Source organism: Lathamus discolor, chromosome 2 (assembly GCF_037157495.1).
Source record: "Lathamus discolor isolate bLatDis1 chromosome 2, bLatDis1.hap1, whole genome shotgun sequence".
In the NCBI taxonomy this organism is placed as follows: Eukaryota; Metazoa; Chordata; class Aves; order Psittaciformes; family Psittacidae; genus Lathamus; species Lathamus discolor.
Window position 1 is genome coordinate 91,618,406 of NC_088885.1, and position 144,179 is coordinate 91,762,584.

Consider the following 144,179-nt stretch of genomic DNA (forward strand, 5'->3'; position numbering starts at 1 on the left):
AGCTCAGTGAAAAGCCTCTCCAAAGTCACCTGGTTAAGGCTCGGCTGACCCTCACCGGCTTTCAGGAGCGCAGCCGCCGGAAGGGCTCCCACCTGGCGACCTAAGGGAGGCCACCAAGCAAACCCCGGCTCAGCTCCCTCAGGCGGAGCGGCCCTAACACCCGCGCCGCGAGGCGCGCGGAGGCTGCTCAGAGAGACTCTACCGGCCGCATTCACTTTAAGGCCCACCTCCCCCGGCCTCGCTCCGCCTCGTTCTGGGCCTCTGCCGGAAGTGGGGGAATGAGGAGAAGAGGGGCGGAGCGGGGTGGGGCGGTACTCCGGCGGCTCGGCTGTCGCCATTTTGTTAGCGGTGGGCTGCCGGGGAGCGCGGAAGTAGCGGCCGGCGAGACGGGGCGGGAAGGGACGGGGCTCCTCCGGCTCCTCCCCTGCTGGGGTGTAGAGGCGGAGACTGAGTGCGGCCGACCCGGGCCGGTAGGGGCGGCGGCAGAAGTGAGGCTGAGTAGAGCGGAGCCGATTGCGGCCCGGCTATGTCGGCGTTCTCAGAAGCGGCGCTGGAGCGGAAGCTGTCGGAGCTGAGCAACTCGCAGCAGAGCGTGCAGACCCTGAGCCTGTGGCTCATCCACCACCGCAAGCACTCGGCGCTCATCGTCAGCGTGTGGGAGCGGGAGCTGCGCAAAGGTGAGCCTGCCACTGCCGCTGCCACCCTGCTGGGCCTCCCTCCGCCCTTGGTTGCCGGGTGCGGCCTTCCTCGGGGCAGCAGGTTTGGGGGCGGGGGGAGGCTACCCTCGAGCGTGCGGCTGCTGAGGCAGGGCTTCCCGGCCTGCCGAGCCGGGGAGGAGGGAGGGCCGGCACGCCCCGGTAGCTGGGGAGAACGGAGCCGCTGGGGCCGATGTTGAGCCCCGCATCTCAGTTTCTTCATGACTGGGGGATGGGAGGTGCTTCTCCTCCCTCTGATTTTTCTCCACTCCCCTGGCTTGTGTTTTCTCCCTCCCATTCCGCCTTCAGTGAGATGCCTCTGAGGAGGCCGCTTCTGGTGTTTTACTCCTTTTTTTTTTTTTTTTTTTTAACGGAAAGTGGGAAAAGGGAAGGAAAGAGGCAAGCACAGGTCTTAAGGCTTTTTGTTTTAGTAGTTACGGCTTTTCAAGATCACCATTCTTAGGCCTTGTATTTCGTCATCTGGAATGATGGTTAGCTGTAATACCGCTTGAGTTTCCTGACACGGTGGGATTTGTCCACTCGTGCCAGCGACTGTTCTTGTAGAGCAGCTGAGGATGGGAATATTCTGGGGAAAGACCAATTTAATATGTCCAAAGTGGTTTTTACTTCCTGTTTTTGCCAGATGGTTAATACAAACGTTAGCATAACAGAAATATGTGGGGGTTTTTTAGCTGTATTGAGTATCTGATGTTGAGTGTGCACATCTAGATTATTATTTGGGTTTCATTTTAATAGGAAAGAACTTGCAGCTATAGGTTCAGGGACTGAAAGGCAGAAATGGCATGTGAAAGTTTATTTGACCTGACTGGAAAATAATACAGTCTTAAGTTGTCTCATCTAAAAAAAAAAGAAGTCTCTTGCTAGAATTCTGCTTTGCTCTAGGAAGTGTTACAGTTTTACAGTAGTTTTCTTTGGAGCTTCATTAATATGTGGCTCTTTAACGGGGAAAGTAGAAGGTTTTCAAGTGGAGAGGAAAAATAGGACTAAGCTGTTACAGGACTTAAGAAAGAGGAACCACGCAGTTTCTCAGAACTAAGAGGAATAGCTGACTTGCAGAAATTACATGTAATGGAATACAAAGAGTGCCTGGCTGGATCACAATGATCTTTTGGTTAGGGGGCGTAACTTCACAGCAGATGAACTACCCTTAAATATCTTGCATATGAAGTAATAATAAACTGTACAATATAATGTGGAGATATGTTCCTATGAACTCTGTAGATTTTCACATGGCTCATTTTCACTATGTTTGTTGCAAGCATCTGAAACATTTTATGTTTCTGGGCCTTCTAAACAGCCAGCTTGAATGTTTGGTGTTTTGGATGATATCAGAAAGGTATCTTAAACTAATTGGAACAAAGCCAGAATTTTAGTTGCTCATCTTAATTAAAATGCACAATACCAGTTTATAATAATCTGTAATAAGATCAGTCCTTAACTTCAGTATTAGCATAATTTGCTTGTTGTGCTTTTTGACTAACTGGAAAAATGAAATGTTTGAAACTTAAACAGGGGTTTAATCAGGTTAGATATGAGGAAGAAGCTCTTTACTGTGAGGGTGGTGAAGCACTGGAACAGGTTGCCCAAATAAGTGGTGAATGCTCCATCCCTGGCAGTGTTTTAGGCCAAGTTGGACAGGGCCCTGGGTGACATGGTCTAGTGGAAGGTGTCCGTGCCTATGGCAATTGGGTTGGAACTAGATGGTCTTCCAACCCTAACCATTCTATGATTCTATGAAATATGGCTTACATGTTCTAAGGTGGCTTTGAGTGGTAAGGATAACAATCTTCTTAAGAACTCATGGAAATGCTTTGCTTTCTGCCAGCTTTCAATGTCTGGCTTCCACTTTTAAGCCTGTTTTGAGCTTTGGATGAGTATAGCTGCTATAATTGTTTTCCTCTTCAATTTATTGAAGTTGTTATCCAGCCTTTGCTTCTTCAGAGTAAGAATTTTCTGGTGACCTCTTTGGAAGCCAGCCTTCAAGGGTGTGTAGAAGCCATTGATACTCTGTGTCAGGTAGGAGCAACTTTGATGATTTCAGGGTCCTGCACCTTTCCTTCTGTGCTTTTAAGCCTTGTGCTTTTTCCCCATGTTCCTCTTCCACTTCATTTTGAAGCTGGCATAGTTAATATACACAGGATGTATTTTAATTTTCCATCTCTGATAAATAGTACCTGAACTTTATAAATGTTAGCTTACATTGGCCCAGTACTAACTTCTTGCTAATTGCAGCATATAATTGTAAGGTGGTCCCTATTCCCCAAAGGGAGTTGATTTGGTGTTCTAAGCAGTCAGCATGTGGAAAATGAGAAGGAAAACCAGTATGCTGTGGTGAAGTGAATTGCATAAAACATCACAAAGTAGAATGCTGACAATAAGGTCATAGAGTAAGTTTGAAGTTTCTGACTTGCCTATCAGCTGAATCATAGAAACATGATTTCCTTCCTACCTGAGAGAAAAATGATCTCTGTTTGGGGAATATGGACACAAAAATTATTGGTGCTGTCTGCTGCTATTGCTAGTCAGTAGTGTCCTAAAACTGAAAATGAACTTTGCCTTTCTAAATTTTATTTCCTTTCATTGTATTCATTTTTCATTGTCACCCGTGTCTCCAGACCTTCCTTCCAGCCTACTCCCTTTTGGGCTCATGGAATATTGTATAACCAAGTTGAACACAGTACAGTGTGATACTACATTTTCTCTGGCTAAATAAAAAGATCACTTGCATCAGATCAGCTTGCATGAACCTTTTCGAAGACATCTTTAGTTATTCATGAGAACAAGTACTAGGATCGTAGCTCTTTTGTTCCTACATATTTGGTTCTGATTCTTTAATTTTTAAAATAGTCATTGTCTTTGTATTATGTTAGAGGTGATAAGGCAGCTTTTCAAATGTGAGTATAACTTGGGCAACATAAAATTTGAGTCCCATCCTGTTTACTTGGATTAATTGATTGTGTTCAGGACCTATATTAGGGCACTTCTACAGATAATATGTCATAAACCTTCATCTACAGTTGAACTTTCACTGACTTTCTTGGTGAACTCTTGCACTTAGATGTAAACTTGGAGAATGGTCAGAACTTGCACATCTTTGTCATAACTTGGAGTGGTTATACTGGATTTGTCTCACTGAATTCCAGTGTTGCTAAGGTTGCATCAATAGAGTTGATGTAACTCTGATTACTGAAGGAGTATACATATATGCTTTTCCCTTAATACTACCATAACTTTTATATGTAGTTCCTAAAGTACTGGCATGTAGAATTCATAGGGTCACTCTTAGAAAGAATAAGAAATTGGAGGAAAGATAGTATAATGTATTCTAGAATTGACTGTATCGTGAAAGTACTGATAACTCTGAATTGTCTAGATGCACAAATATATAAGGAAAGGATGTCATCTTACACAGCCAATAGTTTGATGAAATTAGATCAGGAATTGCATATTATATGCTTCAAGAGACTGAGTATAGGGACATTCTGTTTGATGACTGACCTCGAATGTGCTAATGAAAAATGCCATGGGTGAAAGGTACCATAAGGGTGGGGCTGTGGCAGAGCTGGTGGTATTAAGTATTCCTAATTATGCATCTGTGCAAAACCACTCAGGTGTCACTCAAGATACTCCACATTTTAGTGTATACAGTGGTGGATTTTTTTTTCTCCACTATCTTTTATTATGATTGATAGAGAATAGATTGTCATTCATTGATCTTTTGTTCACTGAGTAAAATGATGAGAAAAGATTAATAGAATGCATTTAACTTAAATTACAACTGTAATGAAATAACAAAGATTTCTCCTGTTTTGACAGATAAACAGAGGTCTACAATGACAACAGAACAGCTCCTTTTCCAGTCTGCTGTTGGTTAGCTATGTGTTAAAATATTTCTGATGCTTTTTTTGCCAACAGTATCTTGTGCTGTGCTGCTGCTGAAAACCCAATAATTAGTTTGAAATAGACGAGTTCCCTGATGGAAAGCTGTTTTTGGCAGAGAGTGTGAGGATAGTATCTCCCCTGTAGTCTGCAGCCTGTATTAGCACTGGCTTATGCTAATCATGAGTTTGTGTTCTTTTAAATTTCATAGTTGGCTTACGGAATAAATAATTTGGTGGGGAAGGTATTCTTCATTTGTAGTAAATGGCTTATTAAAATGAGAATATCATGCAGTTTGGATATTTATTCTATAAAAGTATGGGGTTTTTTTCTTATGATATGTCACCTTCATGATTGCTTCAAAGTAACTTTTGTGAATTAAGTTCTGTGATAATGTTGCTCCATAACCTAACTATTTAACAGAGACTTTTGAATTAAAGTTAGGGAGAACTTGGCAAAAGCTTGAAAAGAGTGCACTGAGGAAAAAGATCCTGTTCCAGCTAGATTTCAGATGTATGAAATGTAGCACTTGAAGTTAAATAATACTTGCTAGTTGTAAGCTTACTCAGTATTTAAGTACTTAAGTAGTACTAATTAATTAACTGTAATGTGAATACATCAGTCATTCCCAAAATGCAACTAGTGGACCTGTTAAAACTTTAATTTTGTGTGTCTATAAAAGGGCTGACTTACAGGGTTAATTGTTTGGGGGTTTTTTATTTGTTTGTTGTTGGGTTTTTGTTTGTTTGTTGCTTTTTTTTAACTAAGTGGTGGTGTGACACATGCAATTTTGTTTTGTAAGCCTGCAGCCACTGAGAAAACCCTTAGGAGCCAGCCCCCTTGAAGAGGCTTTTCTGAGGTGGAGGCTGTTAAGACATATTGTTTTCTGTAAAACAGATGTTTTATTGCATACATCTCTTAACCGCTGGTTTCAGGATACCCTGCAGCTGTAGGGGTTTGTTGTTTGTGTGCTTTGAAATTTAAAATTTCAATTCCATAATTCAAAGCATCAACCTTTAAGGATGAATAGTAGTTGCTTATTCAGTAGGCTTCATGTGGTATTTGCTGTTCTGGGTTAAAGCGTGTTCTTTTTAAAAAGTAAAAAAAGTAAAATTGCTAAGTGTTTGAGTTTGGTAGTATGGGACTTTTTAATTTTAACTCCAGTAATTTTTCTGTACTACTTTTCCTGTCAACTAATTTCCTGTTAGCTTTTCCAGGTCCAGCCCTGTCACTTGTTAGGTATTTACAACCTAGTGATATTTTAATAGTTGTTGTGTTGTATCTTTAAACCTAATTTCAGATTCAAGTATCTGTTTCCTCAGAGCCTGACATGGCATCTCATAGATAAGTCACTCTTGGAAACTGATGCTGAACCTGCTCCTCTGTAATCACTTGACCTCTTTGTTTTGGCTGTCATCTGTCACTCCACCTGTGTCACACTGTGTCTTCACTGCAAAGCTTATCCAGGTTAGCAGAGCCATTGTACATTGTCTTTAAGACAGCTAAAGTTCTGTAACAGTTGTGTACATCTGGGCTGCCAAGGAGGGACGTATTTTTAGCACTTGGCCCTGCCAATTTAACTGTTGTTCCAGTTTATTATGGTTGAACTTTTTTTTTGTTTTCCAGGTGTTGAAGTTGTTCAATGGTATAAGAAGTGACTATTTTTAATTACTTATGGCTGTTTGTCTACCACTGCTGCTGCTGGGACGTAGCATTGTTGTTTATGTCCTCAGTCATTATAGCTGTTGGCATTGATGCAATATTTTTTTCTGAAGCTAGTGGCTGTTGTGGCAGTTGCTCAATGCTGCTGAAAATTGGAAGATAGAGGCTCTTAGTAGGCAAGTTGAGAAGACCTAGCAACATTAAAACCAGATTTGCAAGTTATACTGCATCTGAATTACTCTAATACTCAGTTAACTGGTTTGGAGCAGAGCCACAACCAAAAGTAGTGGAAATAAATTGCTCTGCAGATGTGAAGTGGATTTCAGGAAAAAAGTTCCTGATTTAAAACAATTATTTTCTCTACTATGTAGTGCAGTTTTTCTGTACTACATAGTAGAGAAGGAATCTTTCTTTATTGGTGGTTGTAGATTATTCTACGTATTGGTGGTATAGTGTCATTGGCCAGTGTGATACACCTGGGAGAATAAATAGATAGGTTTTCTTTTAAAAAGAAACATTAAAATAAACAAAACTATGGCTTACTGATTTCACTGGTTAGTAGGTGTTCTTGGGGAGGCCAGTAATATACTGAAGATGGAGGTGCTTGTGCTTCCTGCTTACCCACATGAATCTTCTCATCTATACAGAAAGGTTTGGAGATCAACCAACAGCAGGCAAAACTTCAGGGTTAAGTCAAGTTAGAGAAATGTATTTTTTGCATAATGATTTATCTGTTGCTCCTGACTATAGGTAATTTTATGAGCGATGTCAGAATCTCTCACATAAAATAGTCACATTTGGATTGTGTAATCCAGCCTGACTAGTTGACTCTAATACTAGTCTTGAAAGAATGCAGTGTGTATAAATCTATATTAATTTATTGCTGTACCACTTGTGTCCTCGAATCTTACCTGAACCTGCCTATGTTTCACTACTCTGCTTTTAAATACTTTGGTGTGGTATATTTTTTCTATCCTAAAACTGTTATTGCTGTGGATTTATATTCATCTGGCATTGTACCAGCCAGGCAAGGCAATGAAAGGAGTTGGTTTGTTTCAGTTGTTCAGGTAATTCAGGATATACCAACTACTGTGGGAAGCTTCTGCAGAGTAATTTTGGAAGGGTTTCCTTGGTTTGTGACCAACTTTCTCAAATGCCCATGGTAATTTGATGCTGATGGCCTTTTTCCCAGCAGTGGCTGTATGCTGTGTTACTTTTGTCTACTAGCCTCCAAACTCACTTGGACCCTCAAATATTGAACGCACATTCTGTAGGCAGTCTCATTCTTGTCTTTGAAAAGGAAACACAGCAGTTCTTAAACCTTGGTAAAAATCACCGGAGAATCAGGTGACAGTGCAGTGTTGAACACTTGGTTTAACTTTTGCATAACAGAAGGTTAATGTGTTTTAAGATGAAGTGCTTGTTGTACAACATGCCTTTTATGGATTATATTATGTTTGAATTGTCCTTTCTGGTGGTAGCCTCTCAAGTGACTTTACAGCTGTGTTACTACCTTCAACCATGTTACCAAAGATGCTGCACTCGATCAGCATGCATTAAAACTCAGATTTAGCTCTCAGTGTGAAAGGTCAGTGATCTTACACTCAAGTTTCAGTGCTGCTTGACTTAAGATGAGTTGGGTTGTGTAATAAAAAGCTTGAAAGCTTGTCAGGTGTTTACAGTTGCTGAGACTCATATTCTGCTGTATATATATAAACTAATGTAATTGAAAAGCAATTGAGTCAGATCTTTATTTGAATCCTTGTTAAAGAACTTCAGTAAAAAAAAGCTGTTTAGTGCTGATAACTGTTGTGGGATTTTAATCTACTGATGTTCACTTTCTCAAAACCTTTTGTTAAATGATAATTTCATTCATAGCAGAGCTAGCCTGTAGAAAGTGAAAGCCTGATGTAAGATTTTCAGATGCATCAATAGGCTATACACTTGTAGGTGTAGGATGCAGGTGAAATCCCTTATGCTTGTGTGTCTAAGACAGCAAATGCATCTCAGCTCTAGGGAAGAGGTATAGAAGAGCATGACACTGATGGGCATGTTTCTAGCAATCTTCATGGGAGCTCAATTTCCAATGCCAGGAGGTAGACCTGGAGAAGATTAATAGAATTATGATGGCTTTGATTACCAGAGTTAACCTGAGTGAAGATAACTTGCTTACTGCCTTCCGAGGTAAAATTCTAGAATTTCTTCACTAAAGTGGTGGCTCATCAGCATTATAGTTCACTGAGTTTTGTGGTTTCAAGCATACAATGTCAGGGCATTCATACTGGACTGGTGGAGAACTACGAATGCCTAGATTGGACTAACAGGTATGTATTTCTAAGTATAGCTTGCTGGAAACTAAGACTTGATAATGAGAATGCTAAGTCTGTCCACTGTAGATGCCTGATTACACTAGTTGCAGGTTAAATTTCATAGATGCTTGCAGAGTATTCATTGGTGTATTTAAATATGTCAGATACATTTTTGAGACAGACTTAGTTTCAGTTGCAAGGTGCCAGTCCTGGTTAGTCTCACTGTGGATACTTAATATGGTCTTTATGCCAACGAGCACCATTTACCTGTTAAAATATTTCAGAATCCAGTGCTTCAGGGAGATGCTTTGGTGGGTAAATGGTAAATAAAACTGAAACAAGCAGAAGAGTTATGGGAACACTGCACAAGAGTGTCTGAAAAGATGACTCAGTCCAACATGGATGCTTTCTTTGCAGTTTTGTACAGTCTGCAAAGGTACTGTTAGTGTACCAGAGATAGTGTGGGCTAGCTACTTCTAACACTATACTTTGGCAGTATGTGCCTTTGAGATCATTCTTTAACCTAAGATCTTCCATTTTTTCTTTCAGTTTCTTCTGACAGTAAGAGAGCTTTTGCTAATAGCCTTGCCATGTGTTGAAGACAGTTTTTTAAAAATAGTCTGTAGCTGTTCTTTGATCCATTTTGGTGTTCTGAGGTATATCAAAGCACAGGGTTGAAAAGCTGTTATAACTGCTACCGAAGAGAGACACTCTTAAAGAGATGATTTTCTTTTTTTTTTTTTTTTTCCCCAGGATCAGATCTGTCTGGTCTGGAATTTAATTTTGTATTTCAGACTTCCATAGTTAATTTACAGTCATAGTAGTGATAGAACACTTCATATTTTTTCAGCTAATGGTTGTCAACCTGAATTGTTAAGTGTTACATTGCACCTTAGACTCGTGTAAGGCAGAGTGGTAGTAGGCCAGTACGTAACTCCTGAAGATTTGTGAACTGAGCAGGAACACTTCTTGAGAGCAGATGACATGTTTAATTTTGGAATTCTGCAGAGCATTCTTAACAGCAAGAGGAATTAAGTTTTACTTCTCTGCTAACATAAGAGTAGAATTTTAGTTAAATTTCTAACCAAAGCCACAGATAGAGTAATAGTGTTTTGAGTGACTTCTGGGTTTTAGCATGCTTTTTCCAAACATGGTATATTGATCTGTTTAATGTAGTGAATAGACAGTCAAGGCTTTGTGAAAATCAACATCACCTGACTTCATGACACTGCATATATCTCCTGTCTTTACCATCAAGATGGTTACTTGTTGGAAACAAGGAAGTTGGCTTGTCACAAATGAGTTGCATCTTTGAGGATTAAAACATGATTCTTTCTCTGTGAAATGGATGGGCAAGGACCTATCCTGCATGCAGTTCAGAGGATATAGTGTAGGGAACGGTCTGCTTCATTCAATTTTGAGTCCTAATTCTGGGCTTACTTAAGAAATGGGGGTAGGGGTTAAGGTCAGCTTTAACAACTGTTAAACATTTTGGTACATTCATGAGACAAGATCTGTTTTCTAAGACTCTCTGACTAATTCAAAGCTTTCTGTGTTAGAGCTTTGATTTACCTGAAAGAGTAGGTAGGAGATGAGTTGGTTTGTGTCAGTTTTTAACATAGAAATTAAGTAGCATAAGTTTATAAAGGCTTCATTTTATTTTAGCCAGATATTGACTCAAATAGATTAATTTCCAAGGTGTTTGCATGTAGTGACTTCATTATTTGGAGCGGATCTGCCTTGTGTGCAGCACTTCAAAATTAATTTTTTTTTGTCACTTTTTAGTTTGCCTTGATTCTGAGAGGTGCATTTTCACTTGTAATAGTTGTTACCTCCTCACCCTCCCCTTAATCCAGAATTGTCTTAACTTGTTGGATATGTCTGTCCAAGAGGATGGAAAAATTCAGTACTCAAAGGACAAGGCCTTCAGGGAAATCTTTCTATAGTGCAGAATTTATTCTCAAAAGCATTTCCTTAGAATGGAAGCATACCAACGTTGATTTTTTTTTCTATTTTATTTTTTTTTTCTTCTGTATGAGGGTGGTGGTTCTGAATGTTTAAGAGGTTGCAGTGGAAATTAACGAAATCACATCATGTTGGGAACTGAGCACCTGTTTAAAGAACATGTAAAGGCTTTACCACAGTGCTGCTTTCCTCAGGAGGACAGAAAAACTTAAATCTGTCTTTTAAGTGAAATCTCTTTTTTTTTTTTTTAAGTCAGCATACGTACTGAAACTGTGTGGTTGGTAATGGAGCCTCAAATTTTTCTGGTGTTAACGCAAGATTAGAAGTGTAGCAATAAGAGTTGCAGCTCTGAGAAACCTGTAGACTAATGAAGATTAGAGGAAGTGGGGTGGAAAATGAAAATACATGAGTAGGAACGTTTAAAGTATGCAATAGATTTTTTCAAAAGCAACTTGTAAATTTGAAGCTTGTAATTTATTTAATGTTAATGGGAATGGGCTAGAATGCTTGAGATGCTTGGAAAAGAAATATACCCCAGAAGCCTGAAAGTTATTTTTTGAAGTGTTTTCTTCATATTACAGCTGCACACATGAGTGTGTTAATGATTAGAAGATAAGGGAGGGAAGTATCTGAATGGTGTGGAGAGATTGAGTAGGGACTGACTGTTCAGTTTACTCAAATATGAGAATGAGGGGTGGTTTTATGTAGGACTGAAATTAAAGCTGGAAGGAAGAGGTTCTTCATATAAGTGATTGTGGGTCTGAAGCTCCTTGTCAAAAGACTTCATTGATATAAGAAATGCAGGCTTAAAGGGAAGCTAATGTACTTGAAAGAAATCCATGAAGGCTACCAAAGATACAAATCACATAGGGCTCAGGGAAACATGTGAAAATAGTTGGGGACTGAAGAATGCTTCAGAGTGTCATGTTGTTTTCTGTTTATTTTTGGAGATGGTGCTAGAAGTAACTGATGTCATATTATGAAGGAAGAAGAATCTGAGCCAGAGTTACAGCAGAAGGGAGGGAAAAGCCAATGGATGACCAAAGTCTTCTCGCGTTTTTAAATACAGACCTAGAGTGAAATGTTGTAAGCAGTAATGAGAATAGGATTGATTTGGGTTTTTGTATTTAGCATAAATATGGATAAAGAGGTATTAATTTGAGTAAGTTTTCTAATTATTCTTGTTTATTACTCTCTTTATTAGCAAAACCAAGTAGGAAGCTGACGTTCCTGTACTTGGCCAATGATGTCATACAGAACAGCAAAAGGAAAGGACCAGAATTTACAAAAGATTTTGCTCCGGTAATAGTGGAGGCTTTTAAGCATGTTTCAAGGTACAGTATACTGTTATGTGCAATGTCCTTCATCATACTGTATTTGAGGGGTAATAGAGAAGGCCTCAGCACATCTCTCCTGGCCCAGCTAGTCTTTGTGTGCTATTTCTGTACTTGGAAGTCTTGTTAATTTAATTTATTCGATGTTCTTTTGATCTCAGTCTTAATGATACTGAATGAAGTTGCGTAGTAAATTCATCTGCACTCAGTCCCTTTTGCCTTAGAAAGCTGTTAGCTAGGTCTTAATTTAAGACTTGTTTTCAGTCTGTATTTTATGTGCTACAACATTTTGGTTTGTTTCATTACTGGTGTTGTATGATTTGTTTTTCCCCAGCAGCCATTCATCTTGTCGCATGATGATTCTAGACTCTAGATACAGAATTATTTTTACATGGTACACAGCTGTTGCTGCAGCACAAACCTATTTGCAGTGTTTGTGTAATGAGGCTACACACCTACAGATCCATGGGTCAAGCAAGCAAACAAAGAGAATTGGGTGCTGGGCCATTTTTTGTGCTTGCTAAGCCCTGTTGAACTGGTCTTTGCTTTATTTTCTTTAAAATGTGATTTTGCTATTTTCTGAGATTGACTTCTCATACTTGGATATTGCTAAGGCATGTCACAGTCCTTATGTGACATAATCCTACAGCAGTGCTGTACTTTCACCTAGTGCTGATTTTTTGCTTCTCTTGTAACAGTGAGTCTGACGAGAGTTGTAAGAAGCACCTTGGCCGAGTGCTCTCTATCTGGGAAGAAAGGTCTGTTTATGAAAATGATGTTTTAGAACAACTTAGGCAAGCTTTGTGTAAGTATTTTATGTGTGTATGAAAATTCAGTCTTGTCTTCAGAATATTATTTTCCTGACTGCTGTGCTTGTTTTCATTTAGATGGAGACAGAAAGGTGAGGAAGCGCACGTATGAACAGATAAAAATTGATGAAAATAACTGTTCACCTCGAAGTTCTCCCTCTGACCCTCCTCAGGTAAAAACATGTTTGTAAAATTCTGTCTGCATATGTTTTGATACAGAATTTTTCAGTTACTCTTGGTTTTTAATGGTCTCTGCTTTTTTTTTTTTTTTTAATGAGGTAATTGTTTCTAAGCAAGGGTAACTAGACCTGAAACTCCTTCACAGTACTTTGGGTTACAGGTGGAGCATGCTCTAACCCTAAGTCAGTTTGACACTAAACCAGAGTGTATTAACTAGATACCCAGCCTTGTCCACAGCAGGATTTCAGCATTAGTTTCTACAATGTTTCAAGTTCTCATTTGGTTTCCAGAGTGGTAACAAGTAACACATGTATTAGAATAAGAGTATTGTTGATTTAGCAGTAAAATATTTCTCAACGTTGCAATCAAGATGGTTGGGGAAAGTTCTTGTCTACCTTGCATTGTTATGGCTTTTATAGTTCTTGTGGGGTTTGGGTGTTTTGTTGGGTTTTTTGGTTGTTTTTTTTTTTTTCGTTTGTTTGGTTGTTTGTTTTTTTTTTTTTTTTAATGGTACTGCCCCATCTCAAAAGGCTTTTTATTATGGAAAGAATGGCTTCCCTCAAATAATCACTATTTAGTATGTTTCTCTGTAACAGACATCTGGGCTTCTATGAACATCAGCCCTACTTCCAAAAGAAGTGCACTGATCTAGTCTGATGCAAAACTACAAGAAAAATAATGTAGAAAATGTATAGTAAAATGAAAGGTACTGTAAAACTATCACTAATATCAAAAATAAAAGACTTAGAAGTAGTCTTCCATCAGTAATTTAAATGAAAAATCTATTTTAGGAAGGTGACCTTTAAAACTAGGAACACTGCAGTGTTCCGAGTAATAATGACTTGACTTTGTTTCCAGTCTGAGAAGGGATAAAATATTGCTATGCTGACATCATAAATGCTGCTGAAATTACCATCCAATTTATTCCATAAGCTTATTGTGAAATACTGTTTTGTACTAGGATCTGTTTATTTAAACTAGTTTTCGATCTTGCATGCTTCTTTCAGACCACAGATCTCATTAGAGCATTACAAGAACTAGAAAACGCTGCCTCTGGGGATGCAGCAGTTCATCAGAGAATAGCTTCTTTGCCTATAGAGGTCCAAGATGTGTCCCTGTTAGACAGAATAACAGGTGAGGGTTGGGGTCCCAGTAACTGAAATGTGGTTCTGAGAACTTAACAGTATATAATGAAATCATGCTTTACTTGTTTTTTTTCTGCTTGCTTTTTAGATAAGGAGTCTGGAGAACAACTTTCCAAAATGGTAGATGATGCATGTATGTTGCTGGCGGATTACAATGGCAGGTTGGCAGCTGAAATAGATGATAGAAAACAGCTAACTCGAATGTTGTCGGACTTTCTCCGATGTCAAAAAGAATTCCTTGCAGAGAAGGAACATAAGCTGGAAGTGCGTAATGTTTTGTTTTGGTCCATTCTTCTCTAAAGCTTGTTCTTGCAAATGTTTTTAGTTTGCCTAAACAACTTCTTTCTCCAAAAGTAAATATTTAATTGCCACTGTTAGGTCTTTGCTTCCAGCACATTATTAACAATGTTCTTGTGTTCCAAATCTTAAACCAACTCAACATTAGGTAATGTTGCAACTGTAATTGCTTCAGTGTTTGGTTTTTTTTCAGCCTATTCAGCTTCCATTATATGTACAGACTTAGTTTTAGTAGCGCAGATAGAAAGCAGGATATAGTACCTGTAGCAGTCTGTTTTAACGAGATGAAGTTCTAGGATGTTGAGGTAAACAGCAAGAAAGTTTTTAGGCTAATCAGTGTGGTACAAATGCAGGTTATTAATAAAGAACTGTGAGCCAAGGTGGAGTCACCCGGGGTACTAATAAAGAATTATGAACGAAGAAAGAGCAAATACCTTAAAATCAAGTTTCTAAATTTGTGTTAAGATAAGTAAAGTGGCTTTATGCTCATTAGCAGTAGTTCCTTTGGTTTTGGGAAGTTCAGGCTGATAAACATTCCAAAGTTTTGAAGTCTAAGATCAGGATGTCTTCATGGTACTGTCTGCAAGGCCAGCTCACTTAGTTTATATTTTATTATCTTTTTTTTTTTTGTTATGTTAAAGAAATTGCTATCTTCTGATGTAAATACAAAATACCTGTAGCCAGATGCATTTATTTTCTGAAGCAAGGACCCTGTTTTTACAGTCTTAGAAAATACCATAGCTCAGATTGTGCCTTGCTTCTTGGCTTTTTGTTTAAAATAGCACTGGGAAAGGGGCTATCACCTAATTCTTTGAGGCAGCTTGTTTCCTGAACTGTCTCTCCCTGGGTTTTGCTGTTGTAAGTTTAATTTCTTGTCAAATGAACTCGTTCTAGGAAAGCTTGTTTCATTTGTTAGACTTTCGTCTATTGACATTTTAGTATAAAGTGGTCTCTGGGTTGTATCAAGTCTTCATTTCTTTCTGAATTAATTTTGCTAATCTGTAACTACATTGCTGAGATCTTACCTATTTGTCAAATACCCAGGTATGGAAAGAAGCAAGTGGTTATATTCTTAGCAGAACCTAGAAATGTTACCTGCTGTTGATCTGGTTTAACAATATCAGAATTTGAATTCCCAGAGAATTCTTGCTAACTTTAAACTTACGATGGGAGCTTTAGACCTAAATTTGCAGATACTTTATCTTCTGAAGAAAAGAATTTACAGGTAAGGAACTTTGAATAACCAGTCTTTCTATGAGTATTTTTTTTTTTTTTATAATAAGTTTCTCTAACAGTTGTGTTTAAACAGAAGTGCATGATTCCCATCAGAATCAAGGTAATGTATGCATTAAGTCTTGACAGAAAATTTTGACAACAGATAAATATGAGCTATTATGTCTTCATCAATTACTAACTGTACTTCTTAATTAGGTGACTTAAGTCTGCTCTGGGTAAGTAGTGTCATCTTTAACTCTTAAATGGTTTTCTTTAACATCTGTCTAGCTTCTGTTGCAGGTGGTGGACACGGACCTATCTTCTAATGATGTCACCATCCATTAGTACACACATCCTGCTAAAAATAAATTTAAGAATCAAAATCTTGTATTGTCTGTTGTTTTTGAAAACGGAACAGAAGCAATTCTCTAACTACTCATACCAGACCTCTGCTATTTTCATCTATATGCTCACAAACATTACTGAATTCATGCCCAAGATGGATAAGTGTTTATCCAATGTCATACCCTTTTTTTTTTTTTCTTACAACTTTCACATGGTTGTTCCTAAAACTCAAGTCCTTTCAATTAGATCATTTAAAATTCCAAATGCAGAAGTTTGGCTGTCACTTATATAGAAGCTGCCATTACCAAAAGGAAATTGCTGTGGAAACAAGAAGTTTTCAGGCTGTCACTTTGTAACTTACACTAGCTATTGGATTTACATGAACGTCAGAAGTGAGAAGTGATGGATGTAGGAATTGTCCTTCATAAGCACAATAAAGAGCTTTCACTTTATTAATGTACATCTGTCTTACAGGGAAAATGTATTTTATAATTGCTCTTATGCCTGTTTAGAGCCCTCCTCAAATCTAGGATTGTCCTAAAGAGTATTTTCCCTTCACTTTAAAACTTAAAGTAGTATAAATATTTGAGGCTCACTGTACTCCAGCTCTATTTCAAAACTTGTATGGGATTTATAGGTAGATGTCATTCTGCCAGGGAAAATGTAAATTTATGCAGAAAGATTTTTGTAGGAACCCTCTTTTTCTCAAAACACTGAGAACTAATACCCTGTTTTCTACTGCTTTGGCTGACTCTTCCCCCTGTGCTTCCTTATTGTGTCACCCTCCCTCTTCCTGCCCCTAGTTTTTGAACAGAAGTGTTGGCTGATCTGTTGATCTTACTGAAGGCTGAAAATACCTGTCTTTTGTGCAGGCACAGAGGATTAGATACAAAAAATGAGTACCCAGGTGTGTTCATCTTCTTTTGATACTGTCTGTAGACATTCTAGAATTAACATAGCCTTAAAAATACAGGGATGACATGAATAACAGAGGTAACTGATTTACTGTTTTTTCCTATTGCTTTGCTTTTGGCTCTTCCACAATCTCATTGCTAACAGAGTAAACAGACGTACTGAATTTCAAATAAAAGCTTTGATAGTTTGAAATCTTAAATGACTTATTAATGAGTGTGGGCAGGGGATCATATGGCCTTTGGAAAAACAAGACTGCTTCTTCTCACCTTCATTTTGATGCTTTGGAAAAATGTAGCATCGCTACCCTTAGCGTATACTGGATGACCCAATTTCCTTGCATAGTGTTTCTATCAACTTACCATCTTAAATTGGTGAGCATCTTGTTAGTAAATCTTAATTTTTATGAAGGAAATGCTACTCTGGGAGGCTGCCTGTGTTTTAGCAGCTTGCATTTAATTAAGGCACTTTTATTGATGTTGCTATCTTGCATTCCTGATTTTCTACAGCTGTATAAACTATTCATATTTGTACACTCTCACATCTGGTTATAATTGTGCTTTCTTAGCATATTGAGAGAATATTATGTTCTGTGCACTTTTATTTCATAATTGAGCTTTATAGCTCAGTAGAGCTTGACTTCCTGAAGGGTTTAATTTTATCATGGGATTTTGTGGGTAAACAGCAAGCAGTTAGTCATCCTAGTCTGTAGCTCTGGAGTCAAAAGTTTCTACTTTTTATCCACCACCACCCCCCCCCCCCCCCACGTTCTGGGTTAATGGTTTTAAACACAGAAATGTTAAGCAAAGGATTTGGGGATGACAGTACTATGAGAGGCCTCTTTTGGATTTTGTTTCTTGGTGTGAGACTGGATAGATACTATTATCTGTTGTTTCCCCCCCACCGTGGCCTTCATATTGTCAGGGGTATAGTGCTTTTCTTGCTGGCTTTTTTTTTTTTCCTTTAGACCCCTTACACTTATCTTTGTATGCCAGCTTCTTTCTTTCAGTGCCAGATGAACCTAGGGTAATAGATGTAGTCATGCGTTGTACTTTTCAAGTCCACTTAAAATAATTGGGATTCATTTCTTTGTAATCTAGCAGCTGAGCAGCTAAAGTATTTTGCTCGTCTTTGGCTAAAGTTGAGGAAGGTGATTTGTAGCATGAATTCTATACTTTTTGCTATGGGGCAGAGTTTGCAGTACCATAGGTGATTTACAACTCCCTAAATACAGAAGCACCACAGTAACTCAAATTAATCTTGAGTTAGAACTGAGCTGTGCTTTATCTGCTGCTAAGAGTGTAGTTATTACAAAACTGGTAGCTGGGAAATATACCAGAAAGTGGGAAATACCGGCAAGTGGGAAATAAGGTTCTTGTGTACTCATAAGGACTGTTTTAAATATTTAAGATCTCCTGATACATGCTTGGCAGCAAAAGGCTCTCTGTAGGTAGTGATAATAAACAGGCCATGTTGTATAGTCTCTTGGTGTTATGAGCATGCACATAAATTTCTGCTCAGAGCTTCAGAAATCAAAGCTGGATTGACAGTTCTTCCAGTTCAGGGAGGATATGTCCTGTATTAAAAGAGGTGTTTGAACTGATACAAATATTTTGGGGCTGATGGAAACATAACTTTGCATCCCTTGATAATAAAGGAGGAGAGCCTTTGCCAGAATTATTTCCTTTCTTTCGTGAGCCAATTGCAAGTAGTTTTCACTTTTTTCAGAGAAGTGTATGTCACTGAACTATCAGGAGGGAAATGTATGCTAAGTTCCCTAATAGATAGGTTCTCTTCATTCTAATTCTCCCCATCCTACCCTGTATGAAATAGAGTATGGTTCAGAAAGAGGCCTCTATGCTTAGGTTTACGTCGATTGTGTCAAAGCCCTTGCTCCTCATAGGTTGGCTTTGAATGACTGAGATGCTTTGTGTAGTATGAATGTGTATTCATCTTAAAGTCAAGTTGCACTTGGGTATTTCTGTCTCTTTAGTGAAGCACACAAACACACGCACACAAAACCCCCAAACAAACCCCACAAAACATAATCCCCACCAAAAAAGCCCCAAGCCATCAAAATGTGGTTTTGGATTATCTGCCTGCAGATGATGGGGACAATTAAGCAATCACTGTAATACTTATCTCCTTAAGGTTGATTAGGTTAGAAGTTAAAGGATGTGAGAGGATGTTTAAAATGAAACACAGATTGCATCTTTTATCTGCAATAGAAGTAGGCTTGCTAGGCATGCTTACAGGTTCCTAACCTGTCTTTTAAATGTGCAGGTTGTAAATGTTGCTTCTGTGAACAGGTTTTTTTCCAGTGACAGGGATACAGTCATAAAGGTCAAGTTTTGCAGGAGTAATTTAGTGGATTGGAGCGAAGAACAGCAGCCCTTACCTCAAACACAGCAAAGTCAAATGGTCATTCCGTTTTGTTCCTTTGTGCTGCACCCATTTTATGGCAGTACTGTTTGTTTGCCCCATTCCTTTCAACAAGTTTATATGCTCTCTGTACTTGAGCAGTAAGTATCCATTTTTAATTGCGGTTTAACAACTGCAGCCTCAGCTGCCATGGGGACATAGTACAGTTTCTCAGTGCATGCCTGAAAGGGTATTACACTTCAGAACTCTGTTGTCATTCAGAGCAACTGAAACACTTGAAGACTTACCCTTTCTAAATTTAATTACCGGGCACTTGAGTAGAAATCCTGGCTTTTCTGACAGATAGGTCAAGTTTTACTTTGCTCATCCTTGTAAAATAAGGATAACCTTTTGCTTCAGTTCATCACATTTTAAAGTATCGCTTCTCACATTGAAGATGCTCTGGCTTTGAAACAGGGTAATAAAAATGTTATTTTGTATTTGTAAAACCTTTACTGATTGCAATTATTATTTTTGAAGGGTGGCTTTTTGTAATGTTCACACTGCAACTTACCCATTTCTTTCTATTTGTGAAGGGGATGGGAGGGAAGTACAAGATACTGGGTACTTTAATTACCCTTGAGGTATCTTTTTAATTCCATGTTACAAAAATACTGAGAGAAGATACTAGTCTTCTCTAGGTAGGACTTCCTGTTGTTTGTGAGACTTTTAGATAGAATATTCCTGGCTGTTGCCGGCCAAAAACTTCATACTGTTAACCAAAACAAATGGATCCGTTTGTGTCATCCTCAGAAGAGCAAGTTTTGCAGGTATGTAATGGATTCATTTTTTGTGCAAACATCTGAGATGATGGGAAATGGCAAACAATCATGAGTGCTTTTTCTAGAGGCTTTTAAGTTTTTGAAGGTCAGCTGTAGATTGGCAGCTGACTTTGCTTTCTGCAGCAGATGTTCCCTTTGATCAGATGTTTGTTGGACGGGGGGAAAAAAAAGCCCTACAACTATGTGTAAGAAATACCAAAACTGCAACACATTTTTATGTCAGTAGTAGCAATGCTTTTCAAGTTAAGGCTACACCTTTTCTACAAACTTTCATTTCCCATGGTAATATTGTTGCTGTTTATACTTCCTAAAATTTTGATGTTTTTGTCACTAGACCTATTAAATTTTAAGAACATAATTTTCTTTTAATCTGTATTGGAAATACCCAGTCAACAGAACTGTAAAGCCTGCTTGTATCCGTCCCACAACTAGAAACTTGCTTTTGGAATTGTTATTTGTCAAAGCTACTGTAAACTCTTAAATAGAAATGTAAGAACACACTGGAATGCCAGGTGGTAACTACACAAAGTGATCGTTGGACTTTCACACGCAATTTGAGAGTTACAAAAGAAACATAATCTAGTTTCAGAAAAGAATGTTGTGGGTGGACAAGAAAAAGGAAGGGAAGCTATTGCAAAGCTTTGCTCCACAATTTGAGGTGACTTGGACAGACAAAGTGATTAGAAATGTGTTGCTTTAGCTAATGTCTTCTGGTAGCAGGAAAATAAGCCAAGGTATATTAAAAGGTAATTATGTTCAACTAAAATGCTGTGATCCTTAGTGTTCTCTTTAAACTGTGTCCTAATTAAAGCCTATGTTGTTAGGCTAATAGCCAGAAGTTACACTTCGAAGATTTTTCTGCTGTCATTAGGATATAGAATCCTTATAATTTTTTTGGTCTACAGGCTTCTAGTTAAGAGGCATCACCATGCTCAAGTTACTCTTTACTATGACTTATACTGGTAGTTAAGATTTTTTTTCCTACATTTCTGGTCATAATTTGGCTGGTTGGGTGGAAGGGCTGATCGGAAGTGCTCCTAGGAATCTCTGACAGAAGAAAGAAGAGAAATGCCTAGAATATCAGCTTTTTCTCTCAGCTTTGCTGAAACAGCTGTATCTCGGTTACAGACTTTTGATGCCTCCACTTAGAATCGGCATAGTGTTAGATAGGAAAGTGACTTGTGTAAAATCTGGTATAGAATATGGTAGCAGTTACGTATTTGTTGACAGGGCTGATACCTTTTTGAAGAACTTGTACGCACAGCAGGGAAACCGTCTACAAGTGGAGAAAAACTAGGTTTTCATGAGACAGCATTTAAAGAAAATTTGCATCCAGTGCAGTTACGGGAGCTCTTGGACAGAGTGTTCCTATTTACCTCTGTTCTCACGTATACGTAGGAAAATAATTCATCAGCTTCTGTGATAGTCCGAGGTACAAATCTTTTCAGAGTCTGTTAGTGAAATAATAATGTACATTTTGTTACTAGTTGTATTTTAATGTCAGCATAGGGAAAGTAAAGTTTTTACTGGAAGAAATGTTACCTGGCACTGACTGAATTAGTAGATATAGGTGATATTTTTATGAAAAAGCCTGTTTGCATTTTATTTTTAAAGCGTTTTTAGGGTAAAATATTCTTGTTTTAGAATATTTCAGCATTTTGTGGTGCATAAGGACAGTGCACTTTCCATGCTGGTTTGGATTTTTTTTGACCTGGAGAGCTTGAAATACATGAATAGATTAATTTCATGTACTGCTAAGTGCCTCCATTATGGGTAAAAAAAATCACTAGAAATAGAACAATGCTGAAGAATTCATGTGAATCTCTCATGACTGAAAGGGTAGTTTTTAGTTTAGTAATTCTGTTGTCAAAACAAAATTCTCTGAGTTCATCCAAAACCAAATGAATGAGTTCATAGCTGAGCTTCTTTAATCAGGCACTAAATTATTTTGTTTCCGTAGTTTAAATTTATAGTGTTTTTATGTAGTGATAATACTAAACCAATCACAAGGTTTGTCATGACTATTTTACACATATGGTATACGCTTTTTTCAAATAGATACTGATGATCTGAAGGATGCATTTGGCTTTTCTGTTAATTATAAATTCTCTGTCTACAGTTCTTAATAAAGGTACAAGTAAATAGACAAAATGAGCCAACAGGTAGTTTTAACACATCATGGTAGTGATGTCTTTTTGTTTAACTGGTAGCTCTCCAATGTGCCCTTTTAAGTAAGCTTTGCTAATCGTGTAAGTAGCAGATTGTGGAAGTTAGTGGCTTTCATCTCTCTTCAACTAAGGCTAAATATAGAGTGCAGAAGTACTGTTAAGTAGGACTCTAAACTGAATTTTATAGATGCAAAATATCGCACACCAGTGTCTTAAGTATAGTAAACCTGGGGAATTTACTTCAAAAAATTAAGTTCAGACATTTTGTAACATCAGATACTTCTGGTTCTTAAAAGTAGTTCAAAGAAAAGTAGACTATTTCATGGAGCAGGAGGCCAAGAGACCCAGCTGAGAAAAGGTTAAGACTTTTAAGGAAAATAAGGCTTCTCTTAGCTGGGCTGTTGCTTAAAAAATCAGTTCTTAAAAACTGTCTATCCTTCTGTTAAAGCATGCAGGTGAAATAGAGTTTTGAATGTTTCCTTTCAGCTAGTAGCAGCTTTAGTTTAGTTAATACTGGCCTGGTTATGAAAATTAATCTCCAAGAATAATGATAGCCTTTTTCGCCGGAGAAGCCAAGCTGGAAGGCTTACCTCCATACTGAAATACATGTGTACACACACGCTGTGTGTGTACTCAGAATGTTAAGGGGGAATGGGAGGAAGAGAACTGCTGGGCTTTCACACCTTGCTGCAGCTACCAGGTAGAAGTCTTTATGCTTGTGTTGATTGGAGTTGGAAGCTGAGATTTGTGATCGTGTGTATATTTATACACACCCAAAGACTGTTACTTTTTTCTACAATATTATTTCAGAGTGGTGTATAGTACAGATGTTTGCAGGGGGAGAACAACTTGGAAGCTATGAATTAAAGCATGGTTAAGGACAATGTGAAAACACTAGATCTCATTATTGACTGTTGAAGCCATATGTGTTAGGGTGTTTTGGGAGGGTGTAATGGAACGGCAAGAGAGCAATTGAGAGAAGTATTTCAGCAGCACTGAAAAACAATGTATTCCACATCTGTTGTGCTTGCCGAGAATTAGCATATTAGCTGGGGAGAAATGGAAATTCTTTGTCACAGGAATGCTCACCATCACTCGATACAGGTGTAAAACGGTCCTTTCCACTTGCCTTTAATTCTAGACCAAAGGAATGGCCAGAGTACATTTACAGCTGCATTCGGTTGCAGTGTTTTTCAGTTCTTCCAGAAGTGAAGAATACTGGATTAGTCTACTTTGGAGTTGGTAAAGTGTTTCTGCTGCCAAAATCTGGAATACTTTGGACTAACGATGAAAATAAGGAGAAATAAAATGCAGGGAAACAACTCAGGATGATATATAAATCTTTTAAATAAACTAGTTGTCTTGGAATCTCATTCTGCTAATACAGTATGAAGATACATCTCTGAGATAAAAAGTGAATTAAGCTGATGAGAGAGGGCAGAACATTTTTCTAATGCTTTTTGGCTATTGCTGGCAGTGATCAGTGGAAGGGGGGGTAGTGAATTGCTGTTACTGAAAGCTTGTAGGTATTGTGCTATTCTGGTTTCTTGGGAGACTTGACTGTTGCAGTCGTGCTGTTAGTCTATCAGTTCTTATTTCATTTATCAGGGCAATGTTCTTAATAATTCGGTTCCTTAGATTTCCAATAAAATTAATTTTTTGACTAAGTGGATAAAAGAGAGGCCAAAGTGAATGTTTCAGTAGCTCTTTTCCCCTCAGCCTGCTTATCCAGTCAGGCTCTGTAGCGTGGAACCAGCCATAACCTCCACTGCTCTTTGACACAGTAATAGCTGGGCAATGTAGAAGACATCATGGGGTATTGGGATGGTGAGGGCAGAGGTGGAGGGGGCAGACTGAGTGGGAGATACTGCGGGGCCAGCGAATAAGACTAACTGGGATGGAGTCAAGATGTTTAGTCATTTCTTTGCAAGAATCAAAGCATCACTATTCACTGAACATCCTTTTACCACTGTGCTGCCTCGTCTTAAATAAAGGCTACTATGGAGGGTGTGAAATACTTGCATGTGATAATAGGATCGAAACAGTATTTCTCTGGAAGTATTAGTCAGAAAAGCCAATGCTTTGAGCTGTTCTCTCCAATATCACTAGCTGCTTTATTTTCTTGACTGATTCAGCATGAGAACTTGTTTGTTCTTCACAAGGGCACCTTTCTGTTTGATTTTCATCATCTGTGAAAGTACAGTGCTCCATCAAGAAAAAAGAAGAAAAATCTGCTGTTGTAATTTTTTCCAAATTGAAGAAGAGCTTCGGTATTTGAAGTGTGATGATACACATTTAAAAGGGGATATTTGGAACACCCTGTTGTCTAAGTGTCAAAAAAGGAATTTTAGTTACTTGTTCTTCCACTTTACCAATTTAAGAAAAAAAAACAACCCAAAACAACAGAACAAATGTTTTAGGACCATGAGAATGATATCTTTGAGGGGTATAGGCGGGAGAGGAATGTACTGTGACATTTGTGGCAGAAAATTTAGAGAACGTAAGACACAAATGTGTTTTACTTTTTTGTTAATGGACAAGATAAGGACTCTGAGGAAATAAATTGCTGTTAACAGTATTATTTGGCCACAGCCTTATCTCCCTGAATCAGGCTGGTTTCTCAGTGCAAGAGCCATCAGTTCTCTCTCCATAGCTGGTTTTCTTTGCTACAGTGCATACATCATTTGTTAGTGGGGGCGAGGGAGCTGAGAAGTAAGAAGAATGGCACATGCTTTATTAAATAATTGTAGAAGTTACAATAGACGTGCTCCGGAGGATTGGAGTATTGATTACTATTTTGTATGTTAGCACAAGTCCTGAAGTATTTGAAGCTATTCTGTGGGTCTTTTAAGAGTAGACCAGTGTTAACTAATAGAAATCGCTGTAAAATTAAGTCTTTGATCTTCCTGCAAGTTAAATATTTTGCTCTGTGTTTTGAGTCTTGTTGTTTGGGGGGTTTTGGCATTTTTTTTTCCTGGGGTTTTTTTTTCCTCCTCCCCACCCATCCAAACTAGATTTTTGTATGCTGCTTCATTTTGAGTTCCTGTAAATCAGATGTGGAGATTAAGTTTCACAGTCAGCACATGCAGTAGTTTTAAAGCTCTGCTGCATGCAGAGTTTTGGGGGGAGGAAATGTGTAGTGATTGTTAGTTACTACATTGCAAGAGAGAGTAAAATTTTGAAACACACAGAATTGAAAGTTGGAGACAAGCATTTGAGCTTTGAGTTCCACCATTCAAAAGATTTTTGTTTTGAGGTTACTTCTGAAAATAGCACGCTAACAACATGTTAAAAACAGCGATAAAACAATATGAAGAAGGCTGGAGAAGCAACATTTATATCTGATTGTGGTCCTAGTGGTCAAGTAGATGCTTGCTTTGCTCTGGTTGCTCAAATGCTAGGTTCTTATTACCCCTTTCCATTCTTAATTATGTATTTCTCTTGGTCCTTTGGTTCTCTTTAGTTAGTAGCACTCAGATAAGGTTCATTTTACTTCATCACAAATACTGCATTCATCAGACAGCAAAGGAGGTAGGAAGACAACATTGTGTGCAGAGTTGTGCCTGTGAAAAAGTTCTTGGTTTTTATGTGGAGTGCTGAGCTCCTTCCTTATAACTTCCTTAAAAACAAAGTTCAGCTGTCATGGTATCAGTAAATGTGAACCCTATGATTGTGGAGATGATAGAAGGCAGAGGACCGAGCAGACGGTGAAACTCCACTAAGTGTTACACTTGGCAATGTTTCAAATGCACAGGGTTTTAATGCAACTTACTTCTAGGTTGCTAGTAAATACCAGAATAGGAGGAGTGATTCTGCAAGGGCGGTAGATGGGAAATCAGGCATTTCCTGCATCATATCCCAATTTGTTATTTGTAATCTCACCCATCAGTTTATTTCTTCTTTTTTGCACTATCACTTGTTCTGCTTTCCCAAACTATGGTCATTAAGAAAACGCTGAGCACGTTGCATTTGTATAGAATATCCTCTTTTTTTCCCCTTCCTTCATCTTCTCTTTGTTATCTTACACATCCAGACTCGAAGTGAACCCTAATCTGGTGCTATTTTGGTGCCTAAGACTTCAGAATATCGCGGTGAAACCTGCTTAAGTTCTAGATGTGTTCTAGAAACATCATAAAATCTCCCATTTTAAGTTACCTGTTTTCTGATGGATACAATTGACATCCGTCATCCATAGCAACCTGTAGTCAAAAGGTGGTGGCTCATTTATAAGGTCAGCATATTTTGAGCAGACTATGCCATCATTGTACTGACTTTATGGTGGAGTATTTGACCTCCCAGATCCTGATAACATTTGGCATCCAGAAAAAAAACAGGGGTTTAGTTTAACTGGTATTTCATCAGTAGTTTCCAGCCATATCTTTTTCAGTCTTTCACTCATCTATGATTCCATAATAACTAACATAAGCAACATGTACTGTATGGGTACCAGTAAATCATGTTTTCCTCTTTCCCTGTTTTCTGACTTCTGCCCTAGGAAAACTTTTTTGGTTGTGGCTGAGTTTTTGTTGCTGCTGTTGTTTTTTAAACCAATGGTACATTAAACAACCTTTGGTTTCAAACGATTTTGATCTAGAAGCTGCACTGCTGTAATTAGTATTGCAGACACCGGCTGTTTAGCAAAACAATTTAGCATGCTGCCTTGAAAGCCAGGCATTTCTTGGGCTGCTGTCACAGGTCATGTAGTGAATTGAGTGCCATTTCCAATAGAAAAACACATAATTTGGCATGGGATGATACTAGATGCAGCCTCTGTAGAGAGAATTTGATTTTTTGTCTATGTGTGTACCTATTAATTTGCTCTTCTGGCAATAACACAATTACTGTGCTTAGCTTTGGAATTATCTGAAGGTGTAGGAGTGGAAAGTCCCTATTTACAATATTCTTATCTGTGGCACAAATCAGGTGTTCTTGCTCAGCAATGTTATCTCAAAGCCTTTTTATCCTGAGGTTATGGAATAAAGCACAAACAGTGAGGCAGACACACACCCTAGCAGAAAGTACAGTCACTATGTGCTGGTTTGGTTCTGGGGAACCTGTGTGAACTTTCTCAGACAACACGTTCCTCTCAAAAACTAATCATTCCTGGGTTTCTGCATTTCTTCTTGTGCAACAGTGCTGTCTTAGAACATAGCAGCAAGAAATTTAATGTGAGTAGACTATCTTACAGTAGTCTTTAAACCAGTACTCACTTAGGTTTCCTGGCCAGCTTCTTGCTTGTAACTTATATGGATTGTCAATACATTCTCCACCTGCAATGCCTGTAAGCCAAAGTCATCCTAATGGCATTGAAAATGTAATGGCCTATTTCTTCTGCAACCATCTTGTACCCATGTTCTCAGCATTTCTAGGAAGAAGCACCTTGAAAGTTCTGTTTTTACCTCCTGGCTGATTAGTTCCTTCGGCATTACTGTAAAGAAGAATCCAGGCCTGTTTTGTGGAACACTGAGATCTTCCTTTATTCCCAACCTACACTCTGGTAGAGCTGTTACACTTGGTGCTAATCCTTGAGTCAGAGGGGTGTTGCCTTATTACTGGGCTAATTTGTGTTACTAAAGTTGGACTCCAAAGGGTCATGCAACTGCTTTCAAGACAGGTAGTTGAAAATTCTTGTTTTGATGTATATGCAAAACATAAAATTATTATTAGCATTATTGTGGGGTTTTTTTTTTTTCAAATCTTATGGTTCAAGATAAAGAAGCTTGCTATCACTGTGCAGACTAGAAGCATCTCATGTATTCTATTCATGTCCTTGAGGCTATGCTGGATGTCAGTGGAAAATTAATGTTCTTTTAATGCAATGTGATCAGAAAAATTGTACACACAATAGCATCTGTAGGTTTTAACTTTATGTTTTGGTTAAACAGTAAGCAGTAACTTTTAGGCTTTTTTGAGGAAGAACTTTACTGTGAGGGTGACTGAGCATTGGGATAGGTTGCCCAGGGAGGTTGTAGAGTCTCCTACCCTGGGGATATTCAAGAGCCTTCTGGACACAACCCTGCGCAATGTGCTGTAGGTAACCCTGCTTGAGCAGGGAGGTTGGACTAGATGACCCTCAGTAGTCCCTTCCAGGCTCAACCACTCTGTAATTCTGAGGATAGTTCTGTATGTGGGCTGTCGAATAATCTTGATCACTTGAACTGCAGTTTTGGAGCTACCTGTAAGTATTCTTTGTCTGAATAGCTAGCATCCAGTTAGGTAATATCTAAAAGAGCAAGAGAGTTTACAGAAGCTACTCTTAAAAATACCAAAAGTAATAAAGACTGAGATGTGTCATCTAGGCTTTAGTTATCTTCGTTTAGAAAATGCTGAGCACAAACTGAGTGCAAACTGAGCTGAGAGGGTATTTGTAAAATGCTGAGCACAAACTGAATGTAAACAAAAAGATTTGCATCTTTTGATAAAGATTTAGCGTTTAAATGTGTGTTTGTTAATTTAAGAAATCATAATTCTATTATGTGATTTAAGATTTAGAGTAAATTTATTTCCTCTGTGTTTTGTGAGTTGGTGCCCAAGTTTAGTAGGAGAAAGTTGCTGGAAAATACTGGATTTCATTAAAGCTCCAATAAAAGCAAAGCTATCGGTGAAAAGTGTAAACACACATGAAAAAAACAGATAAACATAAACAGATGAACTATTATGAGGGATAGCAGGCAGGCTTTCTGTGCTGTAGTGGGAGAAGGGACACTGCAGTTCTGACAACTGAGAGGTCCCAAGCTGCACTAGAACCATTTCTGCAGGAAACATGTTCTACACAGCCTGCAAAATGTTTAATGGCAGAAAAGCTTTCTCTTATACTGCTGCATACAGACATATTTGTTAAAGCACATTGCCCACCTTTTCATGGAACATGTGTTTAACAATACTTTTCCTTCCAACATTTGAGTACCTAGCATGCTTTTATGCTGCATCACACAGCCTTTGCCATGTTGCACAATGAACTTTGTCCACCAAAGTTCAGTTGATCTGGAAGTGCAGTGAAGTATGTCCTCCACAGTTGCAGATTTCAACCTACGTTTGAATGATGGTGGGGAGGGGTTTTTGCTGGTTTTACTTAGCCCTATTTCCTTGACCCTTCTTGATAATGTAACTGCAAGCAAGTCCCTTTTCCTGAACAGTGGGAGAAGCATGGTTTTGTAGTTTGTTCTTTTTTTGCTGTGAAATGGGGGACGGTTGTGCTCTGCATCATCAGCAGTTATTTGCTCTCTCAGTGTGGGTTCCTCTTGCTATGTTCTAATATCAAGGACATGCTAGAGCTGACTGGGAGTCACTGAGGGAGTCATTTGGGCTGCTAAGCTCCTTCAGCTTGCGCTGCCTTGCTAGCTTGATTTAATTTCACTCGCAGGTGTTTTTTAGGGTGCCAGTAGAGAAATTGCTTTTTGCTTTACAAGATGAGCCCTTTAAAAAAAATGAAAATGAATGCATGGTGACTTATGGCCATTCTTTGAGATGGTTTCTTGCTTAGGTGCAAGTCTTTATATTTCATTGTAAGTCATGGTTAAGTCATAAACCATTTGCCATAACAGTACATTGGATTTAGTGCTGTTTCCCTCCTGCATGGGGGAAGTGTTGCTCTTTTGCATTATGGTTCACTGCAGAGTGAAAGCAAAGTGGCATACTGAGGCCTAATACTCGAGACCTGTACCTCATTGCAGGCTGGAAACATACACTCAGAGGGTGTTTATGTTGTGCATCATAAGCACTTAGTCTACCCTGCAGCTGATCATGTCCAGCAGACCAGAAATCTCAAAGCATGTCCCAGCAGGCTGATTTTGCTGTGCCAGCCAGTTCTTGCCTGAACTTCAGCTGCAGATTCAGACCTGCTGGTTTTGTATCTCTTGGTGAAAGTCCCAGTTGTCAGATCTAGGCATAGCTTGTTTTTGTTTTCAGACTTCATGTTTGTAAGAGATCTGGAGGGATGAGCTTGTGGACAGACCAGTCTTAACGGTTCACTGAACAAGTAGAAAGGAGATTTTAAAAGTTCCTAAATTGCCCAGCAAGCCATGTATATGCAATTTGTATTCAGTTCAGTTTGCCACAATGATAAGCTGGTTTGGGTAGCAAGAAAATTCTATGGGAATTTGAAGCAGCTAACTATCAAAATGAGACAGATGTAATTATTCTGCAATTTGGACATCAAATCTGATAAAACCCACATGCTTCCCTGCTTTACTGAGGTATTGTAAGGAAAACCAGAATTTTAAGAGAACTTAAACTCCTGTTTTAGCCTGTATAAATGGAAGTAGACCCTGAGTTTGTTCTCTAGAATGTCTGATACAAATTTCAAATAGTATTAAGTGTAGGAGAGTAGATATTATATGAATAAAAGAGAAATTTGGATTGTCTGTTGTACAAAAAACCCCCAGGGTAATGTACCTGGTGAAAGTTTACCTAAGTCACTTGCATACTGATACGCAGGAAGCATAGGGCAAAACACAGAATTTAAATGTAATTCCATTTTCTTCAACACTATGGAAACCCAAATAATTTAGAAAATACAGTAAAGGAACTGATAAAGAAAAGTAATTGTGTTTAGATACTTTATTATGCCTATTGAATAGCCAGAAATCTCAGTTGTTAGAATCTTTATCAGGAATATCTGAAATGCAGTACTGTGCATATACTTATTCTTCCCTGTATTCTCCTCCATTCCAGAATTACACATTTATTTAAAATTGGATGAAAATTGAAATAATTAAATTTTTTTGCCTTATTTATTGTGTAACACATCTACTGAGTTACTCATTATTTCACTTATAAATACCTTACTAATGAATTCCTCTAACAACCTTTAATTTACTATGTTCTCCTGATGATGTGATCTTCACTTCATCCATAATGGGGTAAAAATACAGACCTGCAAAACAGAAAACCCCACAGGTACTCTTAGAACTTACATATAAACCAGGATAATAATTTTAAAGACCTTTTTAATGAAGTGAAGATGGCTCGAAGGTATGAAAGTTGCTTTAAAAAGCTAAGACATTTTACATAGAAATGATTGCTAACCTCTGAAACGTTTTATTTTAGCAGCAGATCAGAAAGGGTGTGCATTTGCAGGGTTATTGCAAGCTGTAGGCTTTTGGAAGGAAAATTATTCATAAAGAAAACCAGGAAAAACACTCTAAATATCTTTCCTTGTTCTATATTCTGCTTTCTCTCTAGACTTTCTTCTCCAGTTGCTTGTAATTTCTGCCCTGACAATCTCCTTTACACTGTTTTTATTATACAACTAGTTATTTGAGCAGTTCAGTATTGCATAAACAATGTAAAAAATGAGAAAGTGCAAAATTTCTACCTGAAATAGGTTTGGTAAGGGACTTTTACATTGTGATTTTTTTAATGTAATAGCTTCGTGCTCTCTATTGTTATAACTTCCCCTATGCAAAACTTTCTCATCATGGTATTTTAGTACTGAAGCTTGAGGGTAAACATAAGTTGTTAAATGGTAGAATTGGTATCTATATGCATTGTTAGTAAATTAAGATTCTGCTCCTTTCTTGTTGGCTGTAGAAGGGTTGTGATTGCTTGCTTCATGCATGGTAGGGTTTTCATTGGAGGTATTCCCACAGGATACAAGGGGCAGTTTCAAGAAGCTGGTCAGAATATCTACTGCTGCGTAACTCTTCCTTTCCAACTTTACTTTTCTCACACTCCCATCCCCATCACTGAACAGTGCATTTGAAATATATATTTTATGCTCAGAAGAGGAGAGAAAATACAAAAATTACCATGCAGCATATCAACAGTTTCTCATTCTCATTAGTCACGTAAACCATAGTTTCAATTCTCAAGTGACAGTGAGCACTTTCAACTACTACTAAATCAAATCAGGCTTGTGAATACTTATCTCTGAGTTGTTTTAAATCCTCTGGTTTTGAATTCATGTCTCTAAAACGGATGTTTCAACCTACTTAATGAAATTGTGAGAACGAGTTGAGAATGAGTTGACAAGTGTAATATGAAACTGCCTAACTCATGCAGTTTATTAGAGTGTACACACATTGGATGATCCCCTGGCATTTCTTGGCTTATTTGGAGAACCATTCTCTAAAAATTTATTTCAAGAAGTAGCCGCATGCTCTTCAGGTAAGACTGTTCTGGAATTGTAAGGTGATTGTTCTTCACAGCTGTCTCTTCAGGTTGGATAGGAGTCACTTATGAACTGGGAAAATGAATAAATAAAAATTGAAAAAATAGTTTGAAGAGCTTGTTCAAAATGTCCAAGGCAGGTTTTGCACAGATAGACCTGCACTGATAGATGACTTGAATGAACAAGGTCAACAGCCTGGGCTCACCTGTAGCATAAATTTGAGGACCTCTATCTGTATTACTTTTATTTATTTCACTTGAAAAGTAGCTAATACCCAGTCTCAGGTCAATAAAATACTTCTGATTCAAACACTTCTCATTCATTTCCTTTCTTGCTTACAGGTTAACACTGAGTGGCTCTACAGTGCAGTTGCAAAAGCTGTATACATTAACCTGCTTTAAGTTCTCTATTGCTTGGGTTAGATTGCTACCTAGTACTTAGCCTTGCTACGACAAAACTAGTTCTCATGCTTCCACTCTATGTAGATCTGTCTTTGACAAAAGAAAAAGGTCTGAAACAGTTGTCTCTTGGCAAGCTCTAGATAAATCCTCTACCTAGTGACCTGCAGTGCTACTTTCATTCTCAGATTCACTTTTCATCTTCAAGAAGTCTTGGCTTTACTGAATATTCATACTTTCAGATATGTATTTGTCTGTGTTAAACGATAAATGTCAAAGTCCACTTTTTTGTGGTTCAGTACCCACAGCATTAGCTTTAGAGAGATGAGTTGCACATGTGGAATTTAAAGTTAGAACTGAGACTGTTGCAATGGCCTGCGGGCAAGGGTTGTGTGAAAGGAATGTGTGTCTGACATACACACTTATTACAGTTCCACTGTTAGGTACAGTAAATACTTGAGCCTGAAGACTTTACACAACTGTTCTTAAATGTGTTCCTCAAGTTGTTTTTTTTTTTTATAATAGACCATCAAAATTCTTCACTCATAGATTCCTTTAAAATTGAACCCTGATATCCTTTAATTTGTGTTTCCTTCAGATCATTTGTAAATAGGTGAAATTTTAAGCTATCATCTCTAAGCCTGCAGCTATTTAACTTTTTATTTTCTTATTTGCAGAACTGTTCTGCTTTATCCCTTGTGTGCCTGTACAGAGTATCAACTTAAGTATCTGAGTGCAGTTGCTTGGAATTGTTCTCAAGTGCCTGATTGCTTATCAGCAGAAGTTCTCCAAAACTTCATTCTGTCAGCCAAGATTTGAAACTTAAGAATTCAGTGTAATTTAAGTGTCTCTTGGAAGTGCGTAGCTTTGAGTTTATTATGATGGCTAAATTTTCAACCAGATAAAAATGCTGTATCAGATAATAAAACACAAGACCAAATTTAACCCCAAGCAGGCACCAGTTGTTTGAGCTAGTGCTCATATCTGCCATCTTTTAATCCTTTAAATAAGATCATCATCCTATAGAGATTCTCTAATTAAATCTATATATTTTAAGTAGTAATTTATTTTATAAATTAATATTAATCACTGCAGACCTTCTATGATTTAATGGAAGTAAATATAAACTAGGTAAGCCTAGTAATATTCCTAGTAATTAAGCTTAGAAGTCCCTGTTTTCTTTTCTTGAACTTTCCCAAACATTGACCAACTTTTTGCCAACACAGTCTTCAAGAATAAAGCTAAGGGAAAGTTTTGAATAATAAAACAATCTTTAAAAATTACTTAGAGATGATGTAATTCATGTTGTTTCTCAAAATATTCTGGAGTGGGGAAATCCTTTCTGTCAGGAGCATGCATTTTTGATATAGTAATGAAAACCAACCTGAATTTACTGAAATTGCAAGCCTTTGGAAACAGTCTTACTTTAAATATGCTCATCGGAGATGTCTTAAAACACTGCTATCTTCCATGAAGGGCTTCCCTGCTAGGGAGTTTTCCAGGTTGGGCTAAAGAAGACTTCTGCAATTGCGAATGTACGCAGTTCTCTAGTTCTCCCATGAGTCTAAGCAATCTGGAGGTGGAAGCCGATGAGTCTGAATGCAGAAGTTGAACAAGTTCCCATGGAACTTGGCACCAGAGGCTAAAGAAGATAAAGAAAGACTAGACATTACAGTAAAGAATGGAATAGATCAGCTGGCTGAGAAGAAAGGGAGTGACTGGCCAGAAAAGTGTAATGTCATGTAGGACAAAAATGGATGGAATTTGAATTCCTTTGGTCTCAGAGAATGGAAGCAAAAACTGGTATGAGGTGATAGAGGGATCTCATTGAGATCTGATAATACTACATAAGCAGAGAAGAGAGACAAATTGAGTGTAGAACTGGGGAGAATTTTGACATAGCCAGACCTAAAGACAAAGTGCAGACCAGGACTGGAGAGGGAGGAATTCAGTTATTGAGCCAGAAAGGAAGGAAATGGGAACAGGTAGGCAAAAAAACCCCACCCAAACTATTGTTTTGTATTGCATGTATGAACACAGATGTAACAGGAGTATGAGAGGCATTGAACAGCCTTGCTGGTTAAGGAGGTTTGTTCTAAGAAGAGTGTTCAAGGAATGGAGATAGAGGCCAGGAGTCACGATTGGTGTGAATGAGATTGGAGACCTAGGTGTAGGCTGGAATTAGCTGGACAAAGAAATTGCATTTTCAAGGAGTGGGAAGAATAGTTTGTGACCACTGTGAAGAGCTTCGGATAAGGAATGTCCTGGTAAAGTGCTTTGTTTGTATTTACTACTGCTGTATTCAGGAACAGGTGATTTGTAGATCTGCATCGTATTCCTGTCTGAACCAGAGCATAACAATTGCTGATGGACAAAATCACTTAATCAAGCTTTCCTATTGCTTTGCTGTATGTTTTCTGCCATGCAGTATTTTAATGCATGCCATAGCCTTAATGATCATACGAGGTTTCAAAGTCATATTGATGTTGTAAGCGGAACACATGAATTTCCAAGTTGTTTAAGCTATAGCTCTCCGATAATTGCAGAAACTCTGTATTAAGATCTGTTTCAGCCTATTTCAATTGAAAGAGAAGCTATTCTCTGTAGTGCACAGCCTATTTTGCTTGCCCACATTTTTATTATTCATGATGATGATAGTGTCTAATCAAAAATTATTTGGCTTTTTTGCCTGGTACTTACTTGATAGGGAATATTTTTAATCTAGGTGTGAGTACTTATTTTGTTAACATTGCTTTCACAAAATATCCATATTCTATACTGTCAAGTAATGGAAACTGTAGTAATCAGTGGGATTCTAATGAGAAAAATAAGTTCTTCTAATTAGCTCATAAACCTACTCTTATGACTGGAAGTACAAAAAATTACCGCTGGAAGGTAGTGTTATCTTAGTTTGCTGAAGAAATTGAAGAGGCTTTTTATGCTGTACATTAGATTGCCCATATATCCCAGGAGTAAGGTTCTCCACAGGTAGCAAGCAATGCAAATTATGCTTGGTGTAGCAAAAGAAAACATTGTACGTCTTGTCCTTTACTATTTGAAGTAAATAGCTTGGATCTTGCCTCATTTACACAGAGGTAATTTGAAGGATATCTTAAAATCAACATAACGAAAATGAAATTGAGATTCTCCATGAGGATTTCTGCGGTTTGAAGTGCCAACAAGGTGGTTAAATTGTTACTCAGTTGTATAGTATACAGTGTTTCTAATGGAGCAACAATATCAGAAATAACACCTAGATATCCCCATTCCATCTCCTCTGCTTTAATTGTCACCCTCTTGCCTTATATGCTAAGGAAAAAGGTTGTAGATACATGTTCATGCTAAAGGCTGTACATATAATGAATATTGCTGATAATGAGTACTTGATACTTGTATTACAACAGGCCAGGACTACTTAGGTAATGTCAGGACTATATTAGCAGCCTTGAAACATATAAGCAAACCGTTTCAGAAGTGACTAGTGATTTTAAATAGAATCAAAGCGAAAAGCATCCCCCTTGCAGATACCTCAAAACTGCCAAGTCACTGTGCTTGAAAGTCAGCTCTCTTGAATTTGCTCACCAGACATGAAAACTGGACATTTCCAGTGATTTCTAGAATGGTTTGGATAGTGTCATGGAAAATTAAGGTGCCCTGGATAAGGTAATAATATTTCTACTTGTGGGGGAGGATTGTCATGGACGTCTAACCCCCAGTTGCAGATATTCACATATGCTTTCAATTACCAAAAGTGTATTGAAATTGCATTCTGTAGCTTATCCTGCATTAATAGCATAATGAACTATAAAACATTATGTGTTGGTTTTTTATTATTTAATCTAGTTTTATTGCAAAATCCTTGAGCAAACTCTCTGAGATGTCTCTAACTCCGAGAAAGCTCAAGGAACAGGTTTTGACTCCCTGAGAGTGTGCATTATGTTAAAGGTGCTGGTGAGAGGAAGATGACTCTGTTAACATGGGAGACTGAATTTATAGGAACATTTTCCTTAGTGAGAAAAAGGAACCTGCTGTCAGTAATACTGATCAAGCTGATACTCACTAGGCAACAAGTTCCATGCAAAATTTGTATGGAAAATGCTGCATGTCAGAAATGTGATGTTAATATGGAAATTATTTATTATCAGCTAAAGGGAATTTTAATGGCAGCAAGCAACTGGCAATTTAAGGTATATTTCAGCTTTTGGAGTGAGGTCTTGAGAGTATATAGCTGCTAGGTGTGATCTATGTGTATTTGCCTAACATTGCACTTCAAGCTTCTGGAGGGATACTGATCTGTCATATTCTTCATTGACAGAATGAACTTAGTCAGGATTAAGCTGATTCAAACACCATTTACAAGAATTAACTGCTGGAATGATTTTATAGTCAATTTCTTTTACTAATCTGGGGCCTTTTGAGTGTTTTCATTCTGCTTTAGTTCTATTCATCCTCTTCTCTATAGCAGTACACCTTTCAAAATAGAGGCCAGAAGCTTGCCCAAAGCCCTCATTTCCCAGTGCTCAATCTCCAGCCATTTTGCTTCTGAAAATAATGTGTCTGGTATGCTGCCAAATTGATCTTACTAAACAATTTCCTCTTACATTGAGATCTATGCCCTATTGTAATAGGAGCATATCTTTCTAATCTGGACTAAAATAGTGAAAATGGCAAGAAGTATTCTTTATTGGCTTTTTGCCTACTGGCAAAGGACTATGAGTCTTGCACAGAATCCGCTCACTGAATCCTCTGGATGCTTCTGTAGTATTAGATCTGAAACAGTAAAATATTTGTGGTCTCTGGGCACTACTGGAAGGATACAGCATCAGGATACAACCCTTCATTTCCATGCTGTGTCCTCAGAGAGAATGTTTCTACCAAGTGTGAGCAGGTGGCAGTTTTCCTAAGACCAAGCGACTTGCTGTTGTAAGACATTTTTGGTCATCTGCATCATAACGGGAACATTGCTTTGCCCTGTCTGCTGTCACCAGGTGTTCACAGTTCTGCTGCTTAGGCATTTGTAGTACTTTCACTGTGTTTAGTACATCATGAGACTCTGAACTGTACTTCAAAAGTGGTATCGAGGATTGATGATCTTCATTCAGGGGCACCTTTTTCTCTCTTTCAATGTAAAGATTAAATTTTTTATTTTTTTATTTAACTATGCATTGCCTTTTCATTAAGAATTTAAGACTCCGTGTAGTTCTCTTACTGCCATTGGTAAGGTGGCTACACTGCTGCTAATAGTTACAAACTTTGTTTTTGTGTGTGTTGGACCTTGTCCAATAATCTTGATCATGCCTCTGGTATTTTACATTTGTACTACTGTTTTGGATTCTGCTACCAAAAGGTCATTTCATTGCCCTTCCTTTTTACTCCATGCTATTAACAGCATAGAAACATGTTTAAAGCTATGTTTAGACCTTGTAAATAGCGTGATTATTACCTTTTATAGACCTGTGCAAACTGTTTTTATACTTGCTGGAACGTTCAAGTGTTTATTTTTGGCACTTGTACAGGATGTTGTAGGGGTTTTTCCCCACTATTTAGAAGTGGTTGCAATCATGAGGTCTTTGTTATCAATGGGTTGATAATCCGAATTGTTAAATGTTTCTTGTTATTTCTAGCTAGTCCGAGGCTGCAGCAAAACCTGCAGCCACACTAGAATGCATCTGCATTTGATGTGTTGTGAATTACAGGATGTTTTCATGAAGTGCCTCTTTGCCTGCTAATGCTCTGTCTCTTCTGCTCTCCAAAAACAAAAAATGTGTTTCCAAGTTTTTGAAATGTAAATATTTCTATAAATTGTACCCTATTCCTACATTTTTGATTCACTTTTCATTTTATACAAGCTGGTATTCTCTTCATTATGTCTTGTACTCTTAATAGGTGAGCACTAACTATATTCTAGTCCACTGGTTTACAGTCTTAAATATTTTATCATGTATAATGTTGTTTCATGTGAAAAGTGCCTCATAATCATTAAATATATGAATTATGAGTTGTTTGACCTGTATTCCAACACTATGTGAAATCCTAAGTCCCCGATTAAAAAAAGTTTCTGTGAGTGATAGTAAAGTATGTGTATCTATTATTCTTAATACAGTTTCTAAGAATAATCCCATTCTACTAGTTGCATGGAGAAACACGTGTAGTTGTGTCGACTGGGATTTTCTTCCTTGTTTGGCATTTATATACTTACAATTTAAAGCAAAATAATTCCGCAGCTATACTTTCAAAGTCAGGTCCTAAGAAAATGCTGGCGCTGATGTCTCTGCCTCTCCTTCTCTGGGTTCTCACCTTTAAAGGGGTGTTAAGTCATCTACCATTCAGAAGGAATGCTTTATTTGGAAAATATCAAGTACAGTAAGTTGCAGGGACAGTATTAGCAAAAAAGTCTCATGTTGAATTCTTCTGCATTGCAGGAGTACAAACGCAAGCTAGCCAGAGTGTCCCAGGTACGGAAAGAACTCAGGTCACGCATCCAGAACCTGCCTGATCTCTCTCGACTTCCCAATGTCACAGGCAGCCACGTACACCTACCGTTTGCAGGAGACATCTACAGCGATGATTGATTACAAGAACATCCTTCCATAACCTCTAATTTTCTGTGAAATGAGGGGTAGGTCTGACTGATTGGTACTCTTGTAGTAGTATTTTTGTATATTGTTGGAGAGTGTCAGTAAAAATACTCTAATAATTTATAAAAAAATGGTTTAAAAAGTTGATTTGTTTACTATTTTATTGGCGAGTGAACATAAGGGTACATTTATAAAAGTGGCATCTGTGTCTATTACACTGAAGAATGGATAATTATCTTATCTTTTGTAAAGATTTTAGTTGGGTGCCCTGTAAAAAATCCTGTTAAGATTTTTCTTATGTACTCTGTATTTAATGTAGGTCAACATATAATCAACACATACTTCTAACTCAAGACATTTCAGTTGCTAGTGAGGGAGTTAAATGTGGAAATCACAAGGTTATGTTTGCAAGAAGGTTGATGCAATTTAGTTGAAAGTTAAAAGTGATCTTATTGTCCATTACATATAAATTACCCACTCTCAAAACAAGTCAGGTGGGGTTTTTTGAAGTAAAAGTTTGTAACCAATTTTGTATTGGAAAATATACATTGTGTTACACTGAGCAGATCTTTAAATTACTCAAAATACTGCAAGATTTTAGAATCATTTAAAGCTCTGCATAAGAAACTGTACAACTGACCAGTTCAGTTATGTTTAGAAATTGTAACTATCTTTTTACAGCTGCTTAGTTTCTAAATTGAGAGACCATTCATTTGTACTCTAATCCCTTTCTGCAACATCCATTTCCATCTAAAAAGGTTAATCCCAGGAACATGAAGTCATTTTACAGCTTTAATTAAATTGAAAGGTCATTCTCCAAACTGTCCCGATTGTTAAATGCCCGTTATTAACATTTGACAGTGCTGTGTACTACATGCAGCAACACAATGATACAGCCATGCTATGCATCATCTTTCACTGAGAAACCCTGGAGGCCTGTGTGGGCTTCCAGGCACCACCTTGATCAGCTCTAGCAAACATTTCTAGATCTTGACTGTCTTCCGCACAGAACAGGAGAGACAGTTCAGGCCTGTGTATAAGTCAGACAGTGGAAAATTATTGCCCAATGCCTGTTTTTAGAAGTTCTTTGCATGGCTGGTATTTATACAAACCCCAAATGTGGCATTTATCTACAGGTAGCTGAATTTGTGTTATACTTGTTATACTGTGCACCACCTTTTAATTCACTTAAAGATACAGACAGGAATCTAGCAGATTGCCAGCAACTTTAGGTTTTTCAGTCAATTGGAATTAGGCCTGTAATTGTTGAGGAGTAGTTGCTAAAAAAGCCCACCTGCACCGCTGGCATATAGATTATACTGTCTGAGTATTTAATGATTGCAGTTTGTTCATGGGTTTGCACTTGGCAGGTGTTATTTTGCATCAGTTAAATTCACAGTTTACAAGTTTTAATACTCCTCCTCACATGAAAGCAGGGTTTTTTTAGAAAAATCCGTTCTTCAAAACTCACAACAATTCAAAATAATCCCGGAGCAATATTGTTGAAGATAGTGATCTGTCACTTGCTATTGACTTCTGCAGGGCTATTCGCTAGAATGGAGAATAATCTTTCTCTTTAAAATAGATATACTTGGACATAAGCACCTCAGTCCAGTTATCTTTTCTCATGGAAGCTGCCGTGAAATAGACCTCGGTTAAGTAAGACAAAATCACCAAAAGATAAAAACAGGAGCTGTTAGTTTAGCATTCCATAGCATGCAATGTAAAATACTGATTTCATCAAAAATTCTTACTGACAGGTAGGAATGCTGAAAATAGTTCATCAGAGCTCACTAGCTGTCCAAAGAATGTTAAGTTTTGAGTGCCAATTTTCCACTGCATAGGAAAAAAAGAGCCAACACTGTATAGAAATGTTGCTTCAGTTTAAGTCTAATGTGCAAAATGAAATAACACATGCTGGCATCTTTCCGGCAGAGATTCTTGTTAAAAAAATGAATGTTCCGGTACAATTTTAATTTTTAAATATTCCTGTTCTATTACATTAAACTCCGCTCATAAATTCCAAAATACATGTACTCACATTACAGTTGCAGTTAAACCTCAGTCTCGCTAAAGAATAGAGCCAAATCTGTGATCAATATTAAAACAGCATAATCTATTAAGAATTATAAAACAAGCAATAAGTCAAGAAGGATAAATAGTGAGTTCACAGTTGAATGCCATCCATAGAAAACTTACTTAATTTGTAGCCAGTGGTGGTTATAAATGCAGTGGCGTGGCTTGGTTAGAGTGTATACTTGGATACTCAAAACCATAGGGATTTGAGCTGAAACAGTCTTTTGGTACCATAATTAAAAATAATTATAAGTTGAATGCTGAATTTCCTTGATCTCTCAAGAGTATTAAAAAAGACACGACACTTACTTCACTAGACTTTTTTTCCTGTTCATAACTCTTAGTGATAATGTTGCTTATCTACAAATAATGTAGAACTGTTCAAAGAATGAGGAAAAATCTCAACTTCCTGATGTATATACAAGTTTTAATTTCGACAGAGCGCTATTTTCTGGATATAGTTTTCTTTATTGTACTGTGAAAGCGTTTACTTCAAGGAGTATTTCATAGCTGGGATTTTGGAAATGACCCCTCACCATTTGTTTGGAAAAGAGGACTTGTGGAAGATAAAGGTCACTCTTACAGCAGGTGTCATATATTAGTGGCTAAATGGTACGTTGTTTTTTATTTATATGGGAAAGGCATCAGGTATCAACTAGTTAGAAGATTTATATTGTAACTGTAATAGTATAGCAAGAGATAACATGGTACGATACAAATGCAGCCCTGTAGTGTCAAAAAAATACCTCCAAATTCTCAGGTTCTAAAGCTTAACGTTCGTACTTCTGATGTCTCAGGAAGAAAAGAGGCTTGGGGGGGGGTGGGGGGGGGGGGGAGGAAGGAGGGGTGCCTAGGAGCTGAAAAGGGGAACATGCTTGGGTGGAAATGAAAAGCAAAACAAATGTCAACTTTTGTCAAAACAGAAGCAACAGTGTGAAACTGGGCAGCACAATAGTACTGCTCTGGGGCGTTACCACCCTGGGAAAGAGAATGCGAGGGTGTTCCCTGCCTGTCTCTTCTTACTTGGTCTGACAAACCAGAATGCCCACTTTACAAAAGGCACAATTGTAAAATATCTGAACATTTTTCATCTAATAATAAAAGCATAATAATGAGATTATTTGCTTCACTGTATTGCACTTTTATTGAGCATTCTCTGAAAAAAAAAAAAAAAAAACAGAGATTCCTGCAGCTCTTTTCTATACAAGAATGCTTACATTGGAGGTCCCTGGGAGTGCTTGTATATTCTAGTGTCTGCAGGCTTAAACTGTGTTTTTGCAGAATGTTTTGAAAGATATCAGGAACATTACCCCACTCCTGTGGTTTTAGAAATAAATGTGAAATCCTTAGTTACAAAAATTACTTTGCTTAGAAATGGCGTTTCATTTGAAAATTAAACTCCAGCCTGCAGTAACATTAGCTTGTCTATTTCACTCTGTTAATGTTTGTATTAATATTTCAAAACACCTCCATAAAGCCATAGCAGCACAGCCCAAGCTACATGCCTATTGTATTTTATCCGAGTAGTCTTCTGAATGTCAAGTAGAGAAGTTTCATTGTGATAAAATTACATTCCTGTTTACCTGGAGTTTAAAAACACAGTGCATTAGGACTTCCGCAGACTAAGACTGCTCTCGCGAGTCAGTGGTAACTCAGTCTGATACTTCACGTGGTGACTCAGAATACAGACATAGGATGCAGATGACCATGGAAGACATGGAAATCATCCATAGGCTCAACTGGCCCTCTGCAGAAGGGTTGGATTTCAACCTTTTGAAATGTAAGCGAACAGACTCATGGGTGTGGGGTTTTTTTCAGTGGAAAACATAGTGAACTAGAAAACCAGCATGTCTAAAATTGACTGACATTTCTAAATATTTAGGCCAGTTCTGCTCATTACTCATGCATATAATCACAGTAGCTATTCCTGCAAGTAGAGGAAGCAGACTCAAATGTAGTGTCTGAAGTGGAATTTTTTTTTAATGAATGACCAATTTTGTCTCGGCTTCTACTTCAGTGTGTCATTTATCTTGATTAAGTAGTAAATCTCTTCCATCTTGTTATTTAGAAATCTAATTCTGATTTCATCTTTACAGTATTTAAAGTATCCTACTGAGCATGATGTTTTTGTGGGAATTTGCAAAAGTTCAATAGCACTCGTTACTTGTTTGCAACAGAAATAGACTCATTTGTTAAAAGCTAACAAGAAAAGTTTGAAATGTAAAGATGTTTCATTATTGTGCTTTTCTGACAGAATGTGTAATACTTGTGTAATTTATGTCCTCAGATAACACCTGTATGTACGCTCTTTCGTATTTAATAGAATAAAACGTTGTTGTAAAAACATCTTTCAAATCACTGTTTATTGTAAACAAATCAAAGTCTGGGTGAAATTCTGGCCTCATCGAGATCAGTGAGACCGTTTCCTTTCCCTAGAGTTGTCTTTCCAGCTCTTCAACCACAAACCAGTAATGCTGCATGGCAGAGGTTTGGTGGGGAGCCTCAGCCATAGCCACTGGCAGCCAACAATTAACCTTCACTGTTTCAGTGAGTACAGGGATGTGATGCATTTTGAAGGGGAGAACACATCACATGGGTATATGTAGGGTGTATATGCGTATATATGTGTACATACATGCATCTGGTGTGTGTGCATATATATACCTATATACATCATATATAGATATGTATATACATACCTATATATGTGTGTATCTCTATACATGTTTTTCAATACACTGATTCTGTGAAAGTCTAGTAACAAAGACTGCATTAGAGGCTTAGGAATAACACAAAAGCACTTCAGACAGAAAATACCAACCCTACTTCTGCCCAGTATTTTAAAGCACACTTGTAAACAAGGAATGGCACATACTGAATGAATTTCCCCCCACCTCTCCCCCCCCACCACCCTTTTTCACAGTGAAGTCTGCTAGCTTGCAATAGTCTGATATCAAGATCCCTTGTAACAACACATCTAGACATGTCTGACAACTCTGGTAATTTCAAAGAAAAAGATGTTGTTTGGAGCATGACAAGACTCTGTCTATGTTAACAAATAGCGCTTTATAATGGTAATACACCTGGAGTGCAGAATACCTGAAGCTCAGTGCCTGCCATCCACAATACACTTTTTTTGGAGCTGTGTACCTCAGAGGAGCTCTCCTGTGGTCCTATGGATAGGTGGTGCCTATCAGCATCCGCAGCACACTGGTTGTGTCCCAGATCATGTCTTTTATCCATTAGCTGTAGTTTTAACCAAAAGAAGTCTCACTCACATGCTCTGAGACCAGTTGGTATTGCATAAAAAGCACAGTAAAAATGGACAACTGAGAGATCTGCTTAAAAAGCATACTCTTCATTTGATCTAATACATTAATGTTGGGGCACCTTAAAACATAGCAGATGCTCATGCTGGTTTCATGTAAGGCTCACAGGAAGCACAGCAGTAATGTGTGCACTTCTAACAGAAAAACTTATTGCAAAACTTGTTTTTCAAATGCTTCTGTATAATGCGTATTTTCCATCAACAAGATGATTGAAGTGTTTTTCCAGAAGACTGCATCATAAACACAGCAGCAACAGCAGAATTAATGCCAAGTTCTACATTGGAAAAGGCGTAACCCCAAGGTCCGTATGTTGATCAAATGACAGTTATTTCGATCCTACACGTACGTAAGAAACGATGACAGTGAAGCTTTCAAAGTTATTGTGCAAGTGTACAGGAGATACAAAAAGGTTACATGCCAATCTTTGAGACTCTTTAAGTAGAATTTGCAGCAAACTCTTCTCCACTGCCCTGGATTGCTTTCAAGTCTGACAAGTCTTAATTTGCTGGCCCTATTTTGTAAGCAGTGTTCATTGAGTCTGAATACACTTAAAGGGACTTTCATTAGAATACAAAAAATTTTTTTATTGATTCTCTTTTCAGAAGGGAAATCGGAACCACCATTTGCAGAACTGTCACTGCAGACTATAGGCTATAAACTCAGTCCTGAATGGCGAATTTCTGCTCTCCTTTCTCCCCTTTGTGCTGAACTGAAAGTGTAAAATCTGGCAGTGGAGACTAGTTTAACCCTGACAATCATCTATTCACATCAAAATACTTGGGTACAATGAGATCACTACTGTCCACAGCAAACTCGCTTGTCCAGATTGAAGCCCAAGAAGGAAGCAACTCTTTATATTTATGAAAGGTTCTCTCCTCAAGTCATTTCTGAACAAGACAGAAAGGACCCATTTTGGTAGCAGCACCAGAGTAACTGGAAAGGAAGCATCCCCTCTGTTTTTTGACTGTGCCACTCTCATATCAGTTTCACATGAAGGTGCTGATAGCAGCCTACCCCGGAGCAGTCAGTCAGCACTGACAGCATCCCTCATTAGGGTGTTGTTTTGCAAGTCCTGCATTACCGTGGTCTGCAGTCCAAATCACAGGGAAAATCCTCAAGATAATGGAGAAACTTAATCTGGTGATACACTGGTTTAGTGATCTCTGTATAAGTGCTGTTTTAAAGTGTAAATTATTTTGGAACCTTTGTAAAGGCTGTGTTACAGGCTGTGCTTAAATTACCCCAGGTATCTAAAGACAGCAACACTACAGGACACTACATTGGACCCTTGACAATATTATACCTGCAGAAAGTGCCAGTGAAAGTGTTGTTTTACTCAAACATCCAAAGCACGGATGAGATCTTCTAAATTCTGCTATGATGCATTACCTCAAAAACAGGGGGAAAGTGAGGTGGAGCAAACTGCAACCTCCCCAGCCCCACACTGCTTTCAAGCCTGGCAACTGATGTGCTGGTTCTGATGGATCCAGTATTGCCAGTTTCCTCAAATGACAGATCCTGGCTTATCAATTCTTGGGCCATTAGAGACTGCAAAACATGTTCAAGATTCCCAAGTGTATCAGACTGGCTGTTTTCTCACCTCCTTCTTGCAGACAACCAGTCCTCTCAGAGACAGAGTTTGCTTTTAAAATACATGGCCTACCCTTTCTCGGGGTACATGCTGTTAGCTTGGGTTGTAAAGAAATCACACTGCTGATTTACTAAAACTGAAACAATGTTATTGCTGTAATCTTTATTACTTTGAAATAACTTGTAACTAAAGTAAAGTCAAGAAGGTTTTCAAATCTGCCTTCTGGCTTTTGTCTTTTTCTTCTAGGTCAAGCATCCGTTTCAGTTTAGAAAAGTGAAATTTGGAGTTTCGGGGAGTCCTGGAAGCAGAGCTGGAAGCAGAGCTGGTTGCTACCTGTCCAGATACACGTGTTCTGCAAAACAAATAACTCAAATGCTTTAAAGATGAGGAATGAGAATTAGCATAAAATAACTATGAAAGTGCACATATATAATTTGAAAAAAAATGAACCTAAATAGTGTATTTTCACGTGAAAGTCAGCAATCAGAAGCACAACTTTTTAATGCCAATTTTAAGCCAGACATTTCATATTCATGCCAAAACCAGGATTAGACATTCTTCGCACGCAGTCGCTTTTCATTAGAATCTTTGATTTTAAAGGTCGGAAAGTTAAAACGGATCTCCATAATCAGACCACTGAAGAAAAATAGTTATCAATTTAAAGTTTATTAAGTGACTGATCTGAAATCAGTACATGACACTCATTCCCACAAGACATAACTAACACACTCTACTCAGCAAAGTGCCCCTTTAAACAGGAGAGAAACAGGTACCTGGGAAATGACGATGGAGTGCTCCCTTTAGATCCCAACCTACTGCAGTTTAGAGGTGTCACTTTGTTTGCAGACTGAGTTTTTACACCTGGTGTCCTCAGGGCAGATTTAATACTTGGAGTGCCAGAATTTTGTGCCATGGTAGCCAGAAAATCCCTGCTTTTACCATAATGCCTTGTTGTTTTGTTGCATGATTTGCAAGTAACCAGCTATGGAGAGAAGAAAGGAAGTTTCAGCCATTCTTTCAGCCTTTCCACCTTTACGTTACAAAGCCATTGTGAGAATTACCCAAACTATTCTCCAAATATCATGACACAAATTAAATATTAGCTTGAGCGGAACACGAGCTATTAGAAAGCAACACGTACACTACAGCTAGCATTTTCATTCAGGCTTCGTAAGTCAAACACATCCTATGGGCTTATCTAGAAATTACCCCAATTCCCTAGCAACTAATGTCAGGAGACCCGTTCCTCTGAATGGAATGTTGTACAGTGACATACAGAAAACAATCCTGTCAAAACAGAAAGATTAAACAGCACCTGAACTGGATATAGGATATCTTAAGTATACATTAAGGGTAGTGATATTTTTCTAAAAACCCGTGACATCCAGTGTGATCTAAATTCATTAGCGTATTCTACCTCTGATGACGTTATATTACACACTTGCCAGGGAGTCTTAAGATAAAATACTTAAATTACCAAACTCTCAAAACCAGTCATCCACAACTAATAGCAGCAAATCTTAGTGAACAAATAACTCTGGGTTACATTCTGAGTCCCTTTCTGTTAGCAGTGCAAAAATACTTGCTACAACAAAGGTTCTAAACAAAGGGCACTTCCTCTTCTCTCTGTTTACTTCTAGGCTGCAGGGACTTCAAGCAGCACAGTAAATTGCAAAGGTGCATCAGAACAGATAACGTCAGACAGCCACAGAGACCATCAGATATTCCTAACATCTATTACTGCCATGGCAACTACTCTTACAAAGAGACATGAGAGTAATATAGTGAGACAACTTTCTGAGGCACACAATTACACTGACTGAAAAACACAGTTAGGTGGTGTTTCTGGTTAAATTAACGTATTCCAAAGAACGTCAAAACAAATGTCTAAGCAGCTCTGAAAACATCTATACCAAATCACTCTTCATTTCAGAGTGTGTGTACTTCCCTAAATCCAGATTGCTTAGAAAGAATTACATCTAAAAATGCCAAAATTAAATGTTTTCAGTTGTGCTGTGACTGTTTCTAGATGTTATTTTGTCAGCCTAACAAACTGAAAAAGAGAAAGATCATTAACTTATACAGCTCAGGTATTGATGTATTTTTCAGTTCTAAATGAAATTCAGATGGATAAAACCTAACAAAACAGCATCACATGATGATTTAGCACCCCACAGAATATAAATGGAGGCGAACACCTTACAATGCAGGAATTGACGGACTAATCGTAGCACTGTACAGCTAGTTTCCATTCCCTGAACTGCATATGCTGTTACCTCCAACAATTTTTAACAGCTCTGAAGTAGTTCCTTTGTTATATGCCTTTTCAAGGCAGAAGCATTCTCAAATCAAGTTCTTCTACTTGCTGAGAAAGGTATCAGAGGCACAACCTGTCACACTGTTGCTAGGTATAAGTTTTCGACCACACTCCAGATTTTCATTTTTGCAAGCCTCAGGTATTCGATTACAGGGCTCTACATTGCTGATTTTGGAAGCTGCCAGTTGCTGACAGTGTTTTAAATACTTAAGACCATAAATACTTAAATCATAACCCACAACGTAAGCGCAAGCAGAACTGAGGAGAACACAAGTTTAGCAAACTGTAATTACATGCCAAGATTAGAGCATTACCCAGACATAAAACAGGATCTATGTAAAACTGAAATTTAAACTACTCACATCAATGCTCAGTGTGTCCTACAAACTCCTCCAGCTACAGAATAAATCTAAGAACCTGTTGTAATTCCACAGGACAATGTTCACCAGTTGTCTAAAGAGACAGTTTTTAATGTATGCTAAACATCTGTGATCCCAGAAAAATAAAGCAAAGATTCCAGCTTCCCAGATGCCCTTTCTGCTGCTCAACTATGATCTATAATTTGGAGAGAGCAGTAGCAAAGGCGCCTTTCTGGGGCACCTTATTCAGCCCCAACAGCTCAGAACCTCTGTGATATTTCTCCAGTTTAATTTTATGTTATTGACTCTAATAATTCTGGGTTTCACAGCTTTTACTCCCCAAACCACTAGACTCTCATCTGAGAAAATGTCAAGTGTGCCAGCCAGCAACTGCCAGGCACAATACGGTGCTGTCCCATTTCTCAAAACATGCATTCATATAACCCGTTTTAATAGTTGTGCATGGAGATTTTAATACTAGATTAAATGTATACTATTATTCTTCAAATAATAGTAGTTAGTATCAAAAACAGTAATTAAATCTTACATTCCGGAGTGATTTTAGGAAAAAGAACTGAAACCTCAGGAGCAACTTGTTTCAATTACCTGCGTGGTTTGGTTTTGAAGGACTTCCTATAAACAGCAATATTCAGACAAATGTAAAAAACTCAGCTCGTACAGAAGCTAACAATAATCTGATGTAGCTGTGACAGTCTACTGAAATAAATGAAGTAAAGCTCATTGAGCCAAAGTATTTTTACACAACTGATAAAACTGGGAAAAAAATTACAATCTATGAGTCAGTCAAGTCCTTTAGAGCTGAAAGAAAGGCAATAAATGGTCAAGCTATGCCTATTGGCAAAACCAGCCTGAATTCAGCAACGACATGTTTTTCTTCTTAGGTATGTTTTGGGGAATTCAGAGCAACGGACTTCTAAAGATTCTAATGGATTTTAGGATGTACATTTGCTGTATTAAGGCTCTGCATCTTGCAGAGTTGAAAATTCATAGAAATTTAATATAATTCATAGGAAAAAAAAACCCAAACAAACAAAAAACAAACAAACAAAAAAAAAAAACACACACACACAAAAAAAAAAAAACAGGCAAAAACCTGGAACTTCTGCCATTTTTTGCAGTTATGCTGATGGTGGAAGCCAACAGCTTCCTGGCAGGAAACTATTACTTAATTTTCAGCAAGATGTCAGATATCTGCAGATTCCCCACGCTGCTGCGCGGCAGGCAGAGCTGTTTGTGCAGCTTCTCTGACATGGGGGGTTGGCTTGGTTTTGTGGGGAGGGGAAGCTTACTGTTCTTGTCACTGTGCTCATGATCTCTCTATTGTAGAGGGGAGAGTCTAAGAACTTTGATTGTGAAGTTATCCCAAAAGAAAGGAAGAGCTACATGCTCCTGAAAAAAAGAGAAAGATGTGTAGGTGTGCTCTCATTTTCTAAGAGAAGGATTTCAGGGTTTCTGAAACTTCAGGTTTCAGGAAAATATCAGATATTTGGCAGCACCAAGTAAATAGCCTTACCAGGACACTTCGTGACTCCCTGTACTTTTTCAGAAGCTTTGTCTGTTTCATATTAAGTTTGTGGTTCTTCGCCTCTCGTTTCAGAATCTTGTCTATCTGTGGGGTCGCTTTCATCTTTGGTTTGAGACGCACCCGGTGGCTATCAGGAAGCAGGAACTGGAAGCAGTAAGGACATACCCTTTCTAATGCATATTCCTTACCTATGGATTAATAAAGGTTTAATAATTAATAATTATTTACATGAAATAATTATGGTTTACAGGCAAACACTAAAATAGTATATTTCTATTTTAACATTATCTAGGTTGATACATTTTTATGTTTCAGGTACAACCAGAATGCAAGAGCACCAGTATGTGCACCAGTATGCGCTCAGCTGAGCACAAGCTATCTTTAAGTTTACACAATATGTAATTGCCTATCTTCCTGAGAAAAGATGCAATTCTTTCCTAAAAATCTTTCATGACAAAGGCTCACAATTCTGCAAGGAGCTCCATGCAGGCACACTCTCCTGCCAAATCAGTGACACCAAAGCCTCATAAAGCTGTCTGCCTGGTTTAAGCGCAAGAAAAGGACAGCATCTCAGCCTGGGTTGGAGAAACGCTCTGGGATAAATTTCAGACCTAATAGAATCATAGAATAGTTAGGGTTGGAAAGCACCTTTAGATCATCTAGTTCCACGGACAGTGACACCTTCCACTAGACCATGTCACCCAAGGCTCTGTCCAACCCGGCCTTGAACACTGCCAGTGACGGAGCATTTACCACTTCTTTGGGCAATCCGTTCCAGTGCCTCACCACCCTCACAGCAAAGAACTTCTTCCTTATATATAATGGTAAGAGGCATGCTCCTCATGTACTTTACTACTTCCTGCTGCCAGAGCTGTCTGTACTCGGGTGTCCCTCTCCAAACCCGAGCGGTATCACCCGGACCCCGCTGTCTAAGCACACTTGCCATTCCCACCAGCAGCCCCGAAGCCCATGCTGGGACAGGGGGCAGGGGGCGATGAAGGAGGAAGCCGGCCGTACTGTCCCACCGCGGCACAGCAGGGCAGCCCCTCTCCGCCGCGCCCAGACCCCTCACTCGCCTCGGGAGTTGTGGAGCGTCCACCTGCACGGGAGAAGGCAAGGCACAGCGTCACGTCGCGTAATGTCACGTCACGTCACGTCACGTCACACGTCACGCCACGCCCCGGTCAGCGGCCACGCGGCGGCGCGCCGCGGCAGGCGCGAGGACACGGGGCGGGGCTACCCACGTGCGTCACCGGTTACCTCTCTTCCCACCCCCTCCATCCCCGCTCCCCCGCCGCTTCGCTTTCCCCCTCCCCTCCCCGTCACGCCGCGGGGTGCTTACAGCAGGAACCGCGCCTGTCCCGGGCAGGCGCCCGTCAGCCCCTCCGCGGCCACCTCTTGGAACCACCGCTGCCGCACCATGCTGCCGACCGCCCGCCCCGCCGGAAGCCGCAACCACACAGGTCCGGCGGGCGGGGAGGGGAAACGGGGAGGAAGAACGGGGGGGGGGGGATGTGTAGCGTTTCGCCGGGGCCCGGCGGGTACTGCGGCCGCAGCATCATGGTTCCGGGCTCGGGCGGGCCCGCGCTGCCCCTCTCTTTGGGCCGGTTGGCTGGGAAGCGGAGCGGCCCTTGCTTCGGGGCGAACTGGGAGGCGGTGGGGCAGGCAGGCGGTGGGTTTCGCTCCCGGCCGTGGGGCTTCGCTAGGGCTTGTGCTGCCGGCGGCCGTTGGGGCGGCAGCAGCGGCCGTTCGGCTGTGAGGGACGGGGCGCGGGCGGCCCCGGTGGGTTGGGCGGCGGAGGAGTGGGGAGGGGAAAGAGGCGCCCGCCCCCTTGGCGTTGCCGCCCGGTGAGAAACGGTACCCGTGTTGCTGAGCCGCGCGTCTTCCGGAGGTGAAAGTTGTTTAGGTTTTCTGTCGGAAAGAAAACTTTGACCTCAGGGGAGAAAAATTGGATGTGTTGTCAGGAGTTGTGAAAAACCATCCCGCAGCTGCGGAACGCCAAAGTGCCAAACTTCGGTGATCTCCTGCTCTATTTAGATGCCCTCTGATGAGTTTTGGCAACTCCATGCTGATACTCGACTTGCTTGGACCATAAAGGGTTAATCTTTACGCACTGGGCTAAGCCTGACAGACGGGGAACTGAACTGTCTCCTGTACGTTGTGTGCTCAGTTTAGCAGGAGTAGAATAGGTGTCCCTGTAAACAAAGTAAAACAGGAGGGCGGCGGCCTTGGCCCTGTTGAGCAAACTGGTAAAACATTGGTAAAAGAGAAACGTTATCCATGAGTTTCAAGAAATTATTTAAATATATATATATATATATATAGCTTTTCTGGGAAATTTAATGAATATGTGTGTATTACTGTTGTATAATGCCTGCTTCTGAAGGCGCCAGGCAGGCATGTTTAATGGAAGGATCCCCTGTGTCTCCAGTGCTGCAATAAAGAATGCCTGCTTTCTAAGGTTTGAACGCAAGTCTGAGTGTTATTTGCCGACTTGTACGGTATCAATGCTTTGCTTTATTATTCTGGAAATGTGCTCCTATTAAAAAGAAAAAACACCCTCAGCTTTTCAACGTTTGATGTGTGGTTTATTAATTCCCTCGGCCCCATTCATTTGCTAGACATTCTTCTTCTTTGATCTGTTGGTAATGGTGCTCATTTAGGAGAGGTATTCATCTGAGCAGGCTTCAATATTCCATCAAGGAATTTGAATAAATATAATTATTTCTTATTTTCTAACATGGAGTAGCTGAGGGCATCAGGAGTAGAAAAGCATGCGAAGAACTGAATTTCTGGACTTCCTTTAATAAGAGAGCATTACAGTGCAGTCGATAAATCTGGGCTTATTAATGAAATGTTCATAATAGCTACAATTAGGGCCTCTGCTGACTTTATTTTTGAGCTAAAAACGAATTTTCCAAGGGACCCTCCAACATCATATTTTTTGTTGCCAGGTTGCTGGCGTTGTTGATGATGGGGTTTGTGTGAACTCTGCCTTTCCTCAGTGGGAGAGCAGGGATGTCACTTGACAGCTATTTAAAACACAACCAGTGTTCATCAGTCAGCAGAATTTTGGCAAATGAAATATTCCCATTTACTAATGGTGGTGGGGAAAAAAACGTGCTTTTTTGGCATACAAGTAAGCGACAATAATTTCAACACTTGGGGGGGGGGGGGGGGTGGGCCTGTTTCTGTCGTTTCTTAACTATGTTTTCCCCATAGGAGAGCTGGTTGTAGAGGAGGAGGAATGGTGAGGCAGAATAGTGCCAGGTACTCTCCCAGCAAAAGAAAAAGCATGCTGGGGATTTTAGTATCGTTTAGAGCTGGGACCTGACCTCTCCCTGCCCCTGAGTGGTGCAGGCGGGCCACAGCACTTGCACCAGCACCTTGGGTTTACTTGCTTTTTGTGAGAGCAAGTGCCAGAGTGACTTGGTTAACAAGCACTGTACCATGCTAACTAAGCAATGACTAATACAAGGTAAAGGATGAGGTTTTATTTTTCTCCTCCCCCCCCCCCCCCAACCTGTTCTTACAGTCTTTTTACCCCTGGTTTTCTTTTCCCCCCAGTCTCTTCCTATCTGTCTGAATGCTTATGTACTTTTTTTCTTCTCTTCCTGGAACTGTGCTGGGCAGTTCTTTATGTTAGTTCACTGGTTTCTTTGTGCATTATAGATTATTTTTGTCCAACAAGCAGCGCACACACCACCTCTCAGTGCCATTTGTGTACAGTGTGTCATGTGTGTTGTCCCGCTGCCTGTCTCATGGGACAGGAAGGCAGGAGCCGTGTTTCTCGTTTTAAGTGTGGTGCTGAATATACAAAGCACATAAAACTCTAGAGACAAAGGGAAAATGAGCAAGAAACCTTGGTCACCAATTCATGGCTCTGTACGAGCCCCCTTCTGCAGAGCTCCCATCAAAAGTCAGTATTTCTGTGCATCTGGTGCTGGCAGGGCCAGTCCTTTAAAACCAGATAATCCTCAGCTTCCTGGTACAGTATTTATGGCACCAGTGGGGTGAGTTCGCCCACATTTCAAGGCAGAATGTGTTCGTCTCTACTTTTTCCTGGCTTTTATTCACCAAAAAACCACATTAGCAGACCCGTGTTACTAACTGCTTCCTGCTTCTGTTGCTTAGTGTTTTGTAGCTACCACGGCTGGCCAACAAGCCGTAAATCTTGCCTGGTGTTTTGTAACAAAGGAAAAAATAGAATGATTTGTGTTGACTTTTGGTCATCGTGTATCATTATTGATTTGAGGGCGGGCCGTGGAGGAAAGCATACTGTGTTATTTGTTGCTCGCCAATTCTCTGGGAAGGCGGTGTTAGCAGGCAGTCAGTAGAGGGCAATAGAGAAATACAGTTTGTGGTACCTAAAGGGTTTGAAGCACGGATTATGTGTTTACAGAAAAGAAAAAGAAGAAAAGAAGAGCCAGGAGGATAGGTTGTTCAGTTTACTACTGGAGACCTGACTGTGACAGACCACCAACACAAAATTTTCAAAGAGAGCAAAGACAACCTTCTGCAGCATCCACGACTCTCTCCTGTTTCCTTTGGAGTTATGCAGGATAACTTAGCCAGAACTTACTGATGATTGCATATTCAGTGGACTCGGGAATGGACTGGGAGATGCGGGAAAGCACTCTTTGGGAGGAACAGAAGAGGAGGCATTTCAAAGATCCTGCAGGTGAATGAGGTGAGCAAACTCACAGCTTTTCTTTCAGATGAGATAATAGATGTTCAGTCAGCTGTAGGAAAGTCATGAGCAAACTGAGCAAGTGATTGAAATTATACGAGAATTCTGCTTTTTCGGGCATGCTGGTGCAAGACTAATTTTATCCTGGGGGAAAAAAAAAAAAAAGCCCAGAAAGAGGATAGTGATGATACAAGGATAAGCATATCTAAGCAGATGTTATTTTGGAGACAGGCTAAAGCTAGTGACTTGGGTTATGTGTAATATTTATATTAGAGCTGTTTGAAACATGCTCATCATTTTAGAAGGTTTATGTGCTATAGCTTTGAGACTCTACAGATAAATATATAAAGAAGATGTGACTAGCGGTGTTCCTTTCTTAGACGGGGATTTTTGCTAAGCTGTTAGACAAATGTGACTTGGAGGTTTGCAGAAATTTATTAAGAGATTTTGGATGCATGGTGGGAATGCCCTGAGGTTCTTCAAAGGCTATATTATCAGAGAGATACTGAGAAGTGATAACAAAGAATATAGTGATAACAAAGAATATAGCAATAACAAAAGGAGTTAAGCCACAGAAATCAAGGGGTTGACAGAGGGTTGGGAAAGCAGAAAAAAACCCCAAGAGACTAAGTTAGGAAATAAGCATATGAAACACTTTTCTATTGCCAAGATTTCAGCTGGTGTCACCATAACACTTAGAAAATATCCTCAGGATGCTGGAAACCATTAAAGCAGTACAGATTATCAGAGGATAAACTTCCACTTCAGCTGTCACTGGTACCAGAGGTGACCAATAAGAAACGTTTGGGAAATGAAAGATGAAGAATTGAAGCATTGACATTCAGGGGATATCACAGAGAAAGTGCAAGGGTATCTAGAGGTCAGTCAGACAGTACCCATCTGAAACAAGGCAGGCTGATAAATAAAAGGAATAAATCATATTCTAAAAAATACAATAGCTGTGAAAAGCTAATTGAAGGGAAAGTTATCTAGTGTTCCTCTTGAGCCTGGTTTTATTTTGTAAGTGGTATGATAGATAAGACCACTACACAGTGAATTTCCTGTGCTTTGAGTGCCCAAATATATGAAAGATTAATATGATGATTGTTTAGACATTGTTTAGAACACAACTTCCTTGCAGTATGTACCTGAGGGAAGTGAAAGATAATATATATAAAGCATGTCACCATTTTCCATGGGTTGGCAACATCCATCTGACAGGGAAGGGACTCAATGAATATCAGACCCCCCTGAGCTTGAAAGCTACAAGTTCTAGTTCCAGTGTCCAATTTTTTCTTCCTTTCTTTCCATTTCCAGTGCTCTAAATCTTGTGTACCCACAAATCAATTCTCTCGAAATATAATAGAAATTAAAGGTTATATTGAACAAAACCCTCAGAAACATGCCTGCAGTTTAAGGAAATCCATACTTGAGTACCAACTCCTCTTTAAAGTGATCTCTGGTAGAAATTATTAGTTCTTTATCTCAAATGTGACGCTCTAGAGCAGTAAACATTCTCTTACAGCTGATGCCTGTTTTCAGTGGAATTAGCATGATTGCTTTTTCATGTTTGTTAAATTGTTTCCTCATGGATTATCTCTCTACAGATATAATCAAAGGGATTTTTGTAGTGGGGAACCACACAGGTCAGAGGCTGGAGCTGAGAAATGGGAGCTACTGCTTGTTCAAGCCTGGGCTTTGCTCTGCCTCTGTGTGACTTTGTGGTACCATAGGCCTTTCATCCTTATGAAAGGTCACCTTATGAAGTGGCCAGCCTGGCATCTTGCCTATGCTAAGGGCTAGGTTTTGAGTGGCAGGCTGCAGATGTTGTACAGGAAGCCCTCATTGCATAGAAATTCTGGGAAAAGCCATCATCTGGTTGCAGTGTTCCTCAGTACATAGACCAGCCTACTCCTATGCCAGTGCTGAATATGAGTCCTTGTCAACTTGATTTATAGGAAACTATTCTTTCTTTTTCACTCATGAAACAGTTGTCTAAAAATGTTCAAACCTCAAGCCAAAGTTCCACCCGTGAAAAAGATGCTGCTAAGTAATGTGTTAATTGTCATGTAAACCTCTGGCTTAACGAGATGTGAAATAACCCCTACTGTTAGGAATATAAGCGTGCCCAGGAGTTTGTCCCAGGCGCTCGGGGTCATTTATTGCTGTGCTGCAGCGCAACCCAGGGCTGCTGTTTCAGCCTCTTGCCAAAATAGGAACATTCACTTTCTGATGAGTCATCTGGGTTTCACTTCGATCTCTATCTCACAAGGTTCCCCCACCCTGTTCTTTGCTGTATATTCCAGGCCCTGGAGGCCTTGCTTTCCCAGCCCAAAGATGAGGTGGAGCCCTCCTCAGCAGCTGTCCACTCCATCCTGTAATTAACTTGGAGGAGATTGCAGCTGAACATGCAGCATTCCTAGCCTTTTCTGGCCTGGAGTGTGGCAGAGCAGTGTTGGCAACTGAGTTGGTGTTTGCCACAAACTGTGCTATACGTTACCTGCATCAAGACAGAAAGGGGAGCAAGGTCAACCAAGGGAGGCTACATATTTTCCGTATCGGTCTTATTTACTTATGAAGAACACAGAAGAGCTATATATTTCAGGAAAACTTCACTTGCTTTTTCTTTTTTCCTTCTGGTGCAAAAAGGGGATGGGGAAGTCTTTTTTTTTTTTTTTATTTATTTTTGCCTCAAATTATTTTCTTTTAATTCTGAGTTGGCACTGGGTTAAGCATGAGGTTGGACTAGATGACCCCTAGAGGCTTTCCAACATTACCCTGTAATTTTAAGTACTCATGCTGTTGGTTTGGATTCTTCCTGGCTCCAAATTACCTGAAAGAAAAACAAAACAAAACTCATTATTAGTTTAAGATAATTTTCTTTTTCCCCTAAGTTATTATTTTAATTCATTTGAAAATGGACCACAGAGAATAAACCAACCCCAGGTACATTCAATAAATATGTCATGGAATAGTTCTTTGCAATTGTTGGTTTCAGAGTTTTGTGTTCCTGGGTTTTGCCATAAAATGCTTTAGCTATCATGTTCAGGCTGCTTAACAGAATTGCTGTTAGCTGAGGGCTGAACTATTGGAGGGCTGTACTCCCTGCTGCTGTCAAAAAGTGGCTTTTCACTGGTTATAGTATCCAAAGTTGGTATCACATCTAAGAAGCTGGCATCATAGCTGGTTCTTCCAGTTTTATGCTTGGTAAGTCAGATGGCAAGAAGGGGTGGAATATTTATTGCTAAAGTATGTGAAATAGTATGAACTTGAAAGATTCATATTATTTTTTTTCAGTAATCAATTTTGGATAAATTAATTCAAAATTAAACTGTTTGCTCAGCTGACATCCTTAATTCATCACCCTTGCCAAGACTGAGATCTTCAAGGCCATTTCTAACAGCTAAACAAATGTATCTTCCATTAGCTTTGATTATAAAGCCTGATGAAGCACGCAGATCTGAATCTTTAGAGATGACAGTGATGGATATAATCTAGACAGGAGTGAACTGATGCTTAGCCTGAGCTTTATGCCACTTTCACAGTTGAATATGGGTGGGTGGTGCAGTGCTTCCTGTCTGCTTCAGAACTGCTGCTGAGGCATTGTGGTAGCACAGCATACCTGCACTGGGAAGAGAGCACTTGAGTCTTCACTGTTGGTAATGTGGCATTGTCCGCAGAGCTTAGTCTTTTAAAGGTAAAACTGGAATGGAGGGGAAGTAACTACTTCATAACCTGAAGCAGCTACAGTAAAGAGGAAAAACTTCACATGACAGTAATTTAATAAGACTCCAGTATTATTGCCTTGACTAGTGATGGAAAACAGGAAACTTCTTCCGTGAGGGCTGTGTTACAGCTGCGTAATTCCCCAATACTAAGAGGAGCCAGCCTTTCTAAAGTTTGCCTGCATGCAAGGCCCTCAGCTTTCCTCTGCTCCTCAGAGATTTTGTACAGAAAACAGGACAGCAAGCGGCAGATGATTCAAAAGAATATCTTTTTTTTTTTTCCTAAAACCCCAGAGGTCTCTGCTTAAGCATCTCAAGCCAGAAGAAGCTCAAAGAAGTTATATGCACCAATGTTAAACAAACATCATCAGAGTTTTCATTAACTTGCGCCTGAAGTGTGGGGAGGAGGGGATGATGCAATCTCCAGGCTTTTTACAGAAGACCTATAGCCATAGGTTTTCATGTATTCTTTTTATTATTATCAGTAATGCTTAAAAGTAGTGTTCATGTACAGTCTGCATCAGTCTCCTGAAACATCATTTTGTCCCTTGGTGAGGAAAAGACTTGTTTTCCCTCTTCAGAGAAATAATTTTAAAGTGGCCAGACTGATGGCATGGCAAACATAACAAAATTTGTCCATTCATAGTCAATTTGTGTAAATGAAAAGTACATTTTTCCTTACTGTGTCTTTAAGCAGTGTTTTCCTGATGAAAATATTTGTGGGTTTGGTTGTTGTTGTTTGGGTTTCTGTTTTTATTAATCTCACCCTTCTCCCTAGGCCAGTTTGAGGTCTCTGCACCCCTTAGCATTGTTTGAAAAAACGATCTGGGTCTCATAAGAGCATGGTTGAAAGTTAGGACAGTGGAAAGCCTGAAGGAGTAAAGGTCCAGATAGAGATGTACTGGCAGGTGTAGGAAGGAAGAGCCTGTCAGGGTGTCTGTTGGCTCTGTGTTACTGTTTCATTTGCTCTGCTGGTTAATCATTTGCTTGAGTGCTCAGGTACCATGGTGATGGACACACTACCAGTGGCAGGGACCCTGCGTGCTGCATATTCATTAAAATGCTTTTTTTGAAAGGAAACACGAAATAAATACAACTTCTGAAAATCCTCAGCCTAGCAAACATTGCTGTTTACTTTCCTCTCTAACAATACAAATTAGCATGGTAGGATGTAGGCTTTTTCTTTGCATTTTTAGGTTTTTTCTTCTGCTGTTCATATCCACAGCTTTCTCATGAAAACATAAGTGATTTGAAAGGCTTCAGACTACTTCCATATGTTGGGTAGGGCATGTGTATGCATCGGCCTTTCTGTGCGGCTGTTGAGGTGTTTGTTTTATTGTCATCAATATTAAAATCAGGGAAAGGGCCTTGGAATAAAGGCAAAATGCATCTTTGGTCTGTTAAGTCCAAACGGTTTGCTAGTGTGACCTTTGTGAAACTAAGAGTATAATGTGCAACTTTCAAAATCCTGGCCAGCAACTAACCACTGGAATGCCAACTAACTTCCTTCTTCTCCAAATACGAAGCCTTCTGCTGGAATAGCTTCAATGCAGCATCTCTTCTGCAGTGTCACATTGTGAGGTCTGATCCTCGTGCAGACCTCTTGCTACTGTTACTTTTTATAGTGCAGCACTATATATGTATGGTGGCCGCCACTGGAAAGTTATCACTTAAGCAATCGTTTCCCACAGAGGACATTACTGTGCTAGCATCCCTTCAAGATAACTGCACAGAATGCAGAAACAAATGCTCTCTTTATCATGACTACCTTATGAGTTTGCTCCTGGTTTTGGTATCTTGGATTGCTTCACAGCACTGCTCTCTGAACAGCAGTGCCTGGAGCAGACTGAACTAGCATACTGGCAGTCTGTGAACCCTCAGCACATGACATGCCTGACAGGCAAACTGAACCACAGAGCAGGGAATCAGATAGAGCTAGATGTAAGGTGTGCATCCACAGGAGCTGGATAATTGTTCCTCAGACTCCACTGATCATAAAAGCTTGCTTTAACTTTTGTTGCATCCCTCAGGAAATGGAAGAGACATCCTTTCCTTCTTATGTTTCCTTCACATGATAAAAAAGCAATGATTATTATTTTTTTTTTATTTTTTTTTCAGGTCTGTCTTACCATCTGCTCTGACAGCAATTAGCTCACCAATTGGTGTGGGCCAAGTTCCATTAATATATTGTAAAAGCGTGCAGAAAAACTCAAAGCTCAGACAGTGATGCAAGGATGCTCTTTATGTCTCTCTGGCATGAGGTAGGAAGCACCTGTGATGCACTGCTTCCCAGAAGTCAAAGACACTTACAAGCAGTGTGAAGACAAAGCAACACAATTTGATCTCCCATATTACTGGATTAAGAAAAGTAAAATAAAACCACTAAATATGGCACTCTTGTTAACATTCGTGAGCAAAGCGTGAGTGAGATTTGTGGGACTTGTGGGTCAGGAGGGTCCCTAGCCTTCTTCCTGTAAGATGTGACCTGATGTTGTTGTAGGGGGGTAGGAGAGAAACCAGGATTTACCCTTTAAGGATTTAATTTGGAAGGCATTGGAAGCAGAATCACTTCTTCTCTGTCCTTCTGCAGTATGGGACTTTCCAGCTTGACATCATCTGGTCCTTGAACTCTCTAGGGTCCACCAATCCTGTAAAATGAACAGGTACAGCAGCTCTGCTCTGTTCTGGTGTTTTACTGAGGAAAGTGGAAAATGCTTCCTGTGACTCCAGGAGCCAGCGCAGGTGGAGTCACACCCCTGTCCCAGGTGGAGGTCAGGCTAGACCACAGAGGAAGGCAGCAAACAGGGTTCAGGCTAGTATTGTGGGGTATCAAAGTAATACCATAACAATCCTGTCACAAAACTGCGCTGTGGCACCAGAATATACACTACTACTGAGATGGCAAACATCTACAGTGCGGAATCTATGAGTTGTCCTTCAAAATGCTTTTGTTGCTGTGATGTTGCAGGTGATGCAGGCAACCCTTCCGACCATTTCCTTTTTTTTCATTAATCTGCAGTAATTTGTTTGCGGTTCCTTTGCATGAAATCATTCATGGCATTCACAGGTACAGTTCAATTAAATCCCTCATCCTTCTTTTCCCACAGGTGTTCCATTTTTGAGAACCACCCTAGGAACACATGTGAGTTGAGCATGGATAGAGGCATCTCCTGCCAGCAGACCTCTACACTTGTTTTTTTCCATGGACTATTGTCTGGAACTTGGCAAGCCTTTGGAATCTTTCCTGGATGAGCAGTTCTGGATTATTCACAAATTTTTTTGTGAGCTGAAGTGAAAATAAACATGAGCTTAGGACTCTGAGCTCAACCTCAAACCCAGGTTTCCCAATTAAGCCCAGAACTGAGAGTTTTAATTTGGCCCTTTGTGGATTATGATCCAGTGACAGAATTAGGTTTTCAATCTGAATGGCATCCAGGTTCTGTGATACTCATGTAAACACGCTAGCTCAGTGCTTGCAGTATGTTTACAGCCTGCTATTCATTTCTAACTAGTGGTGTTTTTGGCTACAGTGGGAGAAGCTGTGGGCTTTACCGTTGGTACTGGCTTTGGTACCTACTGACGATAACAAAATCTGCAGATGTACAAGTATGATAAATGCTCAGATATGAGGGTCAGAAGTGAGTCCATTTCTAAACAACCTTAACGTCTGTTGGAATGGGCAGAGAAAGAATTTATGTAGGTTGCTCATCTGCAGCCGTTGACTGTTCAGAAAATCAAATGCCGGATTTCTCTGTCCTTAAACACATGATAATTTTGGTTTAAAGCAATAGACCCAAATGCAAACAGAGTTCAAGTTTTCAAAGTGTCTAATTAGCAACAGGTATTGGTACACCAGGAAAGCAATCACCTGGTGTTGTGTTGAAAGGGTTAATGAGGAATTAAGGAGAGGAAGAAAAGGCTGCTAGAGTTGTGTTTAATTTTTGTCTCTTTGCTGTCTGCCAATCCTTTACATGAGTGCTAAAAATTTCATAAAAAAGTTAAAAATGTATTTTAAAGGCCAATTTAAGAAACTGAACATGGAATACTAACTTTAGAAAATTGCAGCTCCATTTTCTGACATAATTTTACATTTGTGACTAAGGGAAAACTCGATTATTTCAGTGGATTGCTGGAGAAGTAGATGGGAATCTCACTTTATCCATTCTCACCTTAACAGATTAACTTGGAAACCTTCCTTTTCAAAGAAGATAAAGGTGTCAGAGTGAGTTCATATGGAACAGATGGGTTTTCTGGAAGAAGCCTTCAATTTGATAAACTTCCAGAAAACATTCACATGACTGGCAGGAGACAAAGTACCTTTGTTGTGAGTGTTTGCTGGTCTCACTGAAATTGATTCTACCTTGGGAATCGACTTCAAATGAGATTAGGACTTTGGTTATAGACTGGTGTGAGTGTTAAGGATGAAGACACTGATCATTAAAGCTGTGTCAGCTTCTCAGCAATGAATTGATGTTCTTTTTGGCTTAAGTTCAATGTTCTTCGAGTGAGAACCCTTGATTTACATTAAGTGTTTCTCAACTATTCTTGTGGGGGTATTAAGCTGATGTCATGCTACTGTTTGTGGAGCCACCAAACAAACAAACAAAAATCAAAGAAACCCCACAGAAAGTAGTTTAGTGGCTTCTGTTGAATGAGCTTTTTCTTCTCTCTTGCAGCTGTAGAACATACTGGCATTGCAGGTAGGTCATCCGATAGCTGCCTTTCAGACCTTTGCCAATCCTGCTTCATGGATCAGCCAACAACTGCCTCCTGAACTGTGCTTGCACCTGTTTCCTCTTCTGAAATAAACACTTTTGTCTGAAAAGCGCATTGACAAAGGCTAAAGTTGCACACCCAGCCTAGCCTGATATAAAGGAAATAATATTTTCTTGATAGCTATAGAATGGAAGTGGCAGCTGTTACCATGGAAATCGTCAATTTATGAAAGAAGAGATTTTGAGGAGGCTGAACATCACCACTAATATACGAGATTGCAGTCAAGACAAAAGGTTAAAGTTGGAGATGTGCTGATTAGGAGATAGCCACATTTTTGATAATGTGAGGATGGATACAAAGGAATTCTGTTTGATAAAAATACTGTTGTCCTGGCTAATCCCTTGAACCTATTATTTTGGATACACAACATGGATTAGATTAATCCCTAGTATAAATCCAGTGATTTGTTTTCAGACACGTGTAAATTTAATGGGTATAAACAGGCACTGTGTCCTGGAAAGGTTCTTTCATATACTTTCTTAAGATGTATTTTAAGAGTTATTTTTTTTACATTCCCTTCTTGGAGACATTTTCCTGGGTTTGGTTTTGTATTTTGCAAGTATGAATGTCTTCTCTGTCCAACACATTTTCTGGGGTGTGGAAATTACCATGCTTCTTCACATTTCTCTTCAAATGTGCTAAAAATGATATCAGCAAGTAGAGAAAAGGCTTTGTTATTTCCGCTGCACTTCCTCTGTTGATTCACTGTGCCAAGACAAAGTGAATAAAACATCATCTGCAAACAGGAATGTTTTGGGCAGATCCTCTCTACTCATTCAAAGTGCCAAATCTTCACTCTCTTCAGGAGAAATGCATCTCGCCACAAGTTCTGAAAATACAGCAACATACTATTTCTTTTAAATTTCTCGGCTTTAGAGTACTGAAATCCCATCTGCCAAACTTCATCTGAGCAGCTAATAACAATTCTAAAACAATTCCACAGTTTGATCTGGATTATTACAAGAGAAACTTAATTATTCTTAATTAATGCTCCTGTTGCCTTGTGTTTGTGTGAGCCCTAGCTATTCAAGTAATCTTGGGCCCTACAGTCTTCTATTTATTTATTTTCGCTTCCAAGTAGCCTGCATTATCACAGAAGCCTTTATCTGTGTAATTAGTTTTACATGGATTTTGTAATGAAGACTGTACGTGAAAAATGGAATAGTAAATGTTTTTGGATATGTCCCCCAAGATGGCACCAATAATGTCAAAGCAGTAAAAATATCACTACAGTATTCATGGAAGAGCTGAAGGACATTCTGAGACCAGCAGACACAAGCAATAGGTGCAGGTAATTGTAAAGAGCATTATGGCATATCGTACTCCAACCACATGTAGTTTTGCCTTAACTCTTCTATTTGGGAGACTGAGAAACTCATAGGTCCCTTCTGTATAGCCTAGAGGAAAGCGTGGCATATATACTGCCTCCCCCACTCAGCTCCTGCTTCCCCACCTCCTCCTCCTCACTGTTGTTGCTCTTTAATGTAAGTAACACTTCTCTCACCTGGAGGCAGCTTTCTCCAGGCATTTCTAGGCAGCAGTTCTAGCCTTACTTAGCTCTTCTATTGCTAGGCTAAACAGTTTAGCTCTGTTAGGGTCTTTGCAGGGAGGATCTCCATTTCTTCACTGATTTTAGAAGCTGCTCTGCACTTTTCCCCATTTGAGTTCATCTTAATTGAATGTATATAGGATTTCAGGTGAGGCAGAGCCCACATTTTGGGTGTGATCACAGATGTCTCCCAGGTTCTGCTGAAAATCTCCATCCTCATGTCCTACAGTCTCCCTTGCCTTTTTCATCATGTTACCCATTTAGTCATCCTCTCATTGGCAACTGTGGTCTTCATTTGTTTCTACCTGGTCACCTCCCAGGTTACATTTGGATTTTTTGCACATAGCCTTGCTGCTTAACCCATTTCTGTGGCTCTTGGCTTGAAGCTGCTTTATTTGTATAGTTCCACTTCTGGATTGACAGTGTAGGAGTGCTCAGGCACTCCTGTACCTGGGTCACAATGATCAAGAGCTATGGAAGGACAGCAGAAGCATCAGAATGGATCCTAAGACCTTCACTATTAATCTGAACTGATTTGACTCATCCCTCCTTAATGGCACTTACCTGTTACTATTTCTTTAGCTGTTTTTTAACCACCAAAAAGAGTCTTCTTAGTCCTTAGATTTCTTAATAATCTATAACATGGAGTCAAATTCCTTCCTAAAGTTCTGAAAGATGAGATCTATTACACTTCATTTGTTCAGAAAATCACTTACCTCATCTAAGAAAATTATATGGATAGTTTTTATGTTGTTCCTTGATGCATTTCATTCAGTTTTTCATTTCTCTCTGTCTTTATATGTTGTCTTCCTTAAAATGTATTTTAAGGCCTTTCATACTAATGGGGTTAAATGAAATAGTTTGTCGTTTCCCAACTGCCTTCTCCTCTTATATTTCTTCACATTTTTATTTATTTATTTAAGTAAAGAAACCATATTTATTACTTTACAGTTTCACTCCTAATTTGATGGTGCTATTAAAAATATTTGTCACTGAACCAGCATTACACGTGTTGGAAGATTTTAAAAGTCAGAGATAGTGATAAACCAGACACCAAGACTGATGCATTTAAATTTTTTGAGTCAAGCTTTTAGCTGTGGTAGCTTCTATTTGCATACCCACGTTCTTGTTATTCACCCTGTCGTTGTCTCTAAATTCAGCTGAAACCTTCTGATTAAAGACTGGTGAAATACATATTTGAGGCCTTTCTTTGTGTTGTCTTTAATGTCTACTGCACCTGTCCTCCACAGTGGCACAGCATTTTTCCTTGTCTATTTATTTTTGTATTTATACTACCAAAGAGTCTTCTGCTATTTATTTTCATATTCTTTGCAAGATACAACTCAGTTGTGTTCTTGGCAGTTCAGACTTTATGACTTCTTAGATGTTTCTAGTTTGTGGACACTACTTTTGGCATTCTGTGTGGACTCTGCTTATTTCCAGTACCTTTATTTTCGACACTGTTACTCACTCAGGTTAGACCTGGGATCTCTTCTTACAATGTCCCACTAGTTGCTGGCTGCAGCTTTGTAAAAGCTACTTGTTCAATTTACTGTCCTTTATCTAAACTACAGAGTAGACATAACTTGAGAGAGATTAAATGCCATTTTTATCGACATTTTACAGTACTTTATTACGTTAGTGCAATTCTTAAGTTCCTATGCTTACCTTGCTTCTCTCTTGTATAAATAATCCTACTCATGTCATAATAAAAGCTGTGAAGATTATTTGTGTGAGAAGAGGGTTGCAAATCAGGGTCTACCTTCCTGAAAGTACTTTCACCAGGTGCAGCATTTTAACGCAATGGTGCCTTTTTAGCGGAACTGTAAAAGCTGTTGAAGAGATGCATGTGCAGTGTCAAAAGAAGTGCTTGGAAACTGAAGGATGCAGGGATTTGTCCAGATACCCAGTATTTCTTCAATAGCCTTTTTGCCACTTGACTGAAGTTTTATTTCTGTTTTTAAAGTATTAATAGATACCCTATAGAAACCCTGGTGGTTTGCAGATGTACAAGGACTGCACTGAGTGCTCAGGAAAATGGTCTTTCACACAACTAAATTTTTGCATGGAAAGAGTTTCTTGGTAACTACTTATTGGATTTTTGTCTGGTCTCAAGTTACGTCATGGCTGTATTACATTAACACTGGAAGAGCATATTCAGCAGCAGACACTGCCCCAAAGAACTTGAAGCTGAAGTACATAAAATACATTTGGGCCAAAGGAAGCAATCGTCTTTCTATGATCACTGTGAAATGTGAGAAATAAGCCAGTCTCACCCTCTAGGGCATGACCAGTAGCTGAACCCAGTTTCCTTGACTCTCTTCCTATCAGTTGCAGAGAGATTTTTCCTATTTCACCCACTACAGTCATTAGTAGAAGGAAATATCAGTAGGATATTGGGAATGAAAAGAGACAAAATTTCATTTTGTTTTCTTGCTGTTTCACTTATTTTAATAATCTGTCACTATATGACAAAGTAGTTGGTAGAAGGAGAAAGCATAGTGTGCTCTCTACATAGTGTTTTTTAGAATTATAGAATCATAGAGTAGTTAGGGTTGGAAAGGACCTCAAGATCATCTAGTTCCAACCCCCCTGCCATGGGCAGGGACACCTCACACTACACCATGTCACCCAAGGGTCTGTCCAGCCTGAACACCACCAGGGATGGAGCACTCACAACCTCCCTGGGCAACCCATTCCAGTGCCTCACCACCCTTACAGTAAGAACTTCTTCCTTATATCCAATCTAAACTTCCCCTGTTTAAGTTTTAACCCATTACCCCTTGTCCTGTCACTACAGTCCCTGATGAAGAGTCCCTCCCCAGCATCCCTATAGGCCCCCTTCAGATACTGGAAGGCTGCTATTAGGTCTCCACGCAGCCTTCTCTTCTCCAGGCTGAACACAGCCCCAGCTTTCTCAGCCTGTCTTCGTATGGGAGGTGCTCCAGTCCCCTGATCATCCTCGTGGCCCACCTCTGGACTTGTTCCAACAGTTTAGTCAATCCGGTAGCGGAGTATATATTAGCTATTAATCTGTTGCAAGGAGAAGGCAGTGGATGGGTCAAAACCTGATCTGGCTGTTAACTTACAAATTTTGAACAATAGCATGAAATGACTGAGAAAAGAAGTAAATGACAATGTAGACAATATTTTTTGTACATAAAAAGCTTCCTTTTAGATTGAGCCTATTCGTAAGTAATATGACATGCAGTTCTGAGAAGATGTTAGGGAGTCTCTTGTACATTTAGATTTTCAGATTAGCTGGTGAGCTGCACAAATGTGACCTGAATTACGACTCTCCTGTGGTTTCTACTTGCAAGTCCTTCTTCTACTACAAATAAATTATGAAATACATTTAAAGTAATGAGGTCATGAAAAAAGAATGTTGGGTTTTTTTAAACCTAATGGACAAAGCTACTTTGAATAGTGTTGTGGGTTTTTTTGCTGTGGAATAAAAAAGCCCCAAACAACCGTTCAGGTCTTTTTCATGTATAAATACATCATTTACTTCAGCAGCATCTCAGTGAATCTAAGTTTGACCAATAAAACTTACCTGGAATGTCACTCCTGGGTAGTCAGAAAGATTCAGGGATGATGAGTGAGGAATCTGGATGTGATTCAGTAGTTAACGCTGTGTCAGCTTCACAGCAAGGCAGGATCCTGGGTCATAGGAAAGAAAAGGCAATCAAATTTTGTTTTGAAGAGTGTAATTTCATGTATGTACAAAGCTATTACTTCCGTCTCTGGCAGCAAAGCTACATATTATATTTACCAAAAGAACATCAAGAAATCTCATAGAAGTGCTCACATAATGGTATATTAAGGAATTTCAAAGAAATTCTGATCAAGAAGGTACTCAGGCTATGAATACCTACAGAATTGTCAGGTACCAGCACAGTGTTGTAAAGAGCACTACAAGAGGGTTTCCGTTGGCACGAGTGTTGCAGTTACTCACCCAACAAATCTTTTGCTCAGTAATTCTTCTCAACAACAACAAAAAAAATCTAAATAATTTTACCACTGGTAATGTTCTTTCCCTGGTCTCTGTTCTAAAACAGCCAACACAAATCTTTGTTTTGTTCTCTTTTTTCTGATTGTTGGGGTTTGGGTTTTTTTAGGGAAGAAGTTGGTATCCAAGCAATTAGAAACTTCTCCATCAAGAATGTGGAGGGAATTGGTTAAATGGGGATAATAGATCATGGTAATAAAAAGCTGACCCTAGCAGTATATGTGCTGACTTTCTGAGCAAGTTTTTCAGAAAACAGGATCTTAGCCTTAGTATTTTTACTTCTCCATGAACTTCCCAGGAAAGCAATTCTGCTAACATTAGGGACACTCCCTCTGTTAACAGCCCGTTGTAGTGATGGGTGGTGATTTAAAACCAAAGAGGCAAAAATAACTGGTTTAATTTTCAGATGTGTGAAATGTACAGTTGGGAAAGCACATAATTTCTTTTAATGCTTATTTGTTAAAAATAATACATATTTTTGACCTAGCTTATATATCTATGTTGATTTTTCTTAGCTCTGGCGAAAAAGCTGCAGTATAAATAATGTGGCATAGCTATTTACTCAGCAATCTGTCCAAACAGACTGACCTGATTAAGGTGAAACTTTTTCATTGCAGCAGTTTCGTAGTTGTGCATTAGGAGATTTGTAGTGAAAGGCATGTTCTTTTTGCAGGTTTATTTCAATAAAAACAAAGCCCATCTCAAACCCCGAATATTCAACCACAAAATCAGATTATTTTTAATTCCAAAAAGGTTCCATAATACCTTCTGAGTATTACAATTTAGATGCTTCTTACTCCTGTTCCACTTCGGGGCCTGTTTTCCTGTCTGGACCTAATCTTCTGTGACGTGCTGCTATCTCTGCTTTATGGCTATGGACATAATCTATTCTCTGATGAATTGAGGGAAATACAGTGTAATAACATAGCTACACAAGGGAATGAGAATATGAGTCACTCAAAATTTAATATCTGTGAGGGCCAAAAGCTTGTATTTAAAGCTCCCCTGGAAAATTGAATTCTTCTCTGAAAAGGGAAAAAAAAAACCCCGCAAATATTTTTAATTATCTCTAGACACCTAGTTCTCATTTACTACTGAATAGGTATGGTGACTTCAGTAACATTAGTTCACAGGAAATGAGCTTAGAATTTGAGCTGTGCAGAAACTTCATGATGCATGTGAAATGAAAGGCTCAGTCTGAATTTGTGTACAAATGACTTAAACTGATAGGCAGAAGAGAAGGGTAATGGTGAGTTAAGGGCATGTTTGGCTATGGGTATTTTTCAGTCATACTTGTACAGAGAACTTTTTTGCTGCTGGCACTGTTAATCCTTTCAGTTTTTAGCATTTGAGACAAAAAGCACAAGTGGTGTGCATGTGGCATGGCCCACACGACTGAAATTCACCTGTGAACTACAGTGTCAGCTTGACATCTATTACTGTCTGAGGCTCTAGGATAGGTACCTTTAAGCATCGAATAGCAAGCAGAAGTTGTATTTCAAAGCCTTGAAACTAGCTGCTGGTCTGAAAGCTTTCCAATTTGGCAAGCACATTCTCAGCTTGGATTGCTTAATCAATGCTCTGTTTTCACTTCATCGGCAAAAAATAATACAAAAATAAAGCTTCTCTATTAACAAATTGTTTATCATTTCCAAGCTGGCTGCAGAGGTCTGTGCAGTCATCTCTACTGAGTCACTAAATCTTTTATGCCTCCTCCTCTTTGGAGAGTCATTAAGCTAGAAGCATTAGCCTCTATAGGGCTGACCAGGATGGCTCTTTTTAAAACAGATCAAAACTGTTGGCCGGCACTTTGTTAAAATCTTCCACATTATGGATCATTCTGATTGACTGAGCACAAATTAGTGCCAGTTCTGTTGGCTTTTTTAACAAAAGTTGCAAAGATCATCATAATTTAGACTTTAGGCTAGGGTTGGCACAGGTATTTAGTGCATGTGAACTCGTACAGTTTTCCTTTTTATTAACCCAAAATCTTTTATATAGTCTGTCTATTAATTAGAAAGCTGAGTAACTATTCTTCAGTGCACCCACAAGACTGTTGAGAAACTGGGTTTCAGAAAGGCTGTTTGCCCACATCTTCATTAGTTTTAGCTCAGGTCAACAGTGTCACTGCTTCTGAAGCTTGGATTTGTACAGGGTACACCACAGCTCTGCAGTTAACCTACAGTTCTGCAATAAGCTGTTCACTACAAGTCAGCTCTGCAGACCAGCACTTCAGACGAAATGTGTTTGCCAGAGATTCATGTCCACGCATAGAGCAGATGACAGGTGTGCATAGATTTGAAGGGGGCATGGAGCAGATGCACACTTCAGCTGATGTGGCCTCTGACAAAGGGGCAAATGCAGACAGCCTTTTGAAAACCTCTGTGCTAGAATTCACTTGAGCTTGTCCCTTTGGTGAGTACAAGGGGGGTGGAAGAGAGGAGAGCAACTATCCTCTTTTCCTCCTTTGTATTTCAGGAGGATTAGTTCCTATCAGGGCGAAAGGAGGAACAGTCCTTGCCCACAGGAAGAGCTTTGTATGCACCATGCGACGGTGTTAGCTATGTCTTTCCTCTCATCCCCTCCAGTATCTCACAAAGACTTTCCTCTTCTGTGACTAAGTTTTCAGAGCTCATCAGCAAAGGTGCAGGTCCTCATTTTGCCAGAATATGGCTTGACATTTTGTTAGCGCCAGAGAGAATTGGACTCTAGTATCCAAAGGCAGATTTTAGGTCTTTGTTTTGAAGGCTACACTCCAAATTAAATCATTTTGCTGTCTGACCAGTTCATAGGGATGAATTACATCTCTGTTTCCTGTCTTGTATGCTATAAATATAATTTGAGTGTATTATATTTATTATACTTTGAACTTTAAGTATTTCCTGCAGTTTCAAGGAAAACTTCATTTAAAAAAGCACTGACCATGATGTAGAAATGATTTAGCAATTATTTTTAGTAATAGAGAAAGTCCAGGCCTACTGGGACAATTTATAAGGAAAAAACATAGGATGAAAATCATCAGATAAATGACATCATATAATTCATCCTGGCCTAATTTGTGACTTTCAGATTTTGAACATTTCTTAATTTGATTTGCAGGTGATGATCTGCTGTCAGAATAAATAAATCTTAGAAAGTGCCAAGACTGCTCAGCCATTTGCTGTGGTATCGCTCCCACGTGAGGAACCTGTATTATCATCTTCCTTCAAGTATCTTCGCTCCTGTGGTAAGTTTTTCAGACATAAAATCTTCCTTCTGTGTCAGGAGTTTTAAGAAGAGGGAGTGAGGCAAGTTCTGGTCCTTGATTTTGTTGGTAGAACGGGAAGCTACAGTCAGTAAACCTAGTTGTACTCATGTTGAACACATGTAAGGCTGTGGAGTACAGCAAATACCACAGAACTAGATTACAGGTGTCACTAAGTGTAGTTTGGTTTTCCTTTGTCCCCATTAAGTGGATCGCATTTGCACAGTGTGTAAGATTTCTCTACTTGTCTTATTATTTGAAATTCTCTTTTTTTAAAATACTGGCATCTGTATTTGCGACTAAACGACTTTCAAAGTGATGTCAGTCCCTCTAAGTAATTAGAAAAGAGCCTGTCATCCAGTATTAAAAACAAATAAACAAAAATCCATGAGTAATTCTGACAACTAGCCTTTAGAATGGAGACCTAATTAGTTCTTACTGAGCTTGGTACAAAGATCATCAAAGTAATTTGGAGTCTTTCCATTAAAGTTAATTGACTTCAGAGCAAAGGTCTTTCTTGGACACACTGGCTTAGCCACACAATCACCCTGCTACCCACCAGCAACATCACCCCCATACAGGCTGTGTTAGGTGTCCTATTTGACATTGTTTCTGGTAAAGATGATGCCTAAGTTGATGATGCCCCTATAGAGGACGTTGAAAAAACTTTGTGCCCTGAGTACCTGTTTATTTGGCAGTCACCGAAGCCTGCAGCTTTCACTCATTCCAGGTTCACTGTGGAGCTTTCATCAGAAGTGTCAACATTAACAAGATTTTAAACTGCAGGCGAATATAGAACATCGTTTGATCCTGGCAAAGAACTGTTTGCCTCAGCACTTGTGGGATAATGTAGAGTAAGCAGCAAATCATTGATGAATCTGTAATGCTACACCAGTCTCAGGAGTGCTCAGGCAAAATTGCTGCAAAGAAGAAGGAAAGACACCAAAAGTGATTAAATGTGGCGGTAGATTCAGACCTTGGGAGACCTCCAGAGAGACTCTTCTTTTTAAAAAAATAAAAACAGAAGGGAGAAAAGCAAAAGGGGTACAGAATTATGTGCTTAACCCTTTCATTCTGGCTTAATAAAAACCAAAAGCAAAACACAAATCCTGGATGTTTACTAAACTTTAATTGGCCTGGGATCATCCTTGCAGTTGACTTCTGGCCATTACCCACAAGTTTCTAGTGAAACTTTTGCATGTGCTATGAGGCTGTTAATTCTCATCACTGCTACTTGCTTTTGGTGTCTATGGAGATAAATAATAAACATAGGATAAAATCTGTACAACATTAACAGATCAAAGTATTTAATCTTTCTTTGCGTTTTTAAAACATGGCAAATTCACTAACAATATTTAGCTATACTTGAATGGTGATGAGAGACCATTAGTGGAATTGCACTGTCAAAATGGTGCAGCACATCTGTCAATGCAGACAGTTGGTCCTCAGACTAACGTTTCAGTGGGTGCTTACTTGCTGTCCATCATTGTTTTGTCTTGTATCTGGCTTACATAGTTCAAGTATCCAGTGGGGTCAGTGGAGGTTCTTCTGTAGTCATGGCTGGGCCTTGTGCTTCAGACCTTGGCACTTGGGAGATCCCTGTTCAGTTTCCATCCCTATTATATGTTTGCTCTTGTAAAATAGGTGAGTTGCACTAGGGTTTACAGAGCTTCCTTCTTTCTTACACTGTGGCTTCTTGGATAGTCTGCTTCATGACAGGGCTTTGTTTCCTAGCATGTTTCTGTGCCTAGGGAGTAGGGCTCCAATTTCATTTGGTGCCCCAGGTTACTTATCGAACATATTTAATGTAGTCAGTTTCAAATAATGACATTGAGATAAAAAAACTCCATATCACATTAGTTATCCTCAGAGTGTTCCACTCCCTTTGCAAATTTATTTTGGAGACTAAGAGGTTATACTGCAGTATTAAATACAGTCATCTGTTTGGATGAAAGAAGTTGCAAAGTTCCGGCTGATACTCATGTGAAGTTTAGCTTAGAGCATACATTCCACCTACTGATACCAAAAATACCAAGTTAATGTACCAAAAATAAACATTCATTTCAAGAAAACAAAGTTTTTAAGTGATTATTCTGAAAATTTCAATGGCGTTTTGCAGCCATTTGTGTTGCGTGATTCGTGCTTGAAATATTGTTTCTTACTTTCTCTTAAATATACTTCTCTATTGTTTAAAATGAAGATGCCTTTTATTTTGCACTGGCTGTTGGTTCTAGAGGTAGATGGGGATGATTGTTAGTCTTTCATCGTTTGCAGCAGTGGGGATATCACTTCAGACTATATTGGGCTTAGATGGTGTAAGGATTTTTAGTTTCATGCTAGTGGGCATGCTTTCAAGCCAATGGACATCCAAAAGAATTTTAGTCTCTAAGGTACAATCAGAAGAGTGTTGGCATCCTGGATGGGCAAAGCAGCCCCTAAATGGGCAATGTAGGTCTGCATGTTCCATGACAAAAGGGCCCAAGGAGGCTTCTCAAATCTGTCATAAAGCACATGCTCAAGGGATTAGGCAGGTCTTAAGAAGAGAATCTACAAAAAGGAATCATTATCTCTCAGACATAACCAAGATGGAAGTCAGTGTCTTACTGTCAGAGAAACATATATGGAGCACCATGATTAGTTGGGAGTGTTTGTACTTGTTTCCTGAGAAATATGTAGAGCCTCTTGATAACACTAGGTGATAGCAATCTGCCCTGTGGGCAGATGTGCACATAATAGATGGTGCCTAAGGCACATTTGCCTACATGTGGTGAATCCTCCTTTTTTGTACGTTACTATACGGTTTAGTTTTATTATGTTAACTGTTGAGAACAGTATCTCCTTAATGTCAGAAATCAATACCTTATTTATAAGTATCCGGATTTAATAATGCAATAACAGTAATGATTTTTTTATAAGTGTATGCTAAATATAGTGTGTTGCTATTTTCCTGTGGTTGAAGATACTTTAAAATTGGTGGTCTGGTCATACATATTTTGAAATAATCTCTTTTTGCTGTTGTTCTAGATGATGTAAATTCATGGAAAATGGTTACAGAATCTGTCTAGGTAATGCTCTTGCTTGTTTGAGAGTCTGTGCACTATGTTTAAGAGTCTTGCTCTATGGTCTCAGCTGAGATTAGATGAGGTCATTTTCTTTGAAGTTTTGTTGTTAAGGTTCCTGATCAGTACAGGGCTTATGTTTGCATGTATTCAAGTACACAAGTAGTCTTTCTGAAATCACTGAATAAAGATCTGACTGCGTTGATGTCAATGATGTCAAAACTCCCACTCATGTCACTGAGGCTAATCGTGTTTTTCAATGGAATAGTTCTGGGGCAGGGAAAAGGAGGGTTGTTTTATTTTTTACCAGTGAATGAAAGGAAGTCAATATTTTAACATTTTATAACAACATGGTGCAGATATCCGTGGAGAACTGTCAGAAATAATTATTTCAGTTTTGTAAAATCTCCTGGTTTAGTAATGCCATTTCTTTATCTTGTCCTGACTTCTACATTATATATTAATGTTAAATGTATTGCTATGGTGACATGGAATGTAATCTAAAGTGGTTTAGATAACATTTAGATACAATTGATGTAAAGCTTACTACGTCAAACTAAAACCGTTCAATCGTATAAAAATAAATTGTTTTGTTATTATCAAAATGCTCTTGTTTTAGATTCATGAATCTCTTCAAGACATTTGTTTAGTGGGAAATTCTAAAGTAATAACATTCTTTCTGATTTAGAGCATAATCAGATTCTGGATGGTCGTGATTTCCTGCAGAGCAGAAATTTCCATTTTGACCATCTCTCAATGCACAAGTACTTAATTCAGTGTGACTGTTTGCCAAGTCAGTGACAAGCTGGATACTAAAGTGCTGTGCAAATTTGGAGCTTAGCAGGTTAATGTTATTCCTGATCAAAATGACATGAACATATGATCATACTGCTGGTCAAATACATTGTGATGCCTTGATTTTTCAATGATAATGTCAGAAGATAATGACTTGTTATGATTGCTCTTAGTCAGACATTCCTCCCCATTTCTGGCTGACAGGATTTTTTAAATAGAACTAAGGTTTTTTAGAAGATATCATGTTTCTTTTACCTTCCATCTGCTCTCAGAAAACAGCTTCGTGACCTATAGTCAGAAATAAGTTATGGTCACAGATAAGTTGTAGTTTTGCTATTAAAACTTTTCCAGTAGATAGGTGTGCAATACATTCTCTTTTGCTGACCCTTTTTTCACTTCTGCCAATTTCTTAATTTCTTGGTAGTCTTCATTTCTTGGCAGAGCACAATATACTAACAATAACTCTTTATCCACCTACCTGGTAACTTTATCTACAGAAGCACAGTGTTGTCTTTATTTTGGTGTAGTGATGATTGGCTGTGGTTGACGCAGTCTTTATTTTATGCAAATATAGTGCCCTCAGTTTAAGTGGCACACACTCCAATTTATGCATGTGGCTGCAAAAAAGGACTTGTGGACATTTCATCATGTATTGAAGGTGCTGAACTCTTGGGTAATACAAATGCTTGGCTGGTAGTAAAATCCTTAAAAGGTTTCTGCTTGTTTCCTAAACAGCTGCACTTTCAGAAGTTCTGCTCACAGACAGTCGTGGAGTCCTTTGTTCAAACAAGGCTGACTGTGGTTTAATAACTATCTCCAGCTGTTTGAAGGGAACCTTTCACATACAGGCTGGAGGACATAAACCTTCCTCCACTGTTGTAATGGCTCTTGAAAATCTGTTAAGCCCAGGAGGACAAGGGAGGCAGGATGTAAAAAGTAATATTAACATATCATAAGCGGAAGCAAACATAGTGAGACTTTTGCATTAAATGAAATTTTGTATACTCACAGGAAGCATCATCTAGTGCTTAAAGTATAGAATTGGGAGCTGAGTGATGCCGCTTCTATTCTTGGCCATGCTGCTACAGGTTTTGCTCCAAATAGAGAAGAGCAGAGGTCAGAAGTATACCTGTATAAAAGAGCTTTCCATTTTTAATAATAGCATGAGATAAGGCCATATCCCAGAGCATTAAAGTGAAGCAGAACTTTGATTCTAGATAAGATTTTTATGAAAACCAGCTCAGAATTTCAAAAAAGGGACAGATCAGATTTAAATGAAAATGTGTATGACAGGAAAGTCATTTTCAGTCTGAACTCATGCGAAGACAGGTATGTACATATAGTCTGGGGTCAGCAAATGTAGAAAGCACCAAGGGTAGTAATAGCACAGTAATTAGTTAAGGGGTCATAAAATGTGGTTGTCTCATACACCCATGAAATTTTAATAGCTACCTAGCAAAGAATATTAAAAGCCTGCTTTTGTAAAAATGCAAAATTACTTATATAGAGAAATTTGTACAAAATTCATGGCAGAATTCATGGTCTCCGCAGGGTTTGTGCCTGCAGTTGAATGGGAATGGATTCAGACAAGTTCAAGTCCAGCTGTGCTCAGCTGCACAGGTAATGCCCACATGTGAAACTACCATATGATAAAAAGAGAAGCTGAACTGAGAGAGTTTGGGAAGTTTGACCACAGGTATAGAATAATAGAATTATAGAATGGTTAGGGTTGGAAAGGACCTATGCAGAGCTTTGTCCTCGTTTTCTATCTCCTAGCCTTCATGCCGTCAGTAGGTTCTCTGTGTATCTGTAGTATCTAGAATTTTATTCAGCAGTTTAGATATTAACTTACAAAGCCCAATTTAATATACCCTAGATTTCTCTTCTGCAAACAGCCTGCTGCTTCGTGTTCTAGATTTGGAAGCTTGGACATGCTGGAAGTGTGAAGTTATATATTTTCAAGATAAGAATATATAACTGTCTTTGCAATTACATATGTGCAGAAGCACTTTGTTCTGAATATCAGGTGTAGTCTGCCTAATGTTAAGATGTTCCTGATGCACATGAAGTCTTCTCTACGTGCCCAGTGTTTCTAGCTTTGACACTGCTGAACTGTTCAGCATGTATCTTGCACTGCAAACCTGTTAGGATTTCAAGCTTAGAAATGGATGTCTCACCTGCAGGATCCAATGTTATAGACATTCTTCAAGCATGATATTGACACCCTCAGTCTGGTCTAGTAGCATTCATCAAGTAGTTGGGAGATCCCACTTCCAATACCACGTCTGCCGGAGTAGGTATGAATTTGCATTTTCTGCCTCACAGGGGAAGCAGCTTAAACACCAAGCTATAGAGTAAGCTTTGAGAAAGGGTAGTGGGACATGGAATCATTATTGTCCTTCCCTCAGTTGAAGCTCTTCCAGTTTTTAAAAAGTGAATAAATGTTCATGGATTTGGAGGGCCAGAAGGGCAATGAATGAACTGTACCAAGGACCAAGGGATAGAGGAGAAGGGGCCAAACACCTTCATGTATTTCAAGGATTTGAAGCTGGAGTTTGAGATCCCGAGTGAAAGCCCCGGGTAAGTTGGGGAGGATCTTGTCTCTGTTCTGTGAGAAAGGGATGGCTTAAGTGGCCATCTTCAGAAGAGTGTTCACTATGAACTGCAGGAGAGGTGCCAGCTGCAGCTCAGGATAGCAGCTATGTTGGGAAGGAGGGAGGAAAGAGACTGGCCCCTCCATCTTCAGCAGTGCCACTTGGCCAGCCTCAGGAGGTTGGCCTACCATATGTCCCATGCTGAAGCACCTAAATGTCCCTATGCACTGTCTAACAGCGCATCAGTATCTTAAGTAAGGATATGGATTGTAAAGTGTCAGAGCGTCAAGAAATATTTGTCTTTCTGAGAACGTAGTCCATTATACGTCAGGAATCCTAGTGATATCTGACCGCAGGGCATCTCTTTAAAATCTCCAGATGAAAAATGAAATGGCAGTAGTATTTCTATTCCAAATGGATTAAAAATCTAAGAGAAGCAAGGTTTTAGAGGAAAGGTTATCTTTCCTTAGGTCATCTGCTATACTTGGAAGAAGCAGGCCAGCTTTCAGGCATAGATCTCTTTATTGTAATCTTTGTCCCTGCTCATTACCACAGGGTTTTGCAAAGTCAACCCTTTAGTTTGTCTCTGTCTCTGTATCTCTTCCTGGTTTTATTGCGGGAAGTTATTTTTTCCTTTCTGTTACTGATTTTGTGATTATTCCAGTTAGTCATCTTGCCTGAAGTATAATTTTCAGAAGCTGGACTGCATTACCTTTTACAGCTCCAGGGACTTCTTTGCAGCAGCAGAATACCCATCTGCCGTGTTCCATCTGCTTTCCACTTCTGTCTCTGCCACCTGAATGCAGAGAGCCAGAGAAGTGGGCACAGCATTTTGTATTTTAGCATGCACGCAAGCAGGAAGTATATTTAACGATTAAATATTTAATAGTTAATTAATAAATTTTTAAAAATGGAGCTCTAAAAAGAACAGCTGGTGATTAATTTGTTGAAATTAAGTTACCCCAGTGCACTTGGGCTCATGGTTAAAAAAGCCCTAGGTCTTTGAGGGTTGAAAAGAAGAAAAAAGCTGGGGACAGACAGGAAAAACAACGCCATCATTTCTTTCTGTATTTACAAATGACTGTCAGCTTTTAGTGGAAAGTCAATCCGCAGAGCCAATCTTGCCCTTCTTTGACTTCAGAGATTCTAGTCTGGCATTCACTAGTTTCTGCAAATGCTCTGCAGAGGTGACTACAGCTGCTTGTTTTCTGGTTTCTCTTTACAGTCTTCATCAGGCTTTCAGAATTTATACATGGATATGCATTAATGAGAAAGCAGAAACTGGGTGAAAAAAATAAAGTAGGTTTTCAATGAAGTTTGGATGTACCATTTATTCCCAGTAGACTAAACACGCTGTTGTGCTATGTCCCCAGGACCCAGTTCAGTTTTTCATCTGTCCAAATTCAAGGGGTTCTGAGAGAAGCTTTTTTCTCAAGCCGAATCCTCAGGCTGGGGTTCAGCTGCTCAAGTGCTAATGTTCCTGTGTATTTTTACCTTGTAGACAGCTTTCCTAAAGTCCTGGCTGATTTATTTTCAGCTTCACAAGACAAACAAGTCTTCTCCCAGTCCCCAAGGGTTCATGAATACACTGGTTATATCCATATGAGGCTAAACTGTGACAAGCTAACACCTGTACTTTACACTGTGAGTTCAGTGAATTATTTATGGAGCAAAGCATTATTCATAGATGTGAATAACAGTAATGACAGACTGGCCTTTTGTCTTCCCATTTCCTTCCTGGTCCTTCTGATAAGTATAAGAAATATAAGGAGGACTTCAGGAAGATTGACTCTATGGGAGGAGTCAAAATTGAGAATTGTGATGATGCAACCTGAAAATTGCCAGTGTGAATAACAGGGCATAAAAAGTCAATTACTTGCAAGGCGTTGGGAGCTTGGGAAGAAAGTATCATAACAATATCATGTAATGGCTCCATTATAACACTATAGATGCTTTGCAGAGCAACATTAATGAGCTCCTCTAAAACTTTGGGGAAGGTTAAACTAGTCTAAAGTCACTTGCTGCCTTTGTCTAATTTAGGCATACATTAATGTCTTTACAGTCCCTTGATGCTGAGTAGTGGAAGGAAACCTGCTATAATCCACTAAATATGCTGTCATGTTGTGTTAACAAAACTATCAGAATTAATAAAATACTCTAAATGCATCACAAAATATATAAATTGCAAAATAAATTTAAATACTATAAAGCAAAATAATAGCAAATGGAAGTAAGTGAATGATAAAGTGGAGTATTACATTTAAAAGATACTGAAACATTAACATTTTACATTGGTTTGTTTTTTAGAAATTACGAAAATGATGATTTAGGATTTGATGCAAAATTTATCAGCCAGGAATTGTTTCTGGAGTAAGGCATCACTGTTTGTTCTAACAACAGTAAATTCGTTGCAAAGAGGCATGAGTATACAAAATTTCTTGGTATTGCAGAGTGCTCTGAGAGCAGATAGTATTACCAGTGGAGCCCTCTCCACCCATTCTTCCGTCTCCACTCCTTTCAGCATTATAGATATGCTTCTGTACGTCACCGGGGCATATTAAAATGTAGCACATTTTTTAAAAGCTATTCAGTTCCTTCTCTTTTATGCAGGTGCATGAAAAATGCTTTTGTTGGCTCAGCATTGATAAAGTAATAGCAATTTCTGCCAGCTTAAGTATTCAATTTCATTATTTATTTGGAGACATTTCATGGAATAGGGCAGGGGGAGTGGAACTGAGGGAAATTTATTGCAACTTAGAGTTTAAAGAATTTGGTAATCAGCATGAAACAAGCAAAAGAAACAGAACTTTCCTGTATTCAGTTACTGGTGAGGTTGGGTTTTTTTTTTTCCTGTGAACATCCTTTCCTTTCACTTAGCAGATGTTTTTAATGTATGACCCATACCTGTCTGAGAGTGTGACCACCGCTCCTAAGGTGTCTGTAGAACTTTGCTAAGAAAATAAAGTCTATTCAGTAAATGTTAAGGAGCTGCAAGCAAAAAAAGGTTGAAAACTGATGCTATATGATAATATCAGTAAGTATCAGTAAAAGCTTCATCATAATTAAGCTCTTAAAATCTTATTCCAAAAACCTTGAATTCAATAGAAAAACTGTTACTGACTTCCAGGGACTTAGGACCAGAATCTCAATTTACTGGAGTTTTGTTTGTCTTTAATGTCTAAAATGTGTGTAAGGAGATGCTCAAATGGCAGTCTTTCGAATTTCCTAACTTGGTCATACAGCAGACAAGGGTAGGTTGCTAGAGATTTGCACTATTCTTGTATTGATGCTTTTCCATTGACTGGCTGTATGACCTTTGCACACTGACTTGCCCCTTCAGCCCACAGTTAATTTATTGTGAAGAGACAGAAAATATTAAGAACCCATTTTTTCCCTTTCAGAATCCAGCAGCTGTGAAATGTGAAATAAAGTGTGTTCAGGGGTTCTTGGACAAGGAGGGAAACAGAATGCTTGAAGGCAGCAAAGCAGAGGTTTCTGTGCCTGCAGACTGATCCACAGTGGTTGGTAGCCAAAAAGAGGGGAAAAAAATCGCATGTGGAGGTACCTGCACGAAAAGCTATTTCCTCATAATAATATATTATTCCAGGTATAATGAAGTATAGAATAAGTCCACCGAAGATGATGCTGTTACTGAAGAAAAGAGCTCAGTTTGGTCCATGAGGAGCAGACCTCTTTCCTCTTTTTCCTTGTGGAAACTGCCATTCACAGGAAGAAGCAGGGAAGAAAGGAGAATGAAGGAAAAAGGAAGTTATAGGAGTGGGAGGCTGCCATGGTAATGACCAACCTTCCACTGCTTTAAGTCCTATATTACATTGTGTATTCTGGGTTTAATTATGGTGCTGGAGTGTAGTGCTAATAAAGCTGCACAGGTTTGTCTTCTCCCTCTCTCTGAGGCAGAGCTAATTAAAATAGGCATTAATTAATATGCGCTTTGAGGTCCCTGAACTTGAGGTGATTAAAATATTATAAATAATATATTACAACTTGTAGCATGTGGATCACTATGAAAGAGCTTGGTGTCACTGAGTGTAAAATGTGACTAACCTTTAATGCCCTGCGTAGCAGGGAGCAGAGCAGTTTGAAGTGACCACCTGCATCTCCATGTCCCTGGAAGAGGTCAGTTTAACTGTCAGTCCCTGGGCTCTGTTCTCAAGCCAGCCATGGGGTACATTAATGGCAGAAACTTTCTGTCTTTGATCTCACTACCTTTTTCTGAAGCAAAGACTCTGGATTTTAGTCAGGTGCTTAAGAGGCTATTGGTGGTTTTATATCTGCTCTAGGTAAGTTGCAGGTTTTGAGTAAGGCGTTTTTTTATGGCTTTATTGTTTTAGTTCTCTAGTTATCCCTCAACATCTTTGTCCTCCTGTGGGTGACACATAGGAGATATTTAATTAAATATTGGAAACATTTTTACTAGCTTCACAATGGCTCTTAAAAGTTTCTCTTTGCATCCATTGCTGACTTTTTTGATGATTATGATCAAGCATGTGCACTGTCAGCAAACAAGACCTCTTGGTCTAGAATACTTTCTTAGAGTATAAATTCAGTGGGCAGTGAATGTGGCAGTGAATGTAGCAATGAATGTGAATAAACTATGTTAAGACTTTGTATATGCAGGAGTCAAGACTACCTTAGTGCTAAATAGGAATGTCCTGGTCAAATGGGACAGCTTTTAAATGATCGGGACAGCTTTAAAATAATCAGCACAGTGGTGCCACCTTTACAGCCACCTTAGGGACAACGATGCCTTCTCCTTCACGCCCCTGCTTAGAAGAAGAGGTTCACCTCTGTGTTAGGAGTGATCTCCTTTAGATCTCCCTCAGATAAGTTAGTAAGTTAGACACTCCTCTCAGTTTCAGGAAAAGGGTTAGAGATCTGCTTTTCAAAATGACCTCTCTGGTGCAGATTTCCACCCCCTCCATATATGTAAGTTAGAAAAGGACTCAGATCAAATACCCTGGCTACTGAGAATTTTGAATCTGTACCCAGATTTCTAGGCCACTGTTTGGTGCCAATTTCATCTTATAATCACCATGGCAGCAACACTTAACTCATTCTGTTAAAAAAAGAAGCTTTTTAGATGCTTTGTCTATGAAGCACCATGCCAAAAAAAAAAAAGGGGGGGGGGGGGGAAGGGGGAAGATAATTTTTGTAATTTATTATATGACAACACAAAATTGGAAGGCTGAATCAGTGGGAAGTAAAAGCTTTCAAAAATAAAGCTCCAGGTGGTAAGTTAAAATTGCCGGTTGTCACATCTATCCTACAGCTTTCATCCATAACTGCTCTGTTCCTTATGTAAAAGCCTGGCTTTATTAGTACCCAGTGGAGGCCTTCATATAAGCCCTGTGGCTTATAAGCCCTCTGCATATAAGCCCCGTAGCTCCCAGGTTAATGACTGGTATTAATTACTATCAACATACAAATTTCTAAGGCCACATACCAGTTGCTATGTTTTATCTCTGGTGCATGTAAAAATCCAGTCTCTAACTTGATTTAATGTCATTGGCTTCAGCACTGAGTGTTACTCTAGGAAAAGACCATTTACAGGTGCCATGAATAGCTGTATTTGTATTTGACTGTAAAAGGGTCAGAGTTAATTGCAGCAAAATGGGCCTTCACACAGGTTTCAAGGGGAAAAAGGGAGCTGCTCTTTTGGTCTAGTCTCCTCTGTGAATGCACAGTCATTCCAGATCTTGCAGAAAACAAGGAACAGGATGACTGATCACTTACGTAAAGGATAAGGAATGAAGCTACGACTTTCCAGACTTCTTCCTGGCCTAGCAGTATCTGTCTTGCCTTGTATTTGAAATTTAGCCTGACACTATATTGCTCTTCCTAAGCCCATCTTCAGTGCTGTGTTCACAGAACCACCCATTCTGGGAAGGTCTGAAGCAGCCATAGGTACATCTTCCTGCGAGTAACCCAATAGATTGGTCCAGCCTATAGGCCATCTTCCATAGTTGCTAATGTTTGCAAACAGACACTTCCATGCTTCCTCCTCTGATGTACCTCATGTGGGGGGACTACTCTCTGCAACTACTACCTGTCAATATCTACTACTTCATCATCACGCTTCAAAACTATTTTCCTCTGTAGTTCCATTTATAAGTTACCAACAGAGCACATGACAGCACTGACAGTCAGTGGGCTGACACCATAACTTCCCACTGGCTAGGGGTGTCTCATTCTGTTTTTGCAACGACAGACAGATGACTTGTGAAACTCCTTGCCAAAGGATAGGTAGATACTAAAGATTTACAAGGCATGACTGAAGCTCACGAGTATTGCGAAATGCATGGAGTGTGAGAAGCTAAAACCCACTATTGGTTTTAGGTATTTTGTCCAGTGCCGTACTGCCAGTAGAAATTTAATAGAATCATTTTCTGCCTTTGAAATACCAGATTCCGTATTGATCTTTCTCTTTTAAATGCTGTTATTATGGATTTTGATGCCTCCCTGCTTATAACAAGACACATGTTATAAAGCATGTTTCTGTATATGTTTTGTAAATGAGTGTAATTTTGAGTGATGGAGATTGCTTTTCTTTTTCACTTGGGTTTGAGCTAGAAAAACAGTATTTACAGGAGGAAGAATTTTTTGTACTTTTGAACCCCAGAGAAGGCTTTTATTTAGTAGTTAATTTCTCCTTTACCTGCATTCTTTTATGTGGGACTACAAAGGTGATCTGTCTGAATATTAGAACACCTGCAGGGGCTAATTTTACCTCTGTGGCCTCTTAAGGAAAAATAAAAGTCCTCTTTACTGAATACTAGTTTTCCATTTACTGTAGGGGTTTTTTTGTTACTTATAAAATATATTATTTTACTAATTTCGCAGTCTCCCATCTTCTCCCACTTCTATAAGCAGTACTTCCCAAGCTGGAGATGAAGACTTCCTTGTGTGGACTGATAGATGATGGTGTTACACTATTTTTACACACAAATCCTCAAAAATAATTTAAGCACATATTCTTCTGTTGGAGTTGACAAGAGGCTCGTGCCTGGTGGAGTTCAGCCCTGTTGCACTGGACTGCTGGCAAAAACTGAAGCAGTACAGCTCAGCCCCAGCTCCATCCCAAGGGTCAACTTTCAGCATCACATTCCATTGCTGTATTATCATACACACCCACAATCTCGTGCTACTTCTCACACACAGACACTCCAGACTACTGCAGATGTCTCCCTGAAAACTACCAGTTACTCTTGCTGTCTCTTATGTATGCACAGCTGTAAACCTGTCTTCTCTGTAAATCTGTCTTCTCATCTGACTGACTGTAGACAATGTGCAGAGCTCCAAGCTCATTTTGCATCCAACCAAAAACTTCTCTGCTGTCCCTTGGCATCCAGCTCAACTGCATCTGCTGTGACTGGACAGTGTCTGCTCTGGAGCTCAGCCCACACTGAGCCAAGTATTCTTAGCATGCTCTGGTCACCCTTTACTGTCTTTAAATTGATTTAGAGCCAATTCACTTGAATTAAAATCAGACCACATGCTCTAATCTAGATTTACTCCTAGACACTTTACACAGATGGCACATTCATTCTCTGTAAATGTATGATCCTGATTAATTTAAGCTATTTTAATTAACTTAAATACAAAGTCCAACCAAAGTATTTTTTGTTGCAGCTGGTTTTTATTAACAACATTGCAGAAGAGCTAGTGGTGCCTGTAGCTACCAAAAGCTATACTGCTGAATGATTCCCGTAAGGAATGTATAGAGACTTGATTCCTTTGTTTTCTGATTCCCTTTTCCCATTTTCATTTCCACATCTATCTTTGGGAACCTTGTATCCTGTTTATTTCATTCCCAGTATTGAACTTGATGCCCCCAAAATTGCCCAAAATTTGAAGTTTTCCACTCAAAGTCCCTTTGACTCTGGGAAATGGGGAAACCATTAAATGATATACAGGAGAACAAGTTCAGTGTCTTTGATCTATCTGCAGCACTTTGAAAAGGTTGCCTACAGAGTAGGTGCAAGGGTGAAGTCTTTTGCCTCGTCTTCACCTCCTTCCATGTGGCTGTCTTGGGGGCAGGCAGCAGGCTGTGAAAGCCATGCACTAATGTGCTGGTCTTGCTAGGGCACATGTTCTGGAGGGCATTTCCCAGCTGTACCAGCAAATATGCTTTGAGGCTAACCCCTCTACAGAGGGTATATTTGGTTTGGGGAATATTTAAGCTTTGATGCTTCCCTTGCCAGACACTGTAGGCACAGTCTCTGTGACCTCAGACTAGTTACTTACTATTTTGCATGTCTCTTCTTCTTCTTCTGCAGCTAGCTGCAAGAATAGTCATTGAAGTATAGGAAGGGCTCAAATACTCTACTTCAATAGTCTGAACTTCAAAAGATGCCTCATATGTTATCCCTTCCTTAAGTGGGTGGATTTGTTCTCCGAGAGGGCTGGATAACAGAAGGACATCAGTGGGCAGAATGGTAACATAGTCTTTTATGTTTTTATAAGAACTGGAGTGGACATACTTGTGCTTGGTCAGAGTCAGAAGGACATTGCACAAAAATTTCACTGAATTAAAGAGTAATCAAAGACTTGGAGAATACAGCAAGATGATTCTCTGGTAGCTCATTTCATCAGGCTGTATCTGCCTACATCCTTCACTAGCAAGCAAATGCAATAAAACAGGAGTTCTGTGCTGAGCAGACAGGTATCAGTCATGTCCAATGCTGTTTCCTACTGACTTTGACCCTTCACCAACATGGTACAATGGGACCCCTTCAAAAGCAGATACTGTAGTCAACTGTAGTGTAGATCCGCTAGTAAATGGCTATGCCTGAGTGCATGACTTAGTACCAGTTACAGCCTAACATGCCTAGGCAGCAACCAATCTAGAGCTAATGTGTGCCCTGTAGGTAGGATTCCAGGTGCAATACTTGTATAGTGTAATAATTTAGTATACTTTTGTATGTTCCGTAACTTGTTATATTCCCACACAGTTCAGCATGGCTGGCACGAATGGAAAACAGGACGCGAGCTAATGGTGTTCAATGCTATTGTCCTGGATTTGGTAGCAGATATACACATGGGTTTGCCATAGCATTGCTGGCAAGTCATTGTGTAAGCATAAATTACCAGCAGGGGTTTTGTTCTCAATTGTATTGGTTGATACATGGATAAACACACAACCACAATCTGAGATGTAGCTGTATATAGGTTGGACAGGTCTAGGGTGAGGCATGGCAGGGGGGTTGGAACTAGATGATCTTAAGGTCCTTTCCAGCACAAACCATTCTATGATTCTAAGAATCTACTGTAGTAGAATAAGAGGATGGGAACACGTATGCAGCAGATCCCCTCCTTGGTGGGACATTTCCAGCTGATAGGCATTCCGCAATCCTAATCACGCTTTCCTGACTGGTGAACGAAACACAGCTTAGAGAATGGAGTTAGCCTTTTTTCCTTTAATCTTGTCTTTTTCCCTTATTTGTGCATTTCTGCAAGAAAAGTATTTGCAGTCCCAAGTTTTGGAATGGATCCAGCTTTCAAAGTTCAATGGTATAGTGGCAACTAACTACTTTAATTCAGTTTGAAGTTAGAGTAATTTAGCAAGAAGGGAATGTATCACAAAGAGCTATTCAATCCCACACATACATTAGACAGCAAATGGACTGTACATTATTATTATATCATTTCAAATTTCTGTCAGTTGTGCTGTGGGAACAATTTTTTCATATAGAGTATTTAATTCTGGAAGCAATAGTCAGTGCTTAGTACTGGAAGGAAGTAGCAGTGGACAAAACCACCTACAGACCGGCAAATTTAGAACATCTCTAAATCCATCATCGGCTCCATTATTCACCATGTTTCAATTACATACCACAGGCAACACTGACAGGAGCTTAACAGTGAATATGGAAATCAGTTCCTGGGGAGGTGAAGTTTACAGGCATTATTTGCACTTCAGATCTAGGGGCTGGCTGGGAGGAGCTACGTGGCAATTGCTGCATGAGGCTGGTAGCACCTGGGAGGCTTGTTGTTATATGTTAGTGTAGCACCTATTTTGTGGTGCCCTCTGGACACCAGCTCAAAACCTGCAGAGGATTTTTACATCTCCCAGCAGATGCCTGTTCAGTCCCAGCTTTAAAATCGTATATTTTCACTGCTGATTGTGCCCCACACTGTCTGTACAAGCGTGGGTAAGCTAGTAAAATGTCTCTAATAGGTGCCCAGTTCTCAAGGAAGCAGCATTCAGTGGCACGTCTCCAGAGATGTCATGGGGGGACGTTTGTCTGAGGGTCTCTGTGTCAGTGAAGAGTACCGCTAGATGAGACTTTTACATCAGTCTGCCATTATAGTCACATGCCTTTCCTCAGTCCTATTTTGTTTAATGAATTAGGTTGGTTTTAATAAGTGACTGCCTAACTTGGCTTTGTAAGTTGGTACCCAGAAAGCAATGGAAAGACTGTGTTAAGTGCACACAAGCAGGACATGGATGGTGTTACACAGGCACATTTCTGTGGGAGAAGGACAGCTCAAATCACAGCTGAGTAAGAAGTGAGAAAAGAAATTATGGCCTGTCATAATGACAATGACAGCCTCCTCGTGCGTCCTCGTGCTGCAGGAACAGAGAGACAAAGGAGCCTGAACCATGCAAGCCACAGTATGGGAAGGTGTGCACATGTGGCAGCAGGCACATGCTGGTGGCTTTCCAGCAAGGAGAGCATGGCCAGGCAGAACAAGCCCATGGCAGGACAGCACTGCCTGACAAGACAGGGCTTGTGGTAACAGCCTTTCTCCCAAACTCTGATCCTGGCATCAGTTTGGCAGGATCTTCTTCTGCAGTGAGTAGAAATGCTGGGCCCGCTTCCCCTCTGTTTTCCTCGATTTAGGAAGGAGACTTTTTTGTTTAGGAATTAATGCTTGGCTCAGTTTTGGTTTTGTCTGTGGGCATGGGCTTTTTCTGTGCTACCTGAGCTGCTGGATAATGAGCTGCAGCCTCCTCACAGCATAAACCAGTTCTGCCTAAGGAAGGAATGCTTGCATAGGGACAGATTTGCTAAATCATAGAATCATAGAATAGTTAGGGTTGAAAAGGACCTTAAGATCATCTAGTTCCAACCCCCCTGCCATGGACAGGGACACCTCATACTAAACCATCCCACCCAAGGCTTCATCCAACCTGGCCTTGAACACTGCCAGGGATGGAGCACTCACAACCTCCCTGGGCAACCCATTCCAGTGCCTCACCACCCTAACAGGAAAGAATTTCCTCCTTATAGCCAATCTAAACTTCCCCTGTTTAAGTTTTAACCCGTTACCCCTTGTCCTGTCACTACAGTCCCTGACGAAGAGACCCTCCCCAGCATCCCTATAGGCCCCCTTCAGGTACTGGAAGGCTGCTGTGAGGTCTCCATGCAGCCTTCTCTTCTCCAGGCTGAACAGCCCCAACTTCCTCAGCCTGTCTCCATACGGGAGGTGCTCCAGTCCCCTGATCATCCTCGTGGCCCTCCTCTGGACTTGTTCCAGCAGTTCCATGTCCTTTTTATGTTGAGGACACCAGAACTGCACACAATACTCCAGGTGAGGTCTCAAAATACTGATGCTGGAGAATCACTAGCACAGGCATTTTTACCCGGACCCAGTGCTCTGCCCTTCTGCACTCCTGAAATAGCTGTGCTCTTGACTAATTCATGCATTTTATGCATGTTTGCTGTACAGCTGGAAAGCAAGTAACAGAGCTTTCAACTTTCAGACTTTCTTTGGAGGTTGATGCAGAATTTGGACAGATTTTCCAGAAACACAGTGGTCAGGGTGATTGAATGCATCAAGCATAACAACACAAAGAGATATCGTGGGGATGTGATGCAGAGTTTCTCAGTTCAGTGATGAGGGCTGTCAGCAGACGCCTCAAAATAAACACTTGATTTGTTGAGACTGTGGGCTTTTTTTGGGCCTCTTTCCAGGACTGAACATATACAATGGAAATAGTCAAGCAACCCCCAAAACTTTGCAAAGCCACGATGTGTGAACTAATGGGAAAGAATGGGAAGGCTGACTTCATGGAAGACAAAATGTTTGGAAAATCATAATGGATGCAGGAAAGTAAAAGTCTTTCCCACACAAGAATACATCTAAATCAGCATTAAACAAGCATTAGCCTTTAGTATCTTGTCTGGTAGTGCATCAGCTTGATGGAGTGTAAACCATGACAACCCATCCATGGCAACTGCAGGCCATCTCTGTATCACGGTTTGTATGTTCTAGTAGGGACAAGGCTTAGTATCTCCCAAGTTAACACTGTACTGCAACTCTAGAGTAACCGCAGTGTTCAACAAGAGATATTGAGTATAAAGCGCGAAGGGAAGGAAGCTCCTTAAAATAAAGGCCAGATGAGACACTTACCCTAAAGCTGCAAGAGCCATTGAAATAATTGCTAGCTCCTTAACCTTTCAAGAAAAAAATTACCTGAACTGTAAGAAATGAAGAATTAAAAAGTGAGGTGGGGGGAGAGAGAGAAAACTAGGAAGTGAAAGACTGTTTTAATTTGCAACCTGCTCTCTTCATCAGAATTACTTCAGGATAATCAGGCAGATGCGGATGTTTCTTGGAAGGTAATGCTTGAGTGGTGAAGGTAGAATGCGATGGTTGGATAAAACATGCTTGCAAATTTGACAGGTTACATTATCTTTTATTGACATCAGAACAGAACTGCCAGACTCTGGAGGCTTTATTTTTGCATCAGCCTCTTTTTTTATGGCATCTGCCATCTTAAGAAATTAAACAAACTTTTTATTGCTGAGTTTTAGCAGATTATCTCAAGCAGTCTTGAATGCTTCTTGGTAAAGACTGTGATGTGTGATGTGCTTCTGACTTTAACCTGCATTTTTTTCTCCTTTTTTTTTTTTGCTGTGAAATCATTCAAAATAATTTATGAAATTCACTCTGTGTTATAATCTACCTTTGATCTGTGGAGACAATACCAAGGTGAAATAGAAAAAGATGGATTATAGTTCCTACATTAATAGACTTGCACGAAAAAAAGCCCTTACACTTTATGAAATGAGAAAGATAAGAACATGAATTAATAATGCTTTAACAGTGGTGGCACAAAATCCTTGAACGGTAATGCTCCAAAACTACTCATATTGATTTAAAATCTATATTTAAGACAGTTAGGTCTAGAAGGCCCACTTCAGCCACATCAGAAATAGATTTTCAATTTACAGGATTACTTTAAATCGCAGTCTTTAATTCAGAAAATATCGTGTAAAGCCCTCCATGTTTAAAAGTAAATGCCTTCCTTTTACTCTCTCAGATTATGCTGGTTAAACAGTCACCATTGATAAATGCTTGTGTGTGACCATGCCCCATGTGCTGCAGATGCCTCATCCAAGTTGCATGGTTATAAGGCTTTGGAGTCTGGAATGAGGAAGATTTTGCAGTGAATACAGATTTGGAGGAGCTTGGGCTCATGGAGAGCATAAGGTCACTGAAGACCAAATTCTGCCTGAGCTGATGTGTACCTGTTGAGTACAAGAGTTTGTGCTCGTGCAGGGGCAGAGTTTGTCAAACATGTTTTACTAATAATAAACAGAGATTGATACTCTTAAAAATAAAGTCAGGCAATTCTTTGTGTTATATCGAAGTAACAGCAACAAGAGACTTGATTATTGCTTTCTTGCATTCCAAAACAGTTCTTGAGGGCTTTGCTGGAAGTGTGCACTGTTCATTCAAAGGGAAATGATTACAGCCTGCCAGCTACATTCATGTGCTAATATGTAATTAGTATAGTGTCACCTTAAACACCAAATTAATTCACAGTGGTTAGGTAAATTATAACACGTTCTCACGTTTATTTTTTCTGTAAAATGACCGAATTTTTTAGTGTGCCCCAGCAAGACTGTCCTTCCAAAGAATAAGGTGAACTGGTATGGAACAGATGTGAAATTTAATTGGAAGAACAAAAGGGTATTTATCACAAACTCAAAAATTGTAACAAAGAATGGGGTCTGGGAAACAAACCTGATTCCAGCAGTGGCAAGAAACGTCTCCCTTGACTAACAATCATAATGGGCACAGAAGGCAGTATCCAGATCTAAAGGAAAGTGCTAGTTTACATTTAATGGCTGGAAGATGCAGACAAATCACCCTGGCTTGAATTCAGATTCATATTCTGTGGCTTCAGCATCCCTGTGATGTGTTTCTGGAACTGGAAAATAACCCCCTTCCCATTTTGGGTCCAGCCACACCGCCAGATTTTAAGGGTGAGTTTGGTGGTGGAAATCAGAATTCCTCTCAGACCTCCAGTTTAGAGTTCGATTTGATGGCTGGGTCTGGAATAGCAGCTCCTTACCTTGGGGAAGGACCCCTTGTACACGTCTGTAGTCATAAGAGCACATTATACCTGTTCTTGTTCCTTATGCAAACCGTAGAAGTAATGACTGTCTGGCTAATGATATTGCCAGTGATTTTTCTCACTGAAGATTACACTGACCAGCTCAGCTGAGAGGCTAAATTTCAATGATCGTTCACTGCAGTTTGCTGTACCAGCTTCCCACTCTTGTCAGGGAAGAGGGGAGTGAAATGCCACCCAAGAGGTGATTTGTAAAGCTCTCCCTCACCCTCCATCCCATCAGTATTCATTCATGAGTCAAAGTTTATAACCATGGAGTGAAAGATGGTTGTACGGTCAGACTAGGGAAATGAATCCTGAGGAATGAGCAGGTTTCCCATTTATCCATAAATCGACTCACCTCTGTTGGTAGTATAAAGCAAGTAAAAGGATGCATTCTATAGAGCAGGCTGGAGTGTGAATGCATCCTGCTTCCTATTTGGGACGTCACATGGAGCAGACAACGAGACTGTTCCAAAGAGGTTTTAGAACTCAGAGTAACTCGAGTAACTCCTCTTGGAAAAGCCTTTAGTGAACAAAACCAAGGAGACACAAAAGAAGGAAATATAGACTAATTAAGCGGAATCTTCTCTTACCCAGATTATTTTCATGCTTTTTCCACAGAGCATCAGCAAATCTATAAGGATGCAATTTCAGAAACCTTGAATTTCCTTGCTGTAATAGGGATGCAGTGAATCTTTTAGCTTTATCTGAACATTTTTTTTCTGTAAAAAGCAGATTAATTCTGGGTCCCAAGTTTCTAGTATGTTGTGTTTTGATTTCCTTTTAGTGCCTATATAGGCACAGTTCAGGGAATTGGTAAGACAGATGGAGCTTGGCATGATTTTTTTCATGCTGAATGTAAAAATGGTTGGGTTTTTTTTTGCTGTGCAGCTGAGATAAGAAAGGCAGGTGGCTTGAAATAACTGATTTCTATATAAACTGTATAATTTGTAGCAAAAATCTCAGAATACATGTATATAATGATTTTGGGGGTCCTCAAGTTGCAGACTAATGGCTCAAAACTGTTGTTGCAGTGATCATTAGACAAGTTTAAGAGCCATGTTATTGTGCAGAACACTGAGAGCATTCCTTTTGATGTGCTTATACGGAGAGATCTTTTAATTCATAGCTTTGTCCTTTGCCTAGTATGAGCGGGGACTGGTCAAATGTACTTTCTTCCTTGCAAGATAAGTCTGGAAATGAGCAAAGCTGATAGCTGTGTGTTTTATTTGAAGTAGATAGGAAAGTAAAAAAAAAAAGGTAAATTAAAAATCTTTTGAAAAGAAGTTCGACATTTAGAGCAAACAGCCTATATAATTTACCAAATTCTATTAATGTGAGTACTTATCATCAGGGTGTCTGAACAGGCCTTCCGTGGCTCATCTTCGTCAAAATAGCAGCTAAGTGCACCTCATTTTCTCTCCTGCTTGAGTTTGTTTGAAGAAGCAAAAGTAGCAAACGAAGTAGTGACAGCACAAAAATGACATGTAGAGAGTCAGGAACAAAAAAACAATAAATCTGCCAAGGATATTTTGAACACAGATAGCGATAATCTGTCTTGTATCCCTGGCTCCAAGTTGCTGACCTTTATTGTAATGCACAGCAATGTACAGTACTGGATTGACATTTATATATATTTTATACATATATAAAAGTCTTTTCAAGCTCTGCTTCTCAAAGCATTTCAGTTGGGAATGGTTTGTAAGTCCGGAGGGAAAAGAGCACATACAAGTAAATACTGTGCTTATGAGATATTCAACAACAGTTCTGAATATTTTCATTAGCATTAATTTATGACTTGAGTTGAGCAAACAGTAAAAAAACATACTGTCTTGCGAATATCCACTTGGGTTCATAAGTGAATTTTAATTTAGCTTTTTGAACCATTTCTAGGCCTTGTTTTCTGTGAATATTTGGCATGGAGATTTGTTAGCAAGAGCTATTCTCTACAGGGCTCGTTGTAGATTCAGAAGTTTGAATGTTTACCAAAAGTGCTTTCTTGACCACAGTGTCAGTTAATTAGACAACTAACCTCATCAGGAATAAGTTATACATGGTTTCTATAATTAAGAAATGCAGTGCAATTCGCAAATGTTCACAGCTCCTTAGGAGGGATCTGCAGACCTGGAATTATTAATTGTGAAGGCATTCATAAATAATTCTGCATAACAAATTTGGAAATGTTGTGATCTGTGTAAGGGCAATTTGCAAACAAGAAACAAAAAGCAGAATTTTTTTATACATGATCAGTTGTTAATTATTTGCTCGGCTTTATCTGCCATTGAAAGATTAGGTGCTGGCAAACTTGCCAAAGAAATGCTTTCAGTATTCCAAGTTCTGAAGATCATGCTGGAAAGGCAGTAGGGTTAATTCAAACTGCTGTGAGCTGGCATGTCTTTGTTGAGGTCAAGCGAATAGCAGCTTTTAACTCCAGCTCTGAACTTGACCTTTCTGCCCCACGTTGGCAGCTACTTGGGTTGTTTTTCCATTTCCAATGTTGACAGTGGCAATAGCACACAGTGTTATCTGCATGCTGTCCACAAACACCTGATTTCCATTCTTTTCCCCTTCTTTTTCGCAGATTGACACATAGGTTGAATTCAAAAGTGCAGGAAAAGAGCTCTGCCTGCGAAAGGAGCCTGCACTCCAGAGGGTTTGCTTTAAACTATTGTGAGACCTCCGGCTACAACACAGGACATGGGAGCTTTTCTGAACCCTCGTGTCTTGTGTTGCAGCCAGAGGGGCACATCTTTTCAACCGAGTCTGAGACAAGTAGAAGAAACCAACATGAAAGAGGTGTAAAGAGAGAGTGAGAGACGGGTACAGTCATGGGACTTCACTGAACATCTGAGAGAAGCAGACTTGGGAGTGAATGTGATCCTTGGCGTTAGCCACTGAAGCTTTCTGATAGGTCCAAAGATGTCAGATTTCTTTCTGCCTGTTCTTAAATGCAGATTGAAAGATCTGAATGGGGTGGTAAAAGTTACTGTGCTTACAATGCCGCTGGCATTGGTCTTTTGGTTTCTCCCTGTAAATTTGACTAGAATCACTGAATTAAACACTAAATTGTTTGCAAGTATTTCATGATCTGCCTTTTTGAAATTCAGCAGTTTTGCTTCTGTACTTCAGCAGTTGTAGGTGTGAGTTTTCAGTAGAAATAGAATTAAGGACCCTCATATATTTTGAACAGAAAATACGCGTATGGTTAGCACTGATTTTTATTTCTTTTTCCACTGGGACAATTTTTTCACTTCTTCAGCAGCTGTGACTTCAGGGTGAGCCTCAGCTTGAATAGGAGCTGCAATACGATTTCTTTGTTTTGGCTTAACTTTGCCACGTGTTTAAAACATTGCATGCCAGCATGTGCCATCTAATAAAGTATTAAAGTATACTCAACTGAAATCTTCCTCTTTAATACTGCATTAGGCTGGATATACTGGGATATGTTTTGAATGTCTGTATTAAAAAAGTATGTGTGCCACTGAAACACTCCGAAGAGGACTCTGGATTTTTAGTTTGAGTTGTTAAAATAACATGAGTGATTTTAAATGTTCTAATTCTGGTCCTTCCATTTTAACTTATTTTAGGAAGCTGCAAAGACATGTCTCCTTGTATGGCAATAAACACAGCTAAATTCTGGGGTAAGATTTGAATAATTTAGACTATGTTTCCAAACTGTCTATGATTATTCAGACTTTGACCCATTCTGTGTTCACTGATTTCAGAGGCAGTACACACAAAACAAAGCTCTGCTCAGAGGATTAAGAATAGCAGGAGCCAGTTCTTGGATTATCACAAGACAGATTTTTTTTTGCAGATTCCCTTACCTGATAAATATTGTGGGGTGATAGTCCATTTTAGATTGCTGTTTCCCATGGGAAAAATAAACAGGTAGTTATAAGAAAGTTGAATAAATATTCTCACCTTCACTTCTCTTATCGCGCTCAGTTTTTCCTGCACACTTGGTGTAGCTGTCATTTAAATGAGAGTGCTTTCATTCAGAAAATGGCCTTCTGGGTCAGTACTCCTGGCTTAGTTTTCGATGCCATTTACACTATTCCATTTGTCCTCCCAATCTTTGGTGCAAGTCAGCAGAAAGAAGTAGCAAAATAGCCCAGGAGGCCGATGCTCCAGCGCCATCCATTGTCCTGTTAATTTCCATTGGGTCGAATAGCCCAGTTGTTGCATCTCTGTGTGTGCATGTCTCCACCTCCAGCATCTCTTTCAATCCCAGGAGCACAAAACCTGATTAATTGGAAAATTCTTGCTAGAGAAGCTCCGTCTCCCAGTATTCTCACATAAAAGTCATGTTCAGATATTTTTTGAGTGAAAAGGGAGTGAGAAAAACTTCCCAGTCACAGTAGAAGACCTTGGAAGGGACAAAACTTCATGAAGAAAACACTTGTATATAAGAGTGGAGGTCTGGGTATAAATCTCTGCAGTTTCCTCTAGCCTAAGCATTTTACATAGCAATTTTCCACTTTCTTAAGTATCCCATATGGGCTAGTAAAATTACAAGATCTTTCTAAAATACTGTATGTGAAGGATGTACTTGGGTTTTTTTTAAGTGATCTTTATTAAAATTCCTTGCTTGCTATCGCATACGTTAAGTTTTATACTAGAAAAATAAAGCAAATGCTTCAACATGAAAATATGTCTGTACTGTGGGTGAGGGGTGTTTTTTTGCTCTGGAATCTACCAGCTAGACTGTACCAGTTGGGAAGATCTTTGCAAGTAGTTAGCCATCAGACTGTAGCCAAACCCCTAGTTTAAAGAAAAAAGCCCCCAGCAGTTAAGTGTAGTTTAATTGTATTTTTTTTCCAGGAAGTATTGTCATTATAAACTGTAATTAGAGGTTTTAAGTCAGCAATATTTCATTTCTGTTACAGGAGAAAAAGCTTCCTAGCTGAGCATCTTTGTTAGAGCTGTCAGTGTCTGCATTCATAAAAGGAAAAGAGCTGTGATCAAAAATGGGTAATTTCTTGGCAGTTTGCATGCACACCCAGCCAATCAAGAAAGCCAAGGCCTCCTAATGATATTAAAATAACAGAAAATGGAATTTTGTCAAACATTCAGGTGTTTTTCGGAGAACCCATTTGCTCAAGTGAGAAGTTTATTTGTTGGTGAAGGCTGAATACTTAATTACAGTAGCTGTGCTAAATATCACTGCTGCTGCTTGAGATATATTTAAATTCAGCTCCCTCTGTCTCAGAAAACACAGCAATTAAAATGCAGCACTGTAACATAACGCAACTGATAATAGGTATAGGGCTGAGGAAGGTTTAAGATGTTGCCAAATCTGCTATGGAAACCATAGATGAAGTGTGAAAATTGTGGGAGCTTTTTCTTCCTGTGCTAGTCAGAGCACTTACTGCTCTCTGTCAGTGCAACATACATCAGCACAGGGATTTTCAAGGGAATCTGAAGGAGTTAGGTGCCTTTGACAGTAATAATCATTATAGCATTAGTCTTGCTGTCCATAATTTATCTGCTTCAGGAGATTTGCTTCAAATAATGGACCAAAGCTTAGTCCTGAACAGTCTTGAAGTATTCCTTTAATAGGCTCTTTTCTCTCTCCTCTCCTTTCACATGAGGTATACACATCTTTTTGGTCTGGATCGGAACTTACGATTCCCACCTGGTCTGGTTTCTTGCACAGATCAGCACAAGTCGATGCAATCAGCCTAAGCTCTCCTCACAGGGGCTCTGATTTCATCTTGTGTTTCCAGATGGTGATAGAGAAGAAGACTGAGTATAGGATACAAAATCTAAAAGTTTATCCCAAGCATGCCAGAAGCTTTTGTGATTTCATGTTTTCTGCTTCTCCTTTCTCTGCGCAACCTCAGCCCCCTCTGATTAAATGGGCACTTAGGTTGTTGAGCCCTATTAAGGCTCAGATCCTCAGACAGTCCTAGCAAAGAGCTCGTAGCAGAATTCAAGCTCTAATATGTAATTCCTGACTATATTTTTAACACTCTGTGCTGTGTGCAGGAGCTCAGGCACAGTACATCTTGAAGGACAAAATAGGAAGGCATTGTCTGCTTGGCACATGCTGTTTGACTTTGCTGGAGAAAACATGCTTTGCGACATTTATGGAAAAAGCCTACACTCTTGCAGGCTCTGAACTTTCCAGGAGTTGCATTAACTTTGACAAAGAGATGCAATAAAGAACTATACTTGTCCTCATTTAAGCTCTGTTTATGCTTTGAAAGTCTTAAGTAGCTCACTGAGTTTCTCCATCCCTCTTCAAAACATGAACCTATTGTCAGAGCTCGATACGGACAAGCAGTATATAAGTTACTTCAGCCAGTGAGTTGCTTGGAAAGCAAAGGGGCTGTTCATATTTGCAGGCTGATTCAGTCTGTGATCACTATGTAGAGCATGCAAACAAAAGTGCCAATTCAGTCAAGCCACAAAAAATTCTTATTTCTTATCTGTCATTTACAGCACCATTCTTTAAAGCTCCTTTCTTTATGTTTTCTAAATTGAATTATTATATGTATGGTGTACGTGGTTTTGAATCACTGTGAATTTAATTGACAAAAACCTCATTTTTGACTGAAAGAGACAGCTTTGCTGGGAGCATAATAATCCATGCACCATTAGCCTTGATTACAGTCAAAAAGGAACAGTAAAAATGTCACCTTCTAGCTCAGGTCAGCTTCCTGAGTAGATCACAGGTGGTGTTTGTTCACTTTACTGACTAAAATAAATCTTATTTCTCTTGGCTGCAAGAACAATGCAGTTAATGGAGATTGAGGTGGGCTTCAGGCTGTGTCGCATATATTCAGCAGAGATTAATTTAGTACTTTAATGAGGAATGTTTTTCAGTAGTCATGATGCAGCAGAAACATTCATTAAGAGCCTTGGGTGAGCTTCCAGTAGTGAGGAAACAGAGTATCCCTGTGCATTAAGCTGAGGCAAAGCAGCCCAGTGAGCATGAGGGTCCCCACAGTGCTCCTTGAATGGGGCCAGGCTGGGCACGACAGGACAATCGGAGGACATTTCTTCTCCCTGCAGTTGAAGCAAGGGAGCAAGGCAAGATCTGGCAGAGCCATCCCATCACTCTGACATAGGGTTGACTCAAAATCCCAGTGGGAGTGACAGCATGAGTCAGATTGGTGCCTGTGGCAGCAGAAAACCAGAGAGGAGATTTCTTCCCTCTTCTCACTGCCCTGCAAAGCTAGCTAGCTGTGGGAGGACATTTTTCCCCACTGCACTTCTGATGCTTTTCTTTCCTGCTTCTGTTCTCCAAAGATGAGGCAGAGCCAGCAGCAACAAAGGTATTGGTAGGATTTCCTGTGTGATGCCATTGGTAAATCTTTTCCTCACCATCACCATGCCAGAGAAGAGGTCTGAGATACATGGGGCCAGAGGGGGTCTGTAGATCATGCAGTGCAGCTGGAGCAGGAGGGGAGTGTGCTGGGATTAGGGCATCCAAAGCATGGGAGTGGGCAAAGGCCCTCAGCACAGGTTATACTGCTCTAAGAGGGCTGGGAGGGAGGGAAGAAAGGAAGGAGGGAGGAAGAGTCAGGGACTGAGGGAAGAAGGGAGGAAGAGGAGGGACCCAGACCCGCAGCCTTCAGGACTGCATTGCTTCCTCCTCCAAGAGGTTTTGCAGTTTGTACTTGTACCAAGCTACTATTTCAGTATGAACTTTACTGTTTGGAATGCCATTGGCCCTCAGCATTTGACGCAGAAATGCAAAACCACCATCTCTGCTGTAATTAGAGAAGGAGGCTGGGACTGTTTTGAATTTTGAAGCTATGACAATCAAAAAGGGTTTGGAAAGGAGAATGGTGCAGAAAAGGAGACAAAAACAGTGCATGTGTGGGTGTGTGCAGGTGTACTCTAGATCACGGCCTGAGGAGAGAAGAGGTGCAAACATTTGGGAGCCGATGCTATAGATGCCTGTTACCCTGGTGTTCATACAGAGCAACTCCATCAGCTTCTGCTGAGCCACCTGGCTTCCCGTTTGAGTAACGGGTCATGAAAGTTTGCTCCCAGTCTTAACATGAGCCGTTTTAGTTTTTCAGAGGAGTTGCAAACCTGCAAGCTGAGCTTGAATGTCACTCGCAAAAGCTGTCCCCTGTACCTCTTCCTCCTGCGTGGTGTGTCGCACCAGGTTACTCAGGCAGTGCTACAGTTCAGCGCTCTGCGTTTGAATTTGATATTAGCACCACTAAAGGCAAACATGGTTCCTCCCACTCTGATAGCAGGAGAAAAGCAAGGAGTAGAAAGGGCATGGAAGTGAAAGACGTAACTGCACATGGAACACATCCACCAGCTGATGGACAAACAATACCCAGAATAGACGGAAAATACTGTCAACACTGTGGCAGGGCAGGCTTCCCACACATGGTGTGCAGTTACAACTGTGGCTGTCATGGGCATCCTGAAGAAACATCAAATCCAGCTGGCAGAAGATTCAGAACTTTCCATGGTGTCAACCTCCCCAGAATGACTCCATTGTACATACTGGGGCGGCACCAGGCAGAGAGCTGCAGGGTTCCCATGACAGCCCTGCAGGTGAGTATTGAGCTGAGTGAGTATCCACTGGACACTGGCTCACGCAGCACACTGCCCTGCAAGGTAGCAGATTTCAAGGCCCAATTGATGCTAGCGATGTCCTCCCTATGCACTCCCTGCCAGCAGAAGCCTCTGCGTGCTGGGACCACAGCCTAGTTACTCTGCAGCCTGCATCTCTCTTCTGCTGGTGCGAGGCAGGGGACTGGGGTGAAAGGAGAATTGGTTATCATTGCAGGTTGCCAGCACCCAAACCGCTGCTCCCAAAGGGCTACCCATCTGTGCAGGTGCTTCTGCCCTCTGTGAGGAGTGGGAATCCTCAGAGGTGCTGGGGAAACTGGGCTGAGTGGAAGCAGCTACCTTTGAAGGGTTTGTGGAAATTAAATGCTGGGCATCTCTGCCAGGCTGTCTCCAAAGCCCTCTCCCTAGGCTTTTTTTACTTGTGGATTACCCTACCCACCCCCACCCACCCCCACTGTATATGTATCCATGCAATAGAAATTAATGCTAATGTGGCCATTTTTAATCTAAGCTCTTTTGCTTAATTTTGTCAATGTAAAAAGAAAAACTAAATTCTCTTTCTTCCTGGGCCTTGTATGGTCTCTGTCCATAGCAGGAGGCCTGTGCTGAGGAAGCAGCTAGAGGATGCTGGGTCTTTTGCTCTTTTTTTAGCAGTTGACTCCAATATAACCAAGTTAATTGGCCAAATATGCTAACAGTGGTGGACACTGCTGCACAGGCTAGGTAATATAGTAAGGCCTGAATATAGTAAGGGCTAAGAAAGGGCTTACAAACTATTTAAAGGGAGAGTCAATAATTCTTGTTACATGCTGCCTCCTCTGCAGCAGATCCATCCACGCATATTATAAGAAGAGCTGAATCACCTCATTATAAATAGACTCACTACGTATTTTTTCTCCCTAAAAATTATTTCAAACTGAACATGCCTACTCTATTCACTTTGAATTACTGCTTCTAAGAAAAGAGAAGGAGAGGACATTTTCTAACTCTACTTTCCCTATTAGTAGTCTGACTGTTAAAAAACCTTGACTATCAGCCTTTGGGATGCAAACCTGCTCCCATTTAAGTCAATGGGAGTTTTATCATTGACTTAATTGGAAGTGAGACTGAGCCACTGGGCATGTGAGTGCCTTTGTGTAGAGCTCGGAAAAAAAATAATAAAGGGGACTGAGGCAAAATGTAGTGCCAGTTTTTTAATCACAGCAATAACACAGCTTTGCCCAGCCTGCCCATAGTCATGCTGAAAGGGAAGCCTAGCCTGAAAGCAAGCGCTCATAATATTATAGCTTAATTAGTTTATGGGGAAAAAGTGCTGAAGGGGAGTGAAGCTCCTGTTGTTAAATATTTTACCACTGCAACACTGACTAATGTTGTCTGCCAGACACTAGCCAGAGTCCTTGCCCTGTTCCACAGCAGCCTGCCTGTGTTTCTGTGCTCCCTCCTCAAGCCTCGATTTTGGTTGAATGACATAAATTCCGGGTACTTCTAAAAGAACAGAAAACATTTCTGTGTATCTAATTTGCCCATTATTAACATTATCCTCAATCTTTTAAGTAGCTGATTATTAAGCAAAGAAATAGCAATGGAGCAAGGAAAAAATGTGATAGGGAGATTTACTGTGTGGGAGGCAGAGATAAAATTAGATTTCTTTAAGCTATGTAGTACAGTTATTAGGAACTTAGGCTAATTTTTCAAGGAGCTGTCACTTAAATAACCTCATCTGATTATTCATGCTGAGGTATTTACTACAGAAATTCTCTCCCCCAGGTCATCATTTTTTTCCCAGCAGCAGAAGTTGGGAACTCAACAATTGTTTGCATGCCCAAATAATGCAATGCCGCGTTATGGTAATGCAAATAATAGATTATTAAAGGACACGATTTAAAAACACTCTGCTGGTTCTAATGGAATTTGTTTGTTTGGCCTCTTTTAGTATTTTCACCATCTTTCTCCAGTTTTCCATCCACAGTCTCTCAGAATAGAGAGCAGTAAATTTTTCCCCACCTTGATTTGTTCTTAATGCTGTTTCTCATTACCTGCTGCCTTTTCTAAGGGTGCCCCAGCATCAATCGCACTGACTGCTACTGGCACACAGCATCTCCACTACCACAGAGCTCTGAAGTGTATTTTCCATTGGTTGCTTTCTTTTTTCGTCAGCTCTATTTGTTGCTCCCACCTCCCTGTTGCTCCACATCCTGGCCAGTGTGTGAATTAATCAGAATGACTTTTAGGCTAAACTGTGGGCTCTTAGGAGCATGTGTAGCTCTTAACACAGACTACATTTTCTAAGCCGTGAACTGAGAGGTAGTCTCAAATTGTTTGTGGGTTTGGCAGTCCCACGCTGCTTGGCAAAAATTTCCTCTTATGCTCCTTTCAGCAGTGTTTCCAGCTCTACTCTTCTGTTTTGTTTTGCTTTACAGGACTACCTCAGCATGTACTTCAAACTCCAGGTTGCTGGCACGCCACTCTGAGTGTTCCTGCTGGCATTCCCAGTGAACCAGGAGAGGTCTGCATAAACCCATGTGACTCTTCCCTGTAGAGTCAACCTCTCAAACCTCAAGGGGACTTTAAGTCTTCTACAAATGACAAGCTGATGGACAAGAGCAGATTATTGTTTCTTATAACAGAAAACATCATGAAGGTATTGAGGAGAGAAACAAAACATATACTTTTGTCATGCTTTCGTTATTTACAGTCTCAGCATAATCTCTTGCAGCTGGTGGTTTGCCAGTAAAATGGGTCCTTCCTTTTTTAGAGGACACTTTTTAATCATTGCCCTCTGCTGTGTGGTTGGCCAAGTGTGACCTCACATGCCAAATGCTCAAGGTTTGGAAAAACAGACAGCCCACCATTCAGAGCTGTGCTAGCTGTGTTAGGCTGCTTGCAGCATGCGTGGTGTAATTTGAGCAGAGGAAAACAAAAGACACTGAAGTGAAGATGATCTGTAGTCCCTCAAAAATAGCTAAAATCGGGGAACTTCCTGAAAGTTGCAAATCCATATGAGCCCAAGACCTCTCCAGCTTAGGTGGGGAAGAGATACTCTTGTTTCCACCAGGTATTGGCTGCTGCTCACCTGTCTCAGAGTGCATGTTCCTCTAGGAGAAATTTGGAGAGGCTGGGGCTACCACACATCTCAATTTTCAAGAGAAGTGCTTGCATTTTAAAATGAGGTAGATATTAGCATGAAGGTGAGCAAAATGTGTCTTTAAGACATGGACTTTGTTCTACCAGGGGAAAAGGAAGATCCTAACCAGCAATTGAGGCTATTATCTCCAAAACAGCAGCATTTGGGGAAAAATCAGCCTTTAAAGCAACCACTTTGATTCATGAAAACAGGTGTAAAAAAATGCTGAGGAAGCTCTGAGGTAAGAAGAAAAAAGATTAATATGGACTGGCTGAGGCTGGGTGGGAGGTGGTGCGTTTTTGAAAATGCTGAGACTAAGGTAAAATGAAAACAGGGTTATTGGGAGATGTGTTTGTCTCTGAAGCTTGAGAGACTATGCAGCATTTAAGCAGCACCAGGGAACTTATTTTCAACAGAACTGGTGGAGTGCAGAGACATGGGCAGTGTGTTGGTGATGTATATATTGTTCTCATCTCTGCTGCTAACCCCTTGTGCTGCTCTTGGTCCACATGTTTCCTCCCTTCCTCTCTTCGCATCTCTCCTTCTTTCTTTTTTATTAGAGCTGATAGGTTAGGAAACAGAGGTTGAATCTGCCTGGCAAATTTGCATGCCAAATTCACAAGACCATCAGCCTCTTTTTGTTCTCAGAAGTATCTGTCCTTAAACATACTTATAACAGAAATGACACTGTGTCCCCAGTGGGTGAATGAAGTTTTCAGAACTAAGTTTTCAGTAAACACATCAGCATTCAGTCAGTTGTTTTCTTAGCCTGACTATGGCATTGCTCTTCTTGTAACAATAAATATTACATTAGTTCTGTTCTTTTATAGGAAAAGAAAAGTGGGAACTGTATAAAGAACTATAACATGGGACTACGAGTACAGGCAGGAAGAGTGTAACTGGAACATGGATTCAAGGCAGAATGTTTTGAAAACCTTTCAGATTTCTTTTCCTCTGTCTTAATGACCTTGTCCAATTCCTTTAGTTTTCTTTTCCTGCAGTACATGTGGCTGCAGGATATCAGGACAAACTCCCTCTTCCACCATGTAAGAACAAGAGACACTTCCTCCCAGTCTCCAACACTCACATGCATGCATCCCTGCACTGAACTCTATGTTGCATCGACACCAACATGTGCATGTGTGCCAGAGCACAGGCCCACTGTGACTTGGTTTGCTCCCTGCATGCAGGTGATGCAAGTCATGTTTGACATCCGGGTTCCACTGGGGTTTGTGCTGTGACTGCCTTGCCAGGGCTGACACTCACTGATGGGTGTCCCCTTCTTGTGTCCCCTTCATCGAGTGGCACCTCTCATCCCAGCCTCTCAGCTGCAGGAATGGGGATGACTCTGGTTTTTCGCCAGTCAAGCCCAGCCTTATGAGCCTTGGTGAACAACCCTGAATATGGAGCACACAGTTCAGGGCTTGGGAAACACCCATCTGTGTTTCAAATGACTGTTTATTTCCAGTCTCCTTCTCCTTTGTCTGGCTCTTGTGGTCCTTCAGGTGCTGTGGGATTCTTTCCCTGTCCCCAGGACAGTTGTCCCTACGCAGCTCCTGAAGGCCAGAGGTTCAAAACTTCGAGCCAGACTGTTCTGATTTTGTCTGAACCCTCTGTGAAATATGCTTAAGCACATACTAGCTGAGAGGCACACTGTAAGGCCTAATGAATGGCTCCACAGTACCTGGTATGATGTAAAAGCCTAGAAGAGCCTGATCAAGAGGTGAGCTTTACTTACTTAAGTTAACCTTCAGATCAATAGAGCTGCTTTCTAAAAAATGCAATGTGAGAGCACTCAACTCCTCCAGGGCTCCAGTTCTGCAGGGCTCTAGTCTCATTTCTGGGGCTGCGCTCAACAGAAACAGCCAAACGCAGTATCTGTCAGAGGGTATGTACATTGCTGAGGGAGCATGCTGATCCTCCCTGCTTATTTATGCTTTACAAAGTATAAATTTCAGAAATAAATGGTTGATGCACTCTGCATGCGGGGAAACTTTGCCCAAGGCTGAGCTAGTGATGGTTTTTCCTGTGTGTCTGCTTGCTCCTTTGGATGATGCCCACATGCTGCTATTTCAGTTCCTAACCTAGCAATTATCCAGCTACATGTATGTGCAGCAAGTGCACCGAACACAGCTGCCCCCTCAGTGAGTTCAAGGAAACTTAGGTATTTCTTTCCCTCGTTTTATTGAATTGACCCTTTGCATGTTATTCTGTGATTCTTTTTCTCTAGCAATTTATAGCTATAAAGGAATATAGTTTTAAACCTCTCTTTTGTATCTTAACAGATTACAGTTCTGGATTTTTAAAGACTAATTAAGCAGGGGCTTTGTGGGTAAGCCGTTGGCTTTAGCGCCTCACTTCAGGGGCCCTTCCTGTTAAGTGTAAAAGACAGAGAGGTCACCATAGCATTGCTCAGCACAAATTCCCCTCCCATTGGAAATCTGCCATCCCCCTTTTGACATGAAAAAAGGAAGAAAAGAAGCAAAATGTTGGAGAATCTCTGGTGTGTTGTCTGGCAGTGTGATGTATTAATGTTTCTTTTGACGGGAAACAGCTGAAAAGAGAAAGAGTGTGCTGGCTTGCTTCTCTTGCCATCCATGGTCAAGCAGAAGGAGCCGCTAAGTAGGAATCTAGAGCTGGTGCAGCCAGTGTGCTGTGCAAAAGCAGCCCTAAATCCCCCGTCAAGGTACAGATGAAGCTCAGTCAGCAGAAAGTTCTCAGGAAATGCTGGATACCAGCCTGGGTGGAAGAAGACAGAGGACAGTGTCACCCAGTGGAGGTGGGGCAGAGGGGAAGGGAGCCCTTAATGATAGGGGTGTAATGTGGGGCCCCCAAAGTGCCTCAGCACAAGACCAAGAGCACTTCTGAACAGGGAACTGCAACAAGGGCCCCTGCTGAGTCTCTGCTAACTGAGACTGATGGGAAATTCTTTAATACTGCATAGCAGTGTCTCTTGGAGGGGGTTCTTTTGTCTTCCTGGGGTGAGAAAGGTGAATGGAGCCAGCACGATTCTAAACAGTGGTACCTGGTGTAAGCAGGAGCTGCTTCACATGTTTAACCTGTTTAAGCCTATTGAGTAATCAATAGCTTAAACATTAGTTGAAGACAGTTAACAAAAATTACTGGCTTTTTTTCCCTGTGAAAAAATAGAATTCTAAGAAATGATGAAGACTTGCTTGAGAGTTGATCTGAGTATCTCTGGCTTTGGGTGATCTCCCGAATTTCAGAAAATATTATGGTCTTTAAAAAACCAAGCAGGTGTAAAATGGAAAAGTATTTTACATTTAAAGGAAAGATCTGTAGTTTAGTCTTGCACAGAACTAATTTATGTATGCATATCTTTATGAATTTAAAGATTATTGCTTTCAGTTCATATTCATTGTGCTTGTAAGATGTATTTCAGGGGACAGAAGACATGTAAGCAAGGAAATAAACTGGAGTCATTTCTTATTTGTTGCTTTTGATCACTTCAGCTAGGAGAAAGAGTGCTTAGGAAGAAATCTACCAGAAATATTTGCAGAGGCACGGATGACGCTACACAGCCTGGGGTTTGGCTCAGGCAGTGAGATAGCCAGACAAATCACTTTCTTGCTGGAGTGAAAAGAAGTGCATTAAAAGGTGTTACTTAATGCGTACTATAGTGGTAGAAATGTGGGGTTTGTGTGTGGGACCACTGATTTATTTTCTTAAAGCCAATATACATCATTGCAAGCCACCCTGCCTGTTTTATTCTATGTATCTGTCTATACAGCCATTTCCTATTCTAATTTAATTTCAAGAAGCTGAACTTCCAAAAAGAGATTTATTATGGGTATTATGATTTCAGACTTTAAAAAGGAGCCACAGGTGATTTTAAAAGATGAGATAAACTTTCAAATACATCAAGTGTCTCATTGGATGAAAGATTAAAATGAGCTTGATTTTATCTGGATTTTCGGCAGATGCCCAAATTAGCTTTCAGACTGTCTGAATGGAGGTAGAGACCTGGGGTTTGCATTTGTGGATCTGAAGGATGAGGCTGGCTTGGTGTCTGAATGGGAAACAGGATTTTTTTGACTTTGGATGCAGACCTGATTTCTCTAGACATTTTCTTTTCTCTGGATTTTCTTTTCAACCCAGAAATTTTGTCCACACACAGTTTGGAGACTTTGGCTGTTAGTCAGGAGTCTGAGTGCTAAACAAAGCTTGCCGGGGGACAACACTGCACCTTGTGGTGCTTCACAGCTGGGGTGGGGGTCTGGGGCTTGTTTGAGTTTTGCTGCGTGTGTGCCTGGGCAGCAGTCTGTGAGTCCCAGCTTAACCTCTGCTTGGAGACTGTCTCTTGAAGTCCCACTAGCTGGGACTGGACCCTCTTTCCTTTGCCTCTTCAGGTGTATGGATGGCTACGAATGCCTGCATGGGAAATATCCATCCTCCCCGCACAGAGAAGCTTTCTGTTCCCATTTCTAGCCAAGATTAAGTGACAGCGTCACACACAACTAGAAAAGGAAGGGGTCCAGGAGGGAGTATGTGGTCTGTTGCTCCCACCTCAGTTCTCTGTTGTTAAATCAAAGCTATCTCTGAAAAAAAAAAAAAAAACAGGCTACCAAGAACTTAAAGAGAAAATCTTATTCCCTACTTGCTAGTGCTTGTCACTTAGTGGTAAGGTTTATGATCTCTGATCTTTTCTCCAATGCCCCAGTTCCTTGAGTCACACAGCGTGGAGAGAATTGTTTTTCTCATATGTTAATTTCTAGAGAAAAGCCAGAAGACGTGACCAGAGTCCTCCTTGTACAATGAGAATTGAAAAGAAAAATGGTCAAACTTATTGTCCTCAGCAGACGTTTTAAAATGTCAATCTTTTCTGAGATCTAGCTTGTAATTTTTTAAAGCCTAGCTGTGACAACAGTGTGTTACGATTATCCAGCACAGTGTGACAATGCTCAGGACTTCCTACCACCATCATTACCTCCTTCCCTTGCTAAACCTGACAAATCCTTTCTGCTTCTCCATCTCCTTCCTCCTGGAAGTCCCTGGGTCCCCTGTTCCTTGCCTCTTCCAGACTTTCCCCCCTCCTCATCATCTCCCTGTGCTCCTCCAGTCACTGCAAGCACCCAGTGAGCACCAGCACAGCTTTAGTCCCTTGGTTCCCTTCTCGTGTCCCCTGCCTCGAGTGGCACCTTCTTCACCCCAGGCTCCTGGTGGCATTAAGGGGTAGTGAAGACAGCATGATAACTCAGTGCTTGCTGCCTCATTCAAGCCAAACACAGACCTGGCAGAGGGCAGTTTTGATGATGAGGGTTTGGTGATTCTGACTGATACTGTCCCTAGTATTATGTTGTGCCCCATTAGAGTGTTCCACCTGTGTGATATTTTAATGCCATAGTGTCCCTTCACTATGTCATGTATTGAACAATGCTTTACAGCATTTTCTACATAGCATGTAAGAGTTATTGTAAATAATCATAACATATTTTATCAGCATGTGTTTGGCTTTCAAATATCAGGTTTATGTCATTGTCTGTTTAATAGCAAGGTGGCTTATCTACAGTAACACAATCATTATTGATTTTCTGATTGATGATTCTATTGAAACAGGTGGGCATTTCTGGGGAAGCATTACCAAAAACTTTAACAGCAGCAGGATGATGTATTTTACTTTCATCTTCAAGGAGACTGCAACACAAAAAATGTAAAGCAGACTTTGGTCTTGGTGGGGGTTTCCAGACAGGTTACCCTATTAGAAAGAAGGAAAATCCACTGTGCACTAATTCTATTTTTGCACCACTGTTATCAGCAGCTTCCCAAGTGAGTGGGGCCACAAGGTTTAGTCAGAGTCATAGGCACAGTTCCAACTGGGGGTAGATTCACCATAACGGGTTGCCCTGGCTGTAATGCCATCAGATACTTTCTTTCATTAGAAGGTGGAGTATCAGGTTCAGTTTTTGCAAAGAATGCTCAGCTCACAGAGCAACCAGTGGGTCTATTCCTGTTATTCAAGTGGTGAAGTACTTTGGAAAGTGGAGTATCCCAGTGGCTTAAGGCTCTTTTTCAATAATGCACTAGCTCTTTTCTACCATCTCTGTTGACTGGGACTAATATAGGGTTTGGAACACCCATTAAATTTCTTCTTGGTTTGCCCATTCTTGTACCTCCTTGCAAAAGAATTGTGAGCCATTATCACTTTGGATGGTATTAGGAGTTAGGTAGACTGGAGAACCAAGATGAGAGCCTCATACTGTATTTTGTCCATCAGGCCTTTCAGCATTCAGTTGCCATAAGTAAGCCAAAGACTATTGCTACTCCTGTGAGGCTGTATCGATACCCCACAGGAGGGATTGAATGACATGATATAATCAATTTGCCATGTAGGCCAGGAAGTTTTTCCTCGATTGACATGTAGGGGTGGTGCTTTAGCACAGTGACTTTTGTGTAATTCTTACCTACGTTGAAGATATTTTGTGAGAATAATTTCACAAGTTTTCCTGTCTAGGGGTCAACGCTTGCTTTATGCAGCAAAATAAATTGCTTCTTTACCTATATAACCTAATTTTTGTTGTAGCCATTCTCCCAACTGCTACCACTCAGGATTTAAGGAGCTCCATGTGTTTTTATCTTCCTGATTTTCATCAATTCATCCACCTTTTGATTCCAGTTTGTGGCTGTCTTATTGTCCTTCGTGTGAGCTTTCACCCATCACATCTTGAATAGTGTTATTCTGGCTGTATTTAATAATAATTGCCAATCTTGAGTTCTTCAAAGTGGAGATCTGTTTGCTTCCCAGTTCAGGGGTTCCTATTGACAGAGCCATTGTGTGGCACCAGGCCACAGAGCCTTGGAGTCTACATATATGATTTTTGTTCCAATCTGTGCCGCTAAAACAACTGCTTGTAATTGTCCTATTTGTGCACTACCTTCACCTTCTTCTATTATTTGTTTGCCAGTGGTAATGTTTAATGCAGCAGCCTTGTATTACCATTTATCATTTATCCTTTTTGCTGAGGCATCAGTGAACAAAATGCCTTCCGTTGGTGTTTGCTCCATGAGGGAGGTGCATTTAAAATTGGTGAGGGTTTAAAAGGTTGTTGTAATGCTATAGTATGTCCTCTGGTTAGTTTAATTTCCTCTGCAGTTCCTGTCAAGTAGGTATACCATTTTCTGACCATAGGGTTTTTGTGCAAATCCCTCTGGGTGAGCAATTCCCTTTACAGCCTCTTCTAGCGAATTAAACGGTCCTCTGGTTTGCACAGGCTGTTCCTGATATATTTTCTCAACTTATTTTACTGTTCAGACTAAGGACAAAAGTTCCTTTTCCCAGCAAGAGTATCTCTGTTCTGTCTCTTTAAATGCAGTCGAGCTGAATAATAAAGATCTCTCTGGTCCCCCAAGGCCAGTTTGAAATAAGTTACAGTAAGTACCACGTTCAACAAAACCCCATTCTGCTATAATAGGGTCGTGGGGGTGTACCGGTCCCAATGACTGATATGTTTTTAACTCCTGTATTAGTGTTGACTGCCTCCTCATGTTCTGGGCTACATCTCCATGGTTTTCCCTTTCGTAAGAATGAGTACAGTGGGCGAGCAATGACAGAAAAGCCAGGTACATGTTTCCTCCAATATCCTAAAGTTCCCATTAACTTTTGTAATGATTTCCTAAATTAGGACATCTGCAGCTGTTCTATTTTTCTTAAGGTATCTGGAGGAATCACCACACTGCCTGCTATCCCTCAAGTACCCCCAGATTTGACTTCTGTTCTTGTTCCCTGACATGTCTCAGATGGGATCTGAACTTCTGCTTTATGCAGTGCTTGCCACACTGCTGTTGCCGCTTTCCCTATCTTTTTTAGGGGAATCTCCTCCAATTAGAATATTATCTACATGTTAGTACAGTTTCACATTCTGAGGAAGTGAGACTGTTAGAAAAAGTTCAGCAAGCGCAGAATGAGCAATTGTGGTGAACTCCCTGTGGGAATCTGTTAAAGGTATATTGTATACTGTCCCACATAAAAGCAAATTTCTTTTTATCCTCCTTTTGTAAGGGGAACATAAAGAACACGTCTTTTACATCTAGTGCTGGTATCCAGGGGCATGCAGCTGCTTGCAGTGGCTGTTAGGGTTGCAATAGCGAGTACTGCAGCTGTCTGTGGGGCTATGTTGGCATTTAAGCACTAGTAATAAATTGTTAGTTGCCATTTCCCCTCTGGTTTTTGGACTGGCCAGACTGGTGAATTATATGGAGAGTGGGCTCTGGAGATGATTTATCATTTCTCTAAATCAGTTATGACTTCAGAAATTCACTTTCCTCCAGCAGCAGCAGAAATCGAGTGTTGTGGTACATTAGTAATCTTTGAATCAGGGAGTGCAGGTGCTGTGGGGAGTACATGCACTGTAGCCTCCCGGTTTCTGTTTAGGATTAGGGTCAATATTTGAACCAAAGGACCACATGCCGCTGTCCAGCTCATACCAGGTTTGGCCATTCAGAACATCATAGTGCAAAATGTTTTCATTGTGATCTTTAACTGCAAAGAGAGTAGACAGCATGTGCTTCTCGCCCAGGAGCCATAGATGAACTTCTGCAGTTTGGCAAATAGCACTTGCTCCATTCACTCCAGTGACTTTAAGTCTTTGCCGTCTGGGTCATACATCCCGTTATATTAATATTGAAATTTGTGCTCCAGTACCTATTAGAAATTTCATCAGTTGTCATCAAGCACCAACTGGACTCAAGATATATGGGCCATCACGGTCTATCCATTGAGAGAATTCCACTTGTCTGACAGGGAAGGCCAGTTGCTGTCTTGGCATTACTTGCTATTTGGCCTCATGCTTTGCAATTCTTCCTTAAGGGGGAGAAAAGGCTTGTTGCTCTTCGTTGGAGCAGGTGATGGCACTGGAGTATTTGGGGCATGCTCCCTCCGTTTGCCATCATTGTATTTCTCAAGCACCGGGATTAAGTTTAGAATAATGCCAGTAGGCTGTCTCTGAATCCCATCCCTGGGAATGCCTAGTGCCAGTTCATTTAGGCATGTTCTCCCTTGGTCTAGCTCCAGCTGTTGCACTCGATGATCTCCTGTTTGGAGTTTTGGTTTGATTTGCTGGCTAGCAGATCATCCCACCCCATTTCACAGGCATGGTTTATAATGCCATGCATTAATTCTGCCCAGGTAGGGAGCTGGTTATGTAGATCATCATCACCTAATCCCTCATTGTGTTCTGTATCTCTTTTAATTTCATTGCATCTTGCAATTAAGTAGGGTTTAAGAACTGCTGGGGCTTCTCTAAGGCGGGGGTTTAGTATTGTATAATCAATTGCAGCACATATTGGAATATCATTGGATTCTCATTTATGCATGGCTTGTATGCAGGCAGCTTTTGTAATGGCTGGGGAGAGCTTGTTTAGAGATCTGACTGGAGTTACAAAGGTTGGCCTCACTCCACAACATTATTCCCCCAGCTCAGTAAGCTACCATGCTGGTGATAGAATGGGATGCATTTGCCACATCTGGTCCTAGATTTAAGAAAACTTCTGGACTGCAATAGCTGTTTGCTTCATTTCTACTCGGTGTTATTCGATCACCACCGCTTTGGCAGGCTTGCCACAAATACTCTTGTTTCAGTTTCACCTGGCTTTTGTTAAGGCTTTCCTGTAAATTGCCAATTGTAACAGATCCCAGTGAGTGACTTGTACAATATATTGAGGAGCACCACCCGGAGGACCTTCAGATTGTTCTGCTTTAATGATGGGTCTAGGCTCATATTCAGGGGGATTTGAGGGAGACAATCATCTTCCCCCAGTTTGCTATTGTCAGGGTTACCCCATATGTTTCCATCGCATTCTTCAGGGTATGCAATTAATTTCCTAATCCACAGAAGCATAATATCAACCTTTTCTCCCAACTTTGGTTTGTTCTTTTTTTTTAACCTTTCCTTCCTGTAGCTGTTTCTGCAGCTGCTCAGTTTTCAAAGGCAGTATTAATTCAGCTGCCTTTCTGCCTTCTATTTCTTCCTTTAGGTCCTGTTCCTTTTTATTGTTATTCTTTCTAAACTGTCAAGCAGCTTCTAGGAAGGTGCCTAGCATTTTGTAAATAATTCCTTTCCTTTTCCATTCTTTATATGTCCCCTTGGCACCTTTAGCTCTTCTTCCATGACTTTCCATCCTGCCAACTACACCAATTTGTCATGAACCCTGATTTAGGATCCTCAGAGAATCACTATCAAAGGTATTAGCAAGAGTGGTTTTAATATGCATTTATAAAAGTGTGACTTTTATAAATTGCCAGTTCGATGGCAAGGTTCACTCTATTACTTACTGCATGAATGAAACACACAAAGGAAAATCAAGGTGGAATCAAGCTAAAATGATTCACACAGAGACCAAAGATGCAAAAGGGTAAGGGACACCCTCCTGTTCAGTCATGAGGTTCAGAGCAGCCCCTCCCTTGCTTTCTATATTCCTAGTGGAGTGTCCACTCCTAGGTGTGACTGCATCCTATCTTAGTCTCAGACTTGGACCATGGTGTACGTCTAAAGGAACTAGCTACAAGGATTTCACTATTTAGCATATTATAACAACTCACCAAGGATCTGTTGTGAATAAGGGGTTGCTCCGCCTTGGGTAAGGAAGGATCTCTCAGCCTCAGGTAGGGGATCTCAAACCTTGAGAGGCATCCCAGCTCAAGGGGAAAGTCATGGTGGCATGCAGTCCAACTGCAGTTCAGAGAGAACTCGCACTGGACTCATCCAAAGATCCGTTGTTAGTAGAAAGGTCTCTCTGCCCTGAGGAGCAACCTTGAGAAGTGTCCCAGCTCAAGGGGAGATCATCACCATGCAGCCACTCAGCCTAGTAGGGAGAGCTCAAAGAAGGCTCACTTACATAGGCTGTCATGTAGCCTTATATTTATGGGATAAAGTGGTTGGCTCATAGTCAAATTGTGCATGATGGGAAAGGTATGCATGAAACTCCGTGTACCCCCAACTTTCTTTGTTCCTTGATAAATGAGTTTTAGAAAAACCACCTGCCATCCATGCATTAACTGCATGATCGGTGTTCCAAGCTCATATGCATCAATGATCATTGAATCATTCTGCTTCTTCGTGGGTTTCCTGGAGGAGTTCTTGGCCTGGTTACGGCTCAAGCCTTTATATCGTTTGGAGCACATACCAAGCTACTGCTGGTTTGGTTAAGGGGGTCAAATGCATCTATCACACTCAGCAAGGAAGAAGATACAGGAGAAACAGATGGTGCTGGTGGCTTATAAAAGCAACAGATACGGACGGGGGAGAAAATGGTTGGATTTTAGACCTAATGTTTTATAGTGGTTTACAATTTAGGTTTTGGTTTTTTTATCCAGTCAGTGGGACTGTAATTGCTGCCTGACGAATGGAAGGCAAATGAGGCAGCAGCACAAGGGAACTTCCGTCCATGGTGGCCTGTCTCCCTGGAGTCCCCTGGCATTCAGTGGAAAAAGCTGAACTCCTCTGCAGGGCAATTCAAACCAGAAAATTACCTCCATGTTCTCCTTTTTCCATCCGATGCCAAAGTTCCCCTTTCTGAATAATGCCCTCCCTGCTTTACTTAACATGTAGCTTTGTTGGATTAAATGGGACTCAGCATGTGAGTTGACCTGGATGACTGTTGGCAAATGTGTATAAAAGCTACACCTGCAAGCAACAATTGCAAGGAACACTGTCATGCAGCTCCATAGGCTGCTCTGGCTTGGATTAGAGGAGGATTGGCAGTAAAGAGTGATGGCTTTATTTGTACATAAGCTTCAGGTGTAAACAACAACTGCTTGATGCAAAACCTTCTGTCCATAAAGCTTTTCTCTTGCTTACAGAGCCATTTAGCATCACCAAACCCTGTTCAGGTGCAGATGCTGTTTTTACTCTGAAGATATATATATCTATTTCTTTTTGATACCTCACTGTTCCTACTAGCAGCTATCACCAACATCTGCTTGAAATAACTCTTCTGGCCTATTTATCTCCCCTGCTCTATGGGTTTTCAATCCTACTGAATTTCCATGTAACCACAGGCAGTGCTGGCTTGTGGTGCTGTACTAACTGTGAGTCAAGCATGAAAATGTGCCTGTACACAGACAACTAACAGTCACGTATACCATCAGGTGAAGCTGTAGAGGAAGATTAGCTCTGTGTGTCACCACCACAGGAGAGCCTCTGCTGATACTCAGGTGTAACTCCCAGAGGTTGCTGAGGTGAGGTACTGATCATCTTTAGTTTTCAGGAATTCCTATGGCTTGTGAGGCCAGGAGGCTTCATTCCCCATGGAAGCTTTACCCTTTGTACTACCCTGCTCCCCCAACCCTCGTCTATGAAACTTTTGCAAATCACTCTGAGCCATAGACAGCAACTCCAAAGGGGCACCCACTGGTGTGCAAGCACTGCAGGGCTTAATAGTCCTATTATGAGGGCAGGAGTTTGCATTTCCTTTATGCATGCAAGAAGTACCACCTCCACCAAGACCCATTAAGGTTTTCCTGTCTCCAGCTGATGCTAAATCTGTCATTTAAAGTAGAGGTGACTCTCAAAAATACAGCTTATGTCCTGGATAACTTCCATAAGTGGCAGCACAAAGCCTTCCAGTTGCTTACAAATCATCCTCACAGCAATGCATAAGGCCAGGAAAAAAACATTCCCAAGCTCTGCAGAGGTAGGTCCATGCTTATAGGCATTACCGAGGGATATCATAGCTAGGCACAGACTATACAAATGATGGTGGGAGAATAAGGGCAACTCAGGGGTGTGCCGGGAGCCCTGTGTCCATTTGCCAATTCAGAGTTGAGTTCAGCTTGCTTTGGAGGAGGAATGGAACCCACCTCCAGAGTGAGGCATCCCACCCACCAGCCTATTTGAGAATCTCCAGATCACATTTGTTCACACCATCCTCCTTTGAGCACATGAGGAAAAGCTTGCTAGGGCATTCCTACTGTTCCAGACAGTGAGCTGATTATCTCATTTGGCTTCTCTTTCTGGCTGTCCCAGACAAGGCAGAGGAAGGGTCAGGGTTCATACAGCTCTGAGCAGCAGGTTTTTGAGGAAACTTCGCCATGCCACCTCACTCCTTGGTCTATGGGTCTATACCTGGAGCTTTGCATTCCCATATGTGGTCAGTGGCCACAGCATAGAGTGGAGCTCTGCCCAGATGGCACTGGCAGGGACTCATTTGGTAAACCCTGCAGTGAGAGGCTATTACCAGCCTTCTCCCCCTTTTTCCGTCCCCTGGACCTGCCCCCAAAGCCATTTGCTATTAGCAGGCTGCTGTTGTCCCTGCAGCAGCATCAGCACAATGCATCTGAACACCTCCCAGTACAAGGTGGCTTTTTGTAAACCACAGCACTTAAACTATGATATAAGCACGAATGTGGGTGGGGAGTGGGTGTTCCATACCCTTTTTTCATTTCTTTCATTCCTTTAGGAAGGGATGCCATCCAGAGGGACCTTGACACGCTTGTGAGGTGGGCTGATGCCAACCTGATGAAGTTCAACCATGCCAAGTGCAAGGTCCTACACCTGGGTCAGAGCAATCCCAGGCACATCTACAGGTTGGGCAGAGAAGAGATTCAGAGCGGCCCTGCAGAGAAGGACTTGGGGGTGTTGGTTGATGAGAAAATGAACATGAGCCGGCTTCAGTGTGTGCTCGCAGCCCAGAAAGCCAACCGTATCCTGGGCTGCATCAAAAGGAGCGTGACCAGCAGGTCCAAGGAGGTGATCCTGCCCCTCTACTCTGCTCTTGTGAGACCTCACCTGGAGTATTGTGTGCAGTTCTGGTGTCCTCAACATAAAAAGGACATGGAACTGTTGGAACAAGTCCAGAGGAGGGCCACGAGGATGATCAGGGGACTGGAGCACCTCCCGTATGAAGATAGGCTGAGGAAGTTGGGGCTGTTCAGCCTGGAGAAGAGAAGGCTGCGTGGAGACCTCATAGCAGCCTTCCAGTATCTGAAGGGGGCCTATAGGGATGCTGGGGAGGGACTCTTCATTAGGGACTGTAGTGGCAGGACAAGGGGTAACGGGTTAAAACTTAAACAGGGGAAGTTTAGATTGGCTATAAGGAGGAAATTCTTTCCTGTTAGGGTGGTGAGGCACTGGAATGGGTTGCCCAGGGCAAGCTGTGAATGCTCCATCCCTGGTGGTGTTCAAGGCCAGGTTGGATGAAGCCTTGTGTGGGATGGTTTAGTGTGAGGTGTCCCTGCCCATGGCAGGGGGGTTGGAACTAGATGATCTTGAGGTCTTTTCCAACCCTAACTATTCCATGATTCTATGATTCTCTGAAGGAGAAGGTAACCACTAGCTGAGCATGGCTGGGGGAAGTAGCATCTTATACGATCACAGTTTGAAGCTAAGTGAATAGGAGGTAAAGACCTACATATCTCTGGGGTTTAAGCTTAAAGTGCTTTACATGCTCCTGGGAAACCAATTTTATGTTGCTGTTGGCAAGTTTTATAGGTACGTTTTTAATCCTTATTCTGTTAATGAGTCAGCTAATGCACAGAGAGAGGGTGTGATCTTCCCCTCTGTTGTAAGATGTACCACCAACCATGCAAAATGTCCCCAGATCAGAATGGCAGTGTCTTATCTGCACTTCTGGGGATGATGCATGCACAGCAAGACACTTGGTGGTGGATAGCAAAGGCCAGAGAGATGCAAAGCTTCCAGAGACCACACAAATTCCTGCTGATTTTTGTTTGGCATGGGATGTTTCAGGAGTGATCTGCCTGAGGCCAATCTGTGCAACTGTGAAGCACATGACTCAAACTCAGGCCTCTGAACCCTGCTTCTGTGCTTGGACAGGCTTCTGCTTCCCTTAGCACACACAAGGAAGCATAACAGGCTCCGTTATTCCATTTCCCCAAGAACCAAAAAGTTAATGCTGGAAATGCACTTTTTGGAAACATTTGTAATTGGCAGCTCCTGCCAAGTATTAGCAGGCCAGTAAAATCTTTCTACATAAATTGTGTTATAATTAGTGTGATTTGTTTAATGTCACCTTGTCTGGCTGGCTGAGAAACTGTCTCAAAATGTAAAAGCACCGCACTTTTTGGTTGAGAGAGTGGAGTCTGACTGCACCAAGGTGTTTTATTTCTCGCTATTATTTTACAATGGCCTTTTCAAATCACTCAGGTTGGTGAACTTAAGCCGAGTTAGTCAAGAATTCCCAGGTGAGGAAATTACAGACATATGACATGGTAACAAGAAGCATGAAACTAAAGGTAATATGCTAATAATAATTAATGGATATTGTAGTCAGTACACAAGGCAACACAGTAAAAACCACCTAATGCCCCCAAAATACTTGGTACATGTGCAAATAAGCCATTTTAGGGGGAAGTGATGGGAAGGGTGAGAGGACAAAGTAGTTTGCTTGCTGGAAAAAGGTGTAAGAGCTGACTAGCTTTCTTGGTGTCCTTCAGCTTCCTGAGAGTCATACCCAGGTCTGAAAGGCAAATGTACGTGAGTGAGTGAGTGAGTGAGTGAGTGATGGCAGTTTTCCTGCTAGGTGGGAAAAAGGGGAGTAACAGGAAAGCAGCCAAGGGGCGCTGATAAAACCAGAGTGCATCAGGGGAGCTGCACTGTGCTTCCCTGAGGACTCCAATACATTAAATAATGCCACAGCTTGAATGTGGTTCCATCATTGTCCATCAGTGCCCAGAAAACACTCATGACAGGCACAGCAGGAGGAAAACCAGTCAGGCCTTACACACACCAGGTGTTACAACCTGATAAAATGACTTTTATCTTCCCCATCCCATGAACATCAGCAACAATCTGAGAAATAGAAAGAGAGAAGGAAAAAAAAAAAAAGATCAGGGAGTCTTTTCAAGCCTAAGAAATGGTTTGGGGTGAGAAAGGTGCAGAAGGAGCACTGGATGCCCAGCTCACCACCAGCATTTTTCACCTCTAATCTTCCTTCCAAATGTTCTGCTTTTATTCCAACTAATTGAACAAATGTCTTAAAATTCATAACACAAACTGAATTTGATTAAATCTAACTTGGTTCATGTGATAAAGCACTGCAGTTAGAATGCAGCTAGAAAAATGCATTATGCTAGGACAAATAAGTATGGTTAACTTCAATAAGAGGAGAGGTAAATTGCTTTCTGTGTGAAATGTGCAATTTCACCTCAGTACAGCTTTAATCAAAGTAAAATATTATAGGACACGGGGGAAGAAAGCCCCTCACGATGTAACATTTTGTCTGCTAACCACTCAGTAAGATTTAAGGTAAAAATTGCTAAATAAAACCAATGCTGTATGCTATCTGTCCCCAGTTAGTATGTAAACAATTAAGGCAATATCTGGCTATAAACTAATTCATATTTATAACAGATCAAAACTCAGTGGTAGTCAATGTGAATGCAAGCTGTTCATCAGAAGCTTGTCTAACACCAAAAGTTTCACTGGAAGGGAAAGAATGGAACTAAATGTAAGTATTTAGTGGAATTTGCATTTACATTTATGCCAGTGTTTTCACTCTTTTGTCTTTGCTCTTCAGTGTCCACGGTTGATGTTATGTTATCAACACTGAGTGCTTCAAATTCCCACTTATGGCTTATTGCAACCTACCTTCTATTTGGAGAGGACCTCCTCTCTTTTGAGGGACCAACATCAGTATGCTGCTACCATTCCCTGCTTTGGCTGTATGGATGCCTTCTTGTGGCAGAGTGGGGTCACCTGTAACCCCTTTCTCATGGGACCATAGCTGAAGTTGTACCACCGTTTGGGACACAGCAGGAGGCTCTGACACACTGCAGTGCAGCCCAGATGCTGGAAAAAAGCTTGATCTTTGATTGCATCTGGGCCTTCTCTGTGTCCAGGATGGGAAGACAAGGTAGGTTCCAACAGAGCCTCAAAAGGGTTTCATGATCCCACATTTCTGTGTGCTATGGGAATGTACTGCCTAACATGGGGAGACCCACACTCTCCAAGGGGACAGCTGACTATATTAAAAATGGAAGCCACAGAAGACACAGGCTTCCTTGTTCATTGCAAGGCTCCTTTGGCTCCAGCACACCTTCTCCTTGAAGGTTTCCTCCTTCGCTTGCCAGCTGGGCATCACAACCAGCCAGTTTAACTGTAGAAGAGTAAACAGCACTGGACAGTAGGAGTCATCAACCCTTGTGCTGGTGAATCAGCAAGCTGCAGGCTTCTGAGACCAGAAAAACCTCCCAGACAAACCCTACACATCTGTCTGCCTTGGAGGAAACTGAGGGAAGTTCTGTGACACAGTTCATGATCTGTATCATGCTGCCTGTGGGCTGCCTAACTGCATAGAGGGAGCTGAACTAGCTCAGACCTGAACGTGAGTAGAGCTTGTGCAAGGATCAGGTGTCTGCTGCCCTTGTCACTGTGGTCAGTGTAACGCCCCTGACCCCCAGCCCCCAGTCCAACCAAGGCAGGGCAGAGGAGCTGTGTTTCAGCCACCAGTTCTGAGAGCATCTGCACTGTGAGTGACGCAGCAACCTGGAGAGACATCAGAAATGCCTTGAGAAAACTAATAAGGTAGTTCTCCTCCACACCGTGTCAGCTGGAGTACAAATAAATTAAATCAAATGTGTAAAGCCTCGAGTTTAGTTAAATGTTTGGTAGAGGCAGAGATGAGAGTTCATTAGATAGAAGACAGCATGGACAGTTTAGCACCAAGTACCACATACAGTCATTACTCAGAAGACATAAGGGGCTTGTTGCCTCATGATTCAGCATGCTTTTTAATGACTATACAACCAAAACCATCTTAGCTTGAATTTTATGTGAGAATTTTAGCTTCTTGGAGGCAAGAAAAGGACAGACATGACACCCTCTAATCTCTGCAAGTTCAAAACTGGTTTGCACAGAGACTAATTCTGGTGTGATGGAAAGGTGATGTGTGCTCTCAGGTATCCTTTACACTGAATGCAGAGCTCAAAAGAGACCTTTTCATGGCCTAATTTTGGGCACCTAGCTTTAAGCTTTGGGGGTAAGGCTGGATTGGCTGTGGAGAGAGATAGTCGCTTCCTTCCAGCACCAAGGAAAGGGTCCTGTGCTTGATCGCTTGACAGCCAGAAACTCCAGCCTGGGAATCAGGCATCCTCCCCACCAGATAGAAGATACGGAGATGTGAACAAGTTAGTGCCTCCCATTACACGGAGAGGTCCTCCTCACCAGCTGGTGTAAACCAGGGCTCACAGTCTTGCCAACAGACTACTGAATTTCCTTTATGGCTAGCCCTGGCAAGAAAAGTGGTAGGGGAAATGTTACCAGCCGTCTCTTTGCAGAGGCAGGTGAACAGCTCCAGTTACCTCTCACCATCCCCTAAAGCTGTGGCATAGGTCTGGGGACCCTGGAAACCAAACCCACTTCAGCAGTGGCCTGAGATGAGGTCATAGCCCACCTGAGAAGATAGGAGAGCACTGAGGTAAAACAGCCCATTTCTGCTTTGAAGGAGACTCTCTCCCTCCTTTGAAATGGACTGAGTGCCCCCGATTTCACAGGGGCTCCTGGATCAGTTCCCATGAAGGCAATGGCATTTTCTCTGCCTTCCTTCTCCTCTTCCCTGTGGCCACATCCCTAGCACATTGCAAAGCACAGTCCCTGCCCCTCTGTGTGAGAACTCCAATAGGGGGAAGAGACAGGAGCCACAGGAAAAGCATGGTCTTCTGGTGCTAAGGGGATACAGGCTGAGCACATCCAACTGACCATGACCCTTTGGGCATGATCTTGGCTACCTTTACCTGGCCACTACTTTGCCTTGTGGCATGAATTCATCCCACACTGAGGGAAGCGTTCTTGCACAAGGACTTGGACTCATGCTTTAACATCCTACCTTGCTTCTACTATTTTTGGAGACTGTCTAAAATAATGAAGCATGTGACTCCAGCTGAAATTCAGCAAATCTCACTAGTCTTCAGAAAATGTGCCTTGGTGCCTATGGGATAATTTTTAATCCATGACATCCAATGACTCAGATGCTTCTCATATCAGGACCAAGAGGTCTCGAATGCAGAGATGAATGTTCTCTTCTGTGTAGCACCTCCCTTCTTCCTCCTCAGCCACCTTCCTTCAGCAAAGGATCTATCATCTCTGTCTCTTGAGGCCCCACCAAGGTTTTCTGCTCCACATTTTCAGCTGTGATTTAATTCACATCCTTCCTCTTAGACCCAGAAAGTGATTTTTTCCCTTTCCAGCCCCTCAGTTTTATTGGTGCACAAAGGTTGCACAGAGCCTTGAAAGTGATGTGATTTAACTGGGAGCATTTCACCTGGCTAGATCAGAATTTACCTTTTCTTGACTGCACACAGATCAGTGCCTCAAAATGCAATACTTCATGTAATTTTGATTCTGTCAGTAAAGGCTGCACTGAAAATCTCATCTGGGTTTGTCAGTGATACATTGGCTAAAAATACCAGGTTTAAAGGCGGTTAGGAAAACAAAGGAAGAAAGACTCTAATCTCCCAATGAAAGCTAGTCCTTTCAAGAGAGAATGAGAAATTTGGGGAGTAGAAGTCATTTCAGTCCAAGGGAGATAGATATTGTGTATTTCAACAAGCCAACATATTAGTTGTGGATACTCGATCCCTGGCAGGGCTCAAGGCTAGGCTGCATGGAGCTTTGAGCAACCTGGTCTAGTGAAAGGTGTCCCTGCCCATGGCAGGGCTGTTGGAACTGGATAAGCTTTAAGGTCCCTTCCAACCCAAACCATTCCATGATTCTATGATTTCTGGATTACACAGTGGTATAATTATTCAGTTTCTAGTAGGTGCTGTTAGGCCACAGTAGGTGTAGTTCAGGCCACAGTCTGAAACCACATCAGTAAAAACTGATCACTTACCTTAAGCTGCATCTCCCAAATGGTTTAAGCTATGCCAATTGTAAAACAACTTAGATAATTTCCCCAGTGCAGACAGGCTTGAAGAATCATAGAGTCATAGAAGAGCCTATTGCATTTCATGTAAGTGAAAAACATATGACATTAAGTTGCTCACCAGAGCCATTGCTAAATGAATAATGGATAAAAAATGTCAGTTATCCCCATGCCCTTAACTCAGGCACAAGAAAAACCACCAGTGTTTGCAGGTTTCATTCAGCCTGGTGTGAAACTTCCCAACAGGAGTCCCAGGAAGTAAAAGGTATTTGCCACTGCTTTATATGTAGATTACTTTCCCCGTGACCACTCACTCCACTGTAAATTTCTTCTGCTCTGTGGATTTATACACTAAGAATATGAAATGGGGAAGGAATATAAACTCTCACTTTGTGGTATCGCCGGCTTGCATGTTGCAGCTCAGCAGTCATGGACAGCATCCAGCATTAACGCTCAAAGGGAGCTGCCATATTTATGACTTCTCCAGCCTCACAAGAGCGGGGAAGGCTGGTGAACAGTGACTGAAGCACAGCTGAATGAAATGCATAATATAAAGAGAGCAAAAGTCAAATATGTTTTGAATCTGAATTCCTAAAAAGTGCAGTTTATGCAGCCCTGGGTGAGGGGGGGTATGTGGCAGGTTGCCTTCCACAAGCTCCACACCAGAGTTTGGTCCTGCTGACCTGCTGATGATAACTTTTGACAGAGGGGTCAGCAGCCTTTGAGGCAATTCAGTTTGTCCATGCTGGATGGAAACAGATGCTTATACCTCACAGGTGGAAAGGCTAATAAACTCACCCATTGTTAGGCATCAGATTATGAAGAGAGGGCAGTGGCTTTTGAAAATTACCCACTTTTCTGCAGCCCACAGAAGTTCCCCTCCATGGCTTAAACTGGCTATGGCCAGGATGAAAAATATCTCTGCATCTGTTTAAGTTGTGTTTGCCAGGTTCTTCATTAAAAAAAACCCTTTTCTGATGTGCAGGTCACCTGGGAAGAGGTGGCTACAGTCAGAGTCTGACTCTGCCACCCACTGGCTTCTGTGAAACTGTTGCAGATGCAGATGCTTGTCTGTGGGAGCAAGGCTGCCGTCACCCAGCCCAGGCTTTGCTAAGGTCATTATACATCACGTGGGGTAATAGTTTCTTTTCTGACCAGATAATGCAGGCAGCACTCGATGTGCACTGCTTCTTCTGAATTACACCAGTTCCTGTGCAATGTGAAGTGGGTGCTTGACTCTAAAGTGTCTGTTCTTTCATTTGTGGTGGTGCAGTTCAGGTTCCTCAGTAAGTGGAGAAAATGTAAGTGCTGCATCTACAAAGTGGACAAGTGACATCGGAAATATTTTCTGAGCCATGCTCTGCCACATAGTGAAAGAAGTTTGCGTTTTGGGTTGGCCATATTGGGGTTTGGGAGGGGGAAAAGTTTTCCAAGATCTACATTTAGAGGAATGTTTTGCATTTGCTTCCATTAAGATCCCCAAATGTACTGATTTCCACAGCAGGCAAAGAAATTCATAATAATGGATGCAATGACATCAAAGACAGTCAATTACCTGTGTTTATAACTAATGTGTTTATGTTGCAGCAGTGGTAAGTAGATATTCACTGCTTCTTATTGCAAATGATAGCAGTGCTTAGTTTTTTGCCTCCATGTTCATAAAACAGCAAGAGGGGACAATTTTCAGAACAGTGGCTAATATCAAATGCCTCCATCGAGAGAAGGGTGTGAGCACACTGTCTGATGTTCAGAGGTGGAAAAGCACCAGCAGCTTTCATTTCATCACTTTGAAAATCAGATCACTAGCTCTACAGCTGCTGTGATTGGTAATGTCAGTACTTGCTTCAGAAATGTCCATGCTCACGCCTCTGAAGAATATCCAGAACAGAAGTCCAGGACTATGAAAGAAGTTTTGGCCTACAGTGCATCTGAACAAAGCAAAGCTCGCACTGGGGTACTGATTATTTCAGGTCTGTGGGATGGAAGCAAGCCCTCTCTCCCCACACGTGGTATCAACCTCCACTCAAAAAACCTCCCAAACAGTAAAAACTTTTGACTTGATTGCAACCACTAAAGCGAGATTAAACGTATAACCAGTGCGTAAACTGAGATCCCTCTGACTCTGAAGAGAGCCCGAAGCAGTGATTACATGAACTTTCAACTTCAGCTCATTCAGGGCTGTGGGCTCTCAGTTGTGAAGCTGTGTTTTTTAAAGGGTATTTTTTCTCTCTCTGTCTTTTTTTCTTTTAGCTACAGGGTTCATTATTTTGCAGAGGATGGGTCTTTCTGCCCTACAGGGATCTATCTATCACTGCTGACTCTATGCATCTTCTCCACACGGAAAGTAATTGGATTGTACTTTCTGCACGTGATCAGAGCTGTAGGCTGGAGAGCTAAGCTGTCTATAGGGTAGGAAACCATATGATGCCTAAGAAAACTAAATGTCTGAGTCTAACTGCAAGACCTTTCTTTCCATGGAAGAGCTGGAACATGCTGAACTGCACTCACCAAACTGCAGTAGAACTTTGGGAAGGTCCGTGAAGCCTTCAAGAAGCAGAGAAAAACATAACCACCCAAATAAGCCCAGGGGCATTAAATGTCTGTGAATAGATAACACAATAAGCCATACTATGAATGTGAACAGCTAGGGACATTTCTTAAAAATAAAGAAGCATTACTGCAACCTGTAATGGTGTTTTCGTAATGTTACAGCCTCCATGAGCTATCACATAGCTGGGGTATTTGACTATGTAGGAGCAACAGCAACCCTTCAAAAAATGCAATTATTTCATATATATCCAGATAGGGTCATATTTATTGCTATTCTGTTATGAAATGCCATGCCGTAACTTTAAGCATTGTGCTGTTTCTCTATTCTTAAAGACACCAGAATCCTGACATCGTCGCGTTCCTTGGAGTGGTCTGGAGAAAGTGACAATATTGACAAGGCTTTACGCTGTAAGTCTTCAAGCACTTAGTTGATTTCTACTTTTCCTTCAAACAAATGCCTGCTTGCCACTGCCAGCCCTGCACTCCTTATCCCCACCTCCCCCCCCTTTTTTAAGATCCAAGCTTAAAAAAGAAGCTGCTTGGAGCCTGATGTGTTTTTTGTAACTATGTTAGAGAAACTGTACTATTCTGGGAGCAGTCATGCTTCTCCAAACAGCTTCTCCAGCTGTAGCATTATACACGATTTTCATCTCAGCCATAAGAACTTTCACTGGTCTCCTACCAAGCCTCACCAGCCAAAATGCAAGTGCTGGCTGATCGTCTGCAGGGGCTAAGGAATGTATGTGTACATGTGTGAGTGTGTGCACATGGGTGTGTGTGTGCACATGGGTGTGTGCATACACACTCATTTATTCACATGAAGGAGAGGTTTGATGGTCAGCTTTGATACTACCCCAACCCTGTTACAGCAAGATTCATCCTGCTGGTCTGACTTAGACCAGTGACTGGCTTGTTCTAACGTACAGCACTGACATGGAGTTGCAGACCTAAACAAACCACTGATGAAAGGCATACCAATGGGATGTGTTGGTTGGTTTGCTCTGGACAAGCCATCATTTCCCTCTGCCCCTGCAGTGGGGGCAGAGGAGGGTGGTACATGCCCATACGAAGGTCTGTGCCTCGGGAGAGCCCCCACCTCGGCTGTGCCATGTTAGAGTCACATGAGGACTGCTCAGCACAGGGAAGGGACTGGCTACACCAGAATGGCACCCCAAAACTTGTGCTCAGCAGCAGCAGCAGCAGGGTTTCTTATGCAGGCTGATTTTTGCATTTCTCCTCAATAAATATTTGTATCAGCCTTGGCTGGAATAAAAGCACCAACACACAGGGAAAACTGTTTGCTATTATTTTCTATTTATAAAGAACACAAATCCGCAAGATGAACCCAATTCTCCTACTGCAAAGATTATTTGTTACATGAAACAGCTAGAGCAGAATGGCTGAAAGAAGCCATTCCTGAAATTTATGAGGAAAAAGACTGTTCTTTACAGCCACAAAACACCCCATTGTCCCACTCACTGTATTAACATTCACAGTAATAGATGGCAGTTGCAAAAATGTGGCAGAGTAGGATCAAATCAGTATTTCTTAAATGGTTTTGGAGTGTGCAAACTGATGTTTTGGAGTAATAACAGAGAGCATGCAATGTTCTGAGTTGTCAGAGTTTATGAGGGGTTAGATTCCAAGGTCTACCTTGCTTAATGCCCTCCAGACTCCAGCTGAACGGAAGATGTTCCAACAGGCAGCCCAGGGTGTTGTACGTGCAAGTTGGATGAGTTATATTTTATTTTAGATTTTTAAGCAAATCTATAATTTAATTGGTGCTGTGATGGAAAACTAAAATTACGCAGTGCCATACACTAATCTGTTGCAGATACAGTATGAGTTGGTGCATATGTGCATGCTTGTATTTGTGTCGTAATTCAAAACATAACATCATCCCAAGCTAAAAAGGTTTAGAGACTTTCTCTGAGAGAAAATCTTTTCACTTCAGAAAGAGGACCCAGGGTAATGGACATCAGTGTGGCAGCCAGAAACAAACCTTTACCAGCAAGAGATGGCAAAGAAGTTAAATAGATCTCCCTGCCTTCTGTCCCAAACATCACTGCACCAAAACCAGCCTTTCTCTGTACTGACAACTACGCAGTGTTTCTTGTCCCCACCAGTATATACAGCATGCTTGCTTTGAGACCACCCTCTCCATCTCCATGTGTCTGAGCTGCAGTGGATTTGGATTAACAGGAGCAGGATTTTGTATGGGCCGTGGTGCTGTGAGATGCAGCAAAAACAAAGAGACACAGAGCTTTAGCTCATGAGAAGCCGCAGACACCAGGATTTCAGTATGCAGTATGGCTGAGGCTAAACTTGGTATCATAACAAAACGTGGGTCTAAATAAAAACTGTCTTAAACTCCCAGGAGGTTTGCTTCTTCTATGCGATGACAGTTGTTAGAGAGTAGCTCTCCTACAGAAACAGCCGTGCCAAATATAGCATACTGGAGTAAACGCAAGACTGGAACGCTGGAAGTAAACTAAAGATGCTTTCCTTGCTCTCTGAATTCAACCCTGTTTCTGCAAGAGGTCATGGATGTCATATCTGAAGGTAGCTAGCCCTCTAGCTGTGTGGTTCCCTCAATTATTAATACAACATAGCCAATCTCAGAAGCGCTAGGTCTTTCTTGAGGCCATGGTCTGTGTTGGGAGGCTCCTTTATGCACCAGCCCCAGAGAAGCTGGTGAACAACTTTTTCTCCTGGTTGACTGCCAACTGCTTTGAAGGGAGGCCACTGGGAGATCCTGCATATGTCACATTTTCTGCTGGTCTGCTACTGATCAGTTGCATAGCTAGCCTTGACTTAGATGCAGGCAGCAAGATGCAACCAAGGAAAGGAAGAAACCAAACGGAGATGTTTACCCACTTTACCACGCTGGTGTATTTTCTGACAATTTCTGTGCTGCCTCCCTCCTCCTGCTCTGCACAAGGTGGTGTGTGGGTCCCTCCTGCAGCTGCTGTGACCTGCAGTAATTTTGCAGGCGTGTACAAGCTGCAAGACCTGGAAGACAGAAAAGTGATGACCTTGCCTGGAAACTTAGATATGCAAAAGGCAAAGCTTCCCCTTTCCTCAGAAGGTCTGGATTTCCAAGCATCAGCAGCACTTGCAAGAGAGCTTCTAAGAAGATTCATTCATTGACCTTTTTATTCCACAAAGGCTTCCTCCTCTGCATCTTCTTTCTGATTATTTGTTTTAATGTTGTTGTGTTTGTAGGTGCTCAAGCTTCAGCACACAGAGGACAACTCCACAAACTCCACAAAGTATGGAAGTACAAAACCCAAGCTAGAAATGGTTTCGGCTGAAGCCAGGCCAGCTTTCACCTGCCTCATCCATAGCCCTTTCAGCTACCCTGAGAAGCAATCTTCTGGGAAAATGCTGCAACAAGACGAGCCTGGTGTGGCTTCTTGACAGGTCAGATGAAAACACAGCCGCACTGCTAAGTGCTGCTGCTGGGCTGCATGAGGGGTGAGATGTCCAAGCACTTTTGAGTCCCCCCAGTGTGTTACCACACTGCAGAATGGGGGTCTCACTTGGTACGGGGCCAGGACAGAAACTGCTGCCTGAGTGAGAAATACCTTCCCTAATGATCCCTGCTGTAAAATTCCCCTATGTGTGCCAGTGGGAGTTTTGCCTAAATAAAAACTAGACTTTGGACTGCTGCAAAATGGGAGATGTCCTAGGGGAGTTTGCATGTCTCTAAGTGATGGCTGGGCAGCCCATGTAGCCTGTGGCTGCCAGTGCTATGGAGCTCGCTTGATACTTAAAACATAATCAACAGTCTAGGCTATAAGCCTGCACCATTTAATTTTAAAATTAAAGTCATTTTCTGAGTAATAGGAGCACATTTGTGCTTGGAAAACATCGAGCACTTAGCATCTTTTTTGATTTCAGTGCTAGAAGAAAGAAGGGGGCACGGCGCCAGGAAATATTTTTTCTTGGCTGAACTCTTGTAGACCAAATTTTAGTCCAGAGTGGGGTTTTTATTGTGACTCAGTGGTAAATTTCTGAACAAAGAGCTTAATGATGTAGAGGCAATACTATAAAACGCATTTAACTCTAGCTGTGCTGGTGTTTTTGATAACTCCTGGCACCAATTCTTTCCTTCTCACAGCAGCATGAGAACACTTGTAAGTAAGTGGATTGAAACCTTCCTTGGGGATTTCTGTAACAAAGTAAAAATTTAAGTGCTTTGTAATCTCTGTGGGAAGACAGTATCAGGTAGACTAGATAATTTGAATTACTTAGAGGAATCATGCTTTTGAAAGCTTTACTTCATTCTTGCAAAAACTAGTTTGCAGCAAAATTACCTTCCAAAAGCTTCTTTACATGCTCCCCTAATGAAGTTCTGATTTACATGTAGTTTGTAGATATGACTTCCCTTTGCTAATGTAGTTTTCTTCCATTTATTCAAGGCAGATTTCTGGTTTAAGGGGAAATATTATGTAGTGTGGATAGCTGCTGTTGGAGGAATTACTGCAAATATCTCATTTGTAGCGCTTATGTTCTTCCACTCAGAAATCCCACACCTCACTCCTCCATGGAGGAGAGGATATTGTGTTTGAGTTATTACAAAGCCTAAAGCATTCTTAACATTGACTACAACTAGCGACATATATTTTATATGCCTTCTCATTTTGGAAATGTTATGACTCTTCAACATGGGAGAGGTGCTTCCTACTTCAAAATCTATTTAACCTCTATTTTTTCCCCCCAGAGGTCTGGGCCTGTGCTCTCTCATCAGCATGCCCATTAATGTCACTAAGACTAAGGACATGAGGAGGATGAGATCCAGTGCCTAACAGTGAAAGCATGGTAGTGCAAGAGTCGAAACCAAAAGTGACCAGACTTCAGACAAAGAGAGAGCAGGGAAGCTGCTGAGATCTCCACATAGGTGTCTGACACCAACCCCACCAAGGCGGATGTGAAACGATCTCCCAGCTCAGCCTCTTCTCCCCAGTCCCTGAGGATGCAGCTTCCACCACAGCATATCCCATCTTTGCTTCTCCAGGTAAGGCTGGGATTTTAGTATGAGGGTTGTGTCATTTTTGTCGTCTTTTGGCATACAGTAACTTTGCTGGTTTGGGTTCTTTTGGTTTGGTTTGGCTTGGGTTTGTTTTGTCATGACAGCAGATATCTAAGATGCAACTTATTTACGTAGTGTTTTCAGTTTATACAGGACTAGGGGCAGGCATGAGTATCTTATTAAAGGATGATGCTGAAGAAAGGGACGTCAGATGCCATGCTGTGGTTTAGAAAACTGACCACTAATCTAAAATTATTTTCCAATGAGCCACTCTGAGTTACGGGATGGAATAAAAGTGGTCTCGAAAAAAGAAGTGAAATAAACTTGTGCTTCAGGGCATAAACAAGCTTTGTGAAAGGTTGGGATAGGAATAATATCCCCTTCTGGCACATTACTTTATAATTACAGAATATGGGACTGCTTGCATCTTTCTCTGAGGGGTCTGGTGCTGGCACTTTTACACACTGGGTAGGTAATTTTTCAAATGTATGGATCCTTCAATGTCTTTCAATGGAAATACAGGCTTTCAAGGACATTTTATAGAGGTCAATTGCTATGTAGAGACCAAGAACTTCATTTCCTCAATCACATTTCATGACTGCTTAGAGATAGTCCACAGACGCCCAGGGACAGATGAACCACATGATGAAAACCACGAGACAGCTCAGACCAGGAATCAGATGTTGTCTGGCAGTTTTCTAACACCTCATGTATCTAAATCATGGATGGATTTTTTTATTTAGCTTTTCCTTTGCAGAAGGCATGCTTCAGTTCAGCTGGAATATATGAGGAGAGAACTTAGAAGTCTGTGGCAAGCCTGTAAGGACTGATGTACAACATGATTTTAATGTTTAATTCTTGACTGAAAAATCAATGAATCTACGAAGTTCTGTATTTCTGAGAAAACAAAGACATAAATCTACAGCCATGTTGGCAAATGATATGCAGGCTTCTCCTGGGGAATATCTGCAAAGAAGTCCCACATGCTGGGAAGGGTGTTTCCAGGATGACGGTACTTATGTGTATCACAAAGGATACACATCTCCTTCACTGATGAGGGGTTTTGATGATTGCCTCCCATTTATTCCACAACATTTAATTGCTGAGTAACTTGAGACTTCTTCACGTGGTTTGAGGCTGATGGCATGTACGAGTAATGCAGAGACCTTTCTTTCCTGGGGGAAATTAAGACAATAATTCATTCTTTCACTCAGTTACTCAACTGAATCCAATCTGGGTCCATTCTTTTAGGAAATGTGTTTGGCTAATTCTGTTAAATTAAAATATGAAAGGAAAAACATCAATAATATTGACCGTCTTAACATCGCGGTTCTTAGTTCTTCCATACCAGTCTTCCTCTACCGAACATTTTATTTTGCAGAGGAGGAAACTAGCATAAAGTCTTAGAAGGATTAAGTCACATCTGCAATTTCTGCATATTACTAAACACTAGCATGTATATATGTACATGAAAAAAACCCTCAGCAATGCACGTTTCATGTTGATTTGGCTTTTTGGTTTCATTTGTGAGCTTTTATTTTGATTCTTTTCCTTATGTTTACTTTAGTGTCTATTTGCCAGATGCATTGTATGCTCAGAAAAAGGCCTAATATGAGAATGGGAGTGTCAGCTGCACTCTGTATCCTTAAGAGACAAAGAACAAATATTTGGGAATTTGTACAGTACAGAGCCCTCCCAGCAGCTACTGATCTCATTCCCATCCCTCACATACGGGTGTAAACACAGGGACACATAAGGGAGCAGCGAAGGACTGGAGAGGCCAAGACCAAAGTGACTATTGATTCCCTTCTTCCTCTGTGGTACTGGCTGCTTAGAAAACATTGATCACTTCAGCAGCCCTGAGAGAAGGCTGGATGAATTCATGGAAGAGGAAAGCCACTGAGAGCTACTAAATAAACAGAAGAAGAGTCTGGCTCAGGATGTGTCTGGGCCACAGATGATTGCAAAGTACTTGGAGAAGAGGGGATGTGCTGCTTCCGCCTGCCTGGTCTCATGCTCCCCTCTTCAATATCAGCTTTTGAGTGTTGGTAGTAGCTTTTCTTACTTCATTATGCTTTTGTTTACTGTTGGAAGGAGGCGAGGACTGGAAGCTTCCAAGGATGCTGGCTGCAGCCCACCAGGGGACCCCTCTTTCCCCAAGGCTGACTGCAGCACAGAGTATTGACTGGCACTGCAGCAAGCTTCGTTAACCAGAACACATTTTTCAAAGTGCCTAAATAGCTCGAAACTGCAGGTTCTGTGGGCAAAGCTCAAGTGACTTGCACATATTGGGAAACTGCTACCCGTTAGCCTTCTCTCTTTTTGTCTCTTTCCCTGGGCTTGTGCATTTTCTGTTATGCAGAAATATACCATTAAGCTCAACTTCTCTTTATTTAAGCAGGTGAGGAGCAGCGAGCTTCAAAATTCAACAGAACTTCACAATACCTTGAATTATTTTAACTCAAGCCACTTTTTCTCTGACAGAAAAGCACATATTTCCTTGTTAATTCTCAGAGTCACTTTGACTGGAGATCCTTTGTCCCCATAAGCATAGCACACTAGATGGATAGACTGCAGCAAAATGAGTTATGTGTTGCATTTAGAAGCAAGTATCACCTTTAAAAACTTACCTTCCTGCCAAAACTTAGCAAAACAAGAAAGTAAGTTCAGCTCAGGTCACAGAGTAGTTCCTCGCTGCCTGACTCTCCTCTTGGCTGCTGGGAATGCCTGGCATGTCAGGTAACACATGGTGAGCAACAGCCAAAAAGTACTTCGTTGCTTGTAAAAATGAAACAAGCTCCTTATCGAAAAAAGCTATTTTCTGAGGTGCTGCAGCTGTGGATGACATGTAGACATGCCACTCAGCCATCACACAGAGGGCAGGCGCCCGGCAGAGGCCAGGTTTAAGCAGCATCAGTAGATATGTGTGTAACAGGGACCTCTGCAATCCCCAGGAGAGGTCCAGCTGCCTTGTGACTGAGCATCCTACAAGCACCTTTCCTCACATCTTTGTTACCCCCAAAAATAATGTTAACAGCAAACATTAACATGAAACAAGTATTAAGAAAATCTACCTATTTAATTGTTCACAGCCCAGGGATGCCCTGTGCTGTTTTGACCTCTGGTTCTTCCCTGAGTCATCAGCTACTCTGTTGTTGGTGAATCTTTCCATTTTGGCTCTGCCCTGCTGGTAGCATCCACAGCACAGATGCTGTTCTCTGCTGGCTGGACTGCAGCTGGCTATCCACTCATGAAGAAGAGTACTGTGATGATCTGGTGTTACAGGTGCTGTACAGTCTCAGAAAGGAGGTCTCAAATAGCGAAGTCTCTTGTCTGTTCAAGACCTTCCCAGCTCAATCTCTTTGTAATCTTCTCCTCTGGGACATGAAGGTGGCATCAGCTGCTTGGGCTCTTCCACATGACATCTGGCCAATGCCATGGGTTATAACTAAACGGTACTGCTTATAACAAACATTTCCAGGGGTTTCTTGGACTTTTCAATCTAAATGGTTTTCAGGCTTCCTGCATCCTGTATCTGTCTATACCACCTTAGAAATTACAGTTCTGGTGATTTTGGCATCGAGGATTCCTGTAAGGCTGGTGCAGAGGCTGCTAAGATCTGCCCTGACCCTCTGAGCCAGGAGCATCACATCACTGTGTTTGGACTGAAACTGGAGAGGCTTTAGAAGGGTCAGACAGACATTCGTATGATCTGGTTTCCCTTTGTCTCACGGGACTTTGCGCACAACTATTATAGATGTACACCTATAACTCACACCAAGCTTCTGACCTGTTGTCTCACACTATTTTATACAGTGTATCATACCAACATGACTGTAATCTGTTTTCTGTTTTACTCAGACCCAGCTCTGCCTCCTGCTGTTTTAACTCCCCTTCCAGGAATTTCTGCTAGACAGACTTTTCCTTCCATTCTTCAAGCTCAAATCGTATTTCATCACTGTTTTGCCCCAGACCAAAACCTGCAACCTCGCTCCCTTTTCCCCTATAGCTGCTAGAAGGCTGTTTTGAGGCAGCTGTTCTCTGCAGAACTGAGGCAACGAGTGCAGTGGCTGTACATGTTCCTTTTATTAAAAGCAATCAGACCTATCCAGTCATTGTTTTGTGTCAGGGTTTGTTTTTTTTCAGGGGTCAGGCTACGCTGCCTCCTTGCCAGCTTGCTCTTTTTTCTGTCTGACAGTGTTCACCATGGGCACTCATGCTTGGCCGGAGGATATGCTCCATGGGTCTGCTCAGGCAAACCTGTCTCCCACGTGTTTGGTATATGTTGGTGAAAAGATGTCAGAACTTTGCTGGAACTACTGCGTGGCTGTTGAAGAAAAACACTGAGAGTTAGGACAGGCACATCCTGCGGTGCTCATCATGGGCAGTAAGTTATAGCAATTGCTGGAGCTTCCCTTCTGGGCTGTAAAGGTTTTGCAAACAGACATCTGTGTGGTACTCTGCACAGCATGCCCTGCTTGGTGTATTGCCAGAGACATTGCTGGGCAGTACCCTGTCCTCACCTGTGAGCTTTGGAGTCCCAGTGACATGTGTTATAGTTGTCTGAGCACTCAGCGGGGACTTCTCTGTGATGCTGGCTAATTTCTCTAGGGCTGGATCTGTTTCTCTCAGTAATTTCACTTGCAGGCTGGAATCCCACAAGCAACTCTGTTTTTAATTAGGGGCTCCATAAATGTCTCCAAAGGTATGCATAGTGTCAGAGATCTTACATCTGAAACATAAGGCTCTATTGCCCTTTATTTTTATTCTCAGTTTCAAGCACAATTACTGTATCCCTCTACAGTCTTATTCTGTCCAGGTCAAGTCTTCAAATAACTTTCTCAATGGTTCAATTGTTCCAAGTGTTATTTTGAAAACAGTCTCTCTCAGGTCACTTCTTGTCCTCCTTGCTCAGTGAGACAGTAGAAAGTTTTACTTCCATGATTTCTCACTGTCTTTCATGGCTAACTCCATGTATCAATTCAGTTCTTCCCTCTTCTGAATCCATGCTCACATGAAGGCTTCAAACTGGCTATTTGAGCACTCAGTGACCTGAGTCCCTTCTGGCAGCTTGCGTGCTCTATTTCCTGGCTGTCTTTTTCGCCTGGACCATGGAGCAGTTCAGTAGTGAGGCTGCTGCTGCAGTGATGCGAATACCACACTGGCTGATAACATAAGCTCTGTCCCATATCTTATAAAGGGACAATTTATCTCCAGCTGCAGGTCACCGTCTTGCTCTGTGTGTTCCGATGCCATCTCTAAGGGCTTCCTGCAGACCCTGTGCCTGGCCCTCCCTTCTCCAGAACTGAGTGTATAGACATAATTGAGTAAAAGAACTCAAAAGCAGTTTCTACCATCCTTTATCGAGTATCACTGCTACTGGTCTTAATAAAAGAGAAGTCCTGCTATGGCCTGTAGCAAACATCCCTCAGGTAGCTGTGGCAGATTGGAAGCATTTAAAGATGGTCTATGTTCTAATACAATCTTTTGGAAAGGACTTTATGTTCCATATATTTCATGCTATTGCCGTGAAAGACTAAATGAGGAAGCACGCTACCAGCTGAAGTGCTTATGGAAATTAAATCCATGTTTAAATGAATTTAAATTTTTTAATGTGAAATTCAGCAGCTAGAAATTTTGCACCAACTTCTACTTAATTAAAATGAATAAGGTCTCAAAGAGTTTTAGTTGGGATAGACCAGGAAAGAATTTGTCTTTAAACGTGTAATTAAAATGCAATTACATTGGAAGGAAGTCATTACTGAGGTTGTACCTCAAAAGCATACCTAATGAGCTATCAGGAGGAAAGGTACACCAGATATGTGGTATAAAAGGATGTAGTCACTGGGAGAAAGATATTAGTGAGATCATTTCGGTAGACAGTAACAGTTCTTTTATGGTCAAATCCTTCTGGCTATATTCGACAAGCTATCTGCTTCATCTTAGTTGGGGATGTGCAAGGCACCTCCACAAGTTTTCCTTCTGACACATCTAGTTGTTTCCCATCCCCCTCCTGGGAATGTGAGCAAGGAAATCATCTTTCAAATAGACATCTCTGGATGAGGGAAACCTTAGCACAGACAGAGCTCAGTTGCCCAATTTTGGGAACCATTTGACAGATATATATTCAAAATATATTCATATTCAAAGGGCCTAATCCAACCCTAGTTAAAACCAAGGAGGGAGCTCTTCTCTTGGCCCCTGCTCCAGTCTGTATGAAGCCCTGAGCGTAGCACCCAGAAATACGGTGTTAGAGTAATGCACATCTCTGCATTCTCAGGTTTTGTTTTTTACTTTATTCCTATGGCAGGCCTATAAAAATGGTTAAGAAACATGACATTCCACAGGGTGCATAAAACAGACAGGTTTGCAAAGTTGGGTGGAAGTGTGAGCATAAAACTGAAGCCAGTTTGTGCTCTCTGGAGCCAGAAAAAAACAGTCATTTCTTTGATTGACCGTTTTGTTTTGTTATATTTAGGTTTGGTTCTGGTTTTTTTGGCAATGTGATATGTTTTGTTTCAAAGTCCACTGAAGTCAGTGGTGAGGTTCCTGTTGACTGTACTGAGGTTTGGGCTACATTCATAGCAATAAATGCATTAACTTCTGTAACAAACCATATAGGTAGTCAAAGATGGAAAGTTCACAATCCCATTGGGATCAGCTCTATTTCAAAGGTTCAGAGTCACGGATTGATTTGAACGATCTGTAACACCTGGATGTAACCCTGAATTCAAATCATATCAAGAGAATTTGCTTGTAAGCTTTTGATTTAACCTCGGCTCTTCAGATAACTTTCTGAGGTTTTTGACTGAGATTTTTACAAGTACAGTAACTCTTGTGTGAGAAATGTGGGAGAGGAAATATGAATCTGCTGAGCAGTGTCCCCTCTGATACAGTACAAAAAACGGTCTAAGTAGCCTCATGTTTTAATGAACAGAAATAAGTTCCTGACAAGGAGGTGAATTCAGAGCTTAGTGAAATGCGCCCTGCTGAACTGGTGACATTCAGTTCATAATCAAAGTTTTATTGTTAAAGAGAAATTGCGGTCACACCCTTCGTGTTGAAGACTTAGTTCAATAAAATCCTGTGACAGTAATTTCTCTATACCCTTAGATTCCCTACAGCAATGCTTGTTAAATGGATAAGAAACATGCAGAGCTTGACCTAGCCTTTCTCACATGGAAGTCAGATGTCTTCACTAATACTCAACAAGGATGTTTTCAAGAAACTCGTTTCATTTTTAATGTGATACCAAAAATGTGCAATTGTCAGCGTTTTGGTACTTCATCTAAACCAGTTTCCTGATCAGAGCTCCCAGTGAAGCCCGCAAAGGGGTGTTTCATATACATTAACAGCACTTGTCAACAGGGCATGCCTGAGTGAAGTCAGCCTTCTGTAGCTATAATAAATAGCGCAAGTACTTCTTTCCCTTGAACAGTTTCTTTCTTTCCCCCCAGGGTCTTGTATTAACTCACACCTGAAAAAGCATCCTTTATATCTTCCTCAAAGTAATTAAAATACAGATTCAAGCAGATGAGCAATGCAATATTTCTAAAGTGTCCATTTGTTAGCTTGTCAGTCTCTGAGGAATTTCCTGTTTCAGTCGTGACTGGAGTAAGTGGCAGCAGAGTACTTAGCCATGGAAACCACAGCTGGAAAAAAACCTCACCTCTTGAAATCACAGAACTCACAAGGATTGACATGGGGTGACATTAACTAACAGGATCAAATAAATGGAGTGGAAACGTGTTCCCAATCATGAAGGTTACTGAAAAGCCACACTTTTGGCTTATGTGAGTTTTGCTTTTTTGTACCAATATGAAGTGGGTTTTCTAATGCTTTAGGGGTGGGTGGCGAAATTTAGCAGAGAAGCTAATGGCTTGAAGGATACAGCTGAGACATGGGGCACTGCTCACATCCACACACTATCAATATCAACATATTGTGAGTGTGACTTATCCCTGCAAGCTACCACCACTGTTCCTCTCCAGCCAGAGGCACTGGTCAGGCAGGAGCTGTCAAACAGAGAGCATCATGATGGCTGAATCCCATGAGGTGTGGACAGAGGCCGGCTGAGGCCGTTCAACCCTTTTCACTTGTATTTTACACCAGGTTTGGAGCAATATAACTATTCACTGGCTGACATCTGTGCTATTCAACTCACAGGATTGTCCAGGTCCTTTTGATTTATATTTTGCATCCTGTACACAGCTTTAAAGATATATCTTCTGTCTAGGCCATTAATTTGTAAGCCGTGTAACTAGAATGAATGAGGGGTTTATGTCCAAGAATTTCAGGATCCGCCATCACTTTTGAATAGGGACATGGGGTAATGCCCACTTCATTTTTCTTTTCTTTTTTTTTTTCTTTTTGCCATTAACAGCAAAACACAAATCTGTGTGTTTTAAAGCAGCTCTGAAATTGCATGGCCATGTAATTGCAATCTATCGGACTAAAAATTAAATCTAAAATTAGACATAAAAAACACAACATTACCAGTCCTGGATTTAAAGCTTATAGTGCTCTGAATTTCTAGGAAAATAATTAAGAATCAATTTAAATGCTAATGGACTGCTTTGCCATAAAACTAGATAGTAGTCGTACTCAATAACTGCATCAGAGCCATAGTATTGCTCTTTCCTTCGTCGGACTTCACTTGTGACATTGTGTACATAAATTCACAAGTGTTGCTGTGTATCATGGACCTCTGTACAACACTGCAGCAAAAAGGGACTTCCAAGAAATCCTACAGAAACCAAGTTCTCAAAAACTGATCGTAGAGCTGATTGTGGAAACCTGAAGGAGGGTCAAAGGCAGGAGTACTTGTCTCTATTGCCCCGTACCTGGTGCCTTGCTGTGTTCCCCAGCTTTGCCTAAGGGATGTCTCCTATAGTTCGGAGACTTTGAAACAGTCCTGCTCAGACTGCTCTGTCAGCTTTGTGGAGCCCCATTGGGTTGTACTTCTTTGGGGACCACAGGTGCTTCCCACTGTGACTGGTGGTGGGATTACCGTCCATTACAGATTCTACGATTCTATGATTTCCATTCAGATTGGGGGCACCTTCATTATCACCTCTGAAAGGCACCAGGACTGGGCCCTAGACCATGTGATAGAGCTGATGATGAGGCTGCCTCTTTGCCCAGCACACAGCCAGTGGCTTTGTTATACGTTTGAAGTGAAGGCTTGGGAATAGCACTTTCCCACACATTTTCTGAAGCAGCCTGTACAGTACTGTACAAGCAAATGGCCCTGCACCAGGCCATCCACGTAAACCTAGAGCCTCTGCTCCATTCAGCCAGTCACTACCAACTTATTCCTGAACTGATGAAATACAGTTTGTTGTGGAGTTGTGTCCTGTGGCCAGGCTCTCCGGTGTCAGAAGAAGGCTTGGTGCAGATTCCTAGCTGTCTTCTATCTGTTCATCTCTGTTCAATTTGCAGGCATTTCCACTTGGTTACATCCATCCTGAAAAACTAATCCATGTTCATGGGCACACTGTCACCTACAGTGACAGATCCCAGAGGTCATGATGATCCTTTGCTCCATTCTGGCCTGCGCTGACCAGCATGATGTGGAGTCAGGCCCAGAACCATTCCAAATACACAGAGTGGGGAGAACAATGTTTAATAACATGGGCAAGAACTCTTCTATGCCAGGGAACAGCTCCAGATGCATTTAATTCTTTGCTATATTCATAGCATTTGAAGCTACTTCCGTTTGATCAGGCTTGTTTGGAAACTACCTAGCAAATCCTAAAGTTATTTCAGGGAGCTGGCAAGGAAGAAAAGAGGGAATGAAGAAGCAAATAAACACATTTTCCAGCAGTATTTTTTTGCTAAATAACTGGGCTGAAAAAAAGACAAACCAGAAAATGGTAGTACCATGCCATGTGCAGTGAGACAGAGAAGAAAGCTCCTCTCTTTGCACATATGGATTGGGTCAAAATAGGGGAACCAATTGCATATTCATTATTTACAAAACATGTGCAAGGGAAGAGAAGACCCAGGAATGACAAGTTGAAGGAGAGTGAGAAGGTTGTCCCAGTGGAGCTGTTGATGGAGGAAAGATGTTCATGGTGTGTCTCCACATAGCAGAATGCTTTCACTGAGCCTACTGAAATGCTACCTGGTTTTCTGCCAGAAGGTGAAACATGATTTGAGATGCAGTCCAGCTTGAATGCAGATGGAGTGGGAAGACAAAGACTCAAACCCTTGTTAATCTGGTGGAAATATAACCTGTAAAACACAGAAAATAGGACAGTTCTGAGAACCAGGCACTTTACAATCCCAGCAGCTGTGCAAAGCACAATACCATCTTGTTTATTCTGTATTTCTGCTGAGGTCGTGTCCAAGAGAGCTGCATCATGGATGTGGCTTCCCTATGCTAAGTTTCCAAATGCAGCAGGGAAATGTGGTTCCTGCCAAGGGGCACTTGTGCCGGGGAGCAGAAACACCTCTGCTCCCCTTCTGTGGGCAGAGGGAGAGATGGGGCCTGATGGCAGTCACCCCCTCAAACGTCTTGGTGAGCTCAACAGCCTCGGATGGGACCGAGGTGTGGGGACATCTGCCTGCACCACTTGTGAACAATCGGAAGCTCATTTTCATCACTCTGATCGTTCATCATGTTGATTGTTAGTGGCTTTGGAATTTAAATATTAAAGGACAGACTCAGAATTAAATAGGCAGAAACCCCAGTCCTTTTTCATTAAGAAAACATCTGGGGGCTTTTTTCTTTTTTTGCCTCTCCCCTGAACAAGGTTTGAAAAGACAAGTTATCCTCATAAAGTCTTATAAACGCCCACGAGACAATTTTGCTTTGAAGTATCAATGTGACAGGGCAGAAGCAGAACAATTTGATACTAATGATTTCAGTCACCATCCTAATGCTTCATGTTTTAAAGATCATTTTGCAATAAAGACATCATGATTTTACCGTCACATTAGAATAATAAACCGTAGCACTTACGGAGTACTTTTCCTCTAAAACATGAAATAAACTGGAGCAATAAGTGTTTTTCTTATTTTAGGGTTGGAGAAACTGAGGCCCAAGGACATGACCTTCTCACAGTGCCGTCTGGGAGAACTTCACCTGACTCCTGGTTCTGGGGCTGCCCTTTGGGCCATGATGTCCATCACCTGCTAGTCCAGACAAGATGACTGATGACAGCTCTGCAGGAGAGAGCAGATGCGGATTGGTGTTTTTACTTCCTTCCTTGGAACTTCAGGCACTTCACTAAGACATCTCAAATAGCAGTGTTGAAACTCCTATCAGGAAAAAAATTAAAGCAGAAAGAAGAAGTGACAAGATCTATTCACAACAGACAAGATGAATACAATTCACCAGACCTGCTGATAATCTCTGGAGGGAGGCGGGGTGGCCACAGAGCCACCTTTCCCCATCATTTTTGCTAACACATCCTCTGCCCTTTCTTCTGCATGAGAGAAGCAGCAATGTCATCCCCAGCCTAGATGGCTGCATGTCACCCTGGTCCAGCAAGAGGCTCCATTGCTGGCATTATGGTCACCACACAGCTGCTAGTGAGCATCCCTTTGAGTGCAGGGAGCATGAAGATGAGAGGCTGCCGATATGTCAGTTCTAATTAGGATTCACCAGCTTCCAACCTGGCTTGATTCATTATTCATCCGGAAATTTTCTTCCCTAACTTTTTTCTGTTCTTCCGCTGTTACCCACTGAGCAAAGGTGTGTATTTCCCTCCCGGAAGCTCCATCGATACCTCTGCAGCTCTCAGATTGAGACAGAAGGGAGAGAAATGGTTACAAACCAAGTCCTGGAGCGCTCATCAATATTTACAAGCATCTGACAATGACTT

The 144,179-nt window shown here is 40.8% G+C and overlaps 2 protein-coding genes and 1 long non-coding RNA gene across 4 annotated transcripts; 2 read left to right on the top strand and 1 right to left on the bottom strand.

Moving 5' to 3' along the window:
• The first annotated feature begins 333 nt into the window (after nucleotides 1-333).
• RPRD1A (regulation of nuclear pre-mRNA domain containing 1A) lies at nucleotides 334-42,111 on the top strand. The gene is made up of 7 exons (XM_065667738.1): nucleotides 334-677; nucleotides 11,736-11,865; nucleotides 12,564-12,670; nucleotides 12,753-12,847; nucleotides 13,862-13,988; nucleotides 14,088-14,263; nucleotides 39,071-42,111. Exons 1-7 carry the CDS (start codon nucleotides 527-529, stop codon nucleotides 39,218-39,220), a joined length of 936 nt encoding a protein of 311 aa, XP_065523810.1. The 5' UTR covers nucleotides 334-526; the 3' UTR covers nucleotides 39,221-42,111.
• A 4,258-nt stretch (nucleotides 42,112-46,369) lies between these two features.
• C2H18orf21 (chromosome 2 C18orf21 homolog) lies at nucleotides 46,370-51,943 on the bottom strand. Of its 2 annotated transcripts, XM_065667740.1 has the most exons (5): nucleotides 51,787-51,943; nucleotides 51,521-51,543; nucleotides 50,433-50,632; nucleotides 46,996-47,204; nucleotides 46,370-46,574 (listed from the first exon to the last, which is right to left on the bottom strand). In XM_065667740.1, exons 1-5 carry the CDS (start codon nucleotides 51,864-51,866, stop codon nucleotides 46,409-46,411), a joined length of 678 nt encoding a protein of 225 aa, XP_065523812.1. In that variant the 5' UTR covers nucleotides 51,867-51,943; the 3' UTR covers nucleotides 46,370-46,408. The 2 variants fall into 2 exon arrangements, with proteins under 2 accessions (XP_065523812.1, XP_065523811.1); XM_065667739.1 differs by lacking the exons at nucleotides 51,521-51,543; nucleotides 51,787-51,943 and adding an exon at nucleotides 51,388-51,514.
• On the top strand, nucleotides 51,601-61,388 carry LOC136008437 (uncharacterized). Its single transcript, XR_010610092.1, has 3 exons — nucleotides 51,601-51,907; nucleotides 54,847-55,134; nucleotides 60,978-61,388. It is a non-coding gene; the product is annotated as an uncharacterized LOC136008437 (long non-coding RNA).
• The last annotated feature ends 82,791 nt before the right edge of the window (nucleotides 61,389-144,179 follow it).

Bases quoted from the DNA above. Each gene is read 5' to 3' on its own strand.
- RPRD1A (XM_065667738.1), top strand. From the start codon at position 527: ATGTCGGCGTTCTCAGAAGCGGCGCTGGAGCGGAAGCTGTCGGAGCTG. The intron at 13,989-14,087 runs GTGAGGGTTGGG...CTTGCTTTTTAG, and splicing joins CCTGTTAGACAGAATAACAG to ATAAGGAGTCTGGAGAACAA. The intron at 14,264-39,070 runs GTGCGTAATGTT...TCTGCATTGCAG, and splicing joins AGAAGGAACATAAGCTGGAA to GAGTACAAACGCAAGCTAGC.
- C2H18orf21 (XM_065667740.1), bottom strand. From the start codon at position 51,866: ATGGTGCGGCAGCGGTGGTTCCAAGAGGTGGCCGCGGAGGGGCTGACG. The intron at 50,633-51,520 runs GCGAGTGAGGGG...ATTAATCCATAG, and splicing joins GACGCTCCACAACTCCCGAG to GTAAGGAATATGCATTAGAA. The intron at 46,575-46,995 runs GTACCTGTTTCT...TTTGTTTTGCAG, and splicing joins ACTCCATCGTCATTTCCCAG to AACACGTGTATCTGGACAGG.